The sequence below is a fragment of the Sinohyriopsis cumingii genome, unplaced genomic scaffold, assembly GCF_028554795.1.
Source record: "Sinohyriopsis cumingii isolate HCF-2022 unplaced genomic scaffold, ASM2855479v2 utg002675l, whole genome shotgun sequence".
In the NCBI taxonomy this organism is placed as follows: Eukaryota; Metazoa; Mollusca; class Bivalvia; order Unionida; family Unionidae; genus Sinohyriopsis; species Sinohyriopsis cumingii.
In genome coordinates, this window is record NW_028316269.1 from 261,682 (window position 1) to 405,860 (window position 144,179).

Genomic DNA, 144,179 nt, shown 5'->3' on the forward strand with positions numbered 1-144,179 from the left:
GGTTGGCCATGGTCCCCACACATGATCACCGCTGTATTCGCGCGCAGCAACCACTCAAGAAACATTTGTAAAGTATCTAACGAAACAGTACATATCTCATCCCAGATGATAATGTCGGGAATAAATTTTTCACCCATTCGATCAGGAGTCCACTCACCGCCGCTGTATCGAAAAAAGCTGTGATAAGTAACGGCGTCAACATTTCGTTGTTTTATCTCTCGCGCTAGTCTATGGGTCGGTGTAAGCACGATTATACTTGCCCGCGTTCGAAATAATTCAATTGCCCGAGTCGTCTTTCCTGACCCGCCACAGCCGCTTAAATAAACTGTTTTGTGTCTACAAATTGGATCAGAACACGATGGTGCATTAGACCATTCTGATAAATTATTACCGCGTAGGTAATTGTTCTCAACGATGACATTTGCTGACGGGGAATAATCGCGTCGTATTTCTTCTTTAATTCTCCATGTACCCCAACTCTCGTCCGGACTAGTAAACTCGGTTACGTTTTTCTTATACTTTACGTCAATATAAAATGAATCAACGGCTACTCTAACCGCGGTATCGGGGAATCTATTTATCATCGAGAATAAATTGATAGCGGCGTAACCCAGCATAGACGCCCTCAAATGCGGGTATGCTGGGCTGTCTCCATCGCTGTAGGAAACAACTGTACCCAACTTTGTTCCATTGGACAAGAAAGCTGTTTTGCAGTTCACGTATCTATTTTTCGCCACTGCGTCCTTGATTACGAAATCATATTCTGCGTCATCTATAATCAGCCGTGAGCAATATCGTTTGTAATCGCAGTTTTTTCCACCTTGTGTAAACTTACCAATTATTCTTCTACCGAGATCTTTTGCCTCGTGGTTTCGTTGGTTGAATATCCTCCTGGACCATTCGATGATATATTCCTCGTCGGCATCAATGTGTTTTCTGGACTCGTCTATTATGCTATCTAGACGCTCCGGTTCTGGTAACCAGACTTCAGTCTGCGCCCGGTATGATATAATCGCGTCACTGACAATCAACGAAACTAGCATGCTACAATCAATCATATACCGTAGCAGCGCTATTGGCAACCACTTCTTTTCAGCTATGTGTCTACCGATCCAAATATAGCAACAGCGATGGAGTCCTGCCGCGAATTCAAATGATACTATGCGAGCGAATCCCGTTAAATCAAAATCAGGCAGTGGTCCATTAATAGCAACACGAGTCATTTCATGTCTGGGGTGTCCAAATCGTTTGAAATACTCAGCGGCGGATCCATACCCGAGAAAACTCGCTGGATAACAGGCAACCATATCAACGGAAATCATAGCGTCGCGGTTGTATTCAGTGTTCCATAGTCCACCGTGATAGTATTCCAAACAACTGGATTGTACATCTGGTAAAAATTCCTTGCGCGTTGGTCTCCACGCATTTTTCCTTGCTGCAACATGAGCTACAACCGATGGAATCGTAAAACAATTTGTTAGCAGTTGTTCATCATGCTCTTCAAATTCCATGGCGGTTTTTTTCATCCTGTTGTGAAATGCTTCAGTACGATATAATTCGCCGTTTGGTCTTACAAACTGATCAAAGGTATCCGCATCGTTTTCAGCGCTGCGAAGTAACCACACTGATACAGGGTCGTTTTTACACAAGTAGGCAATAGCATCAAATAGTTTCCTCTCCGCGAGAAAACCGTCCTTGGAGAATTGTTCTCCCAGGAATTCTTCGGGTATATACTTTATTGTTCTATCCCGTGGAAATATTGTGATCGCGGGCGTCCATGCGTGTTCGTTATGATCAATAATTTTGATTGGGGCTCCCTTCGATTTATACTTTGATTCGTATAATACTTCACCGGTTATCGTTGTAACGGTTATTGGAAATCTCAGCGATGTTTCTAATCTCGCTATGTCGCTGATGGTCGCTCCACGCTCTTTTACGGTTAGTTCCCACTGGTTGATTTTGCTACGTCGTAAATCAGTCAATTTGTTTCCTCGACACGCATTTGTAAAATGCTCTATTATTCGTTCTGCTACACAATTTATCCCGGTTGACTGTTTCATCGGTTTCAGTTTTCCGATATCAGGTTTCTTATTTAACGGGTATATTCCATAAACAACTGCTGTTTCAGGATACGCTCGTTCATAGTATGGTCTGTCAATTCCTATTAACAGCCCCGGCTTGGAGTCGCGGCTGACAATGACTGTTTTCTTGTCGCTGAGAACCGGTTCAAATTTATCACGTATGATCCAATCGCCTGATTTCACCCGGACAATGAATTTTACTCTGAAGAAATATCTTTTACCGTCAAGTTGTGATATTATCGTTGCTGCGCGGTTGTCGTTCATGGTAGCATCAACAACACCATCAATTCGAAATGTTGACCAACTGTGAGATGCGCCATCACGCTTGAATTCATTGATACAATCGCGTATTTTATTCAACAGGGTTTTATCGTTTATTAACGCTTTTGGTGTGTCCTTGAGGACTCTATCGAGATTGAATTTAATATTTTTCCGGGGTTTAATTGCTGCCAATCTCTCAAACTCATCCATATAATTAAAACAAGTATTTAAATGAAAGAATATAGTATAATGAATCACTGCAAATGGTTGATGATTGGGTCGACAACCCCGTGCAATAAATCATGTAGAGGTGAATTCTGCGGGTACCATTTACAAAGCGTTCGTAATGGTTCTCTTGGTCCCCTCCCGTGCTTGGTTTGTCACGTCGGTGTAAGAGGAAAATCGCAGTTGTGTATCAATTGTGGCGGAAAGCGATACAGGGAACTAAAACGCTATTATGACAAGCGAATTAAAAACGCCGTCATTGACCCCACCGCAGACTTCGTCATCAAAACCCCCCAAGACTACATTGCAAGGTTTATAATTAAACCAAATAATAAATTAGACAAATAGTATTATTATACAAATGGACCAAGAATTTCAGCCGCATCCTGTGCTCGTCAGTTACGAGGCATCTCGCGACGGCATTGTTAGAAACCGCAAACTGAAGAAGCCGGTTGGTACCGTGAATAATCGGGGGTATTTGCAATTTAGTGCTGGAAAGAAGACGTATTTTGTTCACAGGGTGGTATATGAAGCGTTTAACGGATTGATCAAAGATGGCCTCGTTATTGATCACATTAATTCTAATTGTCAAGATAACAGACTGTGTAATCTGCAAGCTATCTCTCAGAGCGAAAATATTAAAAAAGGCCAAACTGGTAAGTGTTCAAATCAAGCAAGAGGTGTCAAATCGTTTAATACATCAACGCACGAGGAAAAAACATTTCACTCCATGCATGCGGCAGGAAAATATTTCGACATTTGTAGGGCCTCAGTACGATTTGTTGCAGAACGAGTATATCAAACAGCGATCTCAAAAAGGACCGGACACAGAATTCGATTTTCATATGTAAATATCAGCGAGTGACGAAGTCACCGGCGCCTATGGCGCTGACAAGGCCACCGGCGCTGACAATAAATTGTCCGTTCCGGAAGAAAACAAAGTATGAACACCTCGGAATTGATACACGGGGTTTTCATTTTTTTTTATTTAAAAACAAGATGTTTTATAAGAATAATGAATATCGAAGACATCAATAATATATTAACTGAGATTTCAAAATTAAAAAATCAAGGAATTGAATTATCTGATGGTCTCGACAGTGAAAAAATATTATCCGATTATGAGATTATTAACGAACAGTCGAAACGGGGGCGTTTTACCCTGGCCCGCGAGTACTTTTTTATAAAACGATTACAACATACGATTAATGAAAACTTGTACCACAATGACGCAAATGCATTCATTGGACTATTTACTGCCGTTGAAATAATACGAAAAAAACTCGGACGTGTTTATGAACGACGCCGGGAGATTTCTAGTAAGATCAAAAACATTAGAAGGATTATAGACGAAAACTCCGGCGAGAAATTAGAAATTGCTTCGCAATTGCAATAATGGTAGGCGAATCACTTACTACTCGGCTAGCCAGAGAGCGGCTAGCAGCGCTTAAAAAGTTTATACCGTTACGAGACAGGGTCCGAGAACAACTTCAAACGCGGCAGCAACTACAAACCGATTTTACTGTTGGAAGCGAACAACTCTTTGCCCCGGTAACTAAAGCGACCAAAGATGTTACGGCGGTAACTGTACCCGTTCTTGGTGCGCTTGAAAAGATAGCGGCTCAGACCGAACAAACAAAAAGGTCTTTAGAAACACTTCCTGCAAAAATAGCGGCTGCTACAACACGGAGGCCGCCACCACTCGCTATAACCGAACCACAAGAACCCTATGTTACAATGGCCGATGAAGAAGAACTAGGTGCTACTGCGAAAGAACCAGAAGAAGAAATACCCGAAGAAACACCAGAAGAAGAAATACCGGAAGAAAAAGAGGGGAATATACCCCGTATTGTACTCAAGAAGAGCACAATAGATGAAATTAGAGGCTTCAGCAGCAGGGAAGAATTAATTAATTTTGCTGCCAACAATTTTGCTAAGAAAACACGAGATAAGAAGCATATCAATAGCGGTTACGAGAAAAATATAAAGTCGTTAAAGGACTGGGCAAGAATAGTGTATTTAGCGAGTAAACATAAAGAAGCATTACCACATCGTGGTGATCCCGATTACGATGAATTCCACAAGGAAGTTAAGAGTATAACACCAAAAAAAGGAAAAGGATACCCTGTTGGTAAAGAATCCTACGGCGTTACCTGTCCTGGTAGTGTTCTCAGTGATATATCACGGCTAGAGGTACTAATTGGAGGAAAACGAGCCGGAAATAACTCTCCGGAAATAATCAATGAAGCCGCTGATATTTGCAAGCGGTTATTTGCAGGCGGTATTATGGACATTAATGCATATCGAACGCTCATAGACGAACTCGTGGATGATTAATTGGAAAACTGGTGTTTTTAATAAGGATGATCATACACTACAACCATGATAAACCAGTACTCGTCTACGTGGTAAACTCGCGATTGCCTGTTTACCGCGCGTACTATGGAGATGGTCTCGGTAGCACCATTGCGGGGTTATTTACAAGAATGGCTCCAAAAGTAGCGCCGTTAGCCAAACAATTAGGGATGAAGGCTATTGATGTTATTCGTGATAAGGGAATTAGTGCTATTGGAGATGTTGCCGGAAAGGCGCTTTCAGCCGCGCGGGACAAACTAATGTCATTGGTGAAATCCAAGAGAAAAAAACAGAAACCACCGGTAATGCCATCAACGACAGTGATGCCTGCAAATGTCAGTAAAGTAATAAATAACGCCGTGGAAGAAAAATTAGAGTCGTTGGCGACGACTCAGTCGTTGGCGACGAAGCCATCAATGGCTGAGCCATCCGCCGATGCGGCAACCAACGCGCTCATGAACGCGATAGCGGGAAGTGGTTTAAATTCAAAGAATTTACGACGAAAAAATCGCAATTGAAAACATCAACATGATAAATAATAAAATGTTTGCGCGTACCGCTGACCCCGCGTTTGATATGGACGCCCCAGTGCACAGGGATGATTCTGTCCGTGATTATCAATATTATTCTTATCATGCAGCGCAACCCGACCTACGATCGCGAATTGAACTTCAGGTCCAAGATACCAGTAAATACTTTCTGCCGTGTGAAGCGTTTATCGAAATTGAGGGAGAACTCGTGACAAATGCTGCCGATAATGCACCATACGCAGATGACCATCGTGTTCGAGTTGGTTTTGTCAATAACGGTATCATGGCGTTATTTGAGAGTGCCAGATATCTTATTGACGGGCGAGAAATTGAATCAATAGAACGCGAGGTTGATGTTGCAACGACGATAATTGGGTTGGCGAGATACTCGGATGATTATACAAGATCGGCGGGCCCATCTATAATGTTCGCAAAGGACACCACTAATAACGCTGACCATATTCGGTACATCAACGTGCTGGTGGAAAGAGATACCGCAACTGACCCACAGGCTGAAGCAGCCAATCCAGACCGCAGAGCAGGACCAGGCGCTAATTTCACTATTATAAAAAGCACCAACAATGATTTCAATCTAGGATTCGCAACACGAGTAGGGATGTTGCAAGGAATACGCCGAAAGTTTTCATGCGCGATTCCACTCCATCACATATTTGGATTCTGCAGAAATGTTAGAAAAGTTATCTATGGGGCTAAGCATACAATCGCGCTGACGCGAAGGGGCGATGATAACAATGCAATATGGCGTGCTGCTGGCGTCGCTGCCGGTAAGGTTGTTTTAACTAAAATGGCATTGTGGATGCCGGTGCTGACTCCATCAGTTACCACGGAAGCACGATTGTTAGCATTTATGGAACAGGGAGGGAAATCGCTGTTGAGTTGGCTAGCGGTAACAACTGATGCTAAAGAGGATAACGTCGCCGATACGTTTACATGGCACCTAGCATCAAAACAGGGTGTTTCAGCCCCGCGTCATGTATTCATAGCGCTGCAGAATAGGGAACGATTGGGTAATCAAGAACGCAGCCATATGATATTTGATCAATTAGGAGTCAGGGATGTTTCGCTGAGAATAAACGGACAACAGGAACCATCCGAGGATATACAGCTTAATTACGGCGACAACCATATCGCACGTGTGTATCATCGATTGCTGTCGTATATGGGTCGTGATCAAAACGTCGACACTGGTTTGCAAATATCACAACTTGATTTTAAAAACCTGTATCCGATTTATTATTTTTCGTTGGAACATCTTGATTTAACGAGACAATCCGTCGTTGATATACACTTCAGAGCTCGTATAGCCCCGGGTGGTGTTAATTATAGAGCGGTTGCTGTCATCCTCAGCGATAAATCAATGCTGCTAGAAGGTGTTGGTGGACGAATGAGAATCGTTGATGCGCCAGTGGAAAACATGTAATTGAAAGCACAAAACGCGTTTACAATAAAATGTCGTATAGTGTCGTCAGTGTAGAGTTGACTGATGGTCAAGTCAAGAAATTACGATCAAAGTCGGCTAAACAATGCGGGACTACAATAACGCTGAAGCCGTCACAGATGGCGGGTGGTAATCATAAGATATCGTTGACGGCGCGTCAAATAAAACATTTCAATGATGCGATGAAGAATAAAAAGGGTGTTCAAATAGATTTTTCAGCCGCAGCAATTAAAAACATGGAAAAGACCGGTGGGATATTTCCGCTGTTAGCTGCGATTCCAGCGTTGATTGCCGCGGCCGCACCAGCAGTGGCTAAGGCGGCGGCGTTAGGAGCCGTTGGTACCGCGGCGGGAATGGCATTGAAGAAGGCAACCGGGAAAGGCTACAAAAAAAAACGACCCGTGGCCGGAAAGGGTCTAAGACTACCGGGAACCCCGTATTCATGGTACTCGGGAAAGGGTCTAAGACTACCGGGAACCGTTTATTGACTCGGGGGTCAATGACTCCTGAGTCTATGACTCCAATGTCTAATTTTGATTTAATAGACGCCGCAAACGCGCTAGCGATAAAAAACTTCAGAGGTGTTTTTATGAGGGATCAATTACCGGCGGCACCAAGGAATATTGAAACCGGCATAATTAACCTCGATGGGTCCTCCGGAGCGGGAACTCATTGGGTTGCATACGCGATTGATCCGCGTGCGATCGTCTATTTTGATTCATACGGGTTAGCCCCGCCGAAAGAGTTCATGCGGTATATCCGGGCGTGTTCAGCCCGGGCGTGTTCGGCCCGGGTTTTTTATTCCACGCTGCCAACACAGCAATTAAGTGACCCACCGATATGTGGCCGTGAGGTATTGAACGTACTCGCGGCGATTTCATCATCGCGGAAACCACCTCATGTGGTTGTAAACGAATACACTAGTGGGAAATTTAGAGACAATTACATTAGATAATAATGATTGATATTTGGGGACGACCGGTTTCGGCGCTGAAAGAATCCACGGAAACGGCCGCCGCCGACATAAAAAAACTAATTGAGGATGAAATCGCTGATATGTTGAATTTAACAAGTGTTGACCCGGGCGAAATAGTTGTATTTCAAGACCGCCAGGGTAAATTGAGATCCAGTAATGTGTCGCTGAATGACGTTTTAATACGACAGCGTGATGCCGCCGAGGGCACTATCGCGTTGTATACCGGCGACGGACGACTCAAACCGGGTGAATCCATCTTGACAATAAATGGAAAAATAAGTACACTTGGCGACAATTATATAACCATGTCAAATTCGTTAAAGGGTTTACGTGGTGAATTTAACTTTCATGAAGAACAGTTCAGGTCGATGATAACGCACGTCAGCGAAATGCGAGACATTGTCAATAGTTTTTTTCGGGGACCCCCGACGGCAACCGAACCGAATTTTGTAATAATAACAAATGCTATTTCGGATCTTATGACGCTGCCGGGCCAATTTACCTCGTTACGAAAAAATGTTAACAGGATCGATGACAACTTTGATAAATTCTTTGGTAAAAAAAATACCAAGCCGGATGAGATCACAATAACTATAAATGATATCACTGCGTATAGACAGGAAATAGAAACAATCAAAACTGATGTTGCAACGAACAAAAAGAGTGTAGACTCGCATGAACGGGAAATAGAAATAATCGGCGCTAATGTTGCAACGATCATAAATAATATGGACTCGCATGGACGGAAAATAGAAACAATCAAAACTGATGTTACAACGATCATAAATAATATGGACACGCATACACAAGAAATAGGAACAATCAAAACTGATATTGAAGCGAACAAAAAGAGTGTGGACGCGTATACACAGGAAATAGGAACAATCAAAACTGATGTTGAAGCGAACAAAAAAAATGTAGACGCGTATTGGCGGGGAATAGGATTAATCAAAACTGATGTTGCAGCGAACAAAAAAAGCATAGACGTGCATACATATGAAATAGGAACAATCAAACTTGATGTTGCGGCGAACAAAAAAAGTATGACCGAGAATACACGGGAAATAGAAACAATCAAAACTAATGTTGTAACGATCATAAATAATGTAGACGCGCATGGACAGAGAATAGAAACAATTAACACTAATGCTATAGCGAGCAAAAAAAGTATAGACGTGCATGAAGGGGAAATAGAAGTACTCAAAATTAATGTTATAGCGAACAAAAAAAGTATAGACACGCATATACAGGAAATAAATACACTCATTACTAGGGTTGCAGCGAACAAAAAAGATGTGGACACGCATATACAGGAAATAGGAACGATTAAAACTGATGTTGAAGCGATTAAAGACGGACTACCGAGAGTAGCAGAGCAATTCGAAAAAATAAAAATCCCTCATGAGAACATCATCAACACAGTATACACAATTCGGCATGGATCATTCGATTGGACTCCTACACAGAATACAGTAAATATTACCGCAACTGTTAAAGGCATTTATCGATTGACACTGGTTTCAATGATGCAGTTTAATATATTATCGTCGAGTTCATCCGGGTTTAACAATACAATATCAACAATTATAGACAGGAACGCAACTGAACAGTTTACAATTTATGCCGTTGATAGAAATCTAGCCCGGGCAAACATTACATGGTATGTGGAATTTGCGGCGAATCTAAGTAATTAAAAACACTAGCTCTTTTAAAATAAAAATGACCACCAGGGTAATTGAATCAGAGGTATCACCGACGTCACATCAATATCGATTCGATACCGCAAAAGAATTCTCCGCGAATTTGAAAACGCTTTCCGAACAATACCGTGCAAAAATAAAAAAATACCGCAGAAAAATAACCGCCATCGACGCGGTCGTGTACTCGGTGTCGGGCATAGTAGCCGGTACCGGTGTTATTTTATCCACGGTGACCACGATAGCCCCGATCGCTGTTCCAATCGCTATCTCCGCGATGACAACAATTGCTGGAGTCGCCAACGCAATCACTAGGAAGATATCATCGTGTTTTCAGAAAAAACTCAACGAGTATACAGTAAAACATCAAATAGTATCCGACGCGTACTCGAAATTATCCGGGTTGATCTCGTTGTCAATTGATAATTTGTTCGTATCCGATGTTGAATTCTCCACGATGGTCCAGTTATATAGCTCCGCGATGTCAAAAATCGAGGATTTTCAACTGGAAGCCGAAACCACCTGGTTGTTAAAATTAGACACTAAAAACAACGAATAATAATAATGTCGCTGAACCCCGAAGGGTCTCAATTACTTCAGCGGATCGCGGAGAATACCACTCCGGTACAAACAAATATGATATCGATAACATCAACGAAACCCGAATTCAGTGTAAACTTTCCATCACCGGTTCCAGTAAAGGAAATAGCGCTGGCAAAATTGCGAGTATATCACAGTTGGCCTAATATTCGAGCGGACGCATTTAACGGACAACAACCTAATAACTCGCTGGTTTTTGCACGGACAAATAAACCCGATGGGACCCCAGACTGGGAGGAGGTTACAATACCAACTGGGTCATACCAAATAGAACAAATCAATAAAGAATTTCAACGCAGGATAAAATCAATCACAGGAAAGGAATCAAAAATAGCTATTACGGTTCATGAACCGACGTTATCGTCGACGATTGAAATAAGCACACCGGGGTATATGGTTGATATTTATAACAGTTCAATAAGAACCATACTAGGATGGCCTGAGAATCCACCCGCGGACACCCCCCCATCAACTATCCTCAGACACGATAACGGAGATGGTGGTAGGCATATTGCTCCATACAACGTAAATATCGCATCGGTGATAGCGATTAATCTAGTGTGTGATGTTATCGAAGGGAGTTACCAGGTGGATACCAAGCAATCAAATCAGGCTCAACAGGGGTATATCCTTTATTCATTTTCACCAACGGCCCCTCCGGGATTTTTAATCGTTGAGAGTCCGATTAATCCGGTCTATATGCGATGCCATAATCGGTTTTTAACAAGAATTAATTTTAAACTTACCGATCAGTCAAATAACCTAATTGATCTGCAAGAGGAGGAGTTAGTGATCACTCTGTTTGTAAGATCATAGCAGCAGAGGGGGCAATGACATCGACGCGGTCGTCGATGTGCTTACCGGACGCTGACGACGCTGGGGATCGACGCGCAGAAGGTGTTAATTAAACCAAATGACGACGCGACGATCCCCCAACGACGACGTCGTTTTTTTTTTACCAGGCGCTGACGACACTAGATCGTTGAGTGCAGAAAGTAATAATTAAGCAAAATAACGATTGGACAAAATGTCCGATTCGCCCCCTCTGCTGCTACCCCTGACTCGCGGAGGCGAGCTCTGACTGATCTGATTAATATTATCAGGAATGCTAAAAAAGAATTTAGTGAGGATGGTGCATCTCACACATGGCTTACATTCATAATTGTACACAATGAAAAAGTAATCGACTCTTTAAAGGACGTCATTGATGCTACAATGAACGACACACGTGCGAAAACGATTATCGATTACATTAATGATCATAAATATCTTTTCAGAATAAAGTTTATTGTGCTAGAGATTCCGCTACATGGATTACCCGTGACAAACATGATCCTGTCCTTGCTAATGGAAAAACTGTTGTGTTAAGTAAAAATTCCAAGCCAGGAATGCCGAGTGGTACTGACAGAGCATATTACTCGCGAGCGTATCCTGTGGTCGCGGTTTTTATGGAATTTATCAGCTAAATGATAAACCCAACATCAATGATCTTGCACCAATGAGATTTTCAAGGTTGAATTGTGTAGCCGAACGAGTAATGGAACATTTTACAAATGCGAAGCCTGGAAATGGGTTAACTAACCAGCGACGTGAAAAATAAACAAATGGACTGAATCGGTCAAGGTTACCGGAGTTACAACAAATGATGTCGCCGAGTTATCAAGTAAATTAAAATTTCCAATAACTATAAAAACGTTAACCGTAGACATTTTATATGAATCAGCGAATAAAGGAAATGGAGCACCAATTGAAATTATTGATCATAACGCTCACGCTTGGATCAGCGCAGTAACAATATTTCCACGAGATCGAACTGTAAGATTTTACACCCCCGAGTTTTCTGGGGAAAATATATTTGATTTTGTTCACGAAATAAGTAAAAACGATCCTGTATCGGTATGGTTATTTTCAAGTTCAGATGATAAAAAATTTTTTATGATCAATTTGTTCGACTCAACGGCGATTTATACAGTAAAGAATCTCTTCATGAAACAATGAGAAATCTTGCGGAAAGATATTCAAAACATGCCGAGCAATTATAAAAAAATTGTTTTTCAGTTCCATCAGTTGTTGCCCATGCTGCCAGAGAGAGAGAAATTCGTGGCAGCCAACGCGATTTGAATTTCTTAAAGATGTGCAGTTAATTTGTATCGAATACGGACATGGCGGATTATGGAATACCAAGTACAACCACAACAATGTCATTTCGGTGGATATGGTCGCGTGTTATCCGGGGAGTTTTCTTGGAGCGGGTCAGTGTACTGGATATTTTGTGCGGTTCGGACAACCCTGTCATGAGATGGTAAGAACTGCAATTAATGATCGATTACCCGATTTTGATTTGACAGGATTCGCTTGTGTAGTGTCGTTAAAATTCGCTAAAGATCTTCATCCGTGTTGTTATGTTTGGTTTGGTAGACGCTTTTCAGAAAAACGCTGGGCACCAATAGTGTTTTTACGATATATGATTGATTGTAAAATACTGATATCGTTGAAGGTCAGTGAGGCAATTATATCATATCGGAAACAAACCGAAGTTTGGTTACCTACGCCTGAACTACTCCCTGCTGCTGACGTTGACGACTTTGATGAGCGATTAGACATTTTCGCGAAAAATTCCACTGCAGAAAGCATTGCAAAGAATCTCGGTAGAAAAATAATTGGCAAATTTACCCATGGTGGAGCATATGATCACCGACGGCATCACGCACGATTAATTCTAGATGATACTGAATATGCTTTAATAATCGCTGATGCAGGAGCGAAAAATATATTTTGTAATCGAGAAGACGCTTACTAATCCAACGGAAAAGAAATGGCACAGTTGTTAGTTACATTTATGGAGAATCACCACAGTATACACATTTAAGATCTTCAGTGCTCGCGTATGTGTCTATAAACCTGTCATCGATGATAAATATATTTCAACGCACCGCAGTCAGAGTTGCCACGGATTCATTTGCCACGGATTCAATTTATATCGATAAAAAATATTCAGAATTACTGGTTCGTTTTCCAAGTAGTGATGCATCATGGGGTTCGTGGAGAATATAACAAGAAATTTTACATAATTATTGTGAATCCGCGGATGTTGCGGTTAAAGATATTTATTATACAAATAATCAGATATCAGAATTGTCGTCTGCGGCGTCCGTGTATGATCCAGTATCCAGACATAAGACGGTTTATTTAAGCGGACCGGGAGTTTCTGGTAAGACAACTCGGGTGATCGAATTATTCCGACAGAATTGCGATGACATGATTGTGCTAACACCAACACATAGACTTGCACGAGAAATGAAACAACGAAAAGTCAATTATTGTACTTATCACAGCTTTTTCAGACACAAGGGTGACGCATTGACTCCTGATCGAATGGGAGAAAAATATATTCCTGGTATCATTATTTGGGATGAGATATGCACAGTGTTGCTAGATATATTAAAAATGTTTCTTTATTGGTTATTGTTAAAGAATGTAGCTGTGATAATGTGCGGCGATCACGGTCAACCACCTCCGTTTGTTGGACCATCTCCACATCATTGGCTAAAGGATTTTATAGATTACTATGAAGAAATAACCGATGTTCACAGATCTCTTGATGAAGAATTAAGAGAATTTAAAAAAATAATCGAATAAAATTCATTGTGAAATAGCGCGTAAAATAATTCCAGAAACTTTTATGAACAACATTTGGGAAACGTGGAGACCAAATGATTTGATAGTGGCAAGTAGAAAAATAGTCAGAGACACACTTCAATGAAATCTTGTAATAAATGATGTTGTTTTAGTCCCTGTCAATATTGTTGAAGATGCGCTACACGCTGACAAATGGACGTTAGGATACGCAATGACGATACATTCATCTCAAGGACTAACTATTACCGATACAGTTGTTTGGATTGTTGATGATCATATCGAATGGTCGAATTTAGTTTATCACGCAGTGTCTCGAGTTAGAAGAATATCTCAGCTGCGGATAATTGTCTTGGATGCGTTATCAACGATTAATGATGATATTGACAACGACATAATAAGAAAAAAATTAGCTAGTTATAAACAAAGTGACCAAAAAAAAAAAAAAAAAAACGCGATTTTGACCTTGATGTTGAATTTATCAACGCGCTGAAACAACAGCAGAATAATCATTGTGCAAGTTGTAATTGTATAATGTTGGGGCAGTACTCGAGTATTAATCCAAGACAATTTACTGTCGATAGAAAAGATAGTAGTCGCGGTCATACACGAGAAAATGTGATGCTGACCCGTCTCGAATGTAATCGACGTCGAGGTTCTAGTTAAGTGATCGCAGTAGTAATTGAGTGTCTTCGGGAATTACTTGTAATTGTTCATGTGTATATCCACTTTGAGGAGCAGTTGAATCCAGTCTGTAGATTGCGGGTCTACCCGAGGATCTTACTATGTTCGATATATTGTGTGTTGTAATACTCCAGACAGGATCAGTCGCTCTTTTTTTACCGCCTTCAAGATCTCCGGGTTCGTATAAATATCTTACAGTCACATACCTGATACGCGCGCTTTTGATTGCATTAACGGATTTTAACGCAGTTGTTCGAGTTATTTCATTATTTATGGCAGCTATCGCACTTGGTAATCTTGCAACCCATTCGCGAGATCTCTTGTCTTGAATGAATTCCTTCGCGTACTGATATCCAAACAACCGCTCAGCAAGTGTTCGATTAAATCGCTCAACAATTGCCTGATCACGATGAAATGCAGTATGTCCTCGTCTGATGGTGATGTTATGTTTTTTCATTAAAGATGATACTGCACCCTGAAATTCTTTGCCAGGATCAATCTGTAGCAGCTTTGGCCATCGTAGACCACCTCGTTGATAAATTCGTTTAAACGCAGAAGCAACTTCAGCAGCTGTCTTTGTTGACAACGGTTCTGCTTCTTTGTATCTACTTGCAACATTAACTACAGTTAACGCGTACTTGTATGTTTTACGACGTATAGTATCATGTGGTAAAAATAAAATATCAGCCTGATGAACTTTATTTGGAATGCTGACATCAAAATGTGCAAAGTGAATTCGTTTAGGCGTTGGTGGATAAATTTGCCATTTTGCTCAACGTGCTAACCATTTTTCAGCAGTAACACGTGCAACTTTTGCTGCTTCGCAGCGTTTACTAATCGCTGCTCTACCTTTCCAATATACTCTTAGGGAATAATAAATCTATTCCATTTATAATTAATTACCAGCACCTAGCGCTAATTTACCTTTCATTGCGGATTTTACTAACCAATTAGCCAATGATTCCTTGAAAGATTTATATTTATGGAATTTAGCGAGTGAATTTATTTCACATCTGCTATGTGTCTGTCCTGTAGATCTTTACTTTTATAAGCTACATCATGGGCATAACACGCTTTATCAATAGCATTTATCGGATATTCACCTGGTTTTGGTTGGTCTTGGTTGTCAAGTCTGATATCAAGTAGTGTTCCAGGGCCGCAGTAATTATATCCTGGGAGATGTTTTTCTCCTGGGGATTTAGCCCACGGGGTCCCTGGTAACTTTGTTAATTTTGCTTCAATATCACCTCGTCGGTTTTTTAAAATATTATTTGACTTTGGCTTTGGCTCTGGCTCGTCATCTGACTTGTCACAGGGAATACATTTAAATTTCTTTGTACCACATCGTTCACACCTACCTGTAACCGTCAATATATTATTTTTTTGTTGTAATAGTTGTTAGATCACTTGTTGGGGTACACGCCCTGCATTTCACACAATATTAATCCATATTATTTATTATATTTCTATAACATGGAGGTCACTGACTTTTCTGCGACAAGAAAACGAGAACCGGTCAAGCATCATGCAGCGCTACCAAATTCTATCCAAATGATTATTATAGGTCCATCTGGAAGTGGTAAGACACAACTGCTACTTAACATAATAAAGAAGTAGGTGAAATGGGATAAATTATATTTGATTACGCCATCTGCCAATGATCAACGATGTTATGATGTGCTTAACGATTTTAATGAAAATGCAAAATCGTTAATCGGAGACGATGTTGTTGAACTTATTACTGATATTGATGAAGCACCAAGTGTTGATGATATTGATGGATCCATTAACAATTTAGTTGTGTAGGAAGACGTAATGGTGGACAAACAGTCCAATCCAGCTAGAATATTTTCTCGGGATAGACATAAAAACACAGACGTGTTTTATGTTACTCAAAAATTTATACAAATACCAAGCGTGATCAGACAAAATTGTAATATTCTTGCTGTGTTTAACGGACTTGATATACACACGCTACGATATATTTATCAGAACTGGTATGACGGTGATATGGATATAATAAAATTTATTAATTTCTATTCACGAGCACAAGCTACTCCGCATGGATTTATCACGATAAATCTACATGATCCCAGAACAAGATATCATGTGGGTCTTGATAACAATTTTGGATAATAGAAGCAGAGAGGGCGCTGGCTCCAACTTGACACCGACGCGATCGGTGCGATTTTTCGCAATCAGAAAAACTTATCAGCGATAGGCTAGGTAAGTCAATTAGAGTTTATTAAGTTCGTTGACAGGGTTGTCTTATACCGGGTACTGAGACAATCGCGTTATTTTTTTGCGATTTTCCAGGGAGGCTTATTTTGTGAAACAGAGAGTGAACCATTTTCATTTTTGTATCGACTCTCAATCTTACCCTACTTATATCTGTTTTCACCTTTCAAATATTTTAATACAATCTCTTTCATAGCTATGTAGCATAATATTTTCAAATGATATTTTGCTCAAAAACGCTAGTCTCACATCATTAGTACAGGGTTCCCACACTTTTTTAAACAAAAATTTCCAGTTTTTTTCTGGATGCAACTGATGATATTTTCAAGGTTCATTAATGATACTTACTGAAGAGAACAACATTTTTGGCTTTAAAATAATGTACTGATAAGCAATGTTTTGAAAAGCCGTTCAAAGTTATATGCCTTCATATAAAACAAATGACATTTTTTCACCTCATAATCCACATAGGTTTGATGGGTGCTCTCATATCTACTTTCAATGTGATCTAATATTGACTGCCTCACTGAAAACTGCCAAAGCAGTTGGTAGATTTCTGTGTTTCTATTAAAATCTGATAGTACAATTTACCACCAAATGAACTGGTGTAGGGATTGGTGGTTAGGGTTATTATTGACAGTAATATCCAACAGTTGGTCCCAGTAAGATCTATCAAATAATAAGCAAAGATATATCTCAATACATGTTTGTTAACATAACATGTTTATAAAAGAGAAATGGGTAACATGTCACAAACTACCTATTGGAATAATGTGATGCTAAAGTGGTCTTCATCCCTTCCTGGGAACAAATACAAAGCTTGAGCTGATTACAAGATAACCAGTGTGCTTGACCAATTTGATCACCTGAGTGCTTGGATTGAGGTTTTATTCTACTGTCATTAAGTCCTTCTGAAGCAGAATAGGCACATAATGAAGTTGTGTAAATTTGCAACAAGCAAAAGAGAGGGATTGTTGGTATATCTCTATGCGACTTTCATGTACTGTGACTGAAATTTCTTTACATATGCCATTAGAGAAACAGCTTTATCTAAAGCAGACAGCTGATCAAAATGGCTGTTCCTACGGGCTCAAGATATGAATCTGAGCCAATCCAAAGCACACTAACTTTTGCTGTTATTAACTCTTTAGCTACTAGTGCTGCTTTAGTGACACACTGATCTGCCTAAATGCTGAAGTCAATACTACATCTGGTTTGGGTGCTGACTACCACTGTCTGATGCTGCTATAACAAAATCATAACAGGTGATGATCTGGGGATATAAGCCAAATGTTTTAATTATTTTCCTTACAACTGACTGATTTTATATCCAACAACCATGATAAGTAAATGCAATAACAAAACTACCTTATGTCTGTATGATGTTCGGATCCCACTGTTTTAACACAATACTGATAAGAATCTCCATGAATTCAGTGCAGGAACACATTATTTTGTAACACTAAAATTTGTTACTTTTTATATACAGTTAAATGTTAAAAGTGTATTCACAATTATTTACAAATGTTTAATTGGTCATTATGTTATATTAGTTCTGAAACTGCTATTGGTGATATTTGTAAAAGCAGTTAAGTTTTACACAAAGATGAACTTCACAATGCTTACACATTTTGGACATTTCATGCTCCCATTTTGTTTCATACATTTTGCTGCAAATTGCTAATTTCAGCCATAATTCATTCATTTAATATAGGATTAAATGATCATGGTTGGTATTTATCGATGTGCAAATTTTACTTAATCACTCACAAAGTAAATAAAGTCTGAAGGACTTTATGTTAACTTTGAGAGAGTTTAGGTACAATTTACACATCAATAAATACCCAACCATGATCATTTAATCCTATATAAATCCAATTTACTTCCCTTCTGACATAAGATCAGCAGATTTAATCAACAAAACATTCACTTTTATGTACATGGAAGTTTTCCTCTTAACTGTGATAGAATACATAGCTCGATCTTCGCTAGCCAAGATTGATCGATTATGTAAAGTGATATGGGGTAGAATGTCATTGCAGGTCATGCTATTGTCATGATCATCATTTTAATATATAAAAAATGGTTCCTGCAGTTAAACCAGGACATTCCTTATTTTTTAAAACTACGCTTGTGTATGGCACGTTTTTTTATACAATGTTTTTACTTTCCACGCATTTTGATCTTTCAAAAGCAAAATCATGTCCATTTTCAGTGAGATCCCTTGTCTGACATATGACCCTGCCCTTTAATAACCACTGCTGTAACATGTTGTCGATGTGAAAAGCAATAATTTCCGAAGATTTGCTTGTAAAGCCTACTACATATCTTTGTCGGCAAAAGGGATGAGTGGTGGGGTGCACAAAGGTCTGTGCAATTACATTGTTTTAATTAATAATGGTCCATTTTAATCTGTGGTTTGTAAATTTTGATTGGAAATCACAGAAGTGGGTTAGTGGGTTTATGATGTTTTTATTATTAGGGTGTATTAAGTTAATACAGATAAAACTTCACGTCAAATGACATGGAAACAGGGAAGCAAAAGTAGTCCGCAGAATTTATCGATGTGTAAAAAATTCCTGTTCAGTATCACGTGACCATTTACATCAAATCAAACTGCAGAAAATGCATTCAGTTCATAAAAATTGAAATTATAACACATGGGACAGCAATCTCCCATTTCTCATGTGCCTTTTTTAAGACTTGAAACCAATACTTTAAATTAAGTCACACACTGTAATTATTTAGCACCAAAGTTCAGACCAGAGATTCAACATTTTAGACTACAAATTTAACTTACTACTCTATCAATAATGAATGGCAGTCTGTTTTCTACTCCAAGCTTCCTCTGAATCTTCCCAATCCATTTTTCATACTTGGACATTTATGTTGGGGTCTGGTTTCTGAAACAATTGCCTAACAAAAAGTTTGAATTCACCACCACCATGCTGAGGCAGCATATGTTAGCCACTTACTGGTGAGCCTAACAAACTTAAACATCATTACATCGAGTCATACCTGCATGAAATCAATAGGAAAATGATTTATTTTCTTAGAAATTGCAAGTATTATATCATTATGTCTTCCATCCTCTAACAGGAGATAAATCTACAGCAAGGATAAAACTTGACCTGGTACTCACCATTTGTGTTGCTAGTCAAATGACTAATGTTGCAACCTACATGTTCTTGACATTAGATGTCAAGTGTGATATCAACAACAAAGCCCTTTCTAATGTTGCTGTGCAAAAAATAAAATATATTAAATGAAAGTTACATACCTTTCGTAAAAACCTGAAAGCAGACATAATTCTCAACATATTTATTCTCTGAACAACTAACAGAAACCTGTCACTTTCACAGCAACTTGGACAAAGCCAGATTTATCAAGCAGACAGCACATGTCAAATGGTAGTCATGTTATACAACAAAACCATCATTGACACATTTTTTTCTACATTTGAAACAGGTTGTTGTGACATCATGTTACTGATGATCTCATGAACATGTAGGTTGCGAGAGTTGTGTACTCATGTGACTAGCAATCCAAATGGCAAAAACCAGCTTAAATTTCATCAACAACGTAATTTCACCTCGTCTGTCAGCTGATTAATGATGTAATGATTGTAATATTCACAATTTCTGAGAAAATGAATTGCTCTCCTATCAATTTAAAGCTGGTATGACTCAATGTAACAGTTTTTAAGGTTGCTAGGCCCACTGCAGAGTGGCTAGACAGTGCTGCCAACATGTTGGCTAACTGTAATGCAGGACTGGTTTTCATATCTTCCACATAAGAAAAGATGCCAATATGAAGCTGTCTGTGAACTAACCAGTCTACTAGATGAATCTAATCCCCTGAGCATTTGGGTTGACTATACAAATATGTTTATGGCAAGCACCCAAATGATCTGTACTGCAACTGCTGAAAAATATTCAGGTCAGAACTCAACAAATTTAACTCACAATCAGTTCAGTTATTATGACTCAATTATGTAACTGTTTCTATTCTCAAGTGAAGTTGGAAAATTCCCCAATTTTTCAAGGCTTTCATCAATATTTGCAAAATATAAGGACTTTTCATGATCAGGAAAAATTCTATAATTTCTTCTGACTTTTTCCCAATTTTCTGGTAGTGTGGAAACCCTGTAACAATCATAACAGTCAAATGCTGGCTTGAAGTTACCAATGCTCAATTCATGTAAGTTGTATCTGAATGCATGTAAATCAATTCATGGCATTAAGTAAGTAAGTATCACAACTTAAAAGATAAAACATTTTCTCTGTGTCTGAATAAAAGAAGGTAAAAAGCTGTCCTCTCTGTAATACTATTGATTGCACTTGATAACCCTAAAGTTTTAATTGCTGGAGACATTAGAACAATTATTTATAATGTCGACGTATCCTACTGGCTCTCTGCATATCCGTCTCATGCCAATAGCTTCCATTTATTGTTGGAATGTAAATGAAAAGTCGACAATCATTAGGAAAGTAAATGGAATGAATGAGTCTGTTCTCTCTTCTCTCTAAGGCTTGCGTTTCCTCAAGTCTTGTATCAACCAACATATGCGCAATCACTTCATCTCCACGCCTAAGTCTATCTAAAACTTCCCCTGGAATTTCTTCTCCCAGTGCTCTCTCAAACTCCTTGGAGTCAACCATGATAAATGTGCTTTCTTCTGAAGATAGCTTTTTTCCTCCTTTGGTTTTAGTTTTTAGTGAGTAGTCAATGACAGACTGCATTAAGGATATGAACTTTTTCTCTGACATTTGCTGGAATCTTTTACTATCTGGACAACTGAAGAAGAGAAAGACCAACACAAAATTATAAACTGACTAAATTTCATAACTTAAATGAGAATTGACTTAAGTAAAATGGAAAACTGACAAACAATGGAAAATTAATGTGTTATGAAAATAAAGTCTTTTTGACATGTAGATTATCAATGACCCATATACCCATATGCACTTTCTGTGTAACCAGAATCTGTAAGCACCCTGAGTATGCTTTTAATGTGTTTAGAATATGCATAATATATGAATTCAGTTTAAAATACAACAAAATTTAACTTCTCTATGGTCAAGGATATGAGCAGAAACATGTCACATGGGCATATACCCCATTGCTTGTATTGATATTGTACAGTACCGGTAGCCACTTTTTAGGAGCATGTAAAATCTGGTGATTTTAATTCATACATTGTATTTTATTCTTGGCAAGTAATATTTTTTTAAAAGACATTGGTCTATAAGAGGTTACAATATTTAAGGTGAGAAATTCTTCTGCAATTTATTTTCATGATCCAAACATAAGACTGCTACATCATCAAACTTTAAAGTGAATTGTATCCATTATTATAGACAAGTATATTGACATTTGTTTTCACATCCCTCTCAAGTCAAGTCAGCATCTTCAGACACTTATACTATGTCATGTGACCGTTATCATAATTCCAGGGTGACCATAATGTTGAGCCTGAACACCTTGATCCTGTATGCCCACATATTTTGATCAACTGCTTTTCAGAGAGTCATTTAATTGTGGCTCATATTATCGGATACTCTTGTTACCACATTGATCAATGCATAAGTATCAACACTAATCTTGTATTCGCATTGTGTTCGCATACGCTTCTGTATCATTTTATCAAAACCAGTTTTTCCTCTGTTACAAATGCTTGATTTAGGGGTATCAATCACAAACATGGTATCCCACTGTTAGCTATTAAATGTATTTCCACAATTCTTTGGGGAAAAATGTAGACAAAATTATTGGAGTAAAAGCTAGGTAAATCTACATCTAAACATATCAAGGGCTAATAAATTATTAATAAATGGTACTGTATGACAATACAATGATTATGGTTATTAAGGCATTTTCACTGTATTATATATCCTCAACAAGAATTCCACAGAATGCTATGCTTTGACACCTCTGCCATGGCATAATCCAACCAGAATGTAACCAAGGATTACATAGCTCACCTCTGTGTAGCTCAGAGTAGTCTCCAGCAGTCAATGTAAATATTACCATACGTAAATTAAGACTACAGTGATCCTGAAAATGAAATATTGTTCACTTTTCTACCAAATTTTTCAATGCATTTCATACACTGGAACTTAAAAGTTGTAACTTTTCATTGGTAATATGTCATCAATACTGTTGTAATATACCATGCAGCCATCTAGCTGGCTATCTACTCATCCACCTACACACTCACCAACCCACCCACTTATATCTACTGTGACAGGACATAAAAGACAATAAAACAATAAAAAGTACATTCTTATCCATGATATCAAGGCAGAGTAAAAATGGTAAATCATTTGTTCTTAAAATCTGCTTGAGAAAGTAATGTAACTGCTTGAGAAAATATTATAAAGGTTTGCTCATTGGCAGCAAAAATCTGACCAATTATGGTTAGAGTATCCTGGAGTATCAATCAGCATTATACACAGCTCATTCACCAATAATTACCTTGATTAGCCATGACAACAGAGGTGTGACATGAAAAACATGCAGCATGTGGTCTACTAATTAAATTCCTATACTCATTCACATGTATCACAGTAAAACTGCTGAAGAAAACCTAACACAACATAATATGCATATTCATAAATATGGAAAGTCTACACTGAATAAGCAAGTGTATTCCTACTTTCAACTGTTCTATTAAAATAGGGCTTTCTGGGTAGGCTCGGGTATATATAGGTCTAACATGGATGAATTTACTACAGATAGTTTAAACCAATGAAAAGAAAGCATAAAATATAGATCACAATGACTTTGGTTATAAGTATATTGTTGTTGTTGTTGTTCTAGGGTTTAACACCATTTTTCAGCACAAGATAGGCCATATATGGCAGCCAGTATAACTGGTGGAAGAAGAACCCTGGAAAACCCAGGAAAGAACCACCAACCCACGAGAAGCTACTGGCAGGCTTTCCCACATACCCACGCTAGCAGAGCCTTGGACTCGAACATATGCAGACAGAGGTGAGATGGCAGTGATCCGGAACGGTGAGCGCTTTAGACCACTCGGCCACTCGGGGCCCCCTTATAAGTATATTGTAATAGTAACAGAGATGCATCCAATTATCAAGTTTAATGACTGCAAGATACACCTTAACCAATAAATGAACTTAACACAATATTTTAAGAAAGTCACATCAGCATGAAATATGTCACTTAGACCTATCTCTGCAGTAAGGATGTAGAATTTATCAAGGTGAACTCACACAGCTGCATGATTCTAGATCGAATAATATGCATAACATGTCTAAGGCTTACATAATCAAGAGCTAAATGCAAAATCGTTACCAGAGCCAATAAATTAAGCAACACAGATTAACATGTGCTTCTTATGTTGTAATATACTGGGAGAGAAAAAACTTCTGGTCATGTGCTAAATGTAAAACCTTAACCTATGCCAGTAAATTGTGAAAAATAGGTCATAGTAACATTCTTGGAAATAAGATACTAGCAGAGACACATCCAAACAGTATGATGATTCTACCAAATGCACAGAGAGAGACATAAACAGTTAAAACAAAAAACCTAACTGTAAATTGTGAAATATAAGTCACAGTGACCTACATTTGTAATAACGGAGTGGTACTCATCAAGATGCAGCCTTCACTAAGTTTCATGGTCCCAGGTATAACGGTATTTATACATATGCATGAAACCTACAAATGCACAACTAATGTACATGTACAGAGTTATTCCTGCAGCCCCTTCCAATAGGGAAGGTGATGTGACATTTTCTCCAAACTGCTGCCTAAGACCAGGTAAAAAAGAATGAATGATTGACTCTCAGTGGGAGTCTACATATGTATGTACTGTAATCTGCACAGATGCTAACATCTACACTGAAGCTTATATGTACTGTGTAGAGGTGAGCAAAGAAAGACTTGTAACAATGATTTAAGGGCTGTGAAATTTCTAAATAGTGTTTTGTGATTGTCATCCATACAATTTTGGTCACTGTTTTAGTTCCAGTAGGAATAAAGCTATCAGTCTCATTCCAAACACTGAACCACATTAGCAGAAAATTGTGAAATAAGCATTAATTTACTGTATTCCTATTTCAAACAGTTAAAGAATAGAAATCTAAGTTTTGTGCTTCAATATATGGAAGTGTGATGTGGAAAAAGACACTTAATGAGTATTGAAGTTTCCAGTTGAATTGTATGATTAGAAGAATAATATAATCTGTATTGGGGTTTGCACAAGGAAATCTGTGTCTCCTCAACAAGGCTCTGACTAATGGAGAGACAAATAATGTAACCCCTGCAACTGGGATTTCCCTGTCTTGATACAAACACCAACACAGATTATTTTTCTCACCCAATTTTTCCATTCAAATTAAATAACCCTGCACTTCTGTAATATAGTTAGCAGATTCAACACATACAGTATCATCAGGTTGTATTATTGCCTTCACATTTTATACAGCTAATCAGGTCTTATACTGTTTAAAGAAAATCTGAACATTTATCTAGTTAGAATCTAGCTATATATGCCGCTCTTAGAAAAGAAAAAGAAGTTATAATTGTTATATGTTGTAAGTATTGCGCAATGAACATCTTGAGCTATGTGTTATTGCTTCTGAATACTGCACATTAATACAAATATGTTAAATACAAGTATGTTATTGAGGGCAGTGGGGTGAGCAGTTGACCCTAAATACACAAATTCTATGCATGAGAAAATAGAAACACAAAAAAAATCAATATTGTTACCATATTATCACATTCAGCCATTCAATGTCATATGGAAATAACAAAAAGTAATGAGTATCTTTTATTAGTGTTAGTAATTATTATCTTTTAACTTTATCAATTCTATTTTGGAAAAAGTATATGATAGTCAATGGTACAGTACAATACTGGCTACACAGCTCTAGCAAAGTGATTATGACCGTGAGATTTCTAATTTACTATTTTCTTGGAAATGTATATTTTCTGTCCTGGAAATATGGCAAGTGTTGCTATTACTAGTGCAATGATAAGCGAAATTGAAGTCTTCTTGTGGAAAAGTGTTTGACCTACTGAATCAACCACTCTGATTATTTTGTGCACGAGTTTTCATTTTCAACTGCATTATGTCTGACTCAACTGGGCAGCTTTGGTTTATTTCACAAAGTTTGAAAATGCAGGCCTGACATACATTTCTGGTTGTTGTCAGCTATAAAGTAGCTCTTGAAAAAGTATGCCTTTTGTAGCCAGTTATGTGCAAAGCCTTCTTGTCTGAAACAGTGTTTTCTGTTATAGTTCATTCCACAGAGAACTGTGAATCTTATCATATTTGTAACTCAGTACATTTTCAGGTCAGTGTCACTAAATGTAGCTAAAAGTATTTAATTAATTTCACACAGAATATTTAAAATGAATTAGGCACTTTTAGCTACATTTCATGATGCTGACCTGGAAATTTACTATCAGGCAGGACAAAATCTGCCATGTTATGTGGAATGAACTATAGTTTCTAGCATAATACCAAAAAGCTCAACTTCATTTGTGTGTGTGTCTCTCTCAAATTGTTTTGTATATTGTGCTAACAACGTAGGAGAGATCTTAGGTTGCTTTATGAGTGAAGTTATCTTTGTTATATGTATGTTATTGTTTCTTGATTTTATAACAACTCCATCAGGAGCAACATAATACAGTTTATTCTTTTTTAAAATGGTTCCTTGCATGTGGACACAATATCTGAGACAATCAGACCGAGAAAAAAAAGTAAGGTTACTGAAACAGCTAGATTTCTCCATCTATGCATTGGGTATGTTCATCATTAAATAACACAAAGTTAACATGTAATTTATCAGAGAAACATCAAAATACCATAAGAAGTCAGTTAAACACCAAAGAACAATAATGGGGCAATTTGGTTTGAAAAGTACCAAAAATTACAAGAGGAGAGAGAAAATACTTACCCTAATAATGATGTCATCAGTCGCTTCATCGTATCATGTGAATGTTCAAAGAAAGAAATAACATGCTGCCTGACAGTGGACTCAGCCATATTAGGTACAAAGTCAGGAACAGCTCCTGCTGATATAAAATGAAACAATTCCTTATCCAGTAAGTCAAAGAAAATCTGTGTTCTTTCACAACCAAACAAATGTTTTGCCTCAGACACTACCATGTCAATACTAGTCATCATTCTACAAGTTTCATTTCTGATGCCTTTTCTGTATAGGTTCATCATTGTTGATTCCTGTTCAGACCTGTAATAACAAAACACTGTAAATGATTTTATCAGACTTTTCAATTAAACATGACATGCAATAATGGAATACTGTTAATAATGTTATCATTTTCCATGTAATATTATTAATAATTTTATCAGACTTTCCAATTACACATGACCTTCAATAATGGAATACTGTTAATAATGTTATCATTTTCCATGTAATATTATTAATATTTTTTTTAAACATTCTGATTACCATGACCCACAATAATGGAATATTGTTAATAACCTTATTAGACTTCCTCAATGATAAGGACCTCCAATAATTTAGGGATCACACAGATCAGGAGAACTGAAATTTATTGACTTTTGAATGGTTTTTTACTGACCTGAGTTCTCAGTTTATATGAACTACTCTCAGTATTAAGAGTTTAACAAACTCATGCTAATGGCTGGACAGATGACAAACAAGCGTCTATGACCAGGAGAGCAAAACATACCTTATTTTAGCTGCTACATTTTTAACCTGCAAATAAAAGAGGATAATGTAACAATTATCAAATTTATGGAACTAAAACTGTGTCCAAAAACAACATGGATGTCTCCACCAGTAATGTGCATTTGAATAAATGTCTTAATATTATAAAATATTTCAAAACAAGACAGGGCACTAGCAAATATCCGACAGCTAAGTCATAGGTCCAAGGTCTTGACAATAAAAATTGGATCCTACTAAATTAACTTCCTATATATGAAGTTCTTCAAAAATGTATTGACTGGAAATTGAATTTATGAAGCATGGATAAACTTCAAAGTCATATATATATATATATATATATATATATATATATATAATCAAAGCAATGCTTAGTCTTCTAAGTATCAACCCTTATACAGACATGCCAACCCCTGACGAGGGAAAAGTCTAATCCAAAAGGATAAAAAGAGTAATCCACATATAACATGATAAAAATTCAATAAGCATATGTACAAAACGATTTATTATCCCTCTGGAGTTTTAACATCAATTACTGCTTCAAGTTTTCGTATATAACACTTTGAGCTTTAAAAAGCAACAGACTCGCATATTGCATTTCAAAACACTTTGTACCAGCTGTGACAATGAATGTTTTGCATACCAGTAGAGCACTAAGTTCTTGGTTACAGAGCCTGGATCTGAGTTCAGTTTTATTTTTGTTGTTAATACTGAACAATCTCTCACAGTCAGCAGCATTATAATGGTTAAGAACCAATATTCTTTTCATAGCCTGAAAAAGAAGAGGAAATTTATATCTTAAAATTATTGGGTCTTTTAGCTGGGAAATAAGATATAAAAAGTCAACTCTGTCCGCATGAAGTACAATGTCAGGTACAGTGCCAATTTGATACTTCAAGAGTTCTCCTTTTAATTTATTAGCAGCCTTTCCTGCAGCATGGTGCATCATATGACAGAGACAACCTGATATGTACAATGATGCAGACATTTATCAAAATACAGAATGCAACTCCTTCATGAATTCCAGTCATCACTGTTGCATTATCAACTGAAAACCCCATACAGTTCTGCCAACTTACGTTTATTCAAAGCATTATCAAGCAAATAAAAAAAATGATCCAGTGGATTCCACTGTTAATTCTGGTAATAAAAGAAGAGCACTCTGACTTTGCCCTTTTCACTGTCAAAGTCTCTTACACAGACTGAGTACAACTTTTTGTCATAATCACTATTCCTATCTGTTGCAATACTAAACATCCCAATTTTCATGGCTTCTACAATTATAAGTGAAGTATCTTCTGCTAAACACCTAAGAATATTAGATGATTTTGTTCTTGCACATGCATAGTTTCTATAATTTTGGAATCGGGAAACATCCATGAGAACAAAGGAGGGGTCCAGGAGTGGCCGAGTGGTCTAAAGCGCTCTCCATCACGGATCAGTGCCATCTCACTGCTGTCTGCGTAGGTTCGAGTCTCGGGCTTGGCCAATGTGGATATGTGAGAAAGCTTGCCAGTACCTTCTCATGAGTTGGTGGTTCTTTCCGGGGGTTTCCCGGGTTCTTCCTCCACCATTGATACTGGCCGCCATGTATAGCCTGTCTTGTGCTGAAAAATGGCGTTAAACCCTAAAACAACAACAAAAAATGAACAAAGGACCAATGTAGTCTTCTACCGCTAGGGGTAGTCCATGTTCTATTAAGAACTCGGTAGATAACGCCTCTGCGTTTATAAAATTCGTGTCCACGATTAGGCTCTGCTATAAAAAAGAAGTTACCTTAGTATTGGAGTTAATAAAAGGAGCTAATTCAAGGTTTCTTTCTTTTACAACCATGAACAATATTAAAATCATGAAGCCTGCATGGGGTATGAAGCTGCCCTAAAATGGAACGCTGCATTGTGTAATTCATGTATTCATCTTTGAATCGGTTTTTCATCTTTTCCTAATCCATATGTGAAACTATTTGAAATATATATTTGCTCTAACACATGCATCTACTAAAACAAATCTGACTTGACTTTTAGCACCAAAGTCCTACAGAATGGTTCTGTACCAGATATGAATTAGAACAGAGAATCTGCAATGAAAGATCAAAAGTTAGAAAATTAGTATGTTCTCTCCAAACTAAGTCATACAGCTGCTGTAAACAGAAACTGAGGTCAAAAGTAGAAGCCAGCATGTTTCTTGGAAACAGGGTAACTGCTTTAAATAGAAAATAATACTGTTAGGGAAGTCCATGCAAGTCTTCGGACAAAAGTACTCTTATGTCGTAGTTACATAGAAGCTGTCTTTTCTAGAATATGGTCGGTGGGATTAATGGGATGTTAATAAAAATGAGAAAACAAATTATTAATTATTTTTGGAGGGGGATATACTAAAAATGCACAATCTGAATACAGTTACATGTAAGGCATAATTTAATGAAAAGAGCTTAATGATTACACCAAAAGCATAATGGTTGGCATGTATGCTTATAGCAAATGTGGTTTCAATCAGAAACTATCTTCAAAAGATATCATAATTATTCAAACATTCAAGACAAACAAACAAATTCTGACATAAATAAACACAATAATTTTGATGCTGATAGAAATTACTATTCAATGAACTTTTCAAAAGACCATCCCTTCTACCACCAAAATGTGTTCTCTCAAGACACATGGTCTCTTACTACAGGCCATTCTATATATGACTCATGTATGAAATATGGCCTTCCAAATTAGTGGTATTACAAGTCAGTTTTTATAGTACTGAAATAAATGAAGTCCATCAAAAGTTACCGAGCTAAATGATATTTGTGATACAAGGACAAGTTTTTAAGTTACATGAGGGCCATACATCAGATTTTGACCAAAAAAATAAAACAAAAGAAAGAAAAACCAGGTGACACTATCCGAGTTCAACAGTTATTGAATGGAAAATCCATGTTGAGACATAATGTGTTGCCTTGAAAGGATTGCAGAGTGACCGGTTGATTGTTTGGTGTTAACAGCACATTAATATAGGATTAAATGATCATGGTTGGGTATTTATCGATTTGTAGATTTTACTGAATCACTCAAAGTAAATAAAGTCTGAAGGACTTTATGTTACCTTTGTGAGTGATTAGGCAAAATTTACACATCGATAAATACCCAACCATGATCATTTAATCCCTATTATTCCAATTTCTTTCTTTCTTTTGTCAAATCCACTTATTCCATCAACAATGCATTCCAATTTAAGTAGCGCGCACTTTCCTTTCATTTTCCACTTTACATTGCCCCATAACACATAACCTGTACAGAATCACACGAGCATATTAACTACAGTCACATTTACGTTTATTCAGAAACTTCATACGTTACAACTTAGGCAATGGCTACTGGTGATTTCAACACATTTAGTTCATTTACAACAATCTTGTTCAATTTCAGTCAGTCCCATCTGCTATATCAGATGACCATGACCTTACATAATAACAGCTGATACTGAATGAACGAGTGTGCTAGATGGAATTTCCAATTAAACCTTAAATCATAATGGATTTTATCAATGAACAACATGGAAATATGAACAAGATGACGCTATCCATTACTAACATAAAGGTAACAATTAAATAAATTGTATACAGGAATAACAATCATTTTCAACAGCGTTAATACTTACGAAGATCCGTTCAGTGATCTGTCAAATGAAATGAAACTACTGTCATAGTTATGTTATTCTGAACTTCATACTTTACATATTAGGCAACGGCTACCCATGGTGTCGGCACATTTCTTTTCATAAAAAAATGACATTCTTTTTTAATTTTAGTATGTCCTATACAGGAATAACATTTGATATCTTTTTCATCGCGTTAATACTCAACAAGACCCTTTCATTAATCTAATGTGAAATTAAATGTGCAGTTGTTAAATGTAGAGCTGCTCGCAAAACCGGCCATGTGTTTTGTTTGGTTGCATAGCTGCAAAACAATTACTTTATGGATTATTATATACATTTTTCAATGGTGTTAAGTCACATTGGTGGAGATGGCAGTTTTACCATTAAAAACTTTATTCAGTCTTTGAATAATGGTCTCATAAATATTTGTTTTTATTTTTGTGTAAGTGGTAATATTCACCATAACACCAACACCCATATACATTTTTTTAAATAAGCAAACAAATTTAAAATAAAAAATTATTAAAAAAGTACCATTAAAAATGAAAATGCCCCATTTTGTGTTTCGATTAGTTGCCTCTGAGTATTGATTTATTTCAATAGCTTTTAAGTCCTCTTCAGGTAATTTCTCAAATCTTGGTTTATATCCCTCAGCGGCCTCAAAATTGACTGGCCCAGTTCCCACGCTATTATTGTTGTTGTGTTTGGTTTTGGTAACTGAGGTCATGGGTTGCAGTGTGAGGGAATTTATCAATCTTGTTGTTCTGTTTCATTTTCACATTTGCAGTATCCATCGCATTATCATCCAATCCAACTTTATCTGCTTCAGTCGCTACAATTATTTCTTTTAACTCCTTGTCATGTAATTGTTAAAAAGCTCCACAGAAAACTGCAAAATCATCGTAATCAGCCATCTTGCACGACTATGTAGCAGACGAACGCCAAATTGTAAGCTATGCATTTCAATCAAAGAATACTGAATAAAGTATAAAAAGGGTATAATTTATACTTATTTGCTGAATAAAAATCTAAAAGATGAAACAGTCGTTTCACAATGATGTGTCTACAATGTTTGTTTATATTTCAAACAGTACAAAAACTGAAAGAATTCCCAGATTTTATCGATGTGTAAAAAGTTCCATATTAATATCACATGACCATTTACAGCCAATCATATTGCAGAAAATCCATTTCATTTATAAAAATTGGAATTATCACATCATAAAATTATATTTTGTGGAGGCAATTCTACTAACATGTCTTGCCCAGAGACACATTACAGCATCCAACCTGTCTGTTAGCAGACTCTGGACCCACATGCAAGTCCCAAGCTGCCAAGTCTATTATGCTAATGCCTGTACCACTGTGGCAATTAATAATAATACTAATAATAATAATGAGGACTTTGCATAGCGCCTAATCTTTAGACGCTCTAGCTGCTTTTCAACATTAGACAACACCTATAAGATAAAAAAAAACATATATAATGATATAATGACAAACACAAACACCATGAAATTAGAAAACATAGAAAAAACATGCTGAGAATATTTAACGCAGGAAACATTATTAGGTCTTTAAGTTTGTTCTTGCAGTCGAAATAAGTGAGTTTTGAGAGCACTCTTTAATGTGATCACTGTGTCTTCGTGTCTAAGTTCAGTGGCAATTCATTCCATGTTGCTGGGCCCTGGTATGCAAAAAAATGCTGTCCATATGACTTTGTTTTCATAGTGGGAATAACAAGTATATGATTGTCAGAAGAGGAGCGTAAGTATCTTGCTGGTGTGTACACATGGGTGAGGTCGCATAGGTATGTTGGACTAGAGTCCGACAGTGAAACGTAGCACAGAGAACAAATTTTGTGTTTTATTCTGGATCGAAAGTATATCAATTGTAGGACACAAAGCAGCTGGGAGGTGTGCTCTGATCGTGGTACTCTAAGTATGATCCAAGCAGCTGTGTTTTGAACATTTTGAAGTTTCTGGAGTAGATATTGAGATGAACCAGACAGAATTGAGTTACAATAGTCTGGTCTTGAAAGTACTAATGAACACACGAGTGTTTTAGTGGCATCAACGGAAAGATATTTGCGAATTGAGCTGATGCGTCTCACCTCAAGATATGCAGCCTTGCATATGTTCATGACATGTTGGTGCAATGTGAGAGTACTATCCTGAGTAACACCTAGGTTTCGTATTGATTGTGTGAATTTAATGTTGGTGTTGCTGATATCTAAACTTTGAGGTAAAGGATGTGACTGAGAAAGTCTTTGTGTTGTGATCAGAATGGCCTCAGTTTTATCATCATTCATCTGCAGCTTGTTACATGTCATCCATGATTTCACATCAGAAATGCACCTCTCTGCACCTTGGATGGTAACTTCAACTTCAGTTGGGTGGCTAGATTTGTATCTTTGGGTGTCATCAGAGTACAACTGGTGAAACACTGGATGATAATCAATGACACTTGCGAGCGAATGAGTGTATAGAATGAAGAGAACAGGTCAAAGAAGAGACCCCTGTGGAACACCACAACAAAGATCAACTGGGATGGAGTGTATTCCATTTGCAGATACAATTTGTGTCCTGTTGACCAAGTAGGACTTGAACCAAAGTAAGGCTGTATCATGAATGCCAAATATATTTAAAAGATATGGGTAACTGTAATATGCCACTCCTTGCTTTACTTGAAACACACTTATCTTGTGATGATTTTAAAGAATAAAAATACCACAACCACAAATAATTTAGCCCAATAAAATTAAATAGCCAGTTCCTTACAGTACACTTGCATTCAGAATAGAACCAGTTGTGTACATGCATATTCAATCTTGAAACTGGGTCATTACTTCTCAAGGACTAACATATGATTTTCATTTAAGTGAAAATTCATTGTTTTCTTTCATGTTGCTTGTGTTTTTAAACACTGACTGCTGTTATCTGGAATTTAATTGTCCAAACTTCAGAGGATTACTTTTCATTTTTAAAAAGTAGGATAATTTACACTGTTTAAAAAGCTCAACAAGATGTGCCTCTTGTCAGGTCAATGTGCGAGTTTTCTGAACGGATGAAATATACAAGACATTTTAAAATAATTTCTATTGTTCATATATATGATCAGAATAAAGATCACTGATTGTTGAAATGGCATTTGATTGTAAATCACTCATGATGTCTCGGTCTTTCCATGGGTGGTTTTCATTGATTGGCTGTTCAAATGTTATTTAGTAATGCTGATTAGCTGCTCCATGGTGGAGATGCCATCAGCGTGCCAGCTGAGGCATGGTGGTGATCTGCAGGTATTTTATTGCACCATCACGGAGCATTATCATGGATGCAAGAGGTTAAAAAAATACAAGTGAGCTATACCGTATGGCGTGGACAAAGAGGTAAAAGGATAGTCTAATACATCAGCCGCAAGTCTGTGCTGATACTGACTGAAGAATTATGGGCTCATCTCACCTATTCTTTAAAAGGTGAAACTGCATGCTGACACTTATGTCCACACACATTTTAGACACCAGTATTACTCAATACTCTCGAGCTGCAATCAGTTGAAGGGTCCTTTTGGCAATATGTAGAGAATATTTTCAGATCAAATCCTGTTTGTCAAGTTGTAAATGGATATGGAATAATACAACCCCACCTACTGCAGCTATTTTGAACTGTGTCCTTATGCTGGATGACAACATGGAATAAGCCTCTTCTTGATAAATTGTGCTCAACAACAAAGAATTCCAAATTATTGCAGTTTTTGTTGAGAAATTGAATGGTGAATGTATGCTTGCACAATATAAATTTATAGAATTATATGCATGAAAATATTTATATATATTTGTTCCTATTTATGGGGGAGAGACTAGGGTGATCATTTGTCCTTTATGAAGGCAACTTTTGGCCTGTTACAAAATGTCAACATCTTCAGTGTTTTAAATTGCTGCATGATGTCTTCATACTACATTTGGGAATGTAGGCCTTTACAAAGAATATTTTCAAGAAAGTGTGTGTTTGTATTCTTATTTCTATTTCTGAACTGGGATAAGCAATGTTTACTTATTTGAACCTAAAGCTGATGATATAAAGGTAGGAAAGGCATATTGGGTCAGTTATTATTGACACAAGGAACCATTATTTCACAGTTATGAACCCATTTCAAGTTGTTGCATGATTTGTTCATGTCATTTTCAGCAATTCTGGCACACACACACACACACGCGCACATATATATATATATAATGGAAGGTAATAAAAGTCTAAAGGGACTGTGTTGCGATCACACAATTAAGAAACATTATTGGGTTTAGTGATCACAACCCCTTACTTTCACTGGCAAGATGAAAAACAAAACTAAGAGGTTATTAAGGTCGAGTTTGATTTTGCATGAATAGAATATTGACATTAGGGAAAAGACAATAGCAGATGCACATTCACGTGTATGGTAATATTGTATTGCTTCTTATTTACTTTGTGTCATTCATATGATTTTATCTTACGTAAAAAAAATTCACATGAATATTTGACTAACAGTGAAAATAAAGCTTTATTGTATGTATCCTTCCTTTTCTTTATGAGGGGAAGTGTTATATATTTTTCATTTGGATTGTTTGTTAGTTAGCTTTTATAACTGATTTTTATTTTTTGTTTCATAATATGCTATTGTAATGTAACATTGTATGTTAGACTTAACCTTGTCCAAAATCAAGTTTTTCTTCTACCTGACTTCAATTATAGATTTTTTTTCATTCTGTAAACAACTAACACATAGCTAAAATATTATCTTTCTGTATGGGTTTAATATCAAGATGTTTATTAACAGAAGTAAACAATGTTTATTTGGGTCTGGGCCTGGGTTATTGGAAGTCCCCTACAATTTACCTGGAGTACCTGACATAGTCCAGATTATATATTATAATTTTACTAACAGACTTTCTAATAATAACAAACATTTGATTTTGTAAACACTAAAAACTTTCAAGGTCATTTTCCATTAGGTAATTACTTTTTTCAGGAAATGTTAATTGTGACCTGAGTTCAAGTGGAAGACTATATAATCTTGTTACTGAAAAGATTATTTATTTGTGCTTTAATATCCAAGCAGAATCATTATTGTTGTGTACAGTATTTGATCCAGAATTACTGAATTCAGTGATTATTTTCTCTGGAAATACACAGTGCTCATTAGAACATATTCTTGGCCAGAAACATTCACTGGAATTCATTTTGAATTCAAACATGGAATAATATTCCTGTGTTTCAAGAAAAGACTGTTGGTACAACAACAAAATACAGGCTGTTACAGGCACATCCACACCTTCCATGTTGGACTGAATTTGGATTTCTACTAAACTTTATTCAGAACTTTAAATTATTAGGACTTGTGTCTGCAATTAAAGGATTATTTTGAGATTTTATTTGCAATACCGTTCAAGTTCTTTTTTTATTTTCATTTGTATTCTAGGAAAATAAATTATTTGTTGAATTTTACAAAGCTTGTTGCTATTCACTCTTTCCTGTAACTTATTTTAAGAGCATAAACTCATAACACATCATTATACATAATTATTAAATTATAAATGTGATGTAATATGGATAACATGAAGCAAAAGCAACAAGTTTTGTATAACATAACAAATAATAAAATAATAAAATTTTCGAAATAAAATGAAAACTTAAACATAACTTAAAGGATTACGAATTACATCCAAAATAATCATACAACTTCTATCACAAATCCCAAAGCATAGTGTTCTGAATGAATCCCTCATCCGGAAGGTGCTGATGTACCAATATCCTTGAATAAGCTCAAGTGCCAACAGTCTTTATGTGTCATAATGACATTGCCCAAAACTCCCTTTGAATGAATTCACAAGAATCCCAGAATATTATTTTAGTCCAAAGTCAATGAGCACCTTGTAATTCAAATGGATACTTCAAAACAAATAATTCCTCTCAAATTATATCCAAACACAACATTAAATATAATTGCAGCCTGATTTTAAAACAAGAACACAGGAAATAGAAATAAATTAATTGTTCTTTTCTTCCACCTTAAATATATCCTGACAGCTCTACTATGCAATACCTTCTATGTGACATATGTTGCAACATAACTCACCTGACTTATGATGCAACACAACCCTCTTGATTTAATCCAATGGGAAATTACCACAAACAGATTGATTATATAGAACAAAATCTCAAATAAACAATTTATTTATAGCTCAAAGCAATTTAGAGTCATAGACCAAAAGCGAAAGACACAACATAAATATACATAACAGATGTAATAACTAGTCAGCCGAAGCAAAATAGCTCGACTAAATCAAATTAATCATATACTTTTCAATATTACAGTTGCAGAAATATCCATGCCCTTGAAGTAAATCAATAAATCAGATGAAACCAATCTGTTTCCCACAATGGGAATGCAAACTCATATTATGTCGATTTATAAGGAGACATAATGTTATCTAATAATAGACCAATTTCTCAATGATTGTCCAAGGTTTATAAAAGAATTATAATCAGACAGGTATATAATTTTGGCAAGAAAATGCTTTGAGATAAAAATATAAATCTGTATTTATTCCAAGCCATTCATCAGCTCATAAACTTATAAAACTTGATCACAACATATGCTTTTCTCTTGATTTGAATGAAATGATATGTCAGTAAATATTTTGATAGAGTATGGATTAAATGTTCATGTTATAACTTGCAACATATGTAACTGCTGGGAAACTTCTATCATGACTCGAAACCTACAGATCAAACAGCTACCAGAGAGTTTTCCCTCAGACTTTGGTAACATCAAAATGTTGAGTAACTACTGGAGGTTGCAAAGGTTCTGTGCTAGGGCCTTTACTATTACTCTTTATGTCAATGATATAACAGACAACTTCTATTCGCGCTTGCGATGCTATTTTCTGATGATACTTTTCTTGCTATTCTACAGAATCTTCACAAGTTGTTGTTGTTGTTGTAGGGTTTAACGCCATTTTTCAGCAAAAGATAGGCTATACATGGCGGCCAGTATTAATGGTGGAGGAAGAACCCGGAAAACGCCCGGTAAGAACCACCGACCCACGAGAAGCTACTGGCAAGCTTTCTCACATAACCACATTAGCCGAATCCGAGACTCGAACTGACGCAGACAGAGGTGAGATGGCAGTGATCCATAACGGTGAGCGCTTTAGACCACTCGGCCACTCAGGGCCCCAATCTTCACAAGTACAAAGAATTATAAACAATGATCTTGAAAAACTTAAAGCATGGTCAAACAACTTTGAAAACATATATTTTCTTAATCACATACAGGTAGAGTGATTTTTCCTATCCAAAGTTCTCTTTCAGCAATATGCATTTCGCTTCTTGTTAAAAATGATAGATAATGTTGACTAACATTACCTCTGATTATAAATAGACCAATCAAATCAGGATGATTATTCAAGAGGTACATAAATGTTTATATTGCACATGATTAAAACTCTTCACAGGACAGTTTTGGCCAAACCAAATATACTATACACCCATTTATTATTACTGTAGAGAGCCTCTTTATGCAGAAACTGGTTGGCAAACGCATGTACATGGAAAGAAGAAGACTAGACTGTGCATATTGTATTTGATTATAAATACTCAAGCATCTAACTACAGCGACCTTCTTCCAAAAGTAAGATATCATGCATCTCATTATTGTTTACATAACTCCCCAAACATCACAATCATCTCTACCAAACTTCAGATATCCTTTCTTCTATGACATGCCATTCAGACTCTCTCCCAGAAGATATCTGAAAGTTTCAAATCTTTATTATCTTTGAAAAACATTCATCTAATTCAACTAATGGGCCTATCACCTTCTGATATTGTAAAATGTCCCCTTAATATCGTACATACTAAACTTAGATAATCTTGCATTCATCAATTCCAATCTTACAGAGTGAACTTAGTTGACTCTGCTATTTATACATCTTGTTATGACAGTGAAGATGCTGTGCACTGTTTTTCTACTGCCTGTTATTTAATATCCAAAGATTTTTCAGTCTATCCTTAAACACGTTGTGTAAATCTGGATTTAGTATTTATAGAAGAAGTTGAACTAAGAACAAAAACAAATTCTGTCATACTCCAAAATGTTCATAAACATATACATGAAAAGGGATGTTTTTAATACTTACAATTACATAAACAAAATGGAAAAAAGTGGCTACAACCAGCACAATTTCTCTCTCTATCTCTCGTTCTCATTAATTGCTAGCTATGTTTATAATCTTCAAATATCAAATGTTTCATCTCATTTAACATACAAAATATTTTATCCCATTTTTTGCATGCATTTGAATTTCTGTTAAATGAATGTCATTTTTCAATCATTTTTTTATATTTTGAGAGAGACTTAGGCTAGTTAGACAGCTCATGCCCATTCCCATATTGTTTAATAAAATGACAGTGTACAATATGTTTAAAACAATTAAAATTATCTTTCTCCCTGAAACAATGCAAGACTAGCCTTGACTTTGACTTCAAAATGCAAAATACAGAGTTTGACATTGTATGGTGTGAAATAATGGATCAAAAATTGAAAGAAACTGTACGCAGTTATGCAATAGAAGAATGCAGTATAAACACAAATTAAAGATGCTGATATATGGACCATGGCAATATCGTAGAGGATAAAACTTTCAGAACACAAAGCTGATTACAATTTCTGAAAAATAAGGTGTATTGGCAAACTCCAACTCCTATTGCATGCAATTTATCATGTGAAAAATAAAGAATAATGAAAACTTGCAGATTCCATTTTTAAATTATACTTCTCGAAATACCGTATATACTCGCATATAAGCCCGTTCGCAAACTGAATTGGTAAAACTGTTATAAAGTGCATGACCCACGTATAAGCTGACCCATAATTTCTAGACTACCGGTACATCACAAGATGCACAAAGTGAGTTCTGAATACGAATATATATATATATACACACACACACACAAACATATAGTATACACAGCACAATTAGGCTTCATAGTAAAGAACTGAGTTATTCTGAAAATCTTAGAAAGTTTCAAGCTTGTAAAATATGCAGAAGCATTAGTGAGCAAAAAAAAATAACTGAAATATCAAATGAGCAGAGAAATTTATCTTTGAAAAAGATGTAAAAGCAGATAGAAACAGAACATTATATTACTTTGACCTGTTTAACTGTCTTAAGATTTTATTCATTTAAGATATTGGTTATGAAGAGAATACTAGGAGCCTGACTTATGTTACTGGGATTAATGTTCCATACCAGTGGACCAATATACTGAAAGATCTTTGCAAACAATTCCTTCTTTGGCTTTGGTATAATGCAATTTTACTTCTAACAGACATTAAATCTGGAGTACCCTCAGCATCTCTTTGGTGAAAGACATTGTATAGGTAAGCAGAAATGCATTTTCCAGACACTTTAAACAAATTTCACCTTTCTAAAGAATATTCTTCATATATTGGCAACATGTTGATATAATTCAATACATCCTCAAGTTGTTTATACATTAATCTACAATCAAATGCATTGCCTTCTTCTGGATTATTAGAAGTTATGTTTTAATTAGACACATTAATCCAAATTACATTACCACAGTCCAAATATGGCAGAATATAACTTTTATAAAAGATGACTCTATACTAAAAAGGAATGAATGTTCTGATTTTTCTTAAGTAGCCAAATAAAAATTGACCTTTTCTGAACCATCTTTAATGTGAATAGACTAGGTTACCTTGTTTTTCAAAAATATTTTTGTTCAATGAATTTCATGTTTTATTTTTGTATGTTTTGAGAGAGACTTAGGTTAGTTAGAGAACTCATGCCCAGTCCCACATTGTTTAACAAAATGACAGTAAAATTATGTTTAAAATAATTAATATTATCTTTCCGCATGAAATAATGCAAGATTATCCTCAACATTGACTTCAAAATAGAAATCATAATCTCTGATAGTATATGGTTTGAAATAATGGATCAAATGTTGAAAGAAACTGTAGGCAATTACCTAAAAGAAGACTGCATCACATATAAATGTGAAGTAAGGACCCTGATATATGTACTGTGGCAGTATTGCAGAGTACAAAACTTTCAGAACACAAAGCTTGGCAAACTCCATCTCCTATATTGGTTCCTATATTTTACAAGCTGCAAACTTTATTTGTTGAAGAAGCATTGTCCAATCAGATTTTGCCAAATTCAAAATAAAAGAAAATAACCACTACAAAAGGAACTATCTAGGTTTTTTATGATACAAGAATAGTCCAGACTCCTTGTTCATAATGATCACCATCATCAACTTCTAATTTTATGACAAAAGTACAAGTTTTTGTCAGCTTAAGGGTGACCCTCTGTCAGTTAACAGATCACTGATATCAGCGTTTCGAAACTAGTAAAAAATGACATCAAAGTATCACTATTTATTTCAGGTTCTGTGAATGATGCTAATAGTAAAATATTTATTTACTTTTAACTGTACAGCTTTTGTTACACACAGTACAAGTAACGATGCAAAAATCCTATTCAATATGTATAATAGGACATCTATGCATATTGATAAACTGTTCTCACAGTATTTTGATAAAGCAAATCATGGTTCTTACCTCTATTGGTTTCTCTCCTGTCTTGCCTGATGTAGTTGTGATGTCAGACAGATGGCTTTGTGATAAACGGAAAAAAGCTAAATTAATCTGAAAATGCAAAGTTGTTGATAGAAATATACAGTAAAAACCAATGCCCAATGGATGAAACCCCTGTTGCAATCATTGTGAAACATAAAACAAAGTAGTTATGCTCAAAAGTACAGTAAAAACACATGGGTGCTTATGAGGAGACTGAGCCTGGACTCTAAGTGACACTGATCATAAATTCTATAAAATCTATTTAAGTGTGCAAATGAACAGGTGATAATTATGCAGCTTTATCATATGAGTTAAAATAAGCACCCTTTGTGAAACAAATTTAGGGTTCTACTTGGCACTTAACAAGTATCATATTCATGGACAGATCAAAGTATTGACAACTTGAAAAATGAAACAGGTGTTGCCTTCACAAACTGGGAGTTGCAAACCTCTACCTGGCACTGAAAATCTATTAAATTCATAGCTTGACCAAAGGATTGTCATCTGAGAAAACAAAATGGATATGGACCAAGGGCATATCTGCCCTCATGCATTAGCATAACACTTAGAAAACATCACTTAAGGGTTAGATATGGCTTATGAACATGGCAAATCTCAAACTAAAACTTGTAGTGCTTAAACAGCAAAATGCATTATAATATCAATACAGGCTGTTTGGATGAAAATGAAAGCAATATACTTGCCAGTAAATACCCACAGTAAACAACACTGATGGACACATCACATTGCAGTGGGTAATGTTTAATTTTAAATTTTCAAATTATTCAAGTCCAAATAAATGTGTGTGTGTGTGATTTGGATTTTTAACGTAGCTTTAACAATTTTTCAGTCATATCGCTATGATGTCTGCAGTGTGGGAGTTTATAGTGATCTCTAGCAATGGGGCATCATGCCACAGACATGTAGCATGATGTCACACCCAGTCACATTATCCTGACACCAGGCCTACCAGTCCTAGCACTAATCTCTTAATGCTGCTGTTAGTACCATTTTTGTAAGTCTTTGGTATGACTTGGTCGGAATCGAACCCATGACCTCCCGCATCCAAGGCAGATGCTCTAACCACTAGGACACCAGAGCGGTCCCAAATAAATGTAGATACAAGTAGTGTTAAAGCAAAATTTTAAGTAAATTGTTTCTCTCCAAGAATACTTACCAAATCACGTTGTTGTTGTTGTTGTAGGGTTTAACACCATTTTTCAGCACAAGATAGGCTATACATGGCGGCCAGTATTAATGGTGGAGGAAGAACCCAGAAAACCCCCGGAAAGAACCACTGACCCATGAGAAGCTACTGGCAAGCTTTCTCATGTAACCACATTAGCCGAATCCGAGACTCGAACCAATGCAGACTGAGGTGAGATGGCAGTGATCCATAACGTTGAGTGCTTTAGACCACTCGGCCACTTGGGGCCCCACCCAATCACATTGCATTAGGAATAATAGCCTGCTACCTCTTGAATCCAGCCCTACTAAATGATGAAAACATCTTCTCCTGTCTATTTTTACATAGCCAAAGGGCAGTAACTCTTGTCCATTACCTACCCTTCATACCACCACATGTCACCAGTTTTTAGCTGAGTGAGACACTAATGCAGGCTAGTGGTTTATCAGAATGTACAGATGCATTCATTTCCTTATCAATATGCTTTGTTAAGCATCATAAGAAATCCAGTATTATTGCACTCTGCAGTGAAAAGAACGATAAGGAACTATAGATGTCAAACAATTTATAACAAAATCGCATTCATAATAATTGACTGATGTGAAACAATATTGCACAAGTTCTAATAGTTACCCCATTCATGAGCAGAGCAAAATCTGTTCAAGTGTTGTGGGGGGGGGGTGTCCAGAATTTCAAAAACACCTCAACTTTCCTCAAAAGGGCACCAAAGCAGAAGTATCTGTGTCTATTTACTCAGAGTGTGCATAATATCCAATAAAAAAGCACAAGAATAAAATGATATTAAAATTTCAAGTGAGGTGGTGGAGGGTATGGGCCCTGATCTGGCCCAGATGTGTTCTCAGAAATATCTTGAACTATTTCTTCTGACATCTAATCACAGGATTATAGAGGTGTGATTCAAGGCTGAGATTTGTATTATAAAAAAGGAACAATGCCATTCCTTTTCTTGTGATAAATGTAATTATAAAAAAATATCCTGGTCGGAAAGAACAATCTAGTTCCATAAATTAAATGGCCAGTCCTTTACAATACACGTATAGTTAAAATTGAACAAGAGTGTATATTCAGCCTTGTGATTGGGTCATTACATTACTTGTAAATTCAGAATTTGCTCATTTTTGTTGTTTTGGGGAGGCTTTGTTAACAAAAGTGCGTGTTAACTGGAATTTAATTGTCTAAACCCCTATGGGGATTATTTTTCACAAACAGTAGGATAAATTTTCATTATTCAAAAGAAGATCAATACAGTAAGCTTCTCCTCAAGTTGGTACATAAGTTGGTTCAGATTTCTTTGAATCAAGTAAAAGTGTAAACATATTGCAAAATAAGTCAATGAACCTTTTCTAAATTTGTAGAATAAACATTTTTTTTTTATGTAGAAATTAAGATCACTTGATTCTTCAAATGGTATCAAATTATGAATCACGAATAAAGTTTCTGTCTATCCATAGATTGTCAGCAACCATTTATTCAAATTTCAAACAGTAAAACTTCTACTGTTATTAACTGGACCATAATTTGAGCTACATATATTATGTGCAACATGGCAAGTCATTCTTGTCATAAAAATGCACCTTTCCCAAGCCGAAATTGACATCTTCTGGTGCTAACATTTTATAACATTGTTTACAATGGTCATTGCCTTCATTTCTGCTAAATATCCACTGAAGCCAAGTTTTTATTCAGGCGAGACCATTTAAGATCTTAAGGGGGGGTGGGGCTTAATGCTTGAAACTATTGTCTTATTCTGAGTTGTGGTATAAAAAAGAACACTATGCTATTCCTTGCTTTACTCAAGACAAACTTATCTTGTGATGAATGAAAGAAAAAAAATAACATAGTTTGAAATAATAATTTATCCCCATAAAATTAAATGGCCAGTCCCATACAGTACATGCACCTTCAGAATTGATCTAGTTGGTAATTGTGTACATGTATATTCAATCTCATAACAGGCCAATTACTGCTGAAGGATTAAACATATGGTTGGCATTTATGTGTAAATTCAGTGTTTTCTTTTTTGTTGTTTGTGTTTTTAAACAGAACCTGCTGCTATCTGGAATTTAATAGTCCATATACCTCAGAGAATTACTTTTCATATTTTAAACAGTTGGATAAATTTACATTGTTCAAGAGAAGTTCAATAAGGTAGGCCTCCTGTCAAGTCAGGGCATAAGTTTTCTAAATGTAGAAAAAATACAAGACTTTTTAAATTAATTTCTATTGTCCATATATATAATCAAAATAAAGATTACTGATTGGTGAAACAGTATCTGATTGTTAATTATTCATGATGCATCGGTCTTTCCATGAGGGGTCTTTAATGATTGGCTTTTCAAATGTCAGTCAATAATGCATATCAGCTGCTCAGTGGTGGAGATGCCATCAACATGCCAGCCAAGGCCCAGTGGTGATTCATTAGTATTTTATTGCTCCTGTGCAGAGTGTTATCGTGGAGCGAAACTGGAAGGATTAAGTCCTCCACCACACTATGTGGGATTCCAAAAATACATGTAAGCTGTACTGTATAGGGAACTTACCTCAATGTATCCATCCATGGTGGAAGCTATACAGTAAAATAACTGAATTTTCTATAGTACAAACCATACCTGCACATAAAAAGCACCGAAGCATCATTGTTACAAAGTTGATGCTACAATATCCATTTTAAGCCAATGGCATCTTAAGGGAAGGCCCAATGACATTCTTTACAGGTAAATTCAGTAAAGCATCATGTATAAAACTATGAAATGGATGCTAAGACTAAATATAGGAAACTCACCTATATTTATCCGGAAACAGCAGAAATAATACATCAATATTACTTGAGTTTTTTTATCACACGGCAGACATGCTTTTATTAATATGATTATAATAATGTCAGGAGATGATATCGCAACCCATGTCGGTATGAACCATACCTGTATGTGCCAAAATGTGTGAAGATGGCAAAGCAATAAGATGGAAAAGTCAGAAATTTCGTCGCCAACAAAAGAAAGAACTGAAAAAGTTGGAAATTCATAAATTAAGTATCCTTACCGGCAAAGAAGTTCCTCCAACTTGTTTTAAGGTAGAAAATTAACACAAGTGCAAGTCTATTTTGTGAGCCCCCTCTGTCTATAGAGAGCATGTTACTTACATGAAGTAGTAAATGAAGAAATTCATGATATCTGGCACCAATCTGGGTATCAAAGGGGGATCACTCTAAATGCAACCTAGGTGGGCAGAAAACTTTTAGCCTTTTAGTTAAAAGGTTTTAATCTGAAATTTGCAAGGTACTGGTAGTTTTCCAAGGTATCATGATCAGTAAAATATTTGAAGAAACCATATTTTATTAGCAGAACTATATATTCATATGCCTAAATGTGGAATGAAGTGTGGTATACGAGCACGCAAGGTTTAGGTCTACATTATATGCAGGGATAGAATTCTGGCAAAAATCTCTTTAGTGGTATTTTGCAATAAATCTATTAGAATGGTTTCCTATTTCTTACATTTGATGGAGAAGTGGTATCATATGTATAAACCATAATGTGAGAGTACTTTACATCAAAATTCGGTCTCATGATGAGTGGACCTGACTTGTTAAATATCTTCTCTTTTCAATAACATCACCTATATTTGATAGTGAATTGACATAATTTATACAGACTTGATACCAGAATGCTTTTTGTTTGATTTATTTGGTCAAATGCAATGAAGTGGTTTTAAAAAAAGGAGGTTTTTTTTTTTAGAAACTATGACAATATTGTAAAGCAGACTTGAATCATTTGCATATAATTAAAATCCTTTCAGTCAACTGTTTTTTCTCAAATATGGTCAAAAATCTATATGCAGTTTTTGAGAAAACGTCAACATTTCTCTATTTATAACACTGGCTATACTTACAAATCTGAAAGCCATTAATGCCAGGTTTCTTTCAAATTTGGTCAAGCCATTTGAGAAGTAGCAATGGTAGCCACATTTAACACACAGATCAGCATCATTTGCATCAATTTATAAGACATCTATGAGAGGACGCATTCTCTCATACTTGTCCAATTAGGTTAAGTGGTTTCTGAGAAGTCATTTAAAATTTCCTTCTCATCTTTGTAACTGTGGTTTTAAGTCAGATTGGCATGAATTGAACACATGTAAGAGAGACACCAACAAAATGCCACCTGTGAAATTCAGATGAATTCTGTTGGACAGTTTTGGAGAATGATGCACAAGGCCTGGACAAAGACAAACACATATTCATACTCTATGTCCATTTGGTCTTATAGGCAGGTGAGCTAATAAATGATTACTTATAAAAGCAGATGAGATAAAAAGAAAACTCACCCATGCAGCTAACCTGATGCCTTTATCTGCAAACAAGGTCTTAAATATGATTTTGCAAGTATAACCCATATTGTTATGAAAATAGAAATGAATCAAACATATGATGCTTCAGAATAACTAACCTCTTTGCTGAACTCACTGATATATCAATTATACCATTTATGATTTCTAAAATGAACTGTGAATGATTAGTGTAAAACTGTCTGGATAATTCAACAGGTATAAAACTGGTATGAAAAAAATATTTTTGCATTTAATTAGTCACAGAGTTATTGACATGCATTGTACGGTAACAGCACACTCCTGACTAATATTGTTCCACACCTTATATTTTTACTGCAATTTTGAAATTTTACCTTAATGTACTGTTATGTATATTTAATTTAATTGTTTGTTAGTTCATTTTTTTAATTTCATTACATGCTTTTTTATTGTAACATTGTATGCAGGACTTGACCTTGTCCAAAACAGACCTCATTTCTGCTTGACCTGATTGTCTTTTTTTAATATTTTATGTACACAACTAATAGACAGCTAAATTATTCTTTATGTATATGGGCTTAATATCAGAATCTTTATTAATAGAAGAAGTAAATATGTTTATTTGGGTCAGGGTTTTGGACTTTCCTAAGTGAATTTTACAGGTTACAGTGTTGATTTTGTCAACATCAGGATCATTCTAGAAGGTTATTTTCCATTAGGTAATGTTTTTTTCTTTTTTTTTTTTTTAAATGCTAATTGTGACCCAAGATCAAGTAGAGAACTATATAACTATGTAATTGTGAGGACTTGGTTATTCGTGGTTTAACATCTAGCACTTTAAAATTATTGAATTCAAGTGATATTTTTCTGGAAATACAAAAATGCTTTGATAAAATTCTTGGATAGAAATGTTCATTGAAATTTATAGTATATTCAAACCTGGAATTATTTTTCTGTGATTCAACAAAAGACAGGTGACACATCAACACTTTAAAAAATACCACAGACACGTCATCAACTTCAGTGTTGGGATTTTTTCGGGACTTTTCACTGGATTTTATTCAGGACTTTAAATTACTAGGACTTGTTCTGTAATTCTTGGATTATTTTGTGATTTAATTCGCAATAGTGTAAGTTGTTTTTTTTTTTTCATTTTCACTTCTGTATTCAAGGGAAATAAATATATTTGTTAAATTTTACAATGCTTGTTTTCTTTCCCTTTTTTCTGTTACTTGTTTTAAGAGCACAGACTTGTAACAAAACAGAAATTACGATGGTAAAGTTTGATGGGACAGAATTGAAAATTGAATGAAATTCTCATTTAGATGATATAAACTAATTATCTGTAAAACTTTCCCGATCCTTTAATTAGCCAGATATCACACTTATTTGGATATACAACATTATGCAAACCTTTCTAAACAACTTCGTTGAATGATCGACTCATACTGCATCTGGCTACAGGTAGGGACTATTATAGGAATCATATACCATTCATTATGTGAAATCATTTGCCGGAAAATGAGAGAAGATTTCAAATGCAAGGGAGCAGCCTGAGGATGATTATAAAGCCATTCCTAAGTATTCTAGCAAACATTTACAACTAGCAAACCATGTATGGTCATTTTCACACCATGGTTTACATGTCCAATGAACCAAATAAGAAAATTTTTAACAACAACTACACATGAAGAGGTCCATGTTCGCTCACCTGGCTGACATCTGCTTAACAGCCACATGCAAGAGCTGTTGGCCAAGAAATCTGGATTGGTAGGATGCTTTCTCAAGAAATTTCCTTTAAATTTTGAAAATACCTTGCAAAAAGCTTTCTCTAGCTTGGTATCTTCATGTGGGTTTGATGGCGGGTCAACATCCTTTTTCCAATATTACACGGCCATTATATCAGGATACTTTCTGTCAATTTTAAAGTTGGTCAAATCCTGTTTAGTGGTCTGTTGAGATAAAGCTATTTTAATGTTTTCCTATCTGTTATTATGGCAGCCAAATATGATGGTGGAGTAGCAACAGTTGTACAAGTGGTTGAGTGGTTTGAGAAGCTGTTAAATGTTTCCTGTAGTTAGTAACATCAGCTGTATTTGATGGTAAGTTGCCATCATTTATACAAACATAAAAGCCCTTTATGTCAAGAGCAGCAGAGGGGGCGAATCGGACATTTTGTCCAATCGTTATTTTGCTTAATTATTACTTTCTGCACTCAACGATCTAGTGTCGTCAGCGCCTGGGAAAAAAAAAACGACGACGTCGTTGGGGATCGTCGCGTCGTCATTTGGTTTAATTAACACCTTCTGCGCGTCGATCCCCAGCGTCGTCAGCGTCCGGTAAGCACGTCGACGACCGCGTCGATGTCATCGCCCCCTCTGCTGCTAAGTGGTTATTTACAATGATCTTACAAACAGAGTGATCACTAACTCCTCCTCTTGCAGATCGATTAGGTTATTTGACTGATCGGTGAGTTTAAAATTAATTCTCGTTAAAAACCGATCATGGCATCGCATATAGACCGGATTAATCGGACTCTCAACGATTAAAAATCCCGGAGGGGCTGTTGGTGAAAATGAATAAAGGATGTACCCCTGTTGAGCCTGATTTGATTGCTTGGTATCCACCTGGTAACTCCCTTCGATAACATCACACACTAGATTGATTGCTATCACCGATGCGATATTTACGTTGTATGGAGCAATATGCCTACCATCATCCCCGTTATCGTGTCTGAGGATATAAGTTGATGGACCGATAAAATCATTAAGAGACTTTCTTAGTTCTGGCGTGTTGTATCCTGGAAACTTGAAATCGGGTAAATCGGCTTCTGCGATATTATACTCGGTTAGGAATTTTTGTTTATTATCAATTCTGCTAGTGGATATTACCCCGATGATTCTTTCATTGATATATTCCATGTCTAATATAAGTTGATTTAACACCTCAACGTGTTTTTGTGCTTTTGTTTCCCGTAGCTGTTCTAGTTGTGATTGGTAAATACGATTAATCTCGATAAAAAACCTATCGATATCATTTAAATTAACTTCGACCTCGACGACCGATCCAGGAGTTTTCTCGTACCTAAAATACCAATACATGGTATTCCTGTCTTGAAATGTAAACCAGTCGGGGGGTGACGAGTTTTTCATAACAAACAAAACATCTCGATAATTGGGATTAATCTCATGATACGATTGTTTGCCCTCGGGGTTTTCATAAGGTGGATTCTTAGGCCATCCTAGTATGGTTCTTATTGAACTGTTATAAATATCAACCATATACCCCGGTGTGCTTATTTCAATCGTCGACGATAACGTCGGTTCATGAACCGTAATAGCGATTTTTGATTCCTTTCCTGTGATCGATTTTATCCTGCGTTGAAATTCTTTATTGATTTGTTCTATTTGGTATGACCCAGTTGGTATTGTAACCTCCTCCCAGTTTGGGGTTCCATCGGGTTTATTTTTCCGTGCAAAAACCAGCGAGTTATTAGGTTGTTGTCCGTTAAATGCGTCCGCTCGAATATTAGGCCAACTGTGATATACTCGCAATTTTGCCAGCGCTATTTCCTTCACTGGAACCGGTGATGGAAAGTTTACACTGAATTCGGGTTTCGTTGATGTTATCGATATCATATTTGTTTGTACCGGAGTGGTGTTCTCCGCGATCCGCTGAAGTAATTGAAACCCTTCGGGGTTCAGTGACATTATTATTATTTGTTGTCTTTAGTGTTTAATATTAATAACCAGAGCCCATTGAGGTGGTTCCGGCTTCCAGTTGAAAATCCTCGATTTTTGACATCGCGGAGCTATACAACTGGACCATCGTGGAGAATTCAACATCGGATACGAACAAATTATCAATCGATAACGAGATCAACCCGGATAATTTCGAGTATGCGTCGGATACTATTTGATGTTTTACTGTATACTCGTTGAGTTTTTTCTGAAAACACGATGATATCTTTTTAGTGATTGCGTTGGCGACTCCAGCAACTGTTGTCATTGCGGAGACAGCGATTGGAACAGCGATCGGGGCTATCGTGGTTACCGTGGATAAAATAACACCGGTACCGGCTATTATACCCGACACCGAGTACACGACCGCGTCGATGGCGGTTATTTTACGACGGTATTTTTTTATTTTTACACGGTATTGTTCGGAAAGCGTTTTCAAGTTCGCGGAAAATTCTTTTGCGGTATCGAATCGATATTGATGTGACGTCGGTGATACCTCTGATTCAATTTCCTTGGTGGTCATTTTTATTTTAAAAGAGCTAGTGTTTTTAATTACTTAGATCCACTACAAATTCCGCATACCATGTGATGTTTGCCCTAAATAGACTGCTATCAACGGCTTTAATTATAAACCGTTCGATTGTATCCTTGTCGATGATTGTTGATATTGTATTGTTAAACCCGGATGAACTCGGCGATGATATACTGAACTGCATCGCCGAAATCAATGTCAATCGATAAATGCCCTTAACAATTGCGGTGACATCTATTGCATTACGCGTAGGAGTCCAATCGAATGATCCGTATTGAACCGTGTATACGCCACTGCCGATGATCCCATGAGGTGTTTTCATTTTTTCGAGTTGCTCTGTCATTCTAGGTAGTTTGTCCTTAATCGCTTCAACATCAGTTTTGATTGTTTTTATTTCCCCTCCATACGCGTCTACATTTTTTTTGTTCGCTTCAATATTAGTTTCGAGTTGCTCTGTTATTCTCGGTAGTCCGTCTTTAATCGCTTCAACATCAGTTTTGATTATTTCTATTCTACGCAAATTCGCGTCTATATTATTCTTGTTCGTTGCAACATTAGTTTTGATTGTTTCTATTTCCCGTGTATTCTCGGTCATACTTTTTTTGTTCGCTGCAACATCAAGTTTGATTGTTCCTATTTCATATGTATGTACGTCTATACCTTTTTTGTTCGCTGCAACATCAGTTTTGATTAATCCTATTCCCCGCCAATACGCGTCTACATTTTTTTTGTTCGCTTCGACATCAGTTTTGATTGTTCCTATTTCCTGTGTATGCGTGTCCATATTATTTATGATCGTTGTAACATCAGTTTTGATTGTTTCTATTTTCCGTCCATGCGAGTCTACATTATTTATGATCGTTGCAACATTAGCGCCGATTATTTCTATTTCCCGTTCATGCGCGTCTACACTCCTTTTGTTTGTTGCAACATCAGTTTTGATTGTTTTTATTTCCTGTCCATACGCAGTGATATCATTTATAGTTATTGTGATTTCATCCGGTTTGGCATTTTTTTTACCAAGGAATTTATCAAAGTTGTCATCGATCCTGTTAACATTTTTTCGTAACGAGGTAAATTGGCCCGACAGCGTCGTAAACTCCAAAATAGTATTTTTTATTGTTGCAAGATTCGGTTCGGTTACCGTCGGGGTTCCAAAAAAACTAGCGGTAGTGAGTTGTATATCGGTGACAGATTTTTTCACCTCGGCGACAGATTTTTTCACCTCGGCGACAGATTTTTTCACCTGCGCGTCAAGTTCGGTCACCGATCTATCTAACCTTGTAAAACCGTCCTGGACTAATGTTACCCTATCCGTCACCGCTGATATATGTCCACCCGGTTTGAGTCGTCCGTCGCTGGTATACAGCGCGATAGTGTCCTCGGCGGCATCACGCTGTCGTATTAAAACGTCATTCAGTGACACATTACTGGATTTCAATTTACCCTGGCGGTCTTGAAATACAACTATTTCACCTGGGTCAACACTTGTTAAATTCAACGTATCAGCGATTTCATCCTCAATTAGTTTTTTTATGTCATCGGTGGCGGGCGTTTCCGTGGGCTTTTTCAGCGCCGAAACCGGTCGTCCCCAGATATCAATCATTATTATTGTAAATGTTATTCTCTAAAATCCGTTGAGCTTCTACGACCCCACTAGTGTATTCGTTTACAACCACATGAGGTGGTTTTCGCGATGATGAAATCGCCGCAAGTACGTTCAATACCTCGCGGCCACATATCGGTGGGTCACTTAACTGCTGTGTTGGCAGCGTGGAATAAAAAACCCGGGCCGAACACGCCCGGGCTGAACACGCCCGGATATACCGCATGAACTCTTTCGGCGGGGCTAACCCGTATGAATCAAAATAGACGATCGCACGCGGATCAATCGCGTATGCAACCCAATGAGTTCCCGCTCCGGAGGACCCATCGAGGTTAATTATGCCTGTTTCAATATTCCTTGGTGCCGCCGGTAATTGATCCCTCATAAAAACACCTCTGAAGTTTTTTATCGCTAGCGCGTTTGCGGCGTCTATTAAATCAAAATTAGACATTGGAGTCATTGACTCAGGAGTCATTGACTCCTGCGTTAATAAACGGTTCCCGGTAGTCTTAGACCCTTTCCCGAGTACCATGAATACGGGGTTCCCGGTAGTCTTAGACCCTTTCCGGCCACGGGTCGTTTTTTTTTGTAGCCTTTCCCGGTTGCCTTCTTCAATGCCATCCCCGCCGCGGTACCAACGGCTCCTAACGCCGCCGCCTTAGCCACTGCTGGTGCGGCCGCGGCAATCAATGCCGGAATCGCGGCTAACAACGGAAATATCCCACCGGTCTTTTCCATGTCTTTGATCGCTGCGGCCGAGAAATCTATTTGAACACCCTTTTTATTCTTCATCGCATCATTGAAATGTTTTCTTTGACGCGCCGTCAACGATATCTTATGATTACCACCTGCCATCTGTGACGGCTTCAGCGTTATTGTGGTCCCGCATTGTTTAGCCGACTTTGATCGTAATTTCTTGACTTGACCATCAGTCAACTCTACACTGACGACACTATACGACATTTTATTGTAAACGCGTTTTGTGCTTTCAATTACATGTTTTCCACTGGCGCATCAACGATTCTCATTCGTCCACCAACACCTTCTAGCAGCATTGATTTATCGCTGAGAATGACAGCGACCGCTCTGTAATTAACACCAGCTGGGGCTATACGAGCTCGGAAGTGTATATCAACGACGGATTGTCTCGTTAAATCAAGATGTTCCAACGAAAAGTAATAAATCGGATACAGGTTTTTAAAATCAAGTTGTGATATTTGCAAACCAGTGTCGACGTTTTGATCACGACCCATATATGACAGCAATCGATGATACACACGTGCGACATGGTTATCACCGTAATTAAGCTGTATATCCTCGGATGGTTCCTGTTGTCCGTTTATTCTCAGCGAAACCTCCATGACTCCTAATCGATCAAATATCATATGGCTGCGTTCTTGATTACCCAATCGTTCCCTATTCTGTAGCGCTATGAATATATGACGCGGGGCTGAAACACCCTGTTTTGATGCTAGGTGCCATGTAAACGTATCGGCGACGTTATCCTCTTTAGCATCAGTTGTTACCGTTAGCCAACTCAACAGCGATTTCCCTCCCTGTTCCATAAATGCTAACAATCGTGCTTCCGTGGTAACTGATGGAGTCAGCACCGGCATCCACAATGCCATTTTAGTTAAAATGACTTTACCGGCAGCGACGCCAGCAGCATGCCATATTGCATTGTTATCATCGCCCCTTCGCGTCAGGGCAATTGTATGCTTAGCCCCATAGACAACTTTTCTGACATTTCTGCAGAATCCAAATATGTGATGGAGTGGAATCGCGCATGAAAACTTTCGGCGTGGTCTTTGCAACATTCCTACTCGTGTTGCAAATCCTAGATTAAAATTATCGTTAGTACTTTTTATGATATTGAACTCAGCGCCTGGTCTTGCTCTGCGGTCTGGATTGGCTGCTTCAGCTTGTGGGTCAAATGCGGTATCTCTTTCCACCAGCACGTTAATGTACTGAAGATGATCAGCGTTATCGGTGGAGTCCTTCGCAAACATCATAGATGGGCCCGCCGATCTTGTATAATCATCTGAATACCTCGCTAACCCAATTATCGTCGTTGCAACATCAACCTCGCGTTCTATTGATTCAATTTCTCGCCCGTCAATAAGATATCTGGCGCTCTCAAATAACGCCATGATACCGTTGTTGACGAAGCCAACTCGAACACGATGGTCATCTGCGTATGGTGCATTATCGGCGGCATTTGTCACGAGTTCTCCCTCGATTTCGATAAACGCTTCACACGGCAGAAAGTATTTACTGGTATCTTGGACTTGAAGTTCAATTCGCGATCGTAGGTCAGGTTGCGCTGCATAATAAGAATAATATTGATAATCACGGACAGAATCATCCCTGCGTACTGGGGCGTCCATATCAAACGCGGGATCAGCGGTACGCGCAAACATTCTATTATTTATCATGTTGATGTTTTCAATTGCGATTTTTTCGTCGTAAATTCTTTGAATTTAAACCACTTCCCGCTATCGCGTTCATGAGCGCGTTGGTTGCCGCATCGGCGGATGGCGAAGTCGTCGCCAACGACTCTAATTTTTCTTCCACGGCGTTATTTATTACTTTACTGACATTTGCAGGCATCACTGTCGTTGATGGCATTACCGGTGGTTTCTGTTTTTTTCTCCTGAATTTCACCAATGACATTAGTTTGTCCCGCGCGGCTGAAAACGCCCTTCCGGCAACATCTCCAATGGCACTAATACCCTTATCACGAATAACATCAATAGCCTTCATTCCTAATTGTTTGGCTAACGGCGCTACTTTTGGAGCCATTCTTGTAAATAACCCCGCAATGGTGCTACCGAGACCATCTCCATAGTACGCGCGGTAAACAGGCAATCGCGAGTTTACCACGTAGACGAGTACTGGTTTATCATGGTTGTAGTGTATGATCATCCTTATTAAAAACACCAGTTTTCCAATTAATCATCCACGAGTTCGTCTATGAGCGTTCGATATACATTAATGTCCATAATACCGCCTGCAAATAACCGCTTGCAAATATCAGCGGCCTCATTGATTATTTCCGTAGAGTTATTTCCGGCTCGTTTTCCTCCGATTAGTACTTCCAGCCGTGATATATCACTGAGAACACTATTAGGACAGGTAACGCCGTAGGATTCTTTACCAACAGAGTATCCTTTTCCTTTTTTTGGTGTTATACTCTTAACTTCCTTGTGGAATGCGTCGTAATCGGATTTACTACGATGTGGTAATGCATCTTTATGTTTACTCGCTAAATACACTATTCTTGCCCAGTCCTTTAACGACTTTATATTTTTCTCGTAACCGCTATTGATATGCTTCTTATCTCGTATGTTCTTAGCAAAATTGTTGGCAGTAAAATTAATTAATTCTTCCCTGTTGCTGAAGCCTCTAATTTCATCTATTGTGCTCTTCTTGAGTACAATACGGGGTATATTCCCTTCTTTTTCTTCCGGTATTTCTTCTTCTGGTGTTTCTTCCGGTATTTCTTCTTCTGGTTCTTTCGCAGTAGCGCCTAGTTCTTCCTCGTCGGCCATTGTAACATAAGGTTCTTGTGGTTCGGTTATAGCGAGTGGTGGTGGCCTCCGTGTTGTAGCAGCCGCTATTTTTGCAGGAAGTGTTTCTAAAGACCTTTTTGTTTGTTCGGTCTGAGCCGCTATCTTTTCAAGCGCACCAAGAACGGGTACAGTTGCCGCCGTAACATCCTTAGTCGCTTTAGTTACCGGGGCAAATAACTGTTCACTTCCAACAGCAAAATCAGTTTGCATTTGTTGTCGCGTTTGAAGTTTCTCTCTCACTCTGTCTCGTAACGGTATAAACTTTCTAAGCGCTGCTAGCCGCTCTCTGGCTAGCCGAGTAGTAAGTGATTCACCTACCATTATTGTAAATTGATCCGCAATTTTCTAATTTTCCGCCGAGTGTACCATCGGGGGCTCCACGGAGTTTTCGTCTATAATCCTTCTAATGTTTTTGATCTTACTAGAAATCTCCCGGCGTCGTTCATAAACACGTCCGAGTTTTTTTCGTATTATTTCAACGGCAGTAAATAGTCCAATGAATGCATTTGCGTCATTGTGGTACAGGTTCTCATTAATCGTATGTTGTAATCGTTTTATAAAAAAATACTCGCGGGCCAGGGTAAAACGCCCCCGTTTCGACTGTTCGTTAATAATCTCATAATCGGATAATATTTTTTCACTGTCGAGACCATCAGATAATTCAATTCCTTGATTTTTTAATTTTGAAATCTCAGTTAATATATTATTGATGTCTTCGATATTCATTATTCTTATAAAACATCTTATTTCTAATATCAAAAATTTTAATAAAATTATTGGGGCCATTTTTGACCCCGTTTTTTGTATGGACAGTACAATGCCGTAGATCTCCACTCGAGTGTTGTGGCAGATTGCAGGCATACATGGACAGTACAATGCCGTAGATCTCCACTCGAGTGTTGTGGCAGATTGCAGGCATATACATATACTTAATTAAGGACATTCACATCTTGGAACCCCAAAGCATACATCTCCGGGAGGGAGGCCTAGGGTGACAAACGTCATCGTAGACCGCCCAGAAGATATGCTTGGGGGACATCACTACATGTACTTAATTAAGGATGAATATATTTACAATGAAATGATTGATGGATGATGGGACGGCACAAGACAGCACAAACATAAAACGGCGGGGCGGAACTCTACGGCCAATTCAACCAATCAAAAGCAACCCAATTAAATTAACCCGGTTGCATGATTGTGAACAAAAGACAACCACACGCCCGGGTCAAGAGCGTGGGTTAGTTTTGATTAGTTGAATTGGCTTTCGAAAGCCCCAGGCTTATAACGAGTCATCTTGTATATAAAGTGACTAATACAGCGGCGTCAGTCACAAGGTGTGTGTTAATTTGAATTCCCTTGAATCGTTTGAATCCTTAAATACTTATTAATGGTGTTTCACGGCATTTAAATGAAACCAAATACTCAAATAAAACATTAAAAAAAAGAATACAGCTGTTAGATAATAGCGTGTATTTCATTAGTTTTCATCGTAAAATGATTAATTAATCGCAACATTAATTGGACTTGAAGGGACGCAACATTAATTAGACTTCAAGGGACGTAACTCTTGTCATGCGACGCTATCACAAAACGAGTTATCTCCCTTTGATGTTATATATGAAAATCGAATTCTATGACCCGTCTTTTTTGAGATCGCTGTTTGATATATTCGTTCTGCAACAAATTGTATTGAGGCGATACAAATGTCAAAATATTTTCCTGCCTCATTCATCGACTGAAATATTTTTTCCTCGTGAGTTGTTGTATCAAATGACTTTACGGGTTTTACTTTCTTTGAGTATTTACCAGTTTGGCCTTTTTTACTATTTTCACTCTGAGAGATGGCTTGCAGATTACACAGTCTATTATTTTGATAATTAGAATCAATGTGATCAATAACGAGAGTATCTTTGATCAATCCGTGGAAACATTCATAGATGATTCTGTGACAGAGATATTTTTTCCCTCCAGCAGTAAACATTAAATACCCGTGATTGTTTTTCCATCCAACCGGCTTCTTCAGTCTACGATTTCTAACAATACCGTCGCGAGATGCCTCGTAATTGATGAGCAGGGGATGCGGCTGAAATTCTTGGTCCATTTGTATAATAATACTACTTGTCTAATTTATTATTTGGTTTAATTATGAATCTTTCAACGTAGTCTTGGGGGGTTTTGATGACGAAGTCGGCGGTGGGGTTGATGACGGCGTTTTTAATTCGCTTGTCATAATAGCGTTTTAGTTCCCTGTATCGCTTTCCGCCACAATTGATACACAACTGTGATTTTCCTCTTACACCGACGTGGCAAACCAAGCACGGGAGGGGGCCAAGAGAACCATTACGAACGCTTTGTAAATGATACCCGCAGAATTCACCTCTACATGATTTATTGCACGGGGTTGTCGACCCAATCATCAACCATTTGCAGTGATTCATTATACTATATTCTTTCATTTAAATACTTGTTTTAATTATATGGATGAGTTCGAGAGATTGGCAGCAATTAAACCCCGGAAAAATATTAAGTTCAATCTCGACAGAGTCCTCAAGGACACACCAAAAGCGTTAATAAACGATAGAACCCTGTTGAATAAAATACGCGATTGTATCGGTGAATTCAAGCGTGATGGTGCATCTCACAGTTGGTCAACATTTCGAATTGATGGCATTGTTGATGCTACCATGAACGACAACCGCGCAGCAATGATAATATCACAACTTGACGGTAAAAGGTATTTCTTCAGAGTAAAATTCATTGTCCGGGTGGAATCAGGCGATTGGATCATGCGTGATAAATTTGAACCAGTTCTCAGCGACAAGAAAACAGTCACTGTCAGCCGCGACTCCAAGCCGGGGTTGTTAACCGGAATTGACAAACCATACTATGAACGAGCGTATCCTGAAACAGCAGTTGTTTATGGAATATACCCGTTAAATAAGAAACCTGATATCGGAAAACTGAAACCGATGAAACAGTCAACTGGGATAAATTGTGTAGCAGAACGAATAATAGAGCATTTTACAAATGCATGTCGAGGAAACAAATTGACTGATTTACGACGTAGCAAAATCAACCAGTGGGAACTAACCGTAAAAGAGCGTGGAGCAACCATCAGCGACATAGCGAGATTAGAAACATCGCTGAGATTTCCAATAACCGTTACAACGATAACCGGTGAAGTATTATACGAATCGAAGTATAAATCGAAGGGAGCCCCAATCAAAATTATTGATCATAACGAACACGCATGGACGCCCGTGATCACAATATTTCCACGGGATAGAACAGTAAAGTATATACCCGAAGAATTCCTGGGAGAACAATTCTCCAAGGACGGTTTTCTCGCGGAGAGGAAACTATTTGATGCTATTGCCTACTTGTGTAAAAACGACCCTGTATCAATGTGGTTACTTCGCAGCGCTGAAAACGATGCGGATACCTTTGATCAGTTTGTAAGACCAAACGGTGAATTATATCGCACTGAAGCATTTCACAACAGGATGAAAAAAACCGCCATAGAATTTGAGGAGCATGATGAACAACTGCTAACAAATTGTTTTACGATTCCATCGGTTGTAGCTCATGTTGCAGCAAGGAAAAATGCGTGGAGACCAACGCGCAGGGAATTTCTACCGGATGTACAATCCAGTTGTTTGGAATACTATCACGGTGGACTATGGAACACTGAATACAACCGCGACGCTATGATCTCGGTTGATATGGTTGCCTGTTATCCAGCGAGTTTTCTCGGGTATGGATCCGCCGCTGAGTACTTTAGACGATTTGGACACCCCAGTCATGAAATGATTCGTGTTGCTATTAATGGACCACTGCCTGATTTTGATTTAACCGGATTCGCTCGCATAGTATCATTTGAATTCGCGGCAGGACTCCATCGCTGTTGCTATATTTGGATCGGTAGACACATGGCTGAAAAGAGATGGCTGCCAATAGCGCTGCTACGGTATATGATTGATTGTAGCATGCTAGTTTCGTTGATTGTCAGTGACGCGATTATATCATACCGGGCACAGACTGAAGTCTGGTTACCAGAACCGGAGCGTCTAGATAGCATAATTGACGAGTCCAGAAAAAACATTGATGCCGACGAGGAATATATCATCGAATGGTCCAGGAGGATATTTAACCAACGAAACCGCGAGGCAAAAGATCTCGGTAGAAGAATAATTGGTAAGTTCACACAAGGTGGAAAAAACCACGACTACAAACGATATTGCTCACGGCTGATTATAGATGACGCAGAATATGATTTCGTAATCAAGGACACAGTGGCAAAAAATAGATACGTGAACTGCAAAACAGCTTTCTTGTCCAATGGAACGAGGTTGGGTACAGTTGTTACCTACAGCGATGGAGACAGCCCGGCGTATCCACATTTGAGGGCGTCTATGCTGGGATATGCCGCTATCAATTTATTCTCGATGATAAATAGATTCCCCGATACCGCGGTTAGAGTAGCCGTTGATTCGTTTTACATAGACGTAAAGTATAAGGAAAACGTAGCCGAGTTTACTAGTCCGGACGAGAGTTGGGGTACATGGAGAATTAAAAATGAAATACGACGCGATTATTCCCCGTCAGCAGATGTCACCGTTGAGAACAACTACTTACGCGGTGATAAATTGTCAGAATGGTCTAATGCACCATCGTGTTCTGATCCAATTTGTAGACACAAGACGGTTTATTTAAGCGGCTGTGGCGGGTCAGGAAAGACGACTCGGGCAATTGAATTATTTCGAACGCGGGCAAGTATAATCGTGCTTACACCGACCCATAGACTAGCGCGAGAGATAAAACAACGAAATGTTGACGCCGTTACTTATCACAGCTTTTTTCGATACAGCGGCGGTGAGTGGACTCCTGATCGAATGGGTGAAAAATTTATTCCCGACATTATCATCTGGGATGAGATATGTACTGTTTCGTTAGATACTTTACAAATGTTTCTTGAGTGGTTGCTGCGCGCGAATACAGCGGTAATCATGTGTGGGGACCATGGCCAACCACCACCATTTGTCGGCGAGGGTCCACATGATTGGTTAAGGGGTTTTGTGGACTATTATGAAGAAACCGATACTGATTACCGAGCACTTGATGAACAACTGCGCGAGGTTAAGAAATTAATCAGATTACAGCCGGATAGAATTCAATGTGAAATAATTCGCGAGGTGATTCCGGAAACGCCGTTAAATGAATTCTGGGAAACATGGAGACCAAACGATTTGATTGTAGCGAGTAGAAAGATAGTCAGAGACACACTTCAGCGGAAGTTGTTTACGTTGCATAAGGAAAAGTTTCCAACGCGTCCAGTGCCGTTATGTTATAGACCCGCGGACACACGGCGGCAGAACATTGAAGTTGAAATTCCAGGCCGGACAGAAAAACAAATTCTCGTGCTGAATGATATCGTGCTCGTTGATATCAGCGTCGTCGAGGACGCGCTACGTGCTGATAAATCCCCGTGGACGCTAGGATACGCAACAACAATACATTCCTCGCAGGGACTAACCATCACGGACACAATTGTTTGGATAGTTGATAATCGCATCGAATGGTCAAATCTAGTCTATCTTGCAGTGTCCAGAGTACGAAGGATAAATCAGCTTCGAAGAATTGTTATTGACGGAGCCGATGACGGAGTCACTGACGAAGCCGGCGACAAAGTCACCATCGATGCAAGCGTCATTGATAGAAAACTCTCGGGTTACCGCCAACAGGATAAAAAAAAACAGCGGCGTTTTGATATTGATGCCGAATTAATAATCTCGCTACGACAACAACAGAATAATCACTGCGCGAGTTGCAATTGTATAATGAGTTGGCGTTATTCGGATAAAGACACTCGCCAATTTACCGTGGATAGGATCGATAACAGTCTCGGTCATGTCAAAAACAATGTGAGGTTGACCTGTCTTGAGTGCAATAGACGCAACGGCGCTAGTTAAGACCACGTGGGGGTAATTGAGTATCGTTAGGTATCACTTGTAGTTGCTCGCGTGTAAATCCGCGCTGAGGAGCAGTTGAATCCAGTCTATAGATCGGTGGTCTACCAGTTGATCGTGTTATCGTTGATATGTTATGTGTGGTAACACTCCAAATAGGATCGGTAGCCCTTTTTTTACCGCCTTCAAGCTCTCCTGGTTCATATAGATATCTAACAGTGACATCGCCAAGAATCGGCTTAGAAACGCTATTTATTTTTAATTTTCCGGGTATATACTCGTATTTAATCGCGTCGCTGGGCTTCATGTTGATTACTCGGGTAATCTCGTTATTTAACGCTGCAATTACACCTGGCAACCTTTTGACCCATTCACGAGATCGTTTTTCCTGAATGAATTCCTTCGCGTATTGATATCCAAATAACCGTTCAGCGAGAGTCCGATTGAATCGTTCAACAATTGCCTGATCACGATGTAGCGCAGTATGACCTCGTCGTATCGCGACGCTATGATGTTTCAGCGTTGATAAAACAGCGCCGCGAAATTCACTACCAGGATCAACTTGTAATAGATTTGGCCAGCGCAGAGGACCTCTTCGATAAATCCGCTCAAACGCATCGGCTACTTCAGTTGCTGACTTTGTTTTCAACGGTTCCGCTTGTTTGTATCGACTCGCAACATCAACTACGGTTAGCGCGTATTTGTAACCGTTGTCATGCGGCAGAAATAGTATATCAGCCTGATGAACTTCATTAGGTACGCTGACATCAAAGCGCGAGAAGTTGATTTGTTTAGGCGGTGGTAGATAGATTTGCCATATAGCCTGTTTGGATAACCAATTAGCCGCAGTGGTCTTTGTTACCTTTGCAGCGCTTGCAAGCTTACCAATTGCGGCCTTCCCCTTCCAGTATCCTCTCGGAGAATAATAGATGGAATCCATCGTTTTTCTTGGATGATTGTTATTAATTACCAGCGCCAATCATTAATTTACCTTTCATAGCCGATTTTACCAACCATGAGGCCAATTTTTCTTTGACGGATTTATCAGGAATAGCATTTAGCGCGTGAATTAATTTTACATCCGCGATATGACGCTGTTGCAGATCGCTACTTTTGTAAGCAACATCATGAGCATGACACGCCTTATCAATAGCATTTATCGGATACTCACCTGGATTGGGCTGATCCTGAGCATCGAGTCTAATATCTAATCGTGTTCCGGGGCCACAGTAGTTATATCCTGGGAGGTGTTTTTCTCCTGGATACTTTGCCCACGGTGTTCCGGGGAGTTTTGCCAATTTGGCTGCGATGTCACCTCCTCGCTTTTTTTTAAAACATCTCCGGGTCTAATAGAAATAAATCTAAATTTCTTTGTACCGCATTGTACACACTTACCAGTAAGCGCCGATCTGTTATTTCTTGTCGTAACGGTTGTCATATCATTTGTGCCAGTACGCACTCTACACTTCACACAATATAGATCCATAATTTATGTATAGAGATATGAATATAATTGATTTTTCGGCGACTAAAACAAGAGAACCAGTTAAGCATGTTGCAGCGTTACCAAACTCGATCCGGATGATTATCATCGGACCATCTGGATCCGGCAAGACGCAATTGTTACTCAATTTAATAATGAGATGGATGAAGTGGGATAAGTTGTATTTGGTTGCTCCTAGCGTAGATGATCAACGATGCTACGAGGTGTTGAAAGATTTCAACGAGAATGCATCAGCGATCGCTAAAAAAAATGTTATTGAGTTTATTACGGATATCAATGATGCACCGGGTATTGATGATATTGATGGCGACGTTAACAATCTAGTCGTGTACGATGATGTTATGTTAGACAATCAAAAAAACCCAGCTAGGATATTTTCCAGAGGCAGGCATAAAAACACTGACGTGATATATGTCACTCAACGATACACTCAGATTCCAAAAGTAATTAGAGACAACTGTAATATTCTTGCTGTATTCAACGGCGTTGATACACACACGCTACGAAATATTTGGCAGACATGGTGCGGCGGTGACATGGACTTTAATGTTTTTCGAAACTTTTTTAGTCATGCTCAGTCGACCCCACATGGATTCGTAACGATAAATTTACATGATCCTCGGACACGATATCGTATCGGACTTGACCAAATATTCGGTTAGTTGTAAATAATTTTCATTGTAAATAACCATTTAGCAGCAGAGGGGGCGATGACATCGACGCGGTCGTCGACGTGCTTACCGGACGCTGACGACGCTGGGGATCGACGCGCAGAAGGTGTTAATTAAACCAAATGACGACGCGACGATCCCCAACGACGTCGTCGTTTTTTTTTTCCCAGGCGCTGACGACACTAGATCGTTGAGTGCAGAAAGTAATAATTAAGCAAAATAACGATTGGACAAAATGTCCGATTCGCCCCCTCTGCTGCTTCAAGTGCTTTCTTATTTAATTGGTTTCAGCTGAGTTGTTTTTTAAAGAAGTTTTTTTAAAAAACTTTTTTTAAGAAACAGTGGCATGTTTGAAAGATGGCTGCAAACATTTGTAAACATTGGAAAATCTTTCATTCTATGATGCTTCTTCTCAAATTTGGTCAAATTAGGTTAACAACAGAGCAATACTCACATCAGGAAGTGGCCTGTAGAATCTGGTTGAATTATGAAGTGCAGTTGATAGTATTCTGGCCGGCCTTGTATACAAACAACAAGACATCATTATTCATATACAGCTAGTTATATGTCATCCATGACTTCACATCAGAAATGATGTACCTCTCTATGCCTTGGATAATATGCTCGACTTCATTTGGGCAGGTAGATTTGTATATTTGACAGTCATCAGTTTACAAATGGTGTGACACCAGAAGTCGATTCAAGATGCTTGAGAGCAGATGAGTGTATAGGATGAAGAGAACAGGGCCTAGAAAGGGAGCCTTGTGGAATACAAAAACACAGATCAACTGAGCTGGAATGTTTTCCATTTATGGGCACAAATTGTGTCCTGCTGACTAATTAGGACTTGAACCATAGTAAGGCTGTATTGTGAATACCAATACATGCTGGAGATGGTGAATTGCAGCAGCAGGGGGGGCGAATCGGACATTTGTCTGAATCGTCATTTGGCTTAATTGTTACTTTCTGCACTCAGCGGATCCGGTGTCGTCAGCGCCCGGTAAAAAAATAGACGACGTCGTCGTCGGGGGATCGTCCAATCGTCATTTGGTTTAATTAATACCTTCTGCGCGCCGATCCCAGCGTCGTCAGCGTCCGGTAAACACATCGACGACCGCGTCGATGTCATCGCCCCCCCTGCTGCTATGATCTTACAAACAGAGTGATCACTAACTCCTCCTCTTGCAGATCAATTAGGTTATTTGACTGATCGGTAAGTCTAAAATTAATTCTCGTTAAAAGCCGATTATGGCATCGCATATAGACCGGATTAATCGGACTCTCAACGATTAAAAATCCCGGAGGGGCTGTTGGTGAAAACGAATAAAGGATATACCCCTGTTGAGCTTGATTTGATTGCTTGGTATCCACCTGGTAACTCCCTTCGATAACATCACACACCAGATTGATTGCTATCACCGATGCAATATTTACGTTGTATGGAGCAATATGCCTACCACCATCTCCGTTATCGTGTCTGAGGATAGTTGATGGGGGGGCGTCCGCGGGTGGATTCTTAGGCCATCCTAGTATGGTTCTTATTGAACTGTTATAAATATCAACCATATACCCCGGTGTGCTTATTTCAATCGTCGACGATAACGTCGGTTCATGAACCGTAATAGCGATTTTTGATTCTTTTCCTGTGATCGATTTTATCCTGCGTTGAAATTCTTTATTGATTTGTTCTATTTGGTATGACCCAGTTGGTATTGTAACCTCATTCCAGTCTGGGGTCCCATCGGGCTTATTTGTCCACGCAAAAACCAGCGAGTTGTTAGGTTGTTGTCCGTTAAATGCGTCCGCTCGGATATTAGGCCAACTGTGATATACTCGCAATTTTGCCAGCGCTATTTCCTTCACTGGAACCGGTGATGGAAAGTTCACACTGAATTCGGGTTTCGTTGACGTTATCGATATCATATTTGTTTGTACCGGAGTGGTATTCTCCGCGATCCGCTGAAGTAATTGAGACCCTTCGGGGTTCAGCGACATTATTATTATTCGTTGTCTTTAGTGTCTAATTTCAACAACCAGAGCCCATTGAAGTGGTTCCGGCTTCCAGTTGAAAATCCTCGATTTTTGACATCGCGGAGCTATGCAACTGGACCATCGTGGAGAATTCAACATCGGATATGAACAAATTATCAATCGATAACGAGATCAACCCGGATAATTTCGAGTACGCGTCGGATACTATTTGATGTTTTACTGTATACTCGTCGAGTTTTTTCTGAAAACACGATGATATCTTTTTGGTGATTGCGTTGGCGACTCCAGCAATTGTTGTCATCGCGGAGATAGCGAATGGAACAGCGATCGGGGCTATCGTGGTTACCGTGGATAAAATAACCCCAGTACCGGCTACTATACCCGACACCGAGTACACGACCGCGTCGATGGCGGTTATTTTTCGGCGGTATTTTTTTATTTTTGCACGGTATTGTTCGGAAAGCGTTTTCAAGTTCGCGGAGAATTCTTTTGCGGTATCGAATCGATATTGATGTGACGTCGGTGATACCTCTGATTCAATTACCCTGGTGGTCATTTTATTCTAAAAGAGCTAGTGTTTTTAATTACTCACTTAGATCCACTACAAATTCTGCATACCATGTGATGTTTGTCCTAAATAGACTGCTATCAACGGCCTTAATTATAAACCGTTCAATTGTATCCTTGTCAATGATTGTTGATATTGTATTGTTAAACCCGGATGAACTCGACGATGATATACTGAACTGCATCGCCGAAATCAATGTCAATCGATAAATGCCCTTAACAGTTGCGGTAATATTTACTGTATTCTGTGTAGGAGTCCAATCGAATGATCCATGCCGAATTGTGTATACTGTGTTTTTATGAGGGTTTTTTATTTTTTCGAGTTGCTCTGCTACTCTCGGTAGTCCGTCTTTAATCGCTTCAACATCAGTTTTGATTATTCCTATTTCCTCTGCATGTGCGTTTATATTTCCTTTGATCGCTATAACATCAGTTTTGATCGTTCCTATTTCCCCTTTATGCGCGTCTATACTTTTCTTGTTCGCTATAACATTAATTTTGAGTACTTCTATTTCCCCTTCATGCACGTCTATACTTTTTTTGCTCGCTATAGCATTAGTGTTAATTGTTTCTATTCTCTGTCCATGCGCGTCTACATTACTCATGATCGTTGCAACACTAGTTTTGATCGTTCCTATTTCCCCTGTATGCGCGTCTATATTCCTTTTGTTCGCTGCAACATCAGTTTTGACTGTTTCTATTTCCCCTGTATGCGCGTCTATATTCCTTTTGTTCGCTGCAACATCAGTTTTGACTGTTTCTATTTCCCCTGTATGCGCGTCTATATTCCTTTTGTTCGCTGCAACATCAGTTTTGACTGTTTCTATTCTCCATCCATGCACGTCTATATTATTCTTGTTTGCTACAATATCAGTTTTGATCGTTCCTATTCTCTGTTCATGCACGTCTATACTTTTTTTGTTCGCTGCAACATCAGTTTTGATTGTTTTTATTTCCCCTGTATTCGCGTCTATATTCCTCTTGTTCGCTGCAACATCAGTTTTGATCGTTCCTATTTCCCCTCCATACGCGTCTATATTCCTCTTGTTCGCTGCAACATCAGTTTTGATCGTTCCTATTTCCCCTGTATGCGCGTCTATATTTCTTTTGTTCGCTGCAACATCAGTTTTGATCGTTCCTATTTCCCCTGTATGCGCGTCTATATTTCTTTTGTTCGCTGCAACATCAGTTTTGATTGTTTTTATTTCCTGTCCATTCGCGTCCACCCTCCCTTTGCTCGTTGCAACATCAGCTTTGATTGTTTTTATTTCCTGTCCATACGCAGTGATATCATTTATAGTTGTTGTAATCTCATCCAGCTTGGTATTTTTTTTACCAAAGAATTTATCAAAGTTGTTATCGATCCTGTTAACATTTTTTCGTAACGCGTAAAATTGGCCCGACAGCGTTGTCAACTCCGAAATAGTATTTTTTATTGTTGCAAGATTCGGTTCGGTTACCGTCGGGGTCCCGAAAAAACTAGCGGTAGTGAGTTGTATATCGGTGATAGATTTTTTCACCTGCGTGTCAAGTTCGGTCACCGATCTATCCAACCTTGTAAAACCGTCTCGGATTAATGTTATCGTCGATATATGTTCACCCGGTTTGAGTCGTCCGTCGCCGGTATACAGCGCGATAGTGTCCTCGGCGGCATCACGCCGTCGTGTTAAAACGTCATCCAGCGACACATTACTGGATTTCAATTTACCCTGGCGGTCTTGAAATACAACTATTTCACCTGGGTCAACACTTGTTAAATTCAACGTATCAGCGATTTCATCCTCAATTAGTTTTTTTATGTCATCGGTGGCGAGCATTTCCGTGGATTCTTTCAGCGCCGAAACCGGTCGTCCCCAAATATCAATAATCGTTATTGTAAAAAAAAACGGCGTTTCTAATTAACCCGCCGGGCCTCTACGACCCCACTAGTGTATTCGTTTACAACCACATGAGGTGGTTTTCGCGATGATGAAATCGCCGCGAGTACGTTCAATACCTCACGGCCGCATATCGGCGGGTCGCTTAATCGCTGTGTTGGCAGAGTGGAATAAAAAACCCGGGCTGAACACGCCCGGGCTGAACACGCCCGGATATACCGCATGAACTCGTTTGGTGGGGCTAACCCGTATGAATCAAAATAGACGATCGCACGCGGATCAATCGCGTATGCAACCCAGTGAGTTCCCGCTCCGGAGGACCCATCGAGGTTAATTATGCCGGTTTCAATATTTCTTGGCGCTGCCGGTAATTGATCCCTCATAAAAACACCCCTGAAGCTTTTTATCGCTAACGCGTTTGCGGCGTCTATTAAATCAAAATTAGACATGGGGGTCATTGACCCCCGGGTCAATAAACGGTTCCCGGTAGTCTTAGACCCTTTCCCGAGTACCATGAATACGGGGTTCCCGGTAGTCTTAGACCCTTTCCGGCCACGGGTCGTTTTTTTTTTATAGCCTTTCCCGGTTGCCTTCTTTAATGCCATCCCCGCCGCGGTACCAACGGCTCCTAACACCGCCGCCTTAGCCACTGCTGGTGCGGCCGCGGCAATCAATGCCGGAATCGCGGCTAACAGCGGAAATATCCCGCCGGTCTTTTCCATGTTTTTAATCGCTGCGGCCGAAAAATCTATTTGAACACCCTTTTTATTCTTCATCGCATTATTGAAATGTTTTATTTGACGCGTCGTCAACGATATCTTATGATTACCACCTGCCATCTGTGACGGCTTCAGCGTTATTGTAGTCCCGCATTGTTTAGCCGACTTTGATCGTAATTTCTTGACTTGACCATCAGTCAACTCTACACTGACGACACTATACGACATTTTATTGTAAACGCGTTTGTGCTTTTAATTACATGTTTTCCACTGGCGCATCAACGATTCTCATTCGTCCACCAACGCCTTCTAGCAGCATTGATTTATCGCTGAGGATGACAGCAATAGCTCTATAATTAGCAATAGCGCCGCGAGTTACATTAGCTCGGAAGTGTATATCAACGAGGGATTGTCTTGTTAAATCAAGATGTTCCAGCGAAAAGTAATAGATCGGATATAGTTCTTTGAAATCATATTGTGATATTTGCAAACCAGTGTCGACGTTTTGATCACCACTCATATACGACAGCAATCGATGTTACACACGTGCGACATGGTTTTGACCGTAATTAAGTTGTATATCCTCAGATGGTTCCTGCTGGCCGTTTATTCTTAGCGAGACGTCAGTAACGCCTAATCGATCAAATATCATATGGCTGGATAATTGATTATCAACTCTCGTCATATCCTGCAACGCAACAAATATATGACGCGGAGCCGAAATGCCTTGTTGTGATGCCAGGTTCCATGTGAAAATACCATTGATATTTGATTGCTTAGTATCTGTTGTTGTTGTTAACCAACTTAGTAATGATTTTCCTCCCTGCTCCATAAAGGATAGCAATCGTGCCTCTGTGGTAATGGATGGAGTCATTACTGGCATCCACAATAATATTTTAGTTAAAACGACTTTACCAGGGTCATTATTTGGATTTGCAGGATCCGCTAGAATTCTCCAAATTGCATTTCTATCATCACCTTTTCGCACAAGCACCACGGTATGCTTTGCTCCGTAGATAACTTTTCGCACGTTCCTACAAAATCCAAATATATGATGCAGTGGAATCGCGCATGAGAAAGATCTACGCGCCCCTGTTAACATTGATATGCGTGTTGCAGCTCCGATGTTAAAATTAGGATCGCTGTTTATAATCATATTCTCAATATCAACATCAGCGTCCCCAGCATTATTTTTTGGTCGTCTTACCACAAATTGCGAGTTTCCGGCAGTGTTTCTAGTATCCTTTGCAAACATCATAGATGGACCCGCTGATCTTGTATAATCGTCGGAATATCTTGCTAGCCCGATTATTGTTGTAGCAACATCAACATCGCGTTCTATAGACTCGATCTCTCTTCCATCAATGAGATATTTTGCGCTCTCAAACAGCGCCATTACGCCGTTATTGACTAAGCCAACTTTGGTACCATCTGGATACGGTGCTGGTACAGCAGGAGTATCGGCCTCTGTTACAAGTTCTCCTTCGATTTCGATAAACGCTTCACACGGTAAAAATATTTACTGGTATCATGGACTTGAAGTTCAATTCGCGATCGTATGTCGGGTTGTACTGCATGATAGGAATAAAATTGATAATTACGGACAGAATCATCCTTGTGCACTGGTGCGTCCATATCAAACGCCGGGTCAGCTGTTCGTTTAAACATTTTATTTAATAATACCCTGATGCATCTAAATCATCGTCGTGGTTTTAAACCACTTCCCGCTATTATGTTTGCGATGTCATCTTGATTATTGTTTACCAACGACTCTAGTTTTTCTTCCACGGCGTTATTTATCACTTTACTGACATTCGCAGGCATCACTGTCGTTGATGGCATCACCGGTGGTTTTTGTTTTTTTCTCCTCACCAACGACATTAGTTTGTCCTTTGCTGCAGAAAGCGCCTTTCCGGCAACGTCTCCAATAGCACTAATACCCTTATCACGAATAACATCAATAGCCTTCATTCCTAATTGTTTGGCTAACGGCGCTACTTTTGGAGCCATTCTTGTAAATAACCCCGCAATGGTGCTACCGAGACCATCTCCATAGTACGCGCGGTAAACAGGCAATCGCGAGTTTACCACGTAGACGAGTACTGGTTTATTGTGGTTGTAGTGTATAATCATCTTTATTATAAAAACACCGGTTTTTCAATTAGTGATTGTGATCACCACCCCCTCCCACCGCCGTGTGGAAAACCGGAATAAATTTTATCAAAATTTCCTTGGGTTTTTACCCTCGATAAAAATCCGGTTTTTTTCCGGTTTTTTCTTGATTTCTAGTCATTTTTGGTCATTTTTTGTTGCCTATAGTCGTTTTTTTCGATTTTTCAGCAAAAACATCGATTTTCTCTAAATGATTTCCTGGGGTTTTTGCCCTCGAAAAATGGCAAAAAACGGTCAAAAAACGACCAAAAACGGTCAAAAAATGGCAAAAAACGACCAAAAACGGTCAAAAAACGACCAAAAACGGTCAAAATTGACGCGGATTATAATTTTGCAAACGGTTGACATGTGTGGCGGGTTAGTTTTTTACTCTGACCAGTTTCCATCGATGGGGGAACTGTCATAATTATTCTGACATTTCCTCCTGTGGAAAACCGGAATAAATTTTATCAAAATTTCCTTGGGTTTTTACCCTCGATACAAATCCGGTTTTTTTCTGGTTTTTTCTTGATTTCTAGTCATTTTTGATCATTTTTTGTTGCCTATAGTCGTTTTTTTTCGATTTTTCAGCAAAAACATCGATTTTCTCTAAATGATTTCCTGGGGTTTTTGCCCCCAAAAAATAGCAAAAAACAGTCAAAAAATGGCAAAAAACTGTCAAAAAATGGCAAAAAACGGTCAAAAAACGACCAAAAACGGTCAGAATTAACAAAAACGATAATTTTAATCATCCACGAGTTCGTCTATGAGCGTTCGATACGCATTAACGTCCATGATACCGCCCGTAAATAACCGCTTGCAAATATCAGCGGCCTCATTGATTATTTCCGGGGAATTATTTCCGGCTCGTTTTCCTCCGATTAGCACCTCTAGCCGTGATATATCACTGAGAACACTGTTAGGACAGGTAACGCCGTAGAATTCTTCACCAGCAGAGTATCCTTTTCCTTTTTTTAGTTTTACCCTTTTTTCAACTTCCTTGTGGAATGCGTCGTAATCGGGATCACCACGATGTGGTAATGCATTCTCGTGTTTACTCGCTAAATACACTATTCTTATCCAGTCCTTTAACGTCTTTATATTTTTCTCGTAACCGCTATTGGTATGCTCCTTATCTCGTATGCTCTTAGCAAAATTAGAGGCAGTAAAATCAACTAATTCTTCCCCGCTGCTGAAGCCTCTAATTTGATCTATTGTGCTCTTCTTGAGTACATTACGGGGTATATTCCCCCTTTTCTCTTTTTCTTCCGGTATTTCTTCCGGTATTTCTTCTTCTGGTTCTCTTGCGGTAGTACCTGGTTCTTCTTCGTCGGCCATTGTAACATAAGGTTCTTGTGGGTCCATTATAGCGAGTGGCGGTGACCTCCGTGTTGTAGCAGCCGCTATTTTTGCAGGGAGTGTTTCTAAAGACCTTTTTGTTTGTTCGGTCTGAGCCGCTATCTTTTCAAGCGCATCGAGGACGGGTACAGTTGCCGCCGTAACATCTTTGGTCGCTTTAGTTACCGGGGCAAAGAGTTGTTCGCTTCCAACAGTAAAATCGGTTTGTAGTTGCTGCCGCGTTTGAAGTTGTTCTCGGACCCTGTCTCGTAACGGTATGAACTTTTTAAGCGCCGCTAGCCGCTCTCTGGCTAGCCGAGTAGTAAGTGATTCGCCTACCATTATTGCAATTGCGAAGCAATTTCTAATTTCTCGCCGGAGTTTTCGTCTATGATCCTTCTAATGTTTTTGATCTTACTAGAAATCTCCCGGCGTCGTTCATAAACACGTCCGAGTTTTTTTCGTATTATTTCAACGGCAGTGAATAGTCCAATGAATGCATTTGCGTCATTGTGGTACAGGTTTTCATTGATCGTATGTTGTAATCGTTTTATAAAAAAGTACTCGCGGGCCAGGGTAAAACGCCCCCGTTTTGATTGCTCGTTAATAATTTCATAATCGGATAATACTTTTTCACTGTCGAGACCATCAGATAATTCCTTGATTTTTTAATTTTGAAATCTCGGCTAATATATTATTGATGTCTTCGATATTCATTATTCTTATAAAACATCTTGTTTTTAAATAAAAAAAAAATGAAACCCCGCGTATCAATCCCGAGGTGTTTAACAACACTGAATACTTTGTTTTCTTCCGGAACAGACGTGACCTTGTCACGGTGACTTCGTATCTATATATGAAAATCGAATTCTGTGACCCGTCTTTTTTGAGATCGCTGTTTTAGTTATATTCTCTGCAACATCTCGAACTGAGGCTCTACAAATATCGAAATATTTTCCTGCCTCATTCATCGACTGAAATATTTTTTCTTCGTGCGTTGATGTATCAAACGATTTAACACCCCTTGCTTGCTTTGAAAACTTGCCAGTTTGGCCTTTTTTATTGTTTTCACTCTGAGAGATGGCTTGCAGGTTTGTAAGAGAATTATCAGTCTTATTACTATTAATATGATCAATCACAAGCCCATTCTCGATTAATCCGTTAAATGCTTCAAATACCACCCTGTGGACAAGATAAATTTCCCCCCCGGCACCAAACATCAAATACCCGTGATTGTTTTTCCATCCAACCGGCTTCTTCAGTCTACAATTTCTAACAATGCCGTCGCGAGATGCCTCGTAATTGACGAGCAGGGGATGCGGCTGAAATTCTTGGTCCATTTGTATAATAATACTATTTGTCTAATTTATTATTTGGTTTAATTATAAATCTTTCAACGTAGTCTTGGGGGGTTTTGATGACAAAGTCAGCGGTGGGGTCAATGACGGCGTTTTTAATTCGCTTGTCATAATAGCGTTTTAGTTCCCTGTATCGCTTTCCGCCACAATTGATACACAACTGCGATTTTCCTCTTACACCGACGTGGCAAACCAAGCACGGGAGGGGGCCAAGAGAACCATTACGAACGCTTTGTAAATGATACCCGCAGAATTCACCTCTACATCATTTATTGCACGGGGTTGTCGACCCAATCATCAACCATTTGCAGTGATTCATTATACTATATTCTTTCATTTAAATACTTGTTTTAATTATATGGATGAGTTCGAGAGATTAGCAGCAATTAAGCCCTGGAAAAATATTAAGTTCAATCTCGATAGAGTCCTCAAGGACACACCAAAAGCGTTAATAAACGATAGAACCCTGTTGAGTAAAATACGCGATTGTATCAATGAATTCAAGCGTGATGGTGCATCTCATAGTTGGTCAACATTTCGAATTGATGGCGTTGTTGATGCTACCATGAACGACAACCGCGCAGCAACGATAATACCACAACTTGACGGTAAAAAGTATTTCTTCAGAGTAAAATTCATTGTCCGGGTGGAATCAGGTGATTGGATCATACGTGACAAATTTGAACCAGTTCTCAGCGACAAGAAAACAGTCATTGTCAGCCGCGACTCCAAGCCGGGGTTGTTAACCGGAATTGACAGACCATACTATGAACGAGCGTATCCTGAAACAGCAGTTGTTTATGGAATATACCCGTTAAATAAGAAACCTGATATCGGAAAACTAGCGCCGATGAAACAGTCAACGGGGATAAATTGTGTAGCAGAACGAGTAATAGAGCATTTTACAAATGCGTGTCGAGGAAACAAATTGACTGATTTACGACGTAGCAAAATCAACCAGTGGGAACTAACCGTAAAAGAGCGTGGAGCAACCATCAGCGACATAGCGAGATTAGAAACGTCGTTGAGATTTCCAATAACCGTTACAACGATAACCGGTGAAGTATTACACGAATCAAAGTACAAATCGAAGGGAGCCCCAATCAAAATTATTGATCATAACGAACACGCATGGACGCCCGCGATCACAGTGTTTCCACGGGATAGAACAGTAAGGTATATACCCGAAGAATTTATACAGGATAGTTTTCTCGCGGAGAGGAAACTATTTGATGCTATTGCTTATTTGTGTAAAAACGACCCTGTATCAATGTGGTTACTTCGCAGCGCTGATACCTTTGATCAGTTTGTAAGACCAAACGGTGAATTATATCGCACTGAAGCGTTTCACAACAGGATGAAAAAAACCACCATGGAATTTGAAGAGCATGATGAACAACTGCTAACAAATTGTTTTACGATTCCATCGGTTGCGGCTCATGTTGCAGCGAGGAAAAATGCGTGGAGTCCAACGCGCAAGGAATTTCTACCGGATGTACAATCCAGTTGTTTGGAATACTATCACGGTGGACTATGGAACACTGAATACAGCCGCGACGCTATGATCTCGGTTGATATGGTTGCCTGTTATCCAGCGAGTTTTCTCGGGTATGGATCCGCCGCTGAGTACTTCAAACGATTTGGACACCCCAGACATGAAATGACTCGTGTTGCTATTAATGGACCACTGCCCGATTTTGATTTAACCGGATTCGCTCGCGTAGTATCATTTGAATTCGCGGCAGGACTTCATCGCTGTTGCTATATTTGGATCGGTAGACACATGAATGAAAAGAAGTGGCTGCCAATAGCGCTGCTACGGTATATGATTGATTGTAAAATGCTAATTTCGTTGATTGTCAGTGACGCGATTATATCATACCGGGCGCAGACTGAAGTCTGGTTACCAGAACCGGAGCGTCTAGATAGCATAATTGACGAGTCCAAAAAACACATCGATGCCGACGAGGAATATATCGTCGAATGGTCCAGAAGGATATTCAACCAACGAAACCGCGAGGCAAAAGATCTCGGTAGAAGAATAATTGGTAAGTTCACACAAGGTGGAAAAAACTGCGACTACAAACGATATTGCTCACGGCTGATTATAGATGACGCAGAATATGATTTCGTAATCGAGGACGCAGTGGCGAAAAATAGATACGTGAACTGCGAAACAGCTTTCTTGTCCAATGGAACAAGGTTGGGTACAGTTGTTACCTACAGCGATGGAGACAGCCCGGCATACCCGCATTTGAGGGCGTCTATGCTGGGTTACGCCGCTATCAATTTATTCTCGATGATAAATAAATTTCCCGACACCGCGGTCAGAGTAGCCGTTGATTCGTTTTATGTTGACGTAAAGTACAAGGAAAACGTAGCCGAGTTTACTAGTCCGGACGAGAGTTGGGGTACATGGAGAATTAAAAATGAAATACGACGCGATTATTCCCCGTCAGCAGATGTCACCGTTGAAAACAATTACCTACGCGGTGATAAATTGTCAGAATGGTCTAATGCACCACCGTGTTCTGATCCAATTTGTAGGCACAAAACAGTTTATTTAAGCGGCTGTGGCGGGTCAGGAAAGACGACTCGGGCAATTGAATTATTTCGAACGCGGGCAAGTATGATCGTGCTTACACCGACCCATAGACTAGCGCGAGAAATAAAACAACGAAATGTTGACGCCGTTACTTATCACAGCTTTTTTCGATACAGCGGCGGTGAGTGGACTCCTGATCGAATGGGTGAAAAATTTATTCCTGAGGTTATCATCTGGGACGAAATATGTACTGTTTCGTTAGATACTTTACAAATGTTTCTTGATTGGTTGCTGCTCGCGAATACAGCGGTGATCATGTGTGGCGACCATGGCCAACCACCACCATTTGTCGGCGAGGGTCCACATGATTGGTTAAAGGGTTTTGTGGACTATTATGAAGAAACCGATACTGATTACCGGGCACTTGATGAACAACTGCGCGAGGTTAAAAAATTAATCAGATTACAGCCGGATAGAATTCAGTGTGAAATAATCCGCGAGGTGATTCCGGAAACGCCGTTAAATGAATTCTGGGAAACATGGAAACCAAACGATTTGATTGTAGCGAGTAGAAAGATAGTCAGGGACACACTTCAGCGAAAGTTGTTTACGTTGCATAAGGAAAAGTTTCCAACGCGTCCAGTGCCGTTATGTTACAGACCCGCGGATACACGGCGGCAGAACATTGAAGTTGAAATTCCAGGCCGGACAGAAAAACAAATTCTCGTGCTGAATGATATTGTGCTCGTTGATATCAGCGTCGTCGAGGACGCGCTACGTGCTGATAAATCCCCGTGGACGCTAGGATATGCAACAACAATACATTCCTCGCAGGGACTAACCATCACGGACACAATTGTTTGGATAGCTGATAATCGCATCGAATGGTCGAATCTAGTCTATCTTGCGGTGTCCCGAGTACGGAGGATAAATCAGCTTCGAAGAATTGTTATTGACGGAGTCAGTGACGACAACGACATCATCGATGCAAGCGTCATTGATAGAAAACTCTCGGGTTACCGCCAACAGGATAAAAAAAAACAGCGGCGTTTTGATATTGATGCCGAATTAATAATTGCGTTACGACAACAACAGAATAATCACTGCGCGAGTTGCAATTGTATAATGAGTTGGCGTTATTCGGATAAAGACGCTCGCCAATTTACCGTGGACAGGATCGATAACAGTCTCGGTCATGTCAAAAACAATGTGAGATTGACCTGTCTTGAGTGCAATAGACGCAACGGCGCTAGTTAAGACCACGTGGGGGCAATTGAGTATCGTTAGGTATCACTTGTAGTTGCTCGCGTGTAAACCCCCGCTGTGGGGCAGTTGAATCCAGTCTATAGATCGGTGGTCTACCAGTTGATCGTGTTATCGTTGATATGTTATGTGTGGTAACACTCCAGATAGGATCAGTAGCTGTTTTTTTACCGCCTTCAAGCTCTCCTGGTTCATATAGATATCTCACGGTAACATCGCCAAGAATCGGCTTGGAAACGCTATCTATTTTTGATCTTCCGGGTATATACTCGTATTTAATCGCGTCGCTGGGCTTTATGTTGATTGCTCGGGTAATCTCGTTATTTAACGCTGCAATTACGCCTGGCAACCTTTTGACCCATTCACGAGATCGTTTTTCTTGGATGAATTCCTTCACGTATTGATATCCAAATAACCGTTCAGCAAGAGTCCGATTGAATCGTTCAACAATTGCCTGATCACGATGTAGCGCAGTATGACCTCGTCGTATCGCGACGCTATGTTTCAGCGTTGATAAAACAGCGCCGCGAAATTCACTACCGGGATCAACTTGTAATAGATTTGGCCAGCGCAGAGGACCTCTTTGATAAATTCTTTCAAACGCAGCGGCTACTTCAGTTGCTGACTTTGTTTTTAACGGCTCCGCTTGTTTGTATCGACTCACAACATCAACTACGGTTAGCGCGTATTTGTAACCGTTGTCATGCGGCAAAAATAGTATATCAGCCTGATGAACTTCATTGGGTACGCTGACATCAAAGCGCGAGAAGTTGATTTGTTTGGGCGGTGGTAGATAGATTTGCCATATAGCCTGTTTGGATAACCAATTAGCCGCAGTGGCCTTTGTTACCTTTGCAGCGCTTGCAAGCTTACCAATTGCGGCCTTCCCCTTCCAGTATCCTCTCGGAGAATAATAGATGGATTCCATGTTGTTATTATAAACGCTAGCGTTTTCAATTACCAGCGCGAGAAGCTCCGCTTCCAATCATTAATTTACCTTTCATAGCCGATTTTACCAACCATGAGGCCAATTTTTCTTTGACGGATTTATCAGGAATAGCATTTAGCGCGTGAATTAATTTTACGTCCGCGATATGACGCTGTTGCAAATCGCTACTTTTGTAGTAAGCAACATCATGAGCATGACACGCCTTATCGATAGCGTTTATTGGGTACTCACCGGGTTTGGGCTGATTTTGATCATCGAGTCTGATATCTAATCGTGTTCCGGGGCCACAGTAGCTATATCCTGGGAGGTGTTTTTCTCCTGGATACTTTGCCCACGGGGTTCCAGGGAGTTTTGATAACTTGGCTGCGATGTCACCTCCTCGCTTTTTTTTAAAACATCCCCGGGTTTAATAGAAATAAATCTAAATTTCTTTGTACCGCATTGTACACACTTACCAGTAAGCGACGATCTATTATTTCTTGTTGTAACGGTTGTCATATCATTTGTGCCAGTACGCACTCTACACTTCACACAATATAGATCCATAATTTATGTATAGAGACATGAATATAATTGACTTTTCAGCGACCAAAACAAGAGAACCAGTTAAGCATGTTGCAGCGTTACCAAACTCGATCCGGATGATTATCATCGGACCATCTGGATCCGGCAAGACGCAATTGTTACTCAATTTAATAATGAGATGGATGAAGTGGGATAAGTTGTATTTAATCGCCCCTAGCGTGGATGATCAACGATGCTACGAGGTGTTAAAAGATTTCAACGAGAATGCATCAGTGATCGCTAAAAAAAATGTTATTGAGTTTATTACAGATATCAATGATGCACCAGGCATCGATGATACTGATGGCGACGTTAACAATTTAGTCGTGTACGATGATGTTATGTTAGACAATCAAAAAAACCCAGCTAGGATATTTTCCAGAGGCAGGCATAAAAACACTGACGTGATATGTCACTCAACGATACACTCAGATTCCAAAAGTAATCAGAGACAACTGTAATATTCTTGCTGTATTCAACGTGGGTGTTCTTTAAATCATTAGCATCAAGTGTCAATATTTTTAACAGCGGTTTTACAATCGGAGTTTTGAAAACTGATGAGAATTTCCTAAATGAGTGAAGTATTGATAGCAGTTATTGAAGGCAATTTTGAATCTAAGTACTCAAGCATCAGTGATATCAGTCTGATTGAGTTCACAGGATGTTTGGGTACTCTTCATCACAAGGATTTGGGGTGCTCTTCATCGCAAGGCCAAGAAATAGAAATACGTGTTTCCAGTCGAGTGACTGTCCCCGTTATTCATTGCTGACATTAGCACTTCCCTCCTCCCCTCCACTGGGGTAAAAAGAAAGTTTCCCGAAATTGATTTGTACATCTAATTAAGCTGGTTTGTCCAAATATTTGAAGTGCTTAGTACACTACATGGACTGATCATTATTATATATATATATGTATAGTATGTATGCTGTATCAATGATATACCACGACATGTATACATTTTTCATTAAAAGGAAATGAGGCTTGCAGAGTTTCCATTTAATGAAAAATTTATACATCGAGTGGTATATCATTGAGAAAGCATACATTCTATACATATGTTTTATTTATATCACATACAAATACACACATTTGCCATCTGAATGGAGTTATATGCTCAGGGTAACTATGTATTGATCGAGTGAATGAACTCCTCACATCCCTGCGAGTGTGTCCGCTACAAAATGTAGTTCTACAATTTTTCTTGTTGTTCACAATCACATACGCAAATTGATAAAAAAAAATGTTTTAGTTTCTATTTTTATTTACATTTATTAAATCAATATAAGATGCACTCATGATTTAAACATGAAATATAGTTTTTATGAAGAAAGTAGTGCATTACAAACACGGTTAGCTTCTTGTACACTGAACCTGAATTGTCAGGCTTTCACATACTGGCGTATGGAAATTAGCGTGGAATAGAAACTAAGCGAAATTACAAACCAACAAGAGGTAATTAAAATATTTTAATACAGTGACAGTTCATCTAAGTCATTGTTCTGCTTTAATTAACATTTCTAAAGACTATAAAATTCTCATTCTCTCTCTCTGTCTCTCTCTCTGCCATCACTAGGGTTGGCGTCACCTAGTGAGGTAACTATTGGTGTCAACCCCATAGACCTCCTTCATGATCAAAAGTTAAATTTTTTGTAGATAGTCATTTTGGTGTCACCCTCTGATGGTGTCACCCAGTACAGTCTGCACCCTCCTAGTGATGCCACTGCTCTCTCTCCTTTAGATGGTTTGACTAAACTTTACCATCATTCATAGATCCAGAGTTATCATCGTATGACACAAGCGAAAATCCCCAATGCTCATATTTTCATGAAGTTTTGCCCATATCTATCTACGATAATCCAGAGGGGAAACAGAGGCGACTATTTGGACATTTTTATATTATATAATTAATTATCAAGTTCTAGATCATTATAATAGGTTTAAGAAACAAGAACAACAAAGTATTAAATATGCTACAGTATGTGTGCCTTGTAATCGACAAATTTAACATACAGGCCTAGTGTCGAATGGTGATTGCATCTATGTATCATTGATATTATGAACACTGTAGATAGATCCCAAGGAAAGTATAAACATATCATTACAACTAACTAGATTACTGATGGTTACTTGGTACAAGTTCAGTTTGAATGTTTTTGTCAAGTGCCATATGTTTTTCTCTCTCTCAGATTTTTGCTTTTCTTTGACCCTTATGCACAAGAGGGGAGAGGGGAATGGAAAAAAGAAAGGATACCAATGAAATTGTGTACCATTTTAATTTCATTCAGAAAACAGGCAATATTAACTACTTTCTATCATTATTTTCATATGTCATTTATGAATAATGAATGAGTAGAAATTCATCATTGATCTATAGGCCTGCAGTTGAAAGATGTGATTTGATTTTGATTTTTAACGTAGTTTTCACAATTTTTCAGCCATAACGCTATGATGTCTGCAATGTGGCAGTTTATCATGATGTCTCGCACTGGGGCATCATGCTGCAGACATGTAGCATTATGTCCCACCCAGTTACATCATCCTGACACCAGGCCGACTGGTCCTAACACTAACCTCTTAATGCTAAGCACCAAGCGAGGCAGCTGTTAGTACCACTTTTGTAAGTCTTTGGTATGACTTGGCCAGGGATTGAACCCATGACCTCCCACATCCAAGGCAGATGCTCTAACCACTTGGCCACTGGAGAGGTCACAGTTGAAAAGAATATTTATATATTCGTATTACTGTGCCATGGACGGATCACAATTTGATATATACCAGTAGTATTGGTATATCAATTTGCGTTATACCAACACTTTAAATGCCATGTTATTCTTAAAGCATATATATATATATATATATATATATATATATATATATATATATATATATATATATACACACATACATATAATGTTTAAGAAAAATATTTTAAAAAATTTCCCCCCAGAATCCGAAAATCATTCGTGCTGATTTAGCCCAGTAGGTGAAGTGCTTAGAATATTATATATAATAATCATTATAATATGTATAATGTTTAAAACAAAAAAATAATTTAATGAACAAAAAAAAAAATCACAAAGCTGATTTGTGTTTCTAATTGAAGTGGTTTAGCCCAATACTTGAAGTGCTTAGTACATAGAGACAGATTCAAATGCTGTTAAAGGTTGCTGTGAATAGTCTCTGTCACAACTGTATGTTGATAATGAGTTTTCTGAAGTTGAGTTGTCAAGGTGATCTCTAATGAATTGAACTTTGTCATGAATGAAATGTACCAACATGTTCTGAAGGTTAACAAGAGAGAATGTTGAAAGTGGTGTACATTTATTCCTTGACATAATCTCGATGTATACAAAAAATAACTTCATTTTTATAAATATTGTAAGATTACTCCATCAGGTTTTTGAGAAGATAAAATCAGTGTTTTGTTCTCACCTGGACATTTATAGGATCATGCTACTACATGGATTTGAGGCAATGTAGTATTATTACTATATCAGGTTTGGAGATCACATAATCAGTGATACACTGTTAACTTGGAAACAGGGTAATATTACTACATGGGTTATGTGATTACCAATGTAGTGTTGTTACTACATCAGGATTTTGGAGGTCACAAAATGAGTGGTACACTTTCACAATGTAATAGGGAAATATTACTAAATGATTTGGTGTTTATCATTATGTAGTATTCTTACTACAGCAGGGTTTGGAGATCACAAACTCAGTGCAGCACTGTTCCCTGGGAACAGAGTAATTTGTTTTACATGGGTTTGATAATTAGCAATGTAGTATTGTTACTACATCAGGTTTTGGTGATCACAAAAGCAGTTTTACACTGTCACCTGGAAATAGTTGTTGTTGTTGTTGTAGTAGGGTTGAATGCTATTTTTCGGCACAGGATAGGCTATACATGGTGGCCAGTATTACTGGTTGAGGAAGAACCCAGGAGAACCCCAAAAAGAACCAGGGGTTTTGGAGATCACAAAACCAGTGCCTGGACATAGGGTAATGTTACTATATGGCTTTGGTGGATTCGCTATGTAGTATTGTTACTGCATCAGGTTTTGGAGATCACAAAATCAGTGCTTGGAAATAGGGTAATGTAACTACATGGGTTTGTGGGGATGGCTCTGATGGCTATGTAGTATTGTTACTACATCAAGTTTTGGAGGTCACAAATCAGTGCCTGGACATAGGGTTATGTTACTACATGGGTTTGGGGAATAGCATTAAAGCTATGTAGTATTGTTACTCATTCGGAGTAAAGATGGCTGCCATGTATATATGGTCTTAACACAGCTCCACTCAACTCGATGAACTTGGTGTAAAAACTGGTGTTAAATATGCTAATACCTGTAGCCATCATTTATACTGTGGATTTATGACAATATTAAGATAGTGTAAGTGAAATTTTATGTGCACATGTTCATGTACTCAAGTGAATTTGGAAACCTGTTCAGAACAAAGGATTTTTGGATATCCAAGATGGCTACCGAAGTGGATATACTTGAAACTGAACTACACCTACCATATCTGAACTTCAGTTGATACCAACTCAAACACATTATGCAAGTTTCATTCAAAAGTTTATGGATATGTGCTAGTCATAAATAAGGATTTGATATACTTTTGCTATCACTGCTATGAACAAGCTGAAAATATCAGAATCATGGAAACATATTAAATACCAGCCTTGTAGGTTCCTTACTTAACACACTCAGCTCAGCCTTTTCTGCATCATTCTCTGGCTTTAGTATGTCTGATATACCTGAAGATCAGAGCCATACAGATAACCCCATGCAGGAAAGTCATGTTCAGAATAAAAATGAAAACAATGGTGCAGATGATGATTTGGAGTTATCCATTATGGCTGATAATCCAGAATTCTTGAGGGTCAAACATAATAAATACAGTATCACTGTGAATATAGATCCACAAAAGTTTGAGTTTGTAAAACAGATATTGGATTCAGAACCTTGCATGACTTCATGCAGTTCAAGTGTACAAAATGGTATTATCTACAGAACACAAGAGAAAAACACTGTGACAGCTACATTGTATAAAACAACATGTGTCTTACATATACAAGGGCTGAACAGTCTCACATGGTTAGAATATATTATCTGTAAATGTAGACAGGATGAGAATACCCATGCTAAAGGCATTTATATGCTGACATCTACACTAGTAACTAGATGTAGTACCAAACATGAAACAGTTCCTAAAGTCTTTGACCTAAATGACTCAGGCAATAAAATTAACACCCCTCCAGAGTGTCAGGCAATTACACACTCCATAAATCATGACCACAGCAGTGATGGCTTAAGCCTTAATGATTTCTTCATGTGTGTACATCAAAACACAATTAGGAAATTGGAGACCCAAATGGAAGAATTAAAACTAGAGTTACATGCTATTAAATCAGCACAGGGAAAGGTTAATGAGCAAGTAACCTCATGTGAAACAGCAATTCAGACAGACTCCCAAATATCAACAGTATCAGATGCTCAGACACAGACAATTCCAGTACCAGCCAAAAGAAAATGTAAAATGACCATGCAAATAAAAACTGATGCCCAAAGTAATCCTGCATTGCAGACAACAGTATCCCCCTCTCAGTCATGTGACACACCTGCAACAGCAATAAGTGTACATCCATGGCCCGCAGTTCAAACAAGTCTGTTACCTTCACCAACAACTGCATTTCCCAGTGCTCAGACAAATGTGTCAAAATCAACACAAGTAGTTCACAAAACTGAAACACCAATTTCAGCACCCCTTCCTCCAAGATATGTGTCTGAAATACAATCCAGAGTCCAACACACGACATCACAAGCCAGAAAAGATAGGACTCTAATAATTGGCTCCTCAATTTTGAAAAGTATAATACCAAGGAGACTTTTTAAAACAGATGTACAGACTCTAAGAGGTGCAAAAATCAACAACATCACTGACAGAATAATGAACAGTGACCTAACCAAATACAAACAAATTATTATTTTAGCAGGTGGAAATGATTAGGGCATAACCGATTAGCATTTTTCTACCGATTTCCGATTCCGGATTTTGGGCATGAAATTTTTCCGATTCTGGATACGATTCAATTAATCGGAAATGCTAAATTAAAAGGTTTTTCAAATTAACTTTTTAAACCGTGTTACACACGTTTTGCATATCACACCGATGTCACAAGGGGAAGGATATGGCAGGACTAGAGCAAAATGCAACAAAGTTCAAAGCCACAGTGCCGACCCATTCTTTGTTCAACAATTAGTTGATCTTGCCGCCAGGCTTTAATATTCCCGCCTTAATCATTTATGTCGGCAAGCGGCCAGTTCCATCCTGTACTTTATTCAACAATTAGTTGATCTTGCCGCCATGCTTTAATGTCGCGGTCAAATAAAAGTAAAACAGGCTTTTGTTTGGTCCTATAGAGTTGGCCTCTTGCGGCGACTTAAATAAAAGCAATGAAATCTGATCGATTCTTGCATTTTCCAAAGTGATCGGTGATTGAAACAAGTTTATTGTGCTGTGAAAGTTTCCTTATTAACTTTATTTATATTTACGATTGTAAGAATCATTTTCTTTTAATACCTCATTAGCATGTGTCAATGTATTCAATATTATGCCTTCATTATTGAGGATGTTGACATAAACGGGTAGGACTGTATTATATATTTTAATAAATTTAAATCTTTCGGTCTAACTCAAGTATTATCGTTTCACCCCGTTGTGTTGACCATATTGGACTTTTCTGACTTCTTATTTAACTTTATTAACGCACTATCGAATGACACACAGTGTTAGACACGGTGCTATAGAAATTCAACTTTATTATTTTTATTATCCGAATCGGTCGTTCCTGCCTTGTCCGACTCCGACTAATCGGAAGTTCATACTATCCGGTGGAATCCGATTTCCGGATCAAAAGTCGGTTATGCCCTAGAAATGATGCCTGTGAGGGAAGGTCACTAAATCAACTCAAAACAGATTTTGAAAATTTATTGTATGCTGCTAGGTATTGCAGCCCATATACATGTAAATTAATGATATCGGGACTACCTCCTCGTGTGGACACCAAGGCCAAAGAAATAAATGATCTGATAATTGACTTATGTGAAGATTTCAACATACAGTACATTCCACAATACAAATCTTTCTTTATTCAGAATCAGGATGTCAACCTTAGTCTCCATCACAGAGACAAAATTCATCTAAGCAGAAAAGGAACCTCTCAGCTACTGAGAAATATTAACATGTATGCCCCCATTTTCAAGCACTTTAATGAAGAGTGCTGTCTCAACTGTGGAGAAACTGGGCACATGACACAGGTATGCCATCATGGCAAACAGATCGAGTGTTTTAGGTGCCATAAATATGGACACAAACAAAGACTTTGTCCATCAATGTATACATATTAGGAAGCTGGCAAAGAGGAGAATGCCAACGCTTCATGTACAAAAAAACTAAATGTACCCAGTGGGACTCTTGACTCTAACTATTCAATGGACACTATTGTAGATGCAAATGTAAATGGATTTTCAGGGTTTGTATGTGACTTTGAAAATGCTAATATATATAAACATTTAAATATAGAAATAGGATATCAGAATGATAAAAGTAGTATGGAGACAATCTCAGTGAGTACCCCATTGCATGATGACATACATGTAATTGATATGAAACTAAATACAAAAGGTTTTAACATAGGTCACTTAAATGTACAAGGTATAGTGGGAAAGATAGACCAGATTAAGTTAATGTTGTCTTCCAAGGAAAATAATATACATGTTTTAGGACTCACTGAAACCAAATTAAATGCTAACCACAATGATGATCTATTTCACTGTCAAGGCTACAATAAACCATTTCGTAGGGACAGAGAGACCCTGGGGGGGAGGGGGGGGGTCTTGTTGTATACATTAGGGAAGATGTAAATGTAAAAAGGCGACTTGACTTGGTGTCACATGAAATTGAGAGTATCTGGGTGGAAATTTTTCAAAATAATGCAAAATCTTTCCTGGCTGGTTTCATTTATAGACCACCTTTCTCCAAAGCATTTTGGAATGATAACTTTTTGAAACAAATAGAAAATGTTCTAGCACAGGAGAAAGAAACATATATACTCGGAGATATAAATAAGGACCTTCTCAATACTCAAATAAGGAACAACTGAATGGAATTTATTGAATCATTAGGCCTAGACCAGCTGGTAAATGAGCCTACAAGGGTAACAGAAAAATCAAGCACTTTTATTGATCACATTTATACCAACCTACCAGACAATGTGGCTTGTTTAGTGTACCGAATGTTGGTCTTAGTGAACACTATCCTACTTTTTTGACAAGGTTAAATGCAAGAAAAATAAGAAAAATACACATAAAACGATCACTTACAGATCGTTCAAAATTTTTAATGAAGAACAATTTCTCAATGACCTATATAAAGTTCCATGGAGTATGATCCAAAATTTGGATGACATAGATGAAGCCATGAGGGTGTGGACTGACTTATTTATGGATGTAGTATCTAAGCATGCACCACTGAAAGTACATCGAGTAAAGACTGATATTCAACCTAACTGGCTTACTACTGAAATCCTAGATGCTATGAAAACACGAGACAAATTCATGGCTATGGAAAACCATGCACAATATAAAGTATGGAGAAATAAAACAACAAGTATGATTAAAAAAGCTAAAAAAACTTATTATCAATCATTGCTTGAAAACAAAAAGAGCAACACAAACTCCATTTGGAAAGTCTTCAATGAACTCACTGGAGGAACGCACAAAAAACAGACAAATAAAATTCACTCACTTCTGGTAAATGACACCATAGTCACTGATGAAACTGACATTGCAAATGCTTTCAATGATTTTTTTCATCAACATTAGACAGAACCATTCCTTTGAGACTGCCTTGATCTCCCTAACTGATAAATGGCTTCAAGCACTTGACCAAGGTAGAATAATAGGAACTGTATTTGTAGATTTCAGGAAAGCTTTTGACAAGGTGGATCATGAAATCCTTTTGAAGAAACTGAAAATCTACCAGTGTGATGAAAGAACAATTAGATGGTTTACTTCATACTTAAATGAGAGAACACAACATGTTTACATAAATAATGCTCTGTCTGAACCTGAAACAATTAGATATGGAGTACCACAAGGCTCAATTCCAGGTCCACTACTATTCATTTTATTTATTAATGACCTACCACTTTTACTAAGAGACTCAATATCATCTACAGATCTCTATGCAGATGACACAACATTGTCAGACATCCAAAACACAAAGCATGAGCTCAAACTTTCTTTACAGAATGCACTAAACAAACTGGAAAACTGGTGCACATATAAGGGCATGGTGGCAAATACTGGTAAAACTAAAATATTACTTATCTCAACACGGCAAAGAAGGACAAATCTTGATAGTGATGAACTATGTCTGACATGGAAGGATACAAATCTGCAAATAGTCTGTCATGATAGGCTACTTGGTGTTCTGGTAGATAATAACCTATCATGGACTGAACATATCAAACATACCAGTAAAAAAGTCAATTCAAGTTTATGGCTTCTCAGTAGGATACGACATTTTCTCCCTGAAAGGCACAGAAAACTATTTTATAACAGTTACATACAACCCTATCTGGACTACTGTAGTACAGTATGGGGTAATTCAAATGATAAAAACACAGCAAAGCTGGCACATCTTCAAAAAAGAGCATTTGGGCTAATATCAATCCAGAAAGAAAGCAAGGAAAGTTTAGCTGGTAGGTTAAAAATAGTACCTATTAAAGACCGAATCTGTTTGAGAAAAGCCAAATTAATGTACAGGATAACTCAGAATAGTGCTCCTGAATATTTACAATCACTATTCCAGTATAGGCTACCTGGTAATACTCCCCACCTGCGATCCATGTCTACCAAACAGTATAAAATTCCCAAACCAAATAAGGAGTTATTTAAAAAAAGTTTCCAATACTCTGAACTCTGCTCTGGAGTAGTATTCCAGGTGAGATTAGAAATGCCCACTCTATTTCCTTCTTCCAAACCCAATATATCCAGTGGCTTCAGAGATGCAGCTAAATAAATGAATTCCTTTGTACGAGGGCCTCAAGGTAGATTAGTTTTTAGCTAATTGTTTTACCCTCTTTAAATAAGGTCATTATTATTATTATTATTATTACTACATCAGTTGTAGTGTTGTTGCTGCTTCAGGTTTTGGATCACAAAATCAGTGCCTGGGCATAGGGTAATGTTACTACATGTGTTTGGGGGGATGCTATGTAGTATTGTTAATACATCAAGTTTTGGAAATCACAAAACTTCTCTGCTTGGAAATAGGGTAATGTTACTACATGGGTTTGGAGTTCACCATGCAGTACTGGTACTAGTAAAATTCCATTAAAACGGACAAGCAAGCAATTCCTTTTTTATTCTGATAGCCATTAATAACCCTTTCTCTAGATCTGGCTAAAAGAATTTGGTTTGGGAACAGTTGGGTGATAATATTTTCTCTGGCTCTGCCTAATAGCAGAATACTGTAAAGGAAGGACTGTATGATAATACTTACTCTGGGTTTTCCGATAGCAGAATTCTCTTTAGGGGGAAGAGTATTACATTTTGTCTGGATCTGACAGCAGAATCCAGTTAAGGAGGGACTGGGTAATAATATTTTTTCTGTGTATGCCTGGATAGCAGAATTCTGTTAAGGACTGAATGTGTGGTATTATTTTCTATGGGTCTCTCTGATAGCAGAATTCTGTTAAGGGATTGCATTTTTCTGGGTCTGTCTGCCCTTTCTTTTATAAGTCAATCATTGTAGGCTAATTCTGTTAAGGGATTGCATTTTTCTGGGTCTGTCTGCCCTTTCTTTTATAAGTCAATCATTGTAGGCTAATATGATGCTGTGTATTTAAAAGAATTGTAAAATGCCTGAAAATTACAATGTCTGTCTTAATTGGTTACTTTCTGTATAAACTGGCACCCTATGAGTATTTATAAACCATTCACTTGACGATATGGAAGCAGTCAAATGCAAATGAAAGCTGTTTTGGGTGGATTTATTCTTTTAAATTATTATTCAATGGAATTACAAAGTGCTCAATAATATTCTTGGACTGGAACATTAATTTGGAATTATAGTGGAATCAGACAAGAACATTTTGAATTATATTATTGTGATACATCAAAGACTCTTTGCACATCACCACACTCCAGGCCATTTATTTGAAATACAACTGTAATTCAATTGGAATTTTAAACATTTAGACTTGCAATAAAATCTTAAGGACTATTTGGGATCCAATTCACAATAGCGTAATTTTTTTTAAAAATGTTCACTTTGTATTCAAGGGAAATAACTCATTGTCAAATTTTACAAAACTTGTTGGTTTTTGCTCTTTTCTGTTACTTTGTTTAAGACCATAGAGTTCTAACACATATATTACTACATAAAGTTGGTTTCGTCTTCAAATAATTTACCCAAATATACTACATAAGGAGAAAAGCTGAGAGGTGGAGTGAGATACATCCATTTACTACAGAGAGACTATTCTGGTCCCCTTAGGTATCTGAGATAGATTCTAGATAACCTGACTGGAGAAAATCCTCTGTGTGTCAGGGAGCCAGTTTGAAAGCGAAAATTGTCCCTATAAATTGTGAAGTCAAATCTAAATGTCGTGAGAAGGTAACCTGTTGTACCATGCCAATAGCTTCCACCGGATTGAGATAAACCTTTTAGCATGCAAGATCTCGAAGATAAAAGCTTGAAAAATGGATTCAAGTCTCCCATCACATTGTTAATAACACAGAACAATTTAACTCAAATGCAATACTTTTGATGACTGCACTAACTGCATGAGCTGAGATGTGAAGCAAATTCATTTTATGTGGGCTTATGTTCCAATATGCAGAACAAATGATCCACTTTATCCAAGAAGAAAGAGTCTGTGTTGATTTCATCCTTTACTATAGGCAGGGGTAAGAAGAGGCATTATCTCCCTTGATGCAATGCCTCCTTCCTTCTTAAGTATCACTTCAGAGCTTGCACTAAGACCTGTAGATGACCACAGCATGAAATGTCCAGAGGATGCAGGAATTCAATACAAAAGTCTGATTGCCCATGAACAGGAGCCTGTTCTTGGCAATGAAAGCAGGAGTTGTCATGAACGATACTGACACTTCTTAACAAAATTGCATGTAGTTCAGGTCCAATGAGAGAGCTCCCATTTCGCAGATTCTGCCTGCTGTTCACTAATGCAGTGAAGAAGCAGGTCTAATATGAGAGGTAAACCAATGAAGGTCTTGAGAGCAGTTTAGATGGTGTCTTGTTCAGCCAGGTTAGTACCCTGATAGATTCCGCTTGAGCAAGGAGCTAACTGCAATGTTTGTAATAAAAAATAGACAGAAGATTGGATAGGTCTTTGTATCATGTCCTCTCTTCCATGATGACACAATGTGCCAGTGAACATGGAATGGTAGCCTTTAATTGTGATTGGTGCTGTTTGTCGTCGAAGAGCCATTGGAAGTTAGATATTGAGGTTTGGATTCTTGCGGTGGTATAAAGGGTTTTGTGCATGCCACGTTGTGAAAATATTCCATTTTCAGAAGAGGGCTATCTTGCCATTTCTCCACCACTGGTTGTGAGAACTGTGTGCACTTGAGGGTCTGTTTAATAAGATCGAGACATACATGTTTAGCAACTCTGGGATGGAAACAGCTGCCATCATGGTTGTTTGAGTAGATGAGGGGATGTCTCAAATTGCGTGGAGATTATGTAGTGAGATTTATGAGATCATTGGTACAATTGTTTTTTACCATTTCATTGGAGCAATCAGAATGAGGCCACATTCTGATTCTCTCACTTTCTGTATCACCTTCAGAACCAGTGGTGTTGCAAGGTAAGCATATATCTCCAGGCCATTACTATCTATAGAAAGAGCATTGACTTCCCAGGCTTCTGGAACCGGGACTAGTGAGGCAAAGATTGTGAGTTTGGCATTCCACCTTGTCGCAGATATATCCACCACTGGTTGATCTCATTGGGCACATACTGAGTGAAAACTTTGGGATGAACAGATTATACTCTTACATGTAGTTGATTCTTTCAGAACAATGAGTCTGCTAAAACATTTAGCCACCCTGGAATATGACAAACTTTGATGTGGTTTGTTGTTAAACACACCTCTTAAAAAAATCATAAACAGGAATGCAAAGGTCTGGGTCCATGGTTTCACCTTACTGTTTGAGATAAGTTACCACAATGAAGTTGTCAGAATGAGAATTCAATTCTCATGAAGAGGGAAGTAGGAATGAGAGGTGTGCTGGTAATTCTTACATATAGAAGCCAGCAAGCTAACATTTTTGGCACAAACTGATTCATCTTGACCACAGAATACACCATGAAACTTAGTGGTATATAACTCCTCATGATGTATAAAAAAGTACATTTATTAAAGTCTTTGTCATCTGTGATGATCATTATTCAATGAGTATAGTATATAAGCTCTATTCCCTGTATAGTTCTTTCAATTCATCAGTTTTTATATCACATTTTATATTAATGTTGCAATATTCATATTTAAACATATCTGGTTAGTTTTCATCAAGGCTGTCTCTTAAATCCTAATGCCTGTCAGTAAAATGCAACTGACGCAATTGTTGGGTATGGCTGGACATTATCAGAAAGTTTGTTTAAATTTCCCCATAACTGCCCTGCCCCTGAAAATTTGTTGAGAAAGAAATACAAGCTTCATTGGTCTGAAAAGTGTCAGGAATTTTTTGATAAATTACAGGCCATACTTAATAGTGCACTAGTTCTTTCAGCTCCAAATTTCAGTCAATTGTTGAAAATGTTCATGCAAGTGATGTAGTAGTTAGAGACTATTGACTGAAGAAAATCTGGACACTAAACAGGTATCAGACAAATTATTCTACAATTGAGAAGGAATATTTGGTGTTGATATTGGCTTTACAACATTCTGAAGTGTATGTTATTAGTTCATTAGTTCAGCTGCTCTGATTCTTGTATTCAGTGAACACAACCCCATTACTTTCATTAACAAAATGAAAGGAAAAATCAAAGATTGTTGAGATCGAGTCTGATGTTGCAGGAATATAACACTGGCATTAGGCACATCATAGGAAAAGATAATTTGATTGTAGATACACTTTCACATGTATAGAAACAATTTATTGCTTTATTTTATATACATTTTGTGTTACTCATAGGCTATCTTTCTATGTAATTTTAATTATTATTGTATATATATGTATATATGACTAACATGTGAAATAAAACTTTACTGAATAAATCTTTTTCTTTATGAGGGGAGGTGCTATGTGTATTAAAATTAAATAACGTTCTTGCTGACCTTTGTCCATGATTGAGGTAGAGTTTTGGCTACTTGACTTTGTCAAGTTTCTCAAGATCTTTACTAAAAATTGAATTTAAAATCTAACCTTGTTTATGTGTTTGGTGTGTTCTGAACGCGAATTTGTTGAAAATATTTTTGAACCTTTGACTTTTTCATTACTATTTCAGAAAATCTATAGTGACATAGGTCAAGTGGAGATGTATATAAAGAGGTTTTTGGAAACAAGGTCTTCACTCCTATCTTAAGATAAGTCTGTGGAATCATCTTTAGCTGTGTTCGGATATACTCTGAGAACAATCATTAATTTAAATTCAAAGTGCTCCTTGACTTTTGGACTAAAACACTATTTTGGGATTATTGAGGACACATCTGGTGACATAATGGATTGTATCCTTGTGGTACATCAACATATTCAATATTAGCTGTACACCAGCACAATCAGAACTATTGGTGCTTCAGCACATTCAAGATTATAGGATCTGATTTGGATCATTCTGTACTTTTCAGCTTGTGATAGAACATTATCATTTATTTGTGACTTTACTCACAATACTTAAGTTCCTCTTAAATTTCAACTCTATTTTAGGGAAATAGAAAATTTGTTGATTACACTAAGTTGCTGTTTTTCCTTAAGGCAAAAGAGTCTTTATATATATATATATATATATATATATATTTATATATATATATAGAGAGAGAGAGAGAGAGAAATTAATACTGAAAATACCTCAATCCAATGAACAAAGACATTTGAACCTTTTATACACAATATCACCAATGGCACATATTCTTCTCCATGAGCAATTACAAAATCAAGCACCAGAATGGCAACTCGTGTACACTATTTATAGATGCAATCACCAGCTAGGCAATCTTCAGTTGTAAGCAAAGATATAATGAAACACAGTTTGTGTAGTCCACTTCGGGAAGACACTGAACGTACATCAGGTTCATGATGACCTTTGTCCATAACTGAGCATAGGGTTTTGTCCTCCCTGATGTTTATCATAGTTTTAAGATATTTAAAGGAAAACTCAGGAGTCAAAGGAAGGAGAGTTAATTTAATACCCTCTCTTCTGAGGAAGCATAAGCCGATAACCATATTTTATGAGTGAAATGTTCCAGCCATCTATAATTACACAAAATCATGTCTGTGGATGAGGGTGTAGTCTAGTGTCAACAGGAGATAATGTAAAAGGTACAGTCTGCAAGAGTTGTTGGATTTTGTGGGTTTAACACCATCTTTCAGCACACAATAGGCTATACAAGATGACCCATAAAACTGGTGGAGGAAGAATCCAGGAAAACCCTGGCAAGCTTTCTCACATAACCACACTGGCCGAGCCCAAAATCAGAACCCAAGTGAACAGAGGTGAGATGGCAGTGATCAGTAAAAAATAGCACTTTAGACTATTTAGCCATCCAGGGATCCCATTTTGCAGGAGAGGAAGTGAGACCCAAGGTCTATCAACCCTTCCTAGTTAAGGAGGAAGGGTCAACAATCATCCTCCCTGAACTTTTGTGGCATACCATTTTAGAGTCAGCCTGCTGAGGAAGAACTCTAAAATGTTCTTGCCTTGATTGAGGCTGCACAGCTTTAAAGAATTAGTCCTATGAACTCTAAGGGTGGTCAGGATGATCTCACTTTTTGACCAGTTTCTAAGAGACAGATTCCAAAACAAGGACCAGCGTTGCTCATCCCCCGAATCCCAAGTAGCCAGAGTGGATGAACCCACAGAGGTGAGTCTCTGCTTCTGCAGGGCAACCCTCAGAAGGTCCTTACTGTGCTCCAGTAAGACTTTGTAAAGTGCTCAGAGCAACATTCCTGATGACTGAAGCTCCACTGGCAAGGCCATGAATAGTGACAATGAATGCTTAGAAGTTGGCATTAAAGATTCCTCTTTCAGCAGGCTTAATGAGGTTGTTGAAAAGAGGTCAGCATGTGAGGGTACCTTTATTAATGACCTAGGTTTTTGTTCTTGGGTTTAGAGAGTTTTCATCAGAAGGCTAGCCCAGGTATGTATATACATGACCATTTGAACTGCTTGTGCATCCAAATAAGGAGGTCTGGTTGGCCAACAAAGATATGCAGTATACAGCTAGAAGTAGATACCATGGGAGGCAACAAAAGGGGGGGGGGACAGCCACCTCTCCATTGTCTAGGAATATCTTGGCACTTTCTAAACATCTGAAAAAGAGCCACTTAATTGTGACTGAATGAAAAAGAAACAAGTGGTTGCAAGTTTGCCCAAAAGGTTTCTCAAAACTGGAGAATTTTAGAATCACCAGAACTGTACAGTTTGTGACAAGGGTCATTGACCAAGAGGTGTTATTGAAAAGCCAGCACTCTTCTTTCTCTTTCTCCTAACTGATGGGTGAGAAGTGTCAGGACTGAAGGGAGCAGTAACCACCTTTGCTTATTTTCTGTCAAGCCTATGTACATGGACACAGATAGAAAGGATGTCTTTGTCATGCCCTTCTCCCGGTAGTCAGGACTACAAGACTCCATATCCTTTTGTTCTGGGGGAGGCTTCGGAGAGTGGAACCTGTATCGGTGACTCCTCTTGTGGTGCTAACATATCAATGGACTCATCAGGTGGGAAGGGGTTACTTTCTGCCCACATCCAGTATTTGTTGGCAGGTCCATCCTCCTAGCCTCTATTTTTAACCTAAATTCACAAGAGAATGTAGGCCAGTGGGAACAACCTTGCTACCATGCAGTCAAGATTTAGAAAGCCATGGCTGCACATAGGAATAAATAGAGCCACTTATTTCCTTGCAGTGGAAGGCACAAAACCCTGTGCATACTTGAATGGATACTAGGGAAGGGGGATGGCTAAACTGATCCCATTCCCTAACCTGATGTCTCTATGCCAATACACATTCCCCTCAGAGAATGAAATGGCAATCTGAAGAGTAGGGGGAAGAGCTCATTCTGATTCCCTTGTGGAGTTGCAGGGCTGGGCTCGACAATAACACAACCAAATGGTCCCAGGGACTGGAAAGGTACTGTTCGTCTTTATGTGGGCACACTACTCCCTGTCCACAACAAAGGAGAAGGGGAATGACGCTCTGCCATTCTGAATGAAAGTGGGTACTGCTCCACTGAGAGGATGGCACATCTCACTCTGTGGAAATGAGATGCTGCTGCTCCTTCCTTGGGAGGATGTGACTCACACCCTGCCCTTACCTAATGGTGTTGCTCTGCTCTTGCAGGATGAAGCCAAAGAATTCCCATTAAACCTTGGGTAATCTTTCTATGAGACCCAAAAATTGAAAACGAAAGAGGAAGAACATACATCCTCACTTTTAGGTACATGTCTATCTATCTATCTATCTATCTCTCTCTCTATATATATATATATACACACACACGCATGCACACAGACATGTACATAAAATATGGGGATTTCTTGTGACCGCACATAAACATTCTCTCCTTAGATATTGATCCTGCAGAAGATAGGTGAAAAGAAGTTTTTATTTGCAAAATAACTGCTATATAAATTAAAAATTTAGTGCAAAAGATGAATGAACAAATTCATATGCATCATCTAAGTGGATGACATCAAAATATTCCATATGAAATACATATACGATGAACATGTGAAATATGAGAATATCAATTGTAACCACCAAATCATCTGAAAAGAATTGTAGAGAATTTATGTGCATAACACACCATTAATAGTGTTCATACCATTTGCTCTGCGTTGTTTTCAATGCCTAATCATACTTTAAATATTAACAGATGCACAAATACACATATATGTGTGCATGTGTAGACAGATGGATAGATCAATAATTTTGTTATTATAACTGAGCAATTTTTCTTAATTCCTCTTTTTTCAAGCTTATCATACGAGATTATAATCTTCAGCAACATGAATATCATACAAAATTCTATTTCAATGAAACACCTGTTGGAGTAAGATTGCAAAATAGAAACATTCTCACAACTGCAATCTTTTATCTTTCCATGAACATCTTCAAATGAAATCACTTACTCATAATCAAGACAGCAAATTAGCAGAGCAGAGGAGAATTTAGGATCAAACTTTTTATAACTGATTCCTACCAGCTAGTACACCAAATGGATATTAAGTCTTTGAACCCTTAGGGATGTGCCCAGAGACCTATGCTACCAAGAAACCTGACATATCACAAGTAAGATCTTACTTCATAATGTTATGATTTTAACTTGGTAATCTATTTCCTTTCCTCTTCTTTTACAGGATATTCTTCTCAAAGATGATTGAAAATAATCTAAATCCTTGATACTATCTTCTGTAGATTCTAAATAATTCTCTAATAAATTAATGATGTTGGGGAAACTGTAAAATCCTGACAACTTATGTTCAATAAAACATGTAATTATCTAGCACCTATTAAGCCCTGAGAAAAAAGAAATCAAATGACATCAAGAAAAAACACACACATGCACTAAATTATATTTTAGAAATTCCATTCTGTAATTTTCCAGAGTGCAATAACTTTGGTTGTAATAATTATTCTACTATATCCTGGGAAAAATTAATGTTGATCCCAGATCATCACAGAAGTTTGTATTTTACACATTCCCATTAAAGATCAAAAAATTAATTTCAGACCTGTAACATAAGCCATTGTGCCTTTCAACATCGCTTGCTATGTGCTAATGAGAGGCAGTAAGTATACTTAGTACAGACTGTGATTTTCAACTATGTAGGCAGTATTTTGTCCAGCTTTTATTTTAAAAAAATAAATAATAAAGTCTCTGTGTATTACATTGTTGATACCACTTATGTATTGTTCATACTTTTACTAAAGCAGCTGAACTACAAATACTGTTCATGTCAATCAACACAAACTCTTCCATCGATAGGCTAATGGCTGCCAAGAAGGGTTCTAAACAATCACTCAGCCTGTCTCAGAAATGTCAGACTATGTTGGTTCAATATTGCTGGCACTGGTAACATCATGGATGACACATCCATGGAAAAGATCAAAACATGCACCCAACGTCAAGTCGGTTATTAACAGATGGCAAAGGCACTTGTGAAGGAAGACTGAAGTTACATAATCATCAGAAAAGTTGGCACAAGGTAGGTACTGTCAAGTCTATCAAGCTAAACATTTTTACAGGTCTGTGATGGTGTGAAATTTACATTGTGTTTGAGCATATTACATACCTTTACTAATGCCTCAAGTGTTTCCTTCTTTTCTTCATAAGCAGAAGGCTGAAAAAGTGAATATTTTGTAAAACTTGATGCAAAAGGTTTCCAAAACCTTGAACAAGGGTGCGTGTTAGTAATTGTTAGAGCAGCCAGCAAACTAACATCTTTATTTTGTGCATAAAATTGAATCATCTAGCCAACAGAATAAACTATAAAACTGGGTGGTGTGTTACTCCTCATGATGTCTAAAATGTATTTTGCTAAAGTCTATGCCATCTGTAATAATTATTCAGTGGGTATAGGATATAAGATCTATTGCATATGTAGTTCCTCTTTCAATTCATCTGCTTTTATATCTCACTACATATTAATTTTGTACTATTCAAGTGTAAACATCTTTGGTTTATATCTCATGTATAATCATGTATCATCATGTACATACAAGTAGTAGCACAAAACAATAAAACAATGATCAAAAGGATGTTTAACCTAATTTGTCAAATATATTCCAGAGTTATATGCTTTACAAGTTAGATCCAGACACAGAGGTAAAATATATGCAGCAAATGAAATCATCACGTTTAGTTATGTGCTACATGCACATCATCAACTGGTTATGTAAATTTAATTTATAATGTTTGCTTGAATTTCCCTAAATACTGAGGATAAGGTTTTGGCCTGACTGACTTTTGGCATGTTGTTTAAAATATTTACAAAAGCATGAGTTTAAGGCCAAACCTTTTTCCGAGTTTGGTATGTTTTGGAAGCAAACTAGTTTGCAATAATTTGAAATTTTCCATCAGGTTTTCATAAAATAATATAGTAACATAGGTTAAATGGGGATGTATAGAAAGATGTTTTGGAAACAAAGTCTTCACTCTTATGTTAAGACCAGTCTGTGGAATTATTTTTAATTGTGTTCCAATACAATTTCAGAGGAATAATTTATTTAAATAATTCGCTGGAATTAGAAAGCAATCATTGACCTTGTGTACTAAAACACTACTTTGGAATTCGGGTGGACTCATTCAAAGACATACTGGATTGTATGACTGTGGTCCACCAATACAATAAATACTATATCACACATTCAAGACTATTGGTACATCAGCACAATGAAGCATACTGGAATTCATCTGGATCATGCTATAATTTGGACTATTGAACATTTATGATTTTTTATTTAATTTATAATATTGTATGTTCTAGATGATACATTCAGTATGTCCACTGAATATAGAAAAGCCAACAGTCACCATATCAGATTCATTTTCAATGCCAAGAATTGATGACTGCACTGACAAAACTGGAAATGCATGTCTAAAAAATTGACATTTTAAAAGGATTCTGACAAATTCCATTCATGGAAAAAGCAAAAGAAATTTCTGCATTTGCAAACTGTCATAGATTTTGTCAATAAAAAGTCTTCCCTTTTTTTGGTATGAAAACCTCTCTGTTAATATTCCAGTCATTTAACGAACATAATAACATCTGGTGTAGATAATTGTGACACATAAATCAACAACCTATTTATCTACAGCGATACCTGGAAAGATTATGCAAATCTGACAATTAAGATAAAAGTGAGTTTTGACATGCTTCTGTCACATTTTTAGTACATATGTTGTAGGACACTGTTATGTTAAACCTATTGAATCAAAGTTCAAGGCTATCTCTGAATTCCCATTGCCTATGAGTAAAAATATGGCTGGGTATTATTGGAAATTTTGTTCAAATTTCTCAATAACTTCCGAGACTCTGGCAAATTTGTTGAGCAAGTAATGCAAGCTTCATTGGTCTGAAAAGTGTCAGGAATCTTTTCAAAAATGAAACGCCTTACATCAGTTCTTTCAGCCCCAAAATTCAAGTCAATTATTTAAAATATTGATGCAATTCTTCTACAGACCATTCACAAGTACAAAGGATTATAAACCATGATCTTGAAAAACTTAATGCATGGTCAAATATAACACTTTGAAAAAGACATTTTATTAATCGCTTGCAGGCAGACCAACTTTTCCCATCCAAGTACTCTTTTGACAATATGCATCTGCCTCTTGGTACAAATTATACACATTGGACTAACATTATCCTCTGATACTAAATGGACTGATTATTTTAGTATGATCAATCAGAATGCACGTATCTATATTATGCATGACTAAAGCTCTTTTCACAGGTCATCTTTGGCCAAACTAAATACACTACTCAAATTTCAGAAAGTGAATCTCAAATCTGGAAAAATTGCTCAAATAAAGATTCAGACATATTTGAGAAAAATTAAATAGGAAGTTGAACCCATTTATTATTGCCTGAGAGACCTTTCTTATGCAGAAATTGGTTGGTAAACTCATTCACAAGAAAGAATGAAGAAGAGACTGTGCATACTGTATTTGATTATAAACACTCAAGCACCTAACTAAAGTGACCTTCTTCTACAGAGGAGATATATAACTCCTAAAGTATCAAACCAAACTCCAGCTTTGTGGGTTTTTTAAGACATCCTTTCTCCCATTGTGGGACATGTCTTTGGGACTCTCGTCAAAGATATCCTAAAGTTCCTATATAAAATCTTCATAAAACATTTATTGAATTCACTAATCAGCCAATCAGCCTAGTATGATAGTATCAAAAGTCACCTTAACATAATACATAGTAAAATTAGACACTCATGCGGTCCCATCAATTCCAATCTTTACAGAATGAACATGGTGGACTCTCACATGTATACTTGTTGCTATGACAACGAAGATGCTGAAAACTTCTTGTTCTATTGCTCTTTATTTAACATTCAAAGATTTTTCACTCTAGATTTAGTACTAAAAGGTGAAGTCAAACCAAAAGCAAAATAGAAAATTGTCATACTAATAAATGTTCAGAAATATATCCATCAAACTGGATGTTTTAAGTACTTACAATTAAATAAACAAAATGGATAAAAGTGCTTGCAACCAGTGCAATGTCTTCTCTCTCTCTCTCTCTCACTCTGATCACTGCCCTTGTTTATTATCTTTTTTCAAATGTTTGATCTCACTTAATATACAAAACCTTTTACCTTCTTTTTCTAACGTATCTAATTTATTAAAATTAATGTCATCTTTTCATCATTTCTGTATGTTTTGAGAGAGACCTAGGTTAGTCAGACAACTCATGCCCAATACCATATTGTTTAGTAAAACCATAGCAAAATGTGCCTAAAAGAATTAACATTATCTTTCTCCATGAAATAATGCAAGACTATCCATGACATATATTTCAAGATGGAAAATACTGATTATGGCAGCATAAGGTGTGAAATAAAGGATCAAAAGTTAGAAAAAACAAGGCAGTTATGTAATAAAAGAATGCAGTACATGATATATGTACTGTGGCAATATTGCAGAGTATAAAACTTGTAGAACACAAAGCTGATTACAATATCTGCACAATGAGGTGAACTGTAAAATCTGTCTTGAGAGACATCTGCTATGAAAGACCACCTGTTTTGAGAGACAGAAACCTCCATGCACAGATTTATTGATCATATAATGTTATGACCTGTCATTAGAGACCACCTGTCTTGAGACCGCTATTTTGAGACAGAAGGGATGGTCTTTCAAGACAGGTTCTACTGTATTGGCAAAATCCAGCTCCTATATTTGGGCTCAATATTTCACTAGCTGCAAACTTTATTTGCCAAAGAAGCATTGCTCCAAATTGGACATTACTTAATTTAGAATAGATTAAGAAAATTACCACTATCAAACGAGTTATGTTGCTTTTTAGTGGTACAATAATAGTCTAGACTATTCTGAATCTCCTTGCTCATCATGCTCTGCCCCATCAACTTCTAATATTATGATGAATGTACAAGTTTTCATCAACTTAAGGGTTACTCTCCATCAATTAACAGAAGACTAACTTTAGTGTCTGAAACCATTTATAAATACATCAAAATATCGCTACCAATTTCATGTTCTGTGAACTCGGCTAATAGCAAAATATTTATTTTCTTTTAACTATACAAATTTTTTACACAAACTACAAGTAACGATTCAACAATCCTACTCAATATGTATAGGCGGGCATCTATGCATATTAATAAACTGTTCTTACAGCATTCTGATAAAGCATGATACGGTTCTTACCAATATTAATTCCTCTGTCTTGTATGATGTAGTTTTAATATATTTCTCAAATTTGACAGGAGCGAAAATATTCTGAAAATATAAAAGTTGTAGATAGAAATGTAAAGTAAAAAAACAAAGCAAAATGGATAAGACTTGTTATAATCATTACCAAATTCAGAATAGAATAAGAAAAGAAAAAAAACATTATTGAATGAGCAGTCTAGCTTTTATTGGTACAAGAATAGTCCAGATTATTATGAATCTCCTTGCTTTCTCAAGAAATTTCTTTTAATGTGGTGTCATTGATTGCATGAATTTTGAAAAGGCCTGGCTTAAAGCTTTCTATATCTGTGTCAACATCATTTTCCAATATTAAAATGCCATTATGCCATGATAGTTTCTGGCAAAGTGGACCAAGTTCTGTTTAATGTTTTGTTGCGATAAAGTTTTTTCAATGTTTTCCTCTTATCATGGCAGCCAAATGTGATGGTGGATAGCAATGCAACAGTTGTATAAGTGGTTAAGTGGTTTTGGAAGATGCTCAATATATCCTATATTTTTGAAAAGGAATTGCTTAAAGAACATTTCTTTTAAGAAACAATGTTGATTTTTTGAAAAAAACATGCACATATTTATAAATATTAGAAAGTCGTTCATTTTATTATGCTTTTTCCCAAATTTGGTCAACTTATGTTTACAAAAGAAAGATCTTTACATTCAGAAGCCGCCTGTAGAATCTGACTGAATTCTGTTTAGCTACTGTTTTGTTGGTTTTGAAAATATGTCAAGGACCAATCAGTGTCATAAATGTTTTCAAGGATTTATAATAAATGGTCAACATGAACTGGTACAAAAGGTGCACAAAGGACCTAAGGAATAAGAGTACAGTAATCGGATGCTACTCCAACTTCTAATTTATCATGTGATCTACTCAATGGTATCCAAATTTATTAATGCACTCAAGTCTGAAACAAAAACAATAGTAAACATTCTGAGTTTAAAAAAGATATGTTTTAATTCAGCTTTCACGTTTTGCATTTCCTCATAATTTTTAATCAAATTCAGTGTCTTTTCAAGGCAACCAATCAAATTCAAAAGATGCTTAAAATTGTGGTATGGATCACAAGTGCTATACACAATACCCACACATCGATGACAACAGATTTGGGACCATCTAACTGACCTTTTGGCAAGATGAGTCAGTAAAGGACTTCTTGTTAAATCTGGCAAGACAAAAATGATATTCACTCCAGACTAAAATTTAATATTGACAACAGAAAGCAATAAAAAGGAGTACAACTGTCAATGAAAATAAAACAAACTTTTAAAACAAAATTGTTGGAAGTATATTATAATATAACATTGAGTCTGCTGAGTCTTACCTGTTTTGTCACTCCATTTATAATCGGTATATGCGTATATCCAGAAGTAACATTGTTCTGGAAGAAAGAAAGTCTTTCATGTTTCAGAAATTTTATATCAAGCTGCTTTCTGATTTAACTGGTTAAATCCCGTCGATTTCTTTACAAAAAAAGTTCTATAAAGACTGATTTGTTTTTATTTTTAAAACTGTCAATTGTTGAAAGACGACATAAAACATTTGTACATATTAAAAAGCTATTGTTGGTATTGTTGTGTGCCTTAACACCATTTTTCAGCACAATATAGGCTATACATGATGGCCAATATAACTGGTGGAGGAGGTACATGGAACACCCTGGGAAAAACCACCTACCCATATGAAGATACTGGCAAGATTCTATTTAAAATTCTGTCATTCTATGATGCTTTATCTCAGATTTGGTCAAATTATGTTTACAATAAAGAGATTCTGACATTAGGAAATCACTTGTAGAAAATGAATTCTGTTGAGCATTTGTTTTGTTTTTGTTGAAGTAGCATGCATCATACAGTCATAAAGTTTGTACAGAATTTATCAGGAATCTTCAATGATTTTAAAAGTTTTTAAAGAATTATTTTTGTCCTGCCTAAATTTAACTTTCCCCCACATGTTACTTTATTTATCCACACATAAATAGACGTAAAATATGTATAAATGACCTAATTACTTATACCATAGTAATGGGATGCTACTCCATCTTGTAACATGCAATTTATCATGTAATCTACCTAATGTTATCAGATTGTATTCACGCATTAATTATGTTTACGTAAGAAGCAGTAGTAAACATTCTGAGTTTAAAAGAGATATATTTTAATTCAGCTTTTATGTTTTGCATTCCCTCGTGGATTTAAATCAAAGTCAGTCTTTTCAATGCAAACACTCAATATTCAAAAGTCTTTCAAGGTGGTATGAACCATGAGTGCTAATAGACAATACTAAATACATCGATGGAGACAGACTAAGGACCATACAGAAGTTTACTAGACATTATGGCAAGATAAGTCAACAATAAGCTTCTTCTTAAGGCTGGCAAGACAAAAACGACACTCACCCCTGTTGCTAAGGTTTCATATTAAAACACAAAGCAATAGAAAGGAGTCAACTATCAATGAAAATGAAAATAATTGTTTTAAATAGATGTTTGGAGCATAGTACAATGAGATATTGAGTCTGATGAGTCTTACCAGTTCTGCCACTCTTCTCTTTGTCAGCATACGCATATATCGAGAATATCCCAATGCAGATATTGCAATTTTCTGGAAAAAAAATGTTTTTTATGTTTTACTGACCAATTCATACGGGTCATTGTTATGATAGTTATACCATTTCAAGAACTAAAATTAGCTGTGGATGATTAGTGTAGAGTTGATAAGATAATTATACAGTTACGAAGACATTTTTCCATTTTATAGGCACAAACCTGCCAACATACACTGGATGGTAAAATGATACTGCTGGCTGATACTGATGCACATATTTTGATCGCAAATGTATCTAGCTGCAGGCATAGATATTAGGAAGGTAAAATAACTGTCATGAATGGAATTCCAACTAACATAAAAGTCGTTTATGATCACACCAAATAGCATAAATAGTATATATACAAAAGCGAGTTATACTATATACATCCAATAAAGAAACCAATTTTGTCTAGTAAAAAAGAAAATTGAAGACGTGATCTCACATGACGCAAAAACTTTGTTCTTTTTAAGAACCACTTCAGAGAGTATACTGGGTCATGTAGATCACCCTGATATTAAATGTCCACAGCAGGCAGAAATTCATTACAATGGTGCTATTCCCCATTCATGAGAGCATGTTCTTGGTAATGAAAACAGGAGTGGTCATGAGTGATACCAATCCATCTCGCTGGAACTGAATGTACTTTGGTTCCACTGATAGAGGATATATTTTGAAGATTCGGCCTGCCATTGCTAATGCAGTGGGAGAACAGGTCTTGTAAGAGAGGTGAACCAATGAAGGTCTGGAGAGCGATTCAAATGGTGTCTTCTTCAACCAGGTTAGTACCCACGACAGATTCAACTGGGGCAAGGAGTCAACATCATTTGATGGATCTAATTACAAATGAACTGAAGATCAGTTTGTTATTTGTTTCCATAGTAAGAAGAATGTATTGAGGTACTGATGCCTCCACTGGTATAACGTGTTTATCTGTACACCACTGGGTGAAGGTATTCTATTTGCCTTCGTATGCCTTTTAAGAGGAGGGCCATCTCACTTAAAGGATTTCTCCAGCATTGGTTGTGAGAAGTATTTATTCCAAAGGACTCGCTAAAGAAGATCTAAATGTACAAGTTTAGCAAATCTGGGTTGGGATGGAGCACCTGCCATCACGGTTGCTTGAGGAAATGATGGAATATCTTGATTTACCTTGGGATTCGGTTAACAGATTGATAAAGTTGCTGATCCAAATTTTTCAAATTCTACTGGTGTTCTATCATAGACCAAGGGGCACAAATGAGTTGACTGAGTGAGCTGAGCACTATGACCAGCAAAAAGTGACACATCCAAGGGAACCCTAGACAGAGAATGTGGTGCACTGAAAGTGATGAGTCCCTCGGTAGACACTTGTCAGGTCATGATGGATCTCCTTTTCCCATTCGGCAATTAAGTACTGGAGACATCCCAAAATCAGGATCTATGATAAAGTCTCCACGATGATGATAGCATTTTGAGATAAGGATGCCCTCTGCTTCTTGGCCACTTTCATTATGGAGAGCTTTAAACTGGATATTATAGCTTCACAGCAGCTGATATTCTAGGGACATCCCGGCAATCTTTTCTTGATTGCTTTACAAATCCCTCCACTGTAGCTTAAATCACAGGGAAAAAATCCTTTGTGGCTTGTTTATTTTGTCAACCTGATTATTAAAAAGGAGATTAGATGGTAAAGGATGCGAGTGTAGCTTGGCCTTATGATGGTTTTAATAAAGGTGGAGGCAGAGAGCAGTATATCTTGTTCTAGCAGTTATAAGTTTATAGCTGCCTTGGCCAGAGTCTGTTGGGCCACTATGTTTAAGATGTGAACATTCTATAAACAGACTACCATCTATGTCCTGCAGGAATAGGGGCAGGAGAAGATAAACTGTCTTCTGCTTATTGAAATATTGGCATATACACTGAATTCAAGATTTACCCATGGCCATAACACTGTGCACCAGCTGCTGATTGTCATTAAAAGAATTTCAATACATGTATACATGGGATTCTTTGATCATCCCCAAAGTTCTGATATCTTGATTGATTGCTGCAATCCAAATGGAACACTGGTGTGTAGGAACTATAGAACCACCACCTAACGTTTGAGGGAAGGTATCTGAGTGAAAAGCATTGGTGTATGCTTTGGACTTGTAAATTGGCGATATAAGTAGCTCAGAATGTTAGCAACTCTGCCAAGTCAATGATTAACTAATGGTAGAACTGTAGACCAAGCAGTTGTTGAAGAGGGGTTGAAAGACAAAACTCCGATGGTGGTAAGGGGAAAACCTCATTCAATCCTTGCCCGTAATGCTGAGCCTTCACGCATCATAGAAGCATTTAATAACAACAAGAGGACTTAAGATCAAGTTTAGTCATCTTTGGATTAAATTGGTGAGGATGACACCTCTTATGCTTGAAGTAGCTGGAGAAGAATGTCAAGAATTGTGGCACACTATACTCATAGCACATCTTGAATTAGATACCACCACTTTCAAGCTGTTGCTAAGTATATGGTCTATTAGGGTGGCAATCGCTTGATAATAAATGAAATGATGCCTATTCGATACTGAGGTACCAAGCTGGACATTGTAAATAGTAAATGCATTAGGGGTACCATACAAGTTAGATTGGTCCATAAGAGTGCCTGTATAAAATGGGTTCTTGCATACTGAGGCATTAAGCAGTATATGATATGCTGAAGGTGCCTAGTGGCATTATGCAAGTCATGAAACTAAACAAAGCTCATTCTTCTGATGGCCGAATCTGTATGATTGATTGTGGTCATGGGAAAATGTGATCAGAGATATATGGTACAATATGGTCATGATGGAACATAATCATCATGGCTAGCAGGAGGTTGTCCTGTTCTTGAGGTTGGAATAGGGCGCAGGATATTTATCCACATAAGCGGTCCTTAAGAATGATATGTAAGACGGTAACTGAGACTATTGATTACTCTCTTACTTCCAATCAAGTGATATGGTATTGAACCCTTGCGTTCAAAACTGATGACATTCTCCTCCCTCATGGTGGGCATCTATGTTTTTCCATTCAGTTCTCGTAGTGCTACCAGAGTAAACTACATGTATAGATTGGTTCTCAGTCTGGTCTTGCCCATAGCCTAAATCCATAGGAAAACAATGGAACAGGCAAAATATACAGGTGTAGAGTGGCACGCAACCTGCTTGATAAATTTTCGAGTGTTCATGCAGAGGTATACAAATATGACAATTACCTAACAAGATGCATGTGACCTGTCAAGGAAAAGTACCTGAAACATCGCTATTAATGGTTGCAAATAGGATGCTAAAATATCAATTCAAATAAAATATACCTGTAGGAAAGGCCAATCGCTTGCTTATACATCTTTTAAAAAATGACCGAAGCATCGCTTACATTAAAGAAAATAATTAGATATGACGAACAAATGCAAAGAAAACTTACCTGTATATATACAACCACGGTAGAAATTCTACAGTAATATGAAAGAGTTTTTGATAGTATACATACATTAAAAATAAGAGTGCACTGGAGCATTATTATTTAGATGTACATGTTTATTGCATAAATCTTTCTTTTACTTTATGGGGAGAGGTGACATGAATATCTATATTGTGTGCTTAATCTTTGTCCATGATTATAGATTGCAAGGGTCCTTTGTAAGCCACATTAAATACCTAAGTTTTGTCCATGATAGTGAATTGTACTTTAAGATAAAGATGATTTCTGAACAACCTGTTTACTTGGATTTGAGTTCAGTACAAAGGAAAATCTTCTACCTGATTTTGTCAGGTTTCATTGCTGAATGTTAAATAAGCAGCCCTGATCTTGCTTAGGAATTTGATGGAAATTACAATCCAGGCTTATATTATAAGGCTTTAGTATACTGACTGGAAGGCAGACCCAAGATCCCAAAAATGCCTACTTACGATGCTCCAGTATCCAAGAAGGAAGGCTTAGGGGGCCAGACAGGAGTGTGAACCTTTAATCTAGCTGGAAGAGATGAGAGTTCAGAACATGTGCAGTTGTGTGCGGGCAGTTATGACCAAACTTTACACTGCCTCGCATGCTCCTGACCTTACAAAGCCTAAACAAAAAAATAGTTACACAAAAAGTGAGGAATAAATTCATAAAAATACCCCACCATTCCCAACATTCCAAACTTAACCCTATCATCGACATGGCCATTATGATTTTCAAAACGGCTGCTATGATGTCATATTAGATACCTAAGTGGCATCATTCTCATTTAAGGATCAATCAGAGAATGAGATGACATTGTCTGTAACCTTTATGGTAATTGTCAGTTTAGGTGAGTAGTTATATCAAATCAATTCCAGCAGACAGACACTTGACAAATGATTATCCATAAGCTCATCTGGTCAATGGCCAGTAGAGTCAGAAAATATTCTTTTATATGAGATCAAAATGGAGGCACTATAACTGATAAAAACAATAGCTTAATGATTCATTTTTTTTTGTTTATTTCATAAACAATTTTGTTCTTCAAAATTTGCTTGACAGGACCTTCAATTAGAGAATGAGATGAATTTGTCTGTAAATGTTCATGGTAATCATCAGTTTAGGTCAGTAGTGATAACAAATCAATTCCGAGAGATAAATAGACACTGGACAAATGATCATTCATAAACCCTTCTGGTCAATGGCCAGTAGAGCCAGAAAATATTCTTTAATATCAGAAAAAAATAGAGGCGCTAATACAGAAAAAAGACAGATTAATTTGTCTTTTTGTGTTTATTTCATACACAATTGTCCTTAAAACAGGACATTCTCAGTAGGCTGCAATTCATATAGGTCTATCATGGATGAATCAATAGGATTCTAAATACAAATTCATAACCCATGTTAGAAAATTATAATATGTACCTTCTTTGGTTTTAAGGAAACACATATCAAATTTTTAAGTTTAACAATCGAAATGTAAAACACCCAGTGAATGAATATAATCTTAACAAAAGCCACTGAAACATGCAAGATAAGCCACAGATTTTTTTTCTAAAACAAATGTAAAACTTGTGAAGATGCATCAACCAAACTATACGATATATGGTAGCATGGCATTCATATATCACACCAAAAACTACTAAGGTCATGACCTAAATACTGGCAGTTCAACATTATTTACACAAATCTTGCAAGACTTTTATTTCAGTATGCATTCTGTCAAATTTTGGTCAAAATCAGATCAGCGTTTCTGAGAAGACATTTAAAGATTTATCTAGCATTTGAACAAACAAATTTCAAAGCCATCTACACCAGAATGGTTGATGTCAAATTTGGCCAAAAATAGTCTTCTTGGATGCCTCAGTGGCATCATTCTCATTTAAGGATCAATTGGAGTATGAGATAAATTTGTCTGTCAACTTTCATGGTAATCGTCACCTTAGGTGAGTAGTGATAACAAATCAATTCCAAGAGATAGACACTGGATAAATGATCATCCATAGGCTCTTCTGCTCAATGGCCAGTAAAGCCAGAAAATATTCTCTAAAAAGAGATCAAACCAGAGGTACTACTACTGATAAAAGAGAGAGATTAATGAGTCTTTTTAGTGTTTATTTCATACACAACTGTCCTTAAAACAGGACCTTCTGAGTAGGCTGCAATTCATATAGGTCTATCATGGATGAATCAATAGGATTCTAAATACAAATTCATAACCCATGTTAGAAAATCATAATATGTACCTTCTTTAGTTTTAAGGAAACACATATTAAATTTTCAAGTTTAACAATCGAAATGTAAAACACCCAGTGAATAAATATAATCTTAACAAAAGCCACTGAAACATGCAAGATAGGCCACATAGATTTCTTTTCTAAAACAAATGTAAAACTTGTGATGATGCATGAATCAAACTATACGATATATGGTAGCATGGCATTCGTATATCACACCAAAAACTACTAAGGTCATGACCTAAATACTGGCAGTTCAACATTATTTACACAAATCTTGCAAGACTTTTATTTCAGTATGATTCTGTCAAAGTTTGGTCAAAATCAGATCAACGTTTTTGAGAAGACATTTAAAGATTTATCTATCATATGAACAAACAAATTTCAAAGCCATCTACACCACAATGGTTGATGTCAAATTTGGCCAAAAATAATCATCTTCGATGCCTCAGTGGCATCACTCTCATTTAAGGATCAACTGGAGTATGAGATAAATTTGTCTGCAAACTTTCATGGTAATCGTCAGCTTAGGTGAGTAGTGATAACAAATCAATTCCAAGAGATAGACACTGGATAGATGATCATCCATAGGCTCTTCTGCTCAATGGCCAGTAAAGCCAGAAAATATTCTCTAAAAAGAGATCAAACCAGAGGTACTACTACTGATAAAAGAGAGAGATTAATGAGTCTTTTTAGTGTTTATTTCATACACAACTGTCCTTAAAACAGGACCTTCTGAGTAGGCTGCAATTCATATAGGTCTATCATGGATGAATCAATAGGATTCTAAATACAAATTCATAACCCATGTTAGAAAATCATAATATGTACCTTCTTTGGTTTTAAGGAAACACATATCAAATTTTTAAGTTTAACAATCAAAATGTACAACACCCAGTGAATGAATATAATCTTAACAAAAGCCACTGAAACATGCAAGATAGGCCACATAGATTTCTTTTCTAAAACAAATGTAAAACTTGTGAAGATGCATCAACCAGACTATATGATATATAGCAGCATGGCATTCATATATCACACCAAAAAACTACTAAGGTCATGACCAACATACTGGCAGTTCAACATTATTTACACAAATCTTGCAAGACTTTTATTTCAGTATGCTTTCTGTCAAATTTTGGTCACAATCAGATCAACGTTTTTGAGAAGACATTTAAAGATTTATCTATCATTTGAACAAACAAATTTCAAAGCCATCTACACCAGAATGGCTGATGTCAAATTTGGCCAAAAATAGTCACCTTGGATGCCTCAGTGGCATCATTCTCATTTAAGGGTCAATTGGAGTACGAGATAAATTTGTCTGCAAATGTTCATGGTAATCATCAGTTTAGGTAAGTAGTGATAACAAATCAATTCCAAGAGATAGACACTGGATAAATGATCATCCACAGGCTCTTCTGCTCAATGGCCAGTAAAGCCAGAAAATATTCTCTAAAAAGAGATCAAACCAGAGGTACTACTACCGATAAAAGAGAGAGATTAATGAGTCATTTTAGTGTTTATTTCATACACAACTGTCCTTAAAACAGGACCGTTCGAGTAGGCTGCAATTCATATAGGTCTATCATGGATGAATCAATAGGATTCTAAACACAAATTCATAACCCATGTTAGAAAATCATAATATGTACCTTCTTTGGTTTTAAGGAAACACGTATTAAATTTTCAAGTTTAACAATCAAAATGTACAACATCCAGTGAATGAATATAATCTTAACAAAAGCCACTGAAACATGCAAGATAGGTCACATAGATTTCTTTTCTAAAACAAATGTAAAACTTGTGAAGATGCATCAACCAAACTATATGATATATGGTAGCATGGCATTATCACACCAAAAACTACTAAGGTCATGACCAACATACTGGCAGTTCAACATTATTTACACAAATCTTGCAAGACTTTTATTTCAGCATGATTTCTGTCAAATTTTGGTCACAATCAGATCAGCGTTTCTGAGAAGACATTTAAAGATTTATCTAGCATTTGAACAAACAAATTTCAAAGCCATCTACACCAGAATGGTTGATGTCAAATTTGGCCAAAAATAGTCTTCTTGGATGCCTCAGTGGCATCATTCTCATTTAAGGATCAATTGGAGTACGAGATAAATTTGTCTTGAACTTTCATGGTAATCGTCAGTTTAGGTGAGTAGTGATAACAAATCAATTCCAAGAGATCGACACTGGATAAATGATCATCCATAGGCTCTTCTGCTCAATGGCCAGTAAAGCCAGAAAATATTCTCTAAAAAGAGATCAAACCAGAGGTACTACTACTGATAAAAGAGAGAGATTAATGAGTCTTTTTAGTGTTTATTTCATATACAACTGTCCTTAAAACAGGACCGTTCGAGTAGGCTGCAATTAATATAGGTCTATCATGGATGAATCAATAGGATTCTAAACACAAATTCATAACCCATGTAAGAAAATCATAATATGTACCTTCTTTGGTTTTAAGGAAACACATATTAAATTTTCAAGTTTAACAATAGAAATGCAAAACATCCAATGAATGAATATAATCTTAACAAAAGCCACTGAAACATGCAAGATAGGTCACATAGATTTCTTTTCTAAAACAAATGTAAAACTTGTGAAGATGCATCAATCAAACTATACGATATATGGTAGCATGGCATTCATATATCACACGAAAAAACTACTAAGGTCATGACCAACATACTGGCAGTTCAACATTATTTACACAAATCTTGCAAGACTTTTATTTCAGTATGCTTTCTGTCAAATTTTGGTCAAAATCAGATCAACGTTTTTGAGAAGACATTTAAAGATTTATCTATCATTTGAACAAACAAATATCAAAGCCATCTACACCAGAATGGCTGATGTCAAATTTGGCCAAAAATAGTCACCTTGGATGCCTCAGTGGCATCATTCTCATTTAAGGGTCAATTGGACTATGACATAAATTTGTCTGCAAACTTTCATGGTAATCGTCAGCTTAGGTGAGTAGTGATAACAAATCAATTCCAAGAGACAGACACTGGATAAATGATCATCCATAGGCTCTTCTGCTCAATGGCCAGTAAAGACAGAAAATATTCTCTAAAAAGAGATCAAACCAGAGTTACTACTACTGATAAAAGAGAGAGATTAATGAGTCGTTTTAGTGTTTATTTCATACACAACTGTCCTTAAAACAGGAACGTTCGAGTAGGCTGCAATTCATATAGGTCTATCATGGATGAATCAATAGGATTCTAAACAAAAATTTATAACCCATGTTAGAAAATCATAATGTGTACCTTCTTTGGTTTTAAGGAAACATGCACTAAATTTTAAAGTTTAACAATCGAAATGCAAAACACCCAGTGAATGAATATAATCTTAACAAAAGCCACTGAAACATGCAAGATAGGTCACATAGATTTCTTTTCTAAAACAAATGTAAAACTTGTGAAGATGCATCAATCAAACTATACGATATATGGTAGCATGGCCTTAATATATCATACCAAAACCTACTAAGGTCATGACCTAAATACAGGCAGTTCAATATTATTTACACAAATCTTGCAAAACTTTTATTTCAGTATGCTTTCTATGAAATTTTGGTCAAAATCAGATCAACTTTTTGAGAAGACATTTAAAGATTTATTTATCATTTGAACAAACAAATTTCAAAGCCATCTACACCAGAAAGGTTGATGTCAAATTTGGCCAAATACTGTTGAATGCTTTTGAGAAGGTCTTTTAAAGGTTTTCATCTTTTGAGTAGAGATATCAAAATTTTAGAAAACTCCTACTGGGTACCCACCAATCCTAATGATCAGTTGTCCAGGTACCTGATCAAAGGGAATTTGTATTTAATATGAACCTGAACTGCTTTGTTGTAGGTTCACACATGCCATCCACCAGGAGTGGCATAAGCATAATTATTACAAATATAAGTGACAAAAAAAACATAAGCTGAGCATAAAGAGAGAAATGTATATACTGCATGACACAATTACAGAACAATGGATGAAAAACATACATTTAAGTTTGCTACTTACCTCCATCTGAAGTTAAATTTTTGTCACAAATCAACTAAATGTATGTGGATTACAACAAATGTTAGTATAAGAGTACAGAACTGTATACATGATTGTTTTCTGTCAAATGCCAATAATATTCTAAAACGTGAGCTTTTTTAGATCAAGTTGTTTAACTGCTTTCTTTTATCCTGTAATGTTGAACAAATCTGATGGTGGACTGGCACCATCTGCATAACTCCAAAGGACTTTCAAGCTAGGAGGGTTTCTAATTTGAAAACAATTCTGTAAGGCAATTTTAAGAGCAAAATTTATCTTTCTCTACTCTCAGAATGCAAACTAAACTTTAGCAAATATGGTATCTCAACCTGTATTGGATCTTCAGTGCTTTGGACCTCCAATTGATTGGAAGTCGCTGGATTTTCCTCAGTTTTTGGAAAGTTATCTACTACTTCCTCCTCCTCTACTTCCTCGTATCTTAGGGTATCTTCTTTTTCTTCATTGTTCATATTCTAATGATAAAACAAAAACAAATTCCCTTCAGAGAACAATTGCTCTACAAGGTAAAAGGATTTTCAGGAATTTAACATAAAACCATTTCATCCTTTCAAATCTTGTGGGTGGCAAAAATCACTGATATTACAACATCTTGGATATCAGACTGCAACCATTTTCATTTATGACAAAATGGACATTAGAAGTCTTGATATAAAAGGACCCACATTACTAAGAGTGACATCAAGATTTTTAACACAGTCAACATGTCAGCCATATTCGATGTACTATTCGCACTATTCTCATTTACAGCCAACTAAGTATCATAAGAAATCTATTGGTGTAAACCCCAGGTCAATATAACCATTGATTAGGCAGGAGTAGAGATAACAATATTGTCAAGATGAACATTATCATTTTCATTTTGAAGGTCAATTTGCATCAATCTCATTCAGAACAAACTGGTCACCATACGAACTTCTCACATGATAACCATGTGTCAAAATGATTTTTAATTTAAGAGGAACAGCAATAAGATTTTCAGGATGGTCACCATGGTGGCCATATCAGCTGTCAAAGCAGTACTATTTTAATTTACGATCAACAATACATTATATGAAGTCTTCTGGTGTAAACCCCATGCTAATACGACTTTCCATTTTCAGACGATTAAGAATGATTTTCTCAAGATGGCTGCATATTTGATAGCAGAATTACACCATTTTCATTTAGCATCAGCTTTTGTGGTGAAAGCACAATTTCAACATTAAAAAGCATATAGGATAAGTAACGACATTAATATGTTCCAGTACAATACTGTGGTGGCCAAATTCAAAGTCAAATCAGCACCACTGGCATACACACCTAGCTTGAGATCATAAGATGTTTTTCAGTAAAACCATATGCTTCTATTATCATTTATTCAGGAGAAGTAATTATAAAATGTTATTCAACATTTCTATTGTTGTGGGCATACTGGACGTGTTAGAGGCACCATTTTCAATTCAGACTTAGAGGATATTACAAGAATTAATTTAGCACATGCCCCATCTTGATAAGACTATTCATTCAGGAGGACTCTCAAGATGCCAAGAGTGACAGCCATATAGGTTGAACTAGGCTTAAGTTATAAGGCCTTATTATCTTGACTGGAAGGCAGGCCCAGCTCCCCAAAAATGCCCACTTATGATGCTCCAGCATCCAAGATGGAAGGCTTAGGGTCCACTCTAGCTGCAAGAGATGAGAGGTCAGAACATAGGCAGTTGGGTGGGGACAGTTATGACCAACTTTACCCAGCCTTGCATGCTCCTGTCCTTACTAAGCCTTTAAGAAAATAAAATAGCTAGACAAATAATGAGGAATAAATTCACAAACATATACTCCACCACTCCCAACATTCCAACCTTAGCTCTATCATGGACATGGCCATAATGATTTTCAAAATGGCTGCTGTAATGTCATATTGGATGCCTCAGTGGCATCATTCTCATTTAAGGATCAATTAGAGAATGAGATGAATTTGTCTGTAAATGTTCATGGCAATCATCAGTTTAGGTAAGTAGTGATAACAAATCAATTCCGAGAGATAAACAGACACTGGAGAAATGATCGTTCATAAACTCTTCTGGTCAATGGCCACTAGAGCCAGAAAATATTCTTTAACATGAGATCAAAATAGAGGCGCTAATACTGAAAAAAGACAGATTAAGGAGTCTTTTTTGTGTTTATTTCATACACAATTGTCCTTAAAACAGGACCTTCTGAGTAGGCTGCAATTCATATAGGTCTATCATGGATGAATCAATAGGATTCTAAACACAAATTCATAACCCATGTTAGTAAATCATAATATGTACCTTCTTTGGTTTTAAGGAAACACAAAATGTAAAACACACCCAGTGAATGAATATAATCTTAACAAGAGCCACTGAAACATGCAAGATAGGCCACATAGATTTCTTTTCTAAAACAAATGTAAAACTTGTGAAAATGCATCAACCAAACTGCATGATACATGAATATGGTAGCATAGTGTTCACATCACATACCAAAAACAAGTAAGGTCATGACCTACATACAGACAGATCAACATCATTTACACAAATTTTACAAGATTTTTCTTTTAGGACGCTTTCTGTCAAATTTTGATAAAAGTCAGATGAACATTTTTGAGAAGACATTTAAAGATTTATCTATCATTTGAACAAACAAATTTCAAAGCCATCTACACCAGAAAGGTTGATGTCAAATTTGGCCAAATACTGTTGAATGCTTTTGAGAAGGTCTTTTAAAGGTTTTCATCTTTTGAGTAGAGATATCAAAATTTTAGAAAACTCCTACTGGGTACCCACCAATCCTAATGATCAGTTGTCCAGGTACCTGATCAAAGGGAATTTGTATTTAATATGAACCTGAACTGCTTTGTTGTAGGTTCACACATGCCATCCACCAGGAGTGGCATAATCATAATTATTACAAATATAAGTGACAAAAAAAACATAAGCTGAGCATAAAGAGAGAAATGTATATACTGCATGACACAATTACAGAACAATGGATGAAAAACATACATTTAAGTTTGCTACTTACCTCCATCTGAAGTTAAATTTTTGTCACAAATCAGCTAAATGTATGTGGATTACAACAAATGTTAGTACAAGAGTACAGAACTGTATACACGATTGTTTTCTGTCAAACGCCACTAATATTCTATAACGTGAGCTTTTTTAGATGAAGTTGTTTAACTGCTTTCTTTTATCCTGTAATGTTGAACAAATGTGATGGTGGACTGGCACCATCTGCATAACTCCAAAGGACTTTCAAGCTAGGAGGGTTTCTAATTTGAAAACAATTATGTAAGGCAATTTTAAGAGCAAAATTTACTTTTCTCTACTCTCAGAATGCAAACTAAACTTTAGCAAATATGGTATCTCAACCTGTATTAGATCTTCAGTGGTTTGGACCTCCAATTGATTGGAAGTCGCTGGATTTTCCTCATTTTTTGGAAAGTTATCTACTACTTCCTTCTCCTCTACTTCCTCGTATCTTAGGGTATCTTTCTTTTCTTCATTGTTCATATTCTAAAGATAAAACAAAAACAAATTCCCTTCAGAGAACAATTGCTCTACTAGGTAATAGGATTTTCAGGAATTTAATAAAAAACCATTTCATCCTTTCAAATCTTGTGGGTGGCAAAAATCACTGATATTACAACATCTTGGATATCAGACTGCAACCATTTTCATTTATGACAAAATGGACATTAGAAGTCTTGATATAAAAGGACCCACATTACTAAGAGTGACATCAAGATTTTTAACACAGTCAACATGTCAGCCATATTCGATGTACTATTCGCACTATTCTCATTTACAGCCAACTAAGTATCATAAGAAATCTATTGGTGTAAACCCCAGGTCAATATAACCATTGATTAGGCAGGAGTAGAGATAACAATATTGTCAAGATGAACATTATCGTTTTCATTTTGAAGGTCAATTTGCATCAATCTCATTCAGAACAAACTGGTCACCATACGAACTTCTCACATGATAACCATGTGTCAAAATGATTTTTAATTTAAGAGGAACAGCAATAAGATTTTCAGGATGGTCACCATGGTGGCCATATCAGCTGTCAAAGCAGTACTATTTTAATTTACGATCAACAATACATTATATGAAGTCTTCTGGTGTAAACCCCATGCTAATACGACTTTCCATTTTCAGACGATTAAGAATGATTTTCTCAAGATGGCTGCATATTTGATAGCAGAATTACACCATTTTCATTTAGCATCAGCTTCTGTGGTGAAAGCACAATTTCAACATTAAAAAGCATATAGGATAAGTAACTACATTAATATGTTCCAGTACAATACTGTGGTGGCCAAATTCAAAGTCAAATCAGCACCACTGGCATACACACCTAGCTTGAGATCATAAGATGTTTTTCAGTAAAACCATATGTTTCTATTATCATTTATTCAGGAGAAGTAATTATAAAATGTTATTCAACATGGCTATTGTTGTGGGCATACTGGATGTGTTAGAGGCACCATTTTCAATTCAGACTTAGAGGATATTACAAGAATTAATTTAGCACATGCCCCATCTTGATAAGACTATTCATTTAGGAGGACTCTCAAGATGCCAAGAGTGACAGCCATATAGATTGAACTAGGCTTAAGTTATAAGGCCTTATTATCTTGACTGGAAGGCAGGCCCAGCTCCCCAAAAATGCCCACTTATGATGCTCCAGCATCCAAGATGGAAGGCTTAGGGTCCACTCTAGCTGCAAGAGATGAGAGGTCAGAACATAGGCAGTTGGTTGGGGACGGTCATGACCAACTTTACCCAGCCTTGTATGCTCCTGTCCTTACTAAGCCTTTAAGAAAATAAATAGCTTGACAAATAATGAGGAATAAATTCACATACATATACTCCACCACTCCCAATATTCCAACCTTAGCTCTATCATGGACATGGCCATAATGATTTTCAAAATGGCTGCTGTAATGTCATATTGGATGCCTCAGTGGCATCATTCTCATTTAAGGATCAATTAGAGCACGAGATGAATTTGTCTGTAAATGTTCATGGTAATCATCAGTTTAGGTAAGTAGTGATAACAAATCAATTCCGAGAGATAAACAGACACTGGACAAATGATCGTTCATAAACTCTTCTGGTCAATGGCCAGTAGAGCCAGAAAATATTCTTTAACATGAGATCAAAATAGAGGTGCTAATACTGAAAAAAGACAGATTAAGGAGTTTTTTTTGTGTTTATTTCATACACAATTGTCCTTAAAACAGGACCTTATGAGTAGGCTGCAATTCATATAGGTCTATCATGGATGAATCAATAGGATTCTAAACACAAATTCATAACCCATGATAGTAAATCTTAATATGTACCTTCTTTGGTTTTAAGGAAACACAAAATGTAAAACACACCCAGTGAATGAATATACTCTTAACAAAAGCCACTGAAACATGCAAGATAGGCCACATAGATTTCTTTTCTAAAACAAATGTAAAACTTGTGAAAATGCATCAACCAAACTGCATGATACATGAATATGGTAGCATAGTGTTCACATCACATACCAAAAACAAGTAAGGTCATGACCTACATACAGACAGATCAACATCATTTACACAAATTTTACAAGATTTTTCTTTTAGGACGCTTTCTGTCAAATTTTGATAAAAGTCAGATGAACATTTTTGAGAAGACATTTAAAGATTTATCTATCATTTGAACAAACAAATTTCAAAGCCATCTACACCAGAAAGGTTGATGTCAAATTTGGCCAAATACTGTTGAATGCTTTTGAGAAGGTCTTTTAAAGGTTTTCATCTTTTGAGTAGAGATATCAAAATTTTAGAAAACTCCTACTGGGTACCCACCAATCCTAATGATCAGTTGTCCAGGTACCTGATCAAAGGGAATTTGTATTTAATATGAACCTGAACTGCTTTGTTGTAGGTTCACACATGCCATCCACCAGGAGTGGCATAATCATAATTATTACAAATATAAGTGACAAAAAAAACATAAGCTGAGCATAAAGAGAGAAATGTATATACTGCATGACACAATTACAGAACAATGGATGAAAAACATACATTTAAGTTTGCTACTTACCTCCATCTGAAGTTAAATTTTTGTCACAAATCAGCTAAATGTATGTGGATTACAACAAATGTTAGTACAAGAGTACAGAACTGTATACACGATTGTTTTCTGTCAAACGCCACTAATATTCTATAACGTGAGCTTTTTTAGATGAAGTTGTTTAACTGCTTTCTTTTATCCTGTAATGTTGAACAAATGTGATGGTGGACTGGCACCATCTGCATAACTCCAAAGGACTTTCAAGCTAGGAGGGTTTCTAATTTGAAAACAATTCTGTAAGGCAATTTTAGGAGCAAAATTTATCTTTCTCTACTCTCAGAATGCAAACTAAACTTTAGCAAGTATGGTATCTCAACCTGTATTGGATCTTCAGTGGTTTGGACCTCCAATTGATTGGAAGTCGCTGGATTTTCCTCATTTTTTGGAAAGTTATCTACTACTTCCTCCTCCTCTACTTCCTTGTATCTTAGGGTATCTTCCTTTTCTTCATTGTTCATATTCTAAAGATAAAACAAAAACAAATTCCCTTCAGAGAACAATTGCTCTACTAGGTAATAGGATTTTCAGGAATTTAACATAAAACCATTTCATCCTTTCAAATCTTGTGGGTGGCAAAAATCACTGATATTACAACATCTTGGATATCAGACTGCAACCATTTTCATTTATGACAAAATGGACATTAGAAGTCTTGATATAAAAGGACCCACATTACTAAGAGTGACATCAAGATTTTTAACACAGTCAACATGTCAGCCATATTCGATGTACTATTCGCACTATTCTCATTTACAGCCAACTAAGTATCATAAGAAATCTATTGGTGTAAACCCCAGGTCAATATAACCATTGATTAGGCAGGAGCAGAGATAACAATATTGTCAAGATGAACATTATCATTTTCATTTTGAAGGCCAATTTGCATCAATCTCATTCAGAACAAACTGGTCACCATACGAACTTCTCACATGATAACCATGTGTCAAAATGATTTTTAATTTAAGAGGAACAGCAATAAGATTTTCAGGATGGTCACCATGGTGGCCATATCAGCTGTCAAAGCAGTACTATTTTAATTTACGATCAATAATACATTATATGAAGTCTTCTGGTGTAAACCCCATGCTAATACGACTTTCCATTTTCAGACGATTAAGAATGATTTTCTCAAGATGGCTGCATATTTGATAGCAGAATTACACCATTTTCATTTAGCATCAGCTTCTGTGGTGAAAGCACAATTTCAACATTAAAAAGCATATAGGATAAGTAACGACATTAATATGTTCCAGTACAATACTGTGGTGGCCAAATTCAAAGTCAAATCAGCACCACTGGCATACACACCTAGCTTGAGATCATAAGATGTTTTTCAGTAAAACCATATGCTTCTATTATCATTTATTCAGGAGAAGTAATTATAAAATGTTATTCAACATGTCTATTGTTGTGGGCATACTGGACGTGTTAGAGGCACCATTTTCAATTCAGACTTAGAGGATATTACAAGAATTAATTTAGCACATGCCCCATCTTGATAAGACTATTCATTCAGGCGGACTCTCAAGATGCCAAGAGTGACAGCCATATAGGTTGAACTAGGCTTAAGTTATAAGGCCTTATTATCTTGACTGGAAGGCAGGCCCAGCTCCCCAAAAATGCCCATTTATGATGCTCCAGCATCCAAGATGGAAGGCTTAGGGTCCACTCTAGCTGCAAGAGATGAGAGGTCAGAACATAGGCAGTTGGGTGGGGACAGTTATGACCAACTTTACCCAGCCTTGCATGCTCCTGTCCTTACTAAGCCTTTAAGAAAATAAATAGCTAGACAAATAATGAGGAATAAATTCACAAACATATACTCCACCACTCCCAACATTCCAACCTTAGCTCTATCATGGACATGGCCATAATGATTTTCAAAATGGCTGCTGTAATGTCATATTGGATGCCTCAGTGGCATCATTCTCATTTAAGGATCAATTAGAGCACGAGCTGAATTTGTCTGTAAATGTTCATGGTAATCATCAGTTTAGGTAAGTAGTGATAACAAATCAATTCCGAGAGATAAACAGACACTGGAGAAATGATCGTTCATAAACTCTTCTGGTCAATGGCCAGTAGAGCCAGAAAATATTCTTTAACATGAGATCAAAATAGAGGCGCTAATACTGAAAAAAGACAGATTAAGGAGTCGTTTTTGTGTTTATTTCATACACAATTGTCCTTAAAACAGGACCTTCTGAGTAGGCTGCAATTCATATAGGTCTATCATGGATGAATCAATAGGATTCTAAACACAAATTCATAACCCATGTTAGTAAATCATAATATGTACCTTCTTTGGTTTTAAGGAAACACAAAATGTAAAACACACCCAGTGAATGAATATAATCTTAACAAGAGCCACTGAAACATGCAAGATAGGCCACATAGATTTCTTTTCTAAAACAAATGTAAAACTTGTGAAAATGCATCAACCAAACTGCATGATACATGAATATGGTCGGATAGTGTTCATATCATACCAAAAACAAGTAAGGTCACGACCTACATACTGACAGATCAACATCATTTACACAAATCTTACAAGACTTTTATATTACGACGCTTTCTGTCAAATTTTGATAAAAGTCAGATGAACATTTTTGAGAAGACATTTAAAGATTTATCTATCATTTGAACAAACAAATTTCAAAGCCATCTACACCAGAAAGGTTGACGTCAAATTTGGCCAAATACTGTTGAATGCTTTTGAGAAGGTCTTTTAAAGGTTTTCATCTTTTGAGTAGAGATATCAAAATTTTAGAAAACTCCTACTGGGTACCCACCAATCCTAACGATCAGTTGTCCAGGTACCTGATCAAAGGGAATTTGTATTTAATATGAACCTGAACTGCTTTGTTGTAGGTTCACACATGCCATCCACCAGGAGTGGCATAAGCATAATTATTACAAATATAAGTGACAAAAAAAAACATAAACTGAGCATAAAGAGAGAAATGTATATACTGCATGACACAATTACAGAACAATGGATGAAAAACATACATTTAAGTTTGCTACTTACCTCCATCTGAAGTTAAATTTTTGTCACAAATCAGCTAAATGTATGTGGATTACAACAAATGTTAGTACAAGAGTACAGAACTGTATACATGATTGTTTTCTATCAAACGCCAATAATATTCTATAACGTGAGCTTTTTTAGATGAAGTTGTTTAACTGCTTTCTTTTATCCTGTAATGTTGAACAAATGTGATGGTGGACTGGCACCATCTGCATAACTCCAAAGGACTTTCAAGCTAGGAGGGTTTCTAATTTGAAAACAATTATGTAAGGCAATTTTAAGAGCAAAATTTACTTTTCTCTACTCTCAGAATGCAAACTAAACTTTAGCAAATATGGTATCTCAACCTGTATTAGATCTTCAGTGGTTTGGACCTCCAATTGATTGGAAGTCGCTGGATTTTCCTCATTTTTTGGAAAGTTATCTACTACTTCCTTCTCCTCTACTTCCTCGTATCTTAGGGTATCTTTCTTTTCTTCATTGTTCATATTCTAAAGATAAAACAAAAACAAATTCCCTTCAGAGAACAATTGCTCTACTAGGTAATAGGATTTTCAGGAATTTAATAAAAAACCATTTCATCCTTTCAAATCTTGTGGGTGGCAAAAATCACTGATATTACAACATCTTGGATATCAGACTGCAACCATTTTCATTTATGACAAAATGGACATTAGAAGTCTTGATATAAAAGGACCCACATTACTAAGAGTGACATCAAGATTTTTAACACAGTCAACATGTCAGCCATATTCGATGTACTATTCGCACTATTCTCATTTACAGCCAACTAAGTATCATAAGAAATCTATTGGTGTAAACCCCAGGTCAATATAACCATTGATTAGGCAGGAGTAGAGATAACAATATTGTCAAGATGAACATTATCGTTTTCATTTTGAAGGTCAATTTGCATCAATCTCATTCAGAACAAACTGGTCACCATACGAACTTCTCACATGATAACCATGTGTCAAAATGATTTTTAATTTAAGAGGAACAGCAATAAGATTTTCAGGATGGTCACCATGGTGGCCATATCAGCTGTCAAAGCAGTACTATTTTAATTTACGATCAACAATACATTATATGAAGTCTTCTGGTGTAAACCCCATGCTAATACGACTTTCCATTTTCAGACGATTAAGAATGATTTTCTCAAGATGGCTGCATATTTGATAGCAGAATTACACCATTTTCATTTAGCATCAGCTTCTGTGGTGAAAGCACAATTTCAACATTAAAAAGCATATAGGATAAGTAACTACATTAATATGTTCCAGTACAATACTGTGGTGGCCAAATTCAAAGTCAAATCAGCACCACTGGCATACACACCTAGCTTGAGATCATAAGATGTTTTTCAGTAAAACCATATGTTTCTATTATCATTTATTCAGGAGAAGTAATTATAAAATGTTATTCAACATGGCTATTGTTGTGGGCATACTGGATGTGTTAGAGGCACCATTTTCAATTCAGACTTAGAGGATATTACAAGAATTAATTTAGCACATGCCCCATCTTGATAAGACTATTCATTTAGGAGGACTCTCAAGATGCCAAGAGTGACAGCCATATAGATTGAACTAGGCTTAAGTTATAAGGCCTTATTATCTTGACTGGAAGGCAGGCCCAGCTCCCCAAAAATGCCCACTTATGATGCTCCAGCATCCAAGATGGAAGGCTTAGGGTCCACTCTAGCTGCAAGAGATGAGAGGTCAGAACATAGGCAGTTGGTTGGGGACGGTCATGACCAACTTTACCCAGCCTTGTATGCTCCTGTCCTTACTAAGCCTTTAAGAAAATAAATAGCTTGACAAATAATGAGGAATAAATTCACATACATATACTCCACCACTCCCAATATTCCAACCTTAGCTCTATCATGGACATGGCCATAATGATTTTCAAAATGGCTGCTGTAATGTCATATTGGATGCCTCAGTGGCATCATTCTCATTTAAGGATCAATTAGAGCACGAGATGAATTTGTCTGTAAATGTTCATGGTAATCATCAGTTTAGGTAAGTAGTGATAACAAATCAATTCCGAGAGATAAACAGACACTGGACAAATGATCGTTCATAAACTCTTCTGGTCAATGGCCAGTAGAGCCAGAAAATATTCTTTAACATGAGATCAAAATAGAGGTGCTAATACTGAAAAAAGACAGATTAAGGAGTCTTTTTTGTGTTTATTTCATACACAATTGTCCTTTAAACAGGACCTTATGAGTAGGCTGCAATTCATATAGGTCTATCATGGATGAATCAATAGGATTCTAAACACAAATTCATAACCCATGATAGTAAATCTTAATATGTACCTTCTTTGGTTTTAAGGAAACACAAAATGTAAAACACACCCAGTGAATGAATATACTCTTAACAAAAGCCACTGAAACATGCAAGATAGGCCACATAGATTTCTTTTCTAAAACAAATGTAAAACTTGTGAAAATGCATCAACCAAACTGCATGATACATGAATATGGTAGCATAGTGTTCACATCACATACCAAAAACAAGTAAGGTCATGACCTACATACAGACAGATCAACATCATTTACACAAATTTTACAAGATTTTTCTTTTAGGACGCTTTCTGTCAAATTTTGATAAAAGTCAGATGAACATTTTTGAGAAGACATTTAAAGATTTATCTATCATTTGAACAAACAAATTTCAAAGCCATCTACACCAGAAAGGTTGATGTCAAATTTGGCCAAATACTGTTGAATGCTTTTGAGAAGGTCTTTTAAAGGTTTTCATCTTTTGAGTAGAGATATCAAAATTTTAGAAAACTCCTACTGGGTACCCACCAATCCTAATGATCAGTTGTCCAGGTACCTGATCAAAGGGAATTTGTATTTAATATGAACCTGAACTGCTTTGTTGTAGGTTCACACATGCCATCCACCAGGAGTGGCATAAGCATAATTATTACAAATATAAGTGACAAAAAAAACATAAGCTGAGCATAAAGAGAGAAATGTATATACTGCATGACACAATTACAGAACAATGGATGAAAAACATACATTTAAGTTTGCTACTTACCTCCATCTGAAGTTAAATTTTTGTCACAAATCAGCTAAATGTATGTGGATTACAACAAATGTTAGTACAAGAGTACAGAACTGTATACACGATTGTTATCTGTCAAACGCCACTAATATTCTATAACGTGAGCTTTTTTAGATGAAGTTGTTTAACTGCTTTCTTTTATCCTGTAATGTTGAACAAATGTGATGGTGGACTGGCACCATCTGCATAACTCCAAAGGACTTTCAAGCTAGGAGGGTTTCTAATTTGAAAACAATTCTGTAAGGCAATTTTAAGAGCAAAATTTATCTTTCTCTACTCTCAGAATGCAAACTAAACTTTAGCAAGTATGGTATCTCAACCTGTATTGGATCTTCAGTGGTTTGGACCTCCAATTGATTGGAAGTCGCTGGATTTTCCTCATTTTTTGGAAAGTTATCTACTACTTCCTCCTCCTCTACTTCCTTGTATCTTAGGGTATCTTCCTTTTCTTCATTGTTCATATTCTAAAGATAAAACAAAAACAAATTCCCTTCAGAGAACAATTGCTCTACTAGGTAATAGGATTTTCAGGAATTTAACATAAAACCATTTCATCCTTTCAAATCTTGTGGGTGGCAAAAATCACTGATATTACAACATCTTGGATATCAGACTGCAACCATTTTCATTTATGACAAAATGGACATTAGAAGTCTTGATATAAAAGGACCCACATTACTAAGAGTGACATCAAGATTTTTAACACAGTCAACATGTCAGCCATATTCGATGTACTATTCGCACTATTCTCATTTACAGCCAACTAAGTATCATAAGAAATCTATTGGTGTAAACCCCAGGTCAATATAACCATTGATTAGGCAGGAGTAGAGATAACAATATTGTCAAGATGAACATTATCATTTTCATTTTGAAGGTCAATTTGCATCAATCTCATTCAGAACAAACTGGTCACCATACGAACTTCTCACATGATAACCATGTGTCAAAATGATTTTTAATTTAAGAGGAACAGCAATAAGATTTTCAGGATGGTCACCATGGTGGCCATATCAGCTGTCAAAGCAGTACTATTTTAATTTACGATCAACAATACATTATATGAAGTCTTCTGGTGTAAACCCCATGCTAATACGACTTTCCATTTTCAGACGATTAAGAATGATTTTCTCAAGATGGCTGCATATTTGATAGCAGAATTACACCATTTTCATTTAGCATCAGCTTTTGTGGTGAAAGCACAATTTCAACATTAAAAAGCATATAGGATAAGTAACGACATTAATATGTTCCAGTACAATACTGTGGTGGCCAAATTCAAAGTCAAATCAGCACCACTGGCATACACACCTAGCTTGAGATCATAAGATGTTTTTCAGTAAAACCATATGCTTCTATTATCATTTATTCAGGAGAAGTAATTATAAAATGTTATTCAACATGTCTATTGTTGTGGGCATACTGGACGTGTTAGAGGCACCATTTTCAATTCAGACTTAGAGGATATTACAAGAATTAATTTAGCACATGCCCCATCTTGATAAGACTATTCATTCAGGCGGACTCTCAAGATGCCAAGAGTGACAGCCATATAGGTTGAACTAGGCTTAAGTTATAAGGCCTTATTATCTTGACTGGAAGGCAGGCCCAGCTCCCCAAAAATGCCCAGTTATGATGCTCCAGCATCCAAGATGGAAGGCTTAGGGTCCACTCTAGCTGCAAGAGATGAGAGGTCAGAACATAGGCAGTTGGGTGGGGACAGTTATGACCAACTTTACCCAGCCTTGCATGCTCCTGTCCTTACTAAGCCTTTAAGAAAATAAATAGCTTGACAAATAATGAGGAATAAATTCACATACATATACTCCACCACTCTCAATATTCCAACCTTAGCTCTATCATGGACATGGCCATAATGATTTTCAAAATGGCTGCTGTAATGTCATATTGGATGCCTCAGTGGCATCATTCTCATTTAAGAATCAATTAGAGCATGAGATGAATTTGTCTGTAAATGTTCATGGTAATCATCAGTTTAGGTAAGTAGTGATAACAAATCAATTACGAGAGATAAACAGACACTGGACAAATGATCATTCATAAACTCTTCTGGTCAATGGCCAGTACAGCCAGAAAATATTCTTTAACATGAGATCAAAATAGAGGCGCTAATACTGAAAAAAGACAGATTAAGGAGTCTTTTTTGTGTTTATTTCATACACAATTGTCCTTAAAACAGGACCTTCTGAGTAGGTTGCAATTCATATAGGTCTATCATGGATGAATCAATAGGATTCTAAACACAAATTCATAACCCATGATAGTAAATCTTAATATGTACCTTCTTTGGTTTTAAGGAAACACAAAATGTAAAACACACCCAGTGAATGAATATAATCTTAACAAAAGCCACTGAAACATGCAAGATAGGCCACATAGATTTCTTTTCTAAAACAAATGTAAAACTTGTGAAAATGCATCAACCAAACTGCATGATACATGAATATGGTCGGATAGTGTTCATATCACATACCAAAAACAAGTAAGGTCATGACCTACATACAGACAGATCAACATCATTTACTCAAATCTTACAAGATTTTTCTTTTAGGACACTTTCTGTCAAATTTTGATAAAAGTCAGATGAACATTTTTGAGAAGACATTTAAAGATTTATCTATCATTTGAACAAACAAATTTCAAAGCCATCTACACCAGAAAGGTTGATGTCAAATTTGGTCAAATACTTTTGAATGCTTTTGAGAAGGTCTTTTAAAGGTTTTCATCTTTTGAGTAGAGATATCAAAATTTTTAGAAAACTCCTACTGGGTACCCACCAATCCTAATGATCAGTTGTCCAGGTACCTGATCAAAGGGAATTTGTATTTAATATGAACCTGAACTGCTTTGTTGTAGGTTCACACATGCCATCCACCAGGAGTGGCATAAGCATAATTATTACAAATATAAGTGACAAAAAAAACATAAGCTGAGCATAAAGAGAGAAATGTATATACTGCATGACACAATTACAGAACAATGGATGAAAAACATACATTTAAGTTTGCTACTTACCTCCATCTGAAGTTAAATTTTTGTCACAAATCAGCTAAATGTATGTGGATTACAACAAATGTTAGTACAAGAGTACAGAACTGTATACATGATTGTTTTCTGTCAAACACCAATAATATTCTATAACGTGAGCGTTTTTAGATGAAGTTGTTTAACTGCTTTCTTTTATCCTGTAATGTTGAACAAATGTGATGGTGGACTGGCACCATCTGCATAACTCCAAAGGACTTTCAAGCTAGGAGGGTTTCTAATTTGAAAACAATTCTGTAAGGCAATTTTAAGAGCAAAATTTATCTTTCTCTACTCTCAGAATGCAAACTAAACTTTAGCAAATATGGTATCTCAACCTGTATTGGATCTTCAGTGGTTTGGACCTCCAATTGATTGGAAGTCGCTGGATTTTCCTCATTTTTTGGAAAGTTATCTACTACTTCCTCCTCCTCTACTTCCTCGTATCTTAGGGTATCTTCCTTTTCTTCATTGTTCATATTCTAAAGATAAAACAAAAACAAATTCCCTTCAGAGAACAATTGCTCTACTAGGTAATAGGATTTTCAGGAATTTAACATAAAACCATTTCATCCTTTCAAATCTTGTGGGTGGCAAAAATCACTGATATTACAACATCTTGGATATCAGACTGCAACCACTTTCATTTATGACAAAATGGACATTAGAAGTCTTGATATAAAAGGACCCACATTACTAAGAGTGACATCAAGATTTTTAACACAGTCAACATGTCAGCCATATTCGATGTACTATTCGCACTATTCTCATTTACAGCCAACAAAATATCATAAGAAATCTATTGGTGTAAACCCCAGGTCAATATAACCATTGTTTAGGCAGGAGTAGAGATAACAATATTGTCAAGATGAACATTATCGTTTTCATTTTGAAGGTCAATTTGCATCAATCTCATTCAGAACAAACTGGTCACCATACGAACTTCTCACATGATAACCCTGTGTCAAAATGATTTTTAATTTAAGAGGAACAGCAATAAGATTTTCAGGATGGTCACCATGGTGGCCATATCAGCTGTCAAAGCAGTACTATTTTAATTTACGATCAACAATACATTATATGAAGTCTTCTGGTGTAAACCCCATGCTAATACGACTTTCCATTTTCTGACCATTAAGAATGATTTTCTCAAGATGGCTGCATATTTGATAGCAGAATTACACCATTTTCATTTAGCATCAGCTTTTGTGGTGAAAGCACAATTTCAACATTAAAAAGCATATAGGATAAGTAACTACATTAATATGTTCCAGTACAATACTGTGGTGGCCAAATTTCAAAGTCAAATCAGCATCACTGGCATACACACCTAGCTTGAGATCATAATATGTTTTTCAGTAAAACCATATGCTCCTATTATCATTTATTCAGAAGAAGTAATTATAAAATGTTATTCAACATGGCTATTGTTGTGGGCATACTGGATGTGTTAGAGGCACCATTTTCAATTCAGACTTAGAGGATATTACAAGAATTAATTTAGCACATGCCCCATCTTGATAAGACTATTCATTCAGGAGGACTCTCAAGATGCCAAGAGTGACAGCCATATAGGTTGAACTAGGCTTAAGTTATAAGGCCTTATTATCTTGACTGGAAGGCAGGCCCAGCTCCCCAAAAATGCCCACTTATGATGCTCCAGCATCCAAGATGGAAGGCTTAGGGTCCACTCTAGCTGCAAGAGATGAGAGGTCAGAACATAGGCAGTTGGGTGGGGATGGTTATGACCAACTTTACCCAGCCTTGTATGCTCCTGTCCTTACTAAGCCTTTAAGAAAATAAACAGCTAGACAAATAATGAGGAATAAATTCACATACACATACTCCACCACTCCCAACATTCCAACCTTAGCTCTATCATGGACACGGCCATAATGATTTTCAAAATGGCTGCTGTAATGTCATATTGGATGCCTCAGTGGCATCATTCTCATTTAAGAATCAATTAGAGCATGAGATGAATTTGTCTGTAAATGTTCATGGTAATCATCAGTTTAGGTAAGTAGTGATAACAAATCAATTCCGAGAGATAAACAGACACTGGACAAATGATCGTTCATAAACTCTTCTGGTCAATGGCCAGTAGAGCCAGAAAATATTCTTTAACATCAGATCAAAATAGAGGCGCTAATACTGAAAAAAGACAGATTAAGGAGTCTTTTTTGTGTTTATTTCATACACAATTGTCCTTAAAACAGGACCTTCTGAGTAGGCTGCAATTCATATAGGTCTATCATGGATGAATCAATAGGATTCTAAACACAAATTCATAACCCATGATAGTAAATCTTAATATGTACCTTCTTTGGTTTTAAGGAAACACAAAATGTAAAACACACCCAGTGAATGAATATAATCTTAACAAAAGCCACTGAAACATGCAAGATAGGCCACATAGATTTCTTTTCTAAAACAAATGTAAAACTTGTGAAAATGCATCAACCAAACTGCATGATACATGAATATGGTCGGATAGTGTTCATATCACATACCAAAAACAAGTAAGGTCATGACCTACATACAGACAGATCAACATCATTTACTCAAATCTTACAAGATTTTTCTTTTAGGACGCTTTCTGTCAAATTTTGATAAAAGTCAGATGAACATTTTTGAGAAGACATTTAAAGATTTATCTATCATTTGAACAAACAAATTTCAAAGCCATCTACACCAGAAAGGTTGACGTCAAATTTGGCCAAATACTGTTGAATGCTTTTGAGAAGGTCTTTTAAAGGTTTTCATCTTTTGAGTAGAGATATCAAAATTTTAGAAAACTCCTACTGGGTACCCACCAATCCTAACGATCAGTTGTCCAGGTACCTGATCAAAGGGAATTTGTATTTAATATGAACCTGAACTGCTTTGTTGTAGGTTCACACATGCCATCCACCAGGAGTGGCATAAGCATAATTATTACAAATATAAGTGACAAAAAAAAACATAAACTGAGCATAAAGAGAGAAATGTATATACTGCATGACACAATTACAGAACAATGGATGAAAAACATACATTTAAGTTTGCTACTTACCTCCATCTGAAGTTAAATTTTTGTCACAAATCAGCTAAATGTATGTGGATTACAACAAATGTTAGTACAAGAGTACAGAACTGTATACATGATTGTTTTCTATCAAACGCCAATAATATTCTATAACGTGAGCTTTTTTAGATGAAGTTGTTTAACTGCTTTCTTTTATCCTGTAATGTTGAACAAATGTGATGGTGGACTGGCACCATCTGCATAACTCCAAAGGACTTTCAAGCTAGGAGGGTTTCTAATTTGAAAACAATTATGTAAGGCAATTTTAAGAGCAAAATTTACTTTTCTCTACTCTCAGAATGCAAACTAAACTTTAGCAAATATGGTATCTCAACCTGTATTAGATCTTCAGTGGTTTGGACCTCCAATTGATTGGAAGTCGCTGGATTTTCCTCATTTTTTGGAAAGTTATCTACTACTTCCTTCTCCTCTACTTCCTCGTATCTTAGGGTATCTTTCTTTTCTTCATTGTTCATATTCTAAAGATAAAACAAAAACAAATTCCCTTCAGAGAACAATTGCTCTACTAGGTAATAGGATTTTCAGGAATTTAATAAAAAACCATTTCATCCTTTCAAATCTTGTGGGTGGCAAAAATCACTGATATTACAACATCTTGGATATCAGACTGCAACCATTTTCATTTATGACAAAATGGACATTAGAAGTCTTGATATAAAAGGACCCACATTACTAAGAGTGACATCAAGATTTTTAACACAGTCAACATGTCAGCCATATTCGATGTACTATTCGCACTATTCTCATTTACAGCCAACTAAGTATCATAAGAAATCTATTGGTGTAAACCCCAGGTCAATATAACCATTGATTAGGCAGGAGTAGAGATAACAATATTGTCAAGATGAACATTATCGTTTTCATTTTGAAGGTCAATTTGCATCAATCTCATTCAGAACAAACTGGTCACCATACGAACTTCTCACATGATAACCATGTGTCAAAATGATTTTTAATTTAAGAGGAACAGCAATAAGATTTTCAGGATGGTCACCATGGTGGCCATATCAGCTGTCAAAGCAGTACTATTTTAATTTACGATCAACAATACATTATATGAAGTCTTCTGGTGTAAACCCCATGCTAATACGACTTTCCATTTTCAGACGATTAAGAATGATTTTCTCAAGATGGCTGCATATTTGATAGCAGAATTACACCATTTTCATTTAGCATCAGCTTCTGTGGTGAAAGCACAATTTCAACATTAAAAAGCATATAGGATAAGTAACTACATTAATATGTTCCAGTACAATACTGTGGTGGCCAAATTCAAAGTCAAATCAGCACCACTGGCATACACACCTAGCTTGAGATCATAAGATGTTTTTCAGTAAAACCATATGTTTCTATTATCATTTATTCAGGAGAAGTAATTATAAAATGTTATTCAACATGGCTATTGTTGTGGGCATACTGGATGTGTTAGAGGCACCATTTTCAATTCAGACTTAGAGGATATTACAAGAATTAATTTAGCACATGCCCCATCTTGATAAGACTATTCATTTAGGAGGACTCTCAAGATGCCAAGAGTGACAGCCATATAGATTGAACTAGGCTTAAGTTATAAGGCCTTATTATCTTGACTGGAAGGCAGGCCCAGCTCCCCAAAAATGCCCACTTATGATGCTCCAGCATCCAAGATGGAAGGCTTAGGGTCCACTCTAGCTGCAAGAGATGAGAGGTCAGAACATAGGCAGTTGGTTGGGGACGGTCATGACCAACTTTACCCAGCCTTGTATGCTCCTGTCCTTACTAAGCCTTTAAGAAAATAAATAGCTTGACAAATAATGAGGAATAAATTCACATACATATACTCCACCACTCCCAATATTCCAACCTTAGCTCTATCATGGACATGGCCATAATGATTTTCAAAATGGCTGCTGTAATGTCATATTGGATGCCTCAGTGGCATCATTCTCATTTAAGGATCAATTAGAGCACGAGATGAATTTGTCTGTAAATGTTCATGGTAATCATCAGTTTAGGTAAGTAGTGATAACAAATCAATTCCGAGAGATAAACAGACACTGGACAAATGATCGTTCATAAACTCTTCTGGTCAATGGCCAGTAGAGCCAGAAAATATTCTTTAACATGAGATCAAAATAGAGGTGCTAATACTGAAAAAAGACAGATTAAGGAGTCTTTTTTGTGTTTATTTCATACACAATTGTCCTTTAAACAGGACCTTATGAGTAGGCTGCAATTCATATAGGTCTATCATGGATGAATCAATAGGATTCTAAACACAAATTCATAACCCATGATAGTAAATCTTAATATGTACCTTCTTTGGTTTTAAGGAAACACAAAATGTAAAACACACCCAGTGAATGAATATACTCTTAACAAAAGCCACTGAAACATGCAAGATAGGCCACATAGATTTCTTTTCTAAAACAAATGTAAAACTTGTGAAAATGCATCAACCAAACTGCATGATACATGAATATGGTAGCATAGTGTTCACATCACATACCAAAAACAAGTAAGGTCATGACCTACATACAGACATATCAACATCATTTACACAAATTTTACAAGATTTTTCTTTTAGGACGCTTTCTGTCAAATTTTGATAAAAGTCAGATGAACATTTTTGAGAAGACATTTAAAGATTTATCTATCATTTGAACAAACAAATTTCAAAGCCATCTACACCAGAAAGGTTGATGTCAAATTTGGCCAAATACTGTTGAATGCTTTTGAGAAGGTCTTTTAAAGGTTTTCATCTTTTGAGTAGAGATATCAAAATTTTAGAAAACTCCTACTGGGTACCCACCAATCCTAATGATCAGTTGTCCAGGTACCTGATCAAAGGGAATTTGTATTTAATATGAACCTGAACTGCTTTGTTGTAGGTTCACACATGCCATCCACCAGGAGTGGCATAAGCATAATTATTACAAATATAAGTGACAAAAAAAACATAAGCTGAGCATAAAGAGAGAAATGTATATACTGCATGACACAATTACAGAACAATGGATGAAAAACATACATTTAAGTTTGCTACTTACCTCCATCTGAAGTTAAATTTTTGTCACAAATCAGCTAAATGTATGTGGATTACAACAAATGTTAGTACAAGAGTACAGAACTGTATACACGATTGTTATCTGTCAAACGCCACTAATATTCTATAATGTGAGCTTTTTTAGATGAAGTTGTTTAACTGCTTTCTTTTATCCTGTAATGTTGAACAAATGTGATGGTGGACTGGCACCATCTGCATAACTCCAAAGGACTTTCAAGCTAGGAGGGTTTCTAATTTGAAAACAATTCTGTAAGGCAATTTTAAGAGCAAAATTTATCTTTCTCTACTCTCAGAATGCAAACTAAACTTTAGCAAGTATGGTATCTCAACCTGTATTGGATCTTCAGTGGTTTGGACCTCCAATTGATTGGAAGTCGCTGGATTTTCCTCATTTTTTGGAAAGTTATCTACTACTTCCTCCTCCTCTACTTCCTTGTATCTTAGGGTATCTTCCTTTTCTTCATTGTTCATATTCTAAAGATAAAACAAAAACAAATTCCCTTCAGAGAACAATTGCTCTACTAGGTAATAGGATTTTCAGGAATTTAACATAAAACCATTTCATCCTTTCAAATCTTGTGGGTGGCAAAAATCACTGATATTACAACATCTTGGATATCAGACTGCAACCATTTTCATTTATGACAAAATGGACATTAGAAGTCTTGATATAAAAGGACCCACATTACTAAGAGTGACATCAAGATTTTTAACACAGTCAACATGTCAGCCATATTCGATGTACTATTCGCACTATTCTCATTTACAGCCAACTAAGTATCATAAGAAATCTATTGGTGTAAACCCCAGGTCAATATAACCATTGATTAGGCAGGAGTAGAGATAACAATATTGTCAAGATGAACATTATCATTTTCATTTTGAAGGTCAATTTGCATCAATCTCATTCAGAACAAACTGGTCACCATACGAACTTCTCACATGATAACCATGTGTCAAAATGATTTTTAATTTAAGAGGAACAGCAATAAGATTTTCAGGATGGTCACCATGGTGGCCATATCAGCTGTCAAAGCAGTACTATTTTAATTTACGATCAACAATACATTATATGAAGTCTTCTGGTGTAAACCCCATGCTAATACGACTTTCCATTTTCAGACGATTAAGAATGATTTTCTCAAGATGGCTGCATATTTGATAGCAGAATTACACCATTTTCATTTAGCATCAGCTTTTGTGGTGAAAGCACAATTTCAACATTAAAAAGCATATAGGATAAGTAACGACATTAATATGTTCCAGTACAATACTGTGGTGGCCAAATTCAAAGTCAAATCAGCACCACTGGCATACACACCTAGCTTGAGATCATAAGATGTTTTTCAGTAAAACCATATGCTTCTATTATCATTTATTCAGGAGAAGTAATTATAAAATGTTATTCAACATGTCTATTGTTGTGGGCACACTGGACGTGTTAGAGGCACCATTTTCAATTCAGACTTAGAGGATATTACAAGAATTAATTTAGCACATGCCCCATCTTGATAAGACTATTCATTCAGGCGGACTCTCAAGATGCCAAGAGTGACAGCCATATAGGTTGAACTAGGCTTAAGTTATAAGGCCTTATTATCTTGACTGGAAGGCAGGCCCAGCTCCCCAAAAATGCCCACTTATGATGCTCCAGCATCCAAGATGGAAGGCTTAGGGTCCACTCTAGCTGCAAGAGATGAGAGGTCAGAACATAGGCAGTTGGGTGGGGACAGTTATGACCAACTTTACCCAGCCTTGCATGCTCCTGTCCTTACTAAGCCTTTAAGAAAATAAATAGCCAGACAAATAATGAGGAATAAATTCACATACATATACTCCACCACTCTCAATATTCCAACCTTAGCTCTATCATGGACATGGCCATAATGATTTTCAAAATGGCTGCTGTAATGTCATATTGGATGCCTCAGTGGCATCATTCTCATTTAAGAATCAATTAGAGCATGAGATGAATTTGTCTGTAAATGTTCATGGTAATCATCAGTTTAGGTAAGTAGTGATAACAAATCAATTACGAGAGATAAACAGACACTGGACAAATGATCATTCATAAACTCTTCTGGTCAATGGCCAGTACAGCCAGAAAATATTCTTTAACATGAGATCAAAATAGAGGCGCTAATACTGAAAAAAGACAGATTAAGGAGTCTTTTTTGTGTTTATTTCATACACAATTGTCCTTAAAACAGGACCTTCTGAGTAGGTTGCAATTCATATAGGTCTATCATGGATGAATCAATAGGATTCTAAACACAAATTCATAACCCATGATAGTAAATCTTAATATGTACCTTCTTTGGTTTTAAGGAAACACAAAATGTAAAACACACCCAGTGAATGAATATAATCTTAACAAAAGCCACTGAAACATGCAAGATAGGCCACATAGATTTCTTTTCTAAAACAAATGTAAAACTTGTGAAAATGCATCAACCAAACTGCATGATACATGAATATGGTCGGATAGTGTTCATATCACATACCAAAAACAAGTAAGGTCATGACCTACATACAGACAGATCAACATCATTTACTCAAATCTTACAAGATTTTTCTTTTAGGACACTTTCTGTCAAATTTTGATAAAAGTCAGATGAACATTTTTGAGAAGACATTTAAAGATTTATCTATCATTTGAACAAACAAATTTCAAAGCCATCTACACCAGAAAGGTTGATGTCAAATTTGGTCAAATACTTTTGAATGCTTTTGAGAAGGTCTTTTAAAGGTTTTCATCTTTTGAGTAGAGATATCAAAATTTTTAGAAAACTCCTACTGGGTACCCACCAATCCTAATGATCAGTTGTCCAGGTACCTGATCAAAGGGAATTTGTATTTAATATGAACCTGAACTGCTTTGTTGTAGGTTCACACATGCCATCCACCAGGAGTGGCATAAGCATAATTATTACAAATATAAGTGACAAAAAAAACATAAGCTGAGCATAAAGAGAGAAATGTATATACTGCATGACACAATTACAGAACAATGGATGAAAAACATACATTTAAGTTTGCTACTTACCTCCATCTGAAGTTAAATTTTTGTCACAAATCAGCTAAATGTATGTGGATTACAACAAATGTTAGTACAAGAGTACAGAACTGTATACATGATTGTTTTCTGTCAAACGCCAATAATATTCTATAACGTGAGCGTTTTTAGATGAAGTTGTTTAACTGCTTTCTTTTATCCTGTAATGTTGAACAAATGTGATGGTGGACTGGCACCATCTGCATAACTCCAAAGGACTTTCAAGCTAGGAGGGTTTCTAATTTGAAAACAATTCTGTAAGGCAATTTTAAGAGCAAAATTTATCTTTCTCTACTCTCAGAATGCAAACTAAACTTTAGCAAATATGGTATCTCAACCTGTATTGGATCTTCAGTGGTTTGGACCTCCAATTGATTGGAAGTCGCTGGATTTTCCTCATTTTTTGGAAAGTTATCTACTACTTCCTCCTCCTCTACTTCCTCGTATCTTAGGGTATCTTCCTTTTCTTCATTGTTCATATTCTAAAGATAAAACAAAAACAAATTCCCTTCAGAGAACAATTGCTCTACTAGGTAATAGGATTTTCAGGAATTTAACATAAAACCATTTCATCCTTTCAAATCTTGTGGGTGGCAAAAATCACTGATATTACAACATCTTGGATATCAGACTGCAACCACTTTCATTTATGACAAAATGGACATTAGAAGTCTTGATATAAAAGGACCCACATTACTAAGAGTGACATCAAGATTTTTAACACAGTCAACATGTCAGCCATATTCGATGTACTATTCGCACTATTCTCATTTACAGCCAACAAAATATCATAAGAAATCTATTGGTGTAAACCCCAGGTCAATATAACCATTGTTTAGGCAGGAGTAGAGATAACAATATTGTCAAGATGAACATTATCGTTTTCATTTTGAAGGTCAATTTGCATCAATCTCATTCAGAACAAACTGGTCACCATACGAACTTCTCACATGATAACCCTGTGTCAAAATGATTTTTAATTTAAGAGGAACAGCAATAAGATTTTCAGGATGGTCACCATGGTGGCCATATCAGCTGTCAAAGCAGTACTATTTTAATTTACGATCAACAATACATTATATGAAGTCTTCTGGTGTAAACCCCATGCTAATACGACTTTCCATTTTCTGACCATTAAGAATGATTTTCTCAAGATGGCTGCATATTTGATAGCAGAATTACACCATTTTCATTTAGCATCAGCTTTTGTGGTGAAAGCACAATTTCAACATTAAAAAGCATATAGGATAAGTAACTACATTAATATGTTCCAGTACAATACTGTGGTGGCCAAATTTCAAAGTCAAATCAGCATCACTGGCATACACACCTAGCTTGAGATCATAATATGTTTTTCAGTAAAACCATATGCTCCTATTATCATTTATTCAGAAGAAGTAATTATAAAATGTTATTCAACATGGCTATTGTTGTGGGCATACTGGATGTGTTAGAGGCACCATTTTCAATTCAGACTTAGAGGATATTACAAGAATTAATTTAGCACATGCCCCATCTTGATAAGACTATTCATTCAGGAGGACTCTCAAGATGCCAAGAGTGACAGCCATATAGGTTGAACTAGGCTTAAGTTATAAGGCCTTATTATCTTGACTGGAAGGCAGGCCCAGCTCCCCAAAAATGCCCACTTATGATGCTCCAGCATCCAAGATGGAAGGCTTAGGGTCCACTCTAGCTGCAAGAGATGAGAGGTCAGAACATAGGCAGTTGGGTGGGGATGGTTATGACCAACTTTACCCAGCCTTGTATGCTCCTGTCCTTACTAAGCCTTTAAGAAAATAAACAGCTAGACAAATAATGAGGAATAAATTCACATACACATACTCCACCACTCCCAACATTCCAACCTTAGCTCTATCATGGACATGGCCATAATGATTTTCAAAATGGCTGCTGTAATGTCATATTGGATGCCTCAGTGGCATCATTCTCATTTAAGAATCAATTAGAGCATGAGATGAATTTGTCTGTAAATGTTCATGGTAATCATCAGTTTAGGTAAGTAGTGATAACAAATCAATTCCGAGAGATAAACAGACACTGGACAAATGATCGTTCATAAACTCTTCTGGTCAATGGCCAGTAGAGCCAGAAAATATTCTTTAACATGAGATCAAAATAGAGGCGCTAATACTGAAAAAAGACAGATTAAGGAGTCTTTTTTGTGTTTATTTCATACACAATTGTCCTTAAAACAGGACCTTCTGAGTAGGCTGCAATTCATATAGGTCTATCATGGATGAATCAATAGGATTCTAAACACAAATTCATAACCCATGATAGTAAATCTTAATATGTACCTTCTTTGGTTTTAAGGAAACACAAAATGTAAAACACACCCAGTGAATGAATATAATCTTAACAAAAGCCACTGAAACATGCAAGATAGGCCACATAGATTTCTTTTCTAAAACAAATGTAAAACTTGTGAAAATGCATCAACCAAACTGCATGATACATGAATATGGTCGGATAGTGTTCATATCACATACCAAAAACAAGTAAGGTCATGACCTACATACAGACAGATCAACATCATTTACTCAAATCTTACAAGATTTTTCTTTTAGGACGCTTTCTGTCAAATTTTGATAAAAGTCAGATGAACATTTTTGAGAAGACATTTAAAGATTTATCTATCATTTGAACAAACAAATTTCAAAGCCATCTACACCAGAAAGGTTGACGTCAAATTTGGCCAAATACTGTTGAATGCTTTTGAGAAGGTCTTTTAAAGGTTTTCATCTTTTGAGTAGAGATATCAAAATTTTAGAAAACTCCTACTGGGTACCCACCAATCCTAACGATCAGTTGTCCAGGTACCTGATCAAAGGGAATTTGTATTTAATATGAACCTGAACTGCTTTGTTGTAGGTTCACACATGCCATCCACCAGGAGTGGCATAAGCATAATTATTACAAATATAAGTGACAAAAAAAAACATAAACTGAGCATAAAGAGAGAAATGTATATACTGCATGACACAATTACAGAACAATGGATGAAAAACATACATTTAAGTTTGCTACTTACCTCCATCTGAAGTTAAATTTTTGTCACAAATCAGCTAAATGTATGTGGATTACAACAAATGTTAGTACAAGAGTACAGAACTGTATACATGATTGTTTTCTATCAAACGCCAATAATATTCTATAACGTGAGCTTTTTTAGATGAAGTTGTTTAACTGCTTTCTTTTATCCTGTAATGTTGAACAAATGTGATGGTGGACTGGCACCATCTGCATAACTCCAAAGGACTTTCAAGCTAGGAGGGTTTCTAATTTGAAAACAATTATGTAAGGCAATTTTAAGAGCAAAATTTACTTTTCTCTACTCTCAGAATGCAAACTAAACTTTAGCAAATATGGTATCTCAACCTGTATTAGATCTTCAGTGGTTTGGACCTCCAATTGATTGGAAGTCGCTGGATTTTCCTCATTTTTTGGAAAGTTATCTACTA

The 144,179-nt window shown here is 37.0% G+C and overlaps 1 protein-coding gene across 1 annotated transcript; it reads right to left on the reverse strand.

Annotated features, from left to right (window-relative positions):
• Nucleotides 1–16,852: 16,852 nt before the first annotated feature.
• On the reverse strand, nucleotides 16,853–116,673 carry LOC149770130 (uncharacterized). The gene is made up of 11 exons (XM_089949355.1): nucleotides 116,533–116,673; nucleotides 106,404–106,475; nucleotides 105,197–105,253; nucleotides 103,833–103,904; nucleotides 99,721–99,768; nucleotides 41,716–41,802; nucleotides 31,084–31,101; nucleotides 28,079–28,207; nucleotides 27,440–27,465; nucleotides 26,680–26,973; nucleotides 16,853–21,539 (listed from the first exon to the last, which is right to left on the reverse strand). Exons 1-11 carry the CDS (start codon nucleotides 116,671–116,673, stop codon nucleotides 21,125–21,127), a joined length of 1,359 nt encoding a protein of 452 aa, XP_089805481.1. The 3' UTR covers nucleotides 16,853–21,124.
• Between the last annotated feature and the right edge of the window lie 27,506 nt (nucleotides 116,674–144,179).

Coding starts and splice junctions, on each gene's coding strand:
- LOC149770130 (XM_089949355.1), bottom strand. CDS start 116,673: ATGAACAATGAAGAAAAAGAAGATACCCTAAGATACGAGGAAGTAGAG. Junction 103,905..105,196: donor TAAATGGAGTGACAAAACAG/GTAAGACTCAGC, acceptor TTATATTTTCAG/AATATTTTCGCTCCTGTCAA. Junction 99,769..103,832: donor AGACAGAGGAATTAATATTG/GTAAGAACCGTA, acceptor TCACTTTTTCAG/CCTTCTGCTTATGAAGAAAA.